The sequence below is a fragment of the Eleutherodactylus coqui genome, chromosome 4 (genome assembly GCF_035609145.1).
Source record: "Eleutherodactylus coqui strain aEleCoq1 chromosome 4, aEleCoq1.hap1, whole genome shotgun sequence".
In the NCBI taxonomy this organism is placed as follows: Eukaryota; Metazoa; Chordata; class Amphibia; order Anura; family Eleutherodactylidae; genus Eleutherodactylus; species Eleutherodactylus coqui.
Window position 1 is genome coordinate 289293780 of NC_089840.1, and position 144179 is coordinate 289437958.

The 144179-nt window shown below is 46.3% G+C and overlaps 2 protein-coding genes across 2 annotated transcripts; one reads left to right on the forward strand and one right to left on the reverse strand.

Moving 5' to 3' along the window:
- Positions 1 to 5568: 5568 nt before the first annotated feature.
- On the forward strand, positions 5569 to 45535 carry PDZD8 (PDZ domain containing 8). Its single transcript, XM_066601378.1, has 5 exons — positions 5569 to 6472; positions 11705 to 11830; positions 26442 to 26544; positions 36087 to 36243; positions 38201 to 45535. The coding sequence occupies exons 1-5, from the start codon at positions 5736 to 5738 to the stop codon at positions 40333 to 40335; spliced, it is 3258 nt and encodes a 1085-aa protein (XP_066457475.1). The 5' UTR covers positions 5569 to 5735; the 3' UTR covers positions 40336 to 45535.
- A 6668-nt stretch (positions 45536 to 52203) lies between these two features.
- Positions 52204 to 117086, reverse strand: SLC18A2 (solute carrier family 18 member A2). Its single transcript, XM_066598889.1, has 15 exons — positions 116966 to 117086; positions 101928 to 102273; positions 100412 to 100470; positions 100254 to 100337; positions 99477 to 99569; positions 97925 to 98014; positions 97773 to 97816; positions 97632 to 97692; positions 76729 to 76824; positions 75669 to 75747; positions 63840 to 63891; positions 63687 to 63750; positions 63451 to 63570; positions 63170 to 63303; positions 52204 to 52308 (listed from the first exon to the last, which is right to left on the reverse strand). Exons 1-15 carry the CDS (start codon positions 117084 to 117086, stop codon positions 52204 to 52206), a joined length of 1548 nt encoding a protein of 515 aa, XP_066454986.1.
- Between the last annotated feature and the right edge of the window lie 27093 nt (positions 117087 to 144179).

Consider the following 144179-nt stretch of genomic DNA (forward strand, 5'->3'; position numbering starts at 1 on the left):
TACCCGGAGCACCACAGCCCTTTGCGTGGAGGACCCACCAATCACACGGCATCAACAGCAAAGATTTTACAGAGTTTGACATGTGGCCATTGATGAACCCTGGTCCAGTTGACACAGAATGACCCCCATATAAGCACAACCAGAGAACATTCACCCAGAACACAGCAAGTCAAGAGCGAAGCTCCATGCAACTGGAACAGGAGAACAGCAACCCAAGACAAAGTTCCATATAACTGCAACTGATACCAGATACAAGACCAAAGCTCCCATAACCAAGACTGGAGACCATCAACATGAGACACAGAAAATCTAACGTCGGACATAAAAACAAAGTTCTCTATAGCTGCAACCATCAACACAGAAAACAGCAAATCTAATACTGCAAGCAAGAACGCAGCTCCGTATAACCATCAACAGAACCGACACCTTTCACATTGGTCAATTATTACTTACAGCAGTCTCCACTATTGTGGAACTACAACTCCCATCATGCCCTGACAGCCAATGGATTATTCCAACATATGTGAAATGTCCTGTTCTTTATCGATATACTATGGACTAATGTACAGTCCCCAATGCAAAGACAGCAGACCACCACTAGGGGGCAGCAGTAGATGGCACAGCTTCTTCCATTTTTCAGGTGCTCAGATCTTGCACTGTGGCTTGTGCCCTGTTGTTATATCAAGAAGTTTGGACTTGATGTTCTCTGGGGCTGGCTGCACCGATTCCCGCTTCACGACAGAAGTCACGGCTGAGAAGCTCCGGAAGATAAAGAGATGGAGACGTGACCGACGGCCAAAGACTCAGGAGGCCAAGCTCCGAAGAGGGACATGTCCACCGATGACTCACAGACCCGACCAGCAGATAGATGTGGCCCAGACTCCACACTTCTTTTATAGTTACTTTGGATTAGTGTTTTCTGTCATGTTGAAGATACAAATAACGACTCGGAGCACTGTTAGGTCACACGACACAAGCCCAAAACGGGACTCCCGACGGGCGCAGCTTCTTTCGGAGGCGATATTCCCGATACTATGTTGGATACATTCGTGGTGCAGCCACAGACCCGAGATGCGTCATACAGATATCACAAGGGAGGGGGCTGCAGCTTGGGACCCCAATACTATTTTCTTGCGCTGAAGGACTCGGTGTGGTCAAGTGTTCATAGATTCTGTACCTCCCCCCCACACTCGCTGACCTCGCTCATCAGCCCCTGTTCATCCTGACTGCTTGGTGACACATGGAAGTATCATGGCAGCCAATGTATACAGAGCGAGAGCTGCTTCACCAGCAGAGGGGGGCAGGTGTTATGGGAGGGTGCGGGAACAGCCCAGTAGCGGGACATAAGACAAGAGTTATCACAGGTGCAACTCAGATACAGCAGCCACCCAGCCAGACCCCCACATCCTGCATCTAGTGCCCCCCCCCCCCCACCAGCACAGCCAGACCCCCAGAACCTGCACCTACTGCACTCTACATTCTGCATCTAGTGCCCCCCCCCCCACAGCCAGACCCCCAGAACCTGCACCCCACTGTTATGTCTGCTGCCCTCTTGCTGTTCCAGGCAGACACTGGCACCCCTCTTCTCCTTCTGTATGAATATACTTTGCTTCCACTTTCTAGCAGCACTGCACAAGTTAACCCTCCTCAGTGCTCACAGCCCACCTGCAACTTAATTGGTGATTACCTCCCTATTTAGCTAAGCTGGGAATCCTCCATCTTTGCCTGAGCATTGTTGTGTGTTTGTCTCAGACACTCAGCACATCTAGGTTGCTTGTCTCAGGACTGTTTTGTCTATTTGCTCCTGTATCTGTTTATTCTTCGCCTTGTGCTTTGGCCTCTGTTGTTTTGTTCATTTCCTTCCAGTCTGTGGATCGTTCCCGTCTCTGTGGTAAGTCATTACTGTTAGTACGAGGGGCTGCTGATAAGTCTTTGGCTTTACCCAGAAACAAACGAGATAGGAATATGAACCTTTCCATTTCTGCCACATCCTCTCCACTGATGCCAACACACTTCTTACATCGGGATTCCAAGTTCTGTAAGCCTTGCAAAAAGAAGGATTTCGGTTGTGCCTCAAACCAGTCAAATGTAGCAGCCATGGCATCAGAAATGGTGGGAAATGTGGTCCCCTTGAGGTGTTTCTTCAGGTTTGGAAACAGATGCTAGTCGGAGGGAGCGAGATCTGGTGAATAAGGAGGGTGGTCAACCAGCTGGAAGCCTAGCTCCACCAGTTTTGCCGCGGTCGCTTGTGCAGTGTGAGCGAGGCGTCTTGCAGGAACAAGATTCCTTTGGACAGTTTGCCGCACCTTTTGGCCTTCAGTTAGTCCAAAAGTTCAATGTAATACCTTGGATTGATGGTGGAATCATTGTGAAGGCCGTCCACTAGCAGCAGGCCCTCCTTATCCCAGAACACAGACGCCATCACCTTAGTGGCTGAGAACCACTGGGCCTCCACTCTCTGACTGCTCCCCCTAGTGGTGGCTGTATATATCTGTATGTAGTGAGCTCCCCCTAGTGGTGGCTGTATATATCTGTACACAGACGCCATCACCTTAGTGGCAGAGAACCACTGGGCCTCCACTCTCTGACTGCTCCCCCTAGTGGTGGCTGTATATATCTGTACACAGACGCCATCACCTTAGTGGCAGAGAACCACTGGGCCTCCACTCTCTGACTGCTCCCCCTAGTGGTGGCTGTATATATCTGTATGTAGTGAGCTCCCCCTAGTGGTGGCTGTATATATCTGTACACAGACGCCATCACCTTAGTGGCAGAGAACCACTGGGCCTCCACTCTCTGACTGCTCCCCCTAGTGGTGGCTGTATATATCTGTACACAGACGCCATCACCTTAGTGGCAGAGAACCACTGGGCCTCCACTCTCTGACTGCTCCCCCTAGTGGTGGCTGTATATATCTGTATGTAGTGAGCTCCCCCTAGTGGTGGCTGTATATATCTGTACACAGACGCCATCACCTTAGTGGCTGAGGACCACTGGGCCTCCACTCTCTGACTGCTCCCCCTAGTGGTGGCTGTGTATATCTGTACACAGACGCCATCACCTTGGTGGCTGAGAACAACTGGGCCTCCACTCTCTGACTGCTCCCCCTAGTGGTGGCTGTATATATCTGTATGTAGTGAGCTCCCCCTAGTGGTGGCTGTATATATCTGTACACAGACGCCATCACCTTAGTGGCTGAGAACCACTGGGCCTCCACTCTCTGACTGCTCCCCCTAGTGGTGGCTGTATATATCTGTACACAGACGCCATCACCTTGGTGGCTGAGAACCACTGGGCCTCCACTCTCTGACTGCTCCCCCTAGTGGTGACTGTATATATCTGTATGTAGTGAGCTCCCCCTAGTGGTGGCTGTATATATCTGTACACAGACGCCATCACCTTAGTGGCTGAGAACCACTGGGCCTCCACTCTCTGACTGCTCCCCCTAGTGGTGGCTGTATATATCTGTACACAGACGCCATCACCTTAGTGGCTGAGGACCACTGGGCCTCCACTCTCTGACTGCTCCCCCTAGTGGTGGCTGTGTATATCTGTACACAGACGCCATCACCTTGGTGGCTGAGAACCACTGGGCCTCCACTCTCTGACTGCTCCCCCTAGTGGTGGCTGTATATATCTGTATGTAGTGAGCTGCCCCTAGTGGTGGCTGTATATATCTGTACACAGACGCCATCACCTTAGTGGCTGAGGACCACTGTGCCTCCACTCTCTGACTGCTCCCCCTAGTGGTGGCTGTATATATCTGTATGTAGTGAGCTCCCCCTAGTGCTGGCTGTATATATCTGTACACAGACGCCATCACCTTAGTGGATGAGGACCACTGTGCCTCCACTCTCTGACTGCTCCCCCTAGTGGTGGCTGTATATATCTGTATGTAGTGAGCTCCCCCTAGTGGTGGCTGTATATATCTGTACACAGACGCCATCACCTTAGTGGCTGAGAACCCCTGGGCCTCCACTCTCTGACTGCTCCTTGGTTTCAGGGTCATACAAATAAATCCAGGTCCCATCCATAGTCACCGGTCGGTCCAGGAAGTTCTTATCAGTCCGGAAACGCTGACAAATGGACTGGGAAGTTGTCACTCGATGCTTTTCTGATCTGTTGTCAGACATTTGGGGACCCACTCTGCAGATGGCTTCTTCATGGATAATGACACAAACCCGTTCACCAGAGATCCCCATGATGTCGGCTATTCCTGCAGCCGGCCGATTCTCCAGTATGAGGTTGTGCGCAGCATCAATGATCTCCGGAACAACAACCTCTCTCGGTCGGCCAGGACGTTCCTCATCATTGGGGCTGAAGTGGCACCCAGTTCATAACGGTAGAATATGAAGGGCATTGATCCCCGATGTCTGCCACATATCACCAGGAATATCCTTCACCGACTTTATCACCCCTCTGCTCTCATTGGCTGTGAATATCGCCTTAGACTCCGCCATTTTGTTTTCCCGCGTGCCGAGATCACTGTTGCCATTAGCTACAAACATATATTAGACACATAAGGCTTTCATGTGATGTAACATCCGTTACCATAGAGACAAAAAAGAACACAAAGCCAAAGACTGATCAGCGCCCCTCGTATATCGTCCCCGTGTCCTGTCCGGGATAGTTAGCACTGGGGCCGTTCTTACCAGGACGCCTACCCTGCTTTCAGGCGGGGGTCTTTACATCTGCCTGATTAGCTAAGGCCTAGATTTCCTATCTGAGATTGTCTTGCAGCGGTACATCTGACCACTGGGGGGAGCTGTCCGCCATACCAGGTCTGTTCCAAAAGCCAGCCTGGTTAGCAAGTGGGACCATGTTCGCTGTATGTAACATCCACATCCTGCAGCCGCTGCCCCCCACATCATGGAGCTAGTGCCCCCCACAGCCAGACCCCCAGAACCTGCAGCCACTGCCTCCCCACATCATGGAGCTAGTGCCCCCCACAGCCAGACCCCCAGAACCTGCAGCCGCTGCCCCCCACATCATGGAGCTAGTGCCCCCCACAGCCAGACCCCCAAAACCTGCAGCCGCTGCCTCCCCACAGCCTGCAGCTAGTGCCCCCCACAGCCTGCAGCTAGTGCCCCCCTGCAGCCGCCGCCCCTCATCAGCCCCCGTTAGCCCACAGACCCCTCATTCCTATGGGCGTACTCGCGCCCGCCCCACGCAGTGATGGAGCCTGCGGATGTTCTCACACGATGCTGAATCCCGTGAAATAATCCGCAGTCCCATCAGCCTGGAGGGACTGATATAAATCCGCAGCTCAGCCGTGTGAACGACCCCCAAGAGCTCGGCCGACCAATCACTCAGGCTGGATCCCTCTTCTCCCCCTCAGAATCCCCTCCTGTAATCCCCACATTACTGCTCTGACTTCCCCTAAGTCCGCCTCACTCCCATGCTCCACCAGCAACGCATCACCATGACGACGAGAACGTGATGACGCAGCACGTACGCGACGTCCTGAGTCTCCGCCCTTTCCCGTCCTCTGTCCACTAAACAGCAGCCGAATGACCTAGCTGTCGGGGTACCGGGGGTGACGCAACGCACGTTAGCCCCGCCCATTCCGCTTCACAGCCAATCCCTAGCTCGTATCAGGAGACAGCTGCCCGCCGGGGTACCGCCCTTCCAGGTCTGCTAGCCAGTCAGCGCAGAGGTATGCGCCTGGCCCCACCCCTCCCGACGAGCGGCGGCGGGCGCTGAGGCCGCGGCTGTGAGGCGCTGCTGGGCCGGTCATGGTGTACGCGCTGCTGCTGGCCGCCCTGGCCGGCTGTGTGCTGACGCTGGTGCTGCAGCTGCTCCTCCTGTACCGGCGGCCGCCCACTCCCCCTCCGCCGCCCCCGCCTCCCTCGTCTCCCGGCCGCTCGGTGCAGCCGGACGCCTCGCTGCGGGACTACCTGCTGGGCTCGGCGGCGCCCGAGAGCTGCCAGTTCCTGAACGCCATCTTCCTGTTCCTGTTCCGGGAGCTGCGGGACACGGCGGTGCTGCGGCGCTGGCTGCTGCGGAAGATCCGGGTGGAGCTGGAGGAGCTGCTGCTGTCGCGGACGGCCGGCCGGCTGCTGGAGGGGCTGAGCCTGCGGGAGCTGAGCCTGGGGGAGGCCGTGCCGGTGCTGCGGGGGATCCGCCTGCTGCCGCCCGACGCCCCGGACGAGCCGCTGCCGCCGGAGCTCAGCTTCGAGCTGGAGGCGGAGTACAGCGGCGGGCTGCGGCTGGCGGTGGACGTGGAGCTGCTCTTCGGCAAGTCGGCGTCGCTGTCGGTGCGGCTGGGCCGCGTGCAGGGCCGCCTCCGCCTCATGTTCCGCCGGCTGCCCTTCACCCACTGGGCCTTCTGCTTCCTGGACGAGCCGCTCATAGACTTCCAGGTCCACAGCCAGTGGGAGGGCCGGCCGATGCCGCAGCTCACCTCCATCATCATCACCCAGCTGAAGCGGGTCATCAAGAGGAAGCACACGCTGCCGCACTACAAGATCAGGTACTACAGGTCCCAGCATGCCCGGGGTACTACAGGTCCCAGCACACGCTGCCGCACTACAAGATCAGGTACTGCAGGGGTACTACAGGTCCCAGCACACGCTGCCGCACTACAAGATCAGGTACTGCGGGGGTACTACAGGTCCCAGCACACACTGCCGCACTACAAGATCAGGTACTGCAGGGGTACTACAGGTCCCAGCACACACTGCCGCACTACAAGATCAGGTACTGCGGGGGTACTACAGGTCCCAGCACACACTGCCGCACTACAAGATCAGGTACTACAGGTCCCAGCACACGCTGCCGCACTACAAGATCAGGTACTGCAGGGGTACTACAGGTCCCAGCACACACTGCCACACTACAAGATCAGGTACTACAGGGGTACTACAGGTCCCAGCATGCCGGGGGTACTACAGGTCCCAGCACACACTGCCGCACTACAAGATCAGGTACTACAGGTCCCAGCATGCCAGGGGTACTACAAGATCAGGTACTGCGGGGGTACTACAGGTCCCAGCATGCCCGGGGCACTACAAGATCAGGTACTGCAGGGGTACTACAGGTCCCAGCATGCCAGGGGTACTACAAGATGGGGTACTACAGGTCCCAGCACACACTACCGCACTACAAGATCAGGTACTGCGGGGGTACTACAGGTCCCAGCATGCCCGGGGCACTACAAGATCAGGTACTGCAGGGGTACTACAGGTCCCAGCATGCCCGGGGTACTGCAAGATCAGGTACTGCAGGGGTACTACAGGTCCCAGCACACACTGCCGCACTACAAGATCAGGTACTGCGGGGGTACTACAGGTCCCAGCATGCCCGGGGCACTACAAGATCAGGTACTGCAGGGGTACTACAGGTCCCAGCATGCCCAGGGTACTGCAAGATCAGGTACTGCAGGGGTACTACAGGTCCAGGCATGCCCGGGGTACTGCAAGATCAGGTACTGCAGGGGTACTACAGGTCCCAGCACACACTGCCGCACTACAAGATCAGGTACTGCAGGGGTACTACAGGTCCCAGCATGCCCGGGGCACTACAAGATCAGGTACTGCAGGGGTACTACAGGTCCAGGCATGCCCGGGGTACTGCAAGATCAGGTACTGCAGGGGTACTACAGGTCCCAGCACACACTGCCGCACTACAAGATCAGGTACTGCAGGGGTACTACAGGTCCCAGCATGCCCGGGGCACTACAAGATCAGGTACTGCAGGGGTACTACAGGTCCAGGCATGCCCGGGGTACTGCAAGATGGGGTACTACAGGTCCCAGCATGCCCGGGGTACTAGGTCAGGTACTGCGGGGGTACTACAGGTCCCAGCATGCCAGGGGTACTACAAGATCAGGTACTGCAGGGGTACTACAGGTCCCAGCACACACTGCCGCACTACAAGATCAGGTACTGCGGGGGTACTACAGGTCCCAGCATGCCCGGGGCACTACAAGATCAGGTACTGCGGGGGTACTACAGGTCCCAGCATGCCAGGGTACTACAAGGTCAGGTACTGCAGGGGTACTACAGGTCCCAGCACACACTGCCGCACTACAAGATCAGGTACTGCAGGGGTACTACAGGTCCCAGCATGCCCGGGGCACTACAAGATCAGGTACTGCAGGGGTACTACAGGTCCCAGCATGCCCGGGGTACTGCAAGATGGGGTACTACAGGTCCCAGCACACACTGCCGCACTACAAGATCAGGTACTGCAGGGGTACTACAGGTCCCAGCATGCCCAGGGTACTGCAAGATGGGGTACTACAGGTCCCAGCACACACTGCCGCACTACAAGATCAGGTACTGCAGGGGTACTACAGGTCCCAGCATGCCCGGGGCACTACAAGATCAGGTACTGCAGGGGTACTACAAGTCCCAGCATGCCCGGGGTACTACAAGATCAGGTACTGCAGGGGTACTACAGGTCCCAGCACACGCTGCCGCACTACAAGATCAGGTACTGCAGGGGTACTACAGGTCCCAGCACACGCTGCCGCACTACAAGATCAGGTACTGCAGGGGTACTACAGGTCCCAGCATGCCCGGGGTACTAGGTCAGGTACTGCAGGGGTACTACAGGTCCCAGCATGCCCGGGGTACTAGGTCAGGTACTGCAGGGGTACTGCAGGTCCCAGCATGCCCAGGGTACTACAAGATCAGGTACTGCAGGGTACTACAGGTCCCAGCACACACTGCCGCACTACAAGATCAGGTACTGCAGGGGTACTACAGGTCCCAGCACACACTGCCACACTACAAGATCAGGTACTGCGGGGGTACTACAGGTCCCAGCATGCCCGGGGTACTAGGTCAGGTACTGCAGGTCCCAGCATGCCCAGGGTACTGCAAGATCAGGTACTGCAGGGGTACTACAGGTCCCAGCACACGCTGCCGCACTACAAGATCAGGTACTGCAGGGGTACTACTGGTCCCAGCATGCCCAGGGTACTACAAGATCAGGTACTACTGGTCCCAGCATGCCCAGGGTACTACAAGATCAGGTACTACTGGTCCCAGCATGCCCAGGGTACCACGGGGTCAGGTACTACAGGTCCGGGGCACTACAAGAGCGGGTACTACTGGTCCCAGCATGCCCGGGGGACTACAAGATCAGGCACTACTGGTCCCAGCATCACCATGCCCATCTACAAGATCTGGTACTCCAGGTCCCAGCATGCCCGGGGTACCACGAGGTCAGGTCCTACAGGTCCCAGCATGCCCGGGGTACCACGAGGTCAGGTCCTACAGGTCCCAGCATGCCCGGGGTACCACGAGGTCAGGTCCTACAGGTCCCAGCATGCCCGGGGTACCACGAGGTCAGGTCCTACAGGTCCCAGCATGCCCGGGGTACCACGAGGTCAGGTCCTGCAGGTCCCAGCATGCCCGGGGTACCACGAGGTCAGGTCCTACAGGTCCCAGCATGCCCGGGGTACCACGAGGTCAGGTACTACTGGTCCCAGCATGCCCGGGGTACCACGAGGTCAGGTACTACAGGTCCCAGCATGCCCGGGGTACCACGAGGTCAGGTACTACAGGTCCCAGCATGCCCGGGGTACCACGAGGTCAGGTACTACAGGTCCCAGCATGCCCGGGGCACCACGAGGTCAGGTACTGCAGGTCCCAGCATGCCCGGGGCACCACGAGGTCAGGTACTACAGGTCCCAGCATGCCCGGGGCACTACAAGATCAGGTACTGCAGGGGTACTACAGGTCCCAGCATGCCCGGGGCACTACAAGATCAGGTACTGCAGGGGTACTACAGGTCCCAGCATGCCCGGGGCACTACAAGATCAGGTACTGCAGGGGTACTACAGGTCCCAGCATGCCCGAGGTACTACAAGATCAGGTACTGCAGGGGTACTACAGGTCCCAGCATGCCCAGGGTACTGCAAGATCAGGTACTGCAGGGGTACTACAGGTCCCAGCACACACTGCCGCACTACAAGATCAGGTACTGCAGGGGTACTACAGGTCCCAGCATGCCCAGGGTACTACAAGATCAGGTACTGCAGGGGTACTACAGGTCCCAGCATGCCCAGGGTACTGCAAGATCAGGTACTGCAGGGGTACTACAGGTCCCAGCACACACTGCCGCACTACAAGATCAGATACTGCAGGGGTACTACAGGTCCCAGCATGCCCAGGGTACTACAAGATCAGGTACTACTGGTCCCAGCATGCCCAGGGTACTACAAGATCAGGTACTACTGGTCCCAGCATGCCCAGGGTACCACGGGGTCAGGTACTACAGGTCCGGGGCACTACAAGAGCGGGAACTACTGGTCCCAGCATGCCCGGGGGACTACAAGATCAGGCACTACTGGTCCCAGCATCACCATGCCCATCTACAAGATCTGGTACTCCAGGTCCCAGCATGCCCGGGGTACCACGAGGTCAGGTACTCCTGGTCCCAGCATGCCCGGGGTACCACGAGGTCAGGTCCTACAGGTCCCAGCATGCCCGGGGTACCACGAGGTCAGGTACTACAGGTCGCAGCATGCCCTGCCCATCTACAAGATCAGGGTCTGTTTCCCTGAAAATAAGCCATCGGGCTCGGTCCGGTCCCCCGCGCTGCTCTCTAGAGGTTTGGTCCGGTCCCCCCCCCCCCCCCCCTCCGCCGCTGCTCTCTAAAGGTTTGGTCCGGCCCCCCCCCCTCCCCGCCGCTGCTCTCTAGGGGTTTGGTCCGGTCCAATCCCCCCCTCCCCCGGCTGCTCTCTAGAGGTATGGTCCGGTCCCCCCCCCCCCCCCTCCGCTGCTCTCTAGAGGTTTGGTCCGATTCCCCCCTGCTGCTCTCTAGAGGTTCGGCGTGGTCCTGCAGTCCTCCGCTGGTTACAGGATTCATAAATCCCGCCTCCAGGAAGCGATGGCTGTGATTGGTTCTTCGACTGCCGCGCAGCCAATTTATTAATCCCGCCTCTACAATGCGATGGCTGTTGATTGGTTCTTTCACCACTACGCAGCCAATCACAGCCAACTTTTCCTGTAGGCGGGATTTATGAATCCTGTAACCAGGAAGTAATGTTCTACGAGGGGCTGAGGACTGCGGGAACCGCGCCGAACCTGTAGAGAGCGGTGGAGGGGCCTGACCGAGCCTGATGGGTAAGGATAAGCCCTAGCGCCTCTTTTGGGGCAAAGATTAATATAAGGCTGTCTTATTTTTGGGGAAACGCGGTACTTCCAGCATCTGTGGGTACTACTGCTCCCAGCAGATCAGGTACTACAGGTCCCAGCAGTGTCCCCCTGAACCTGCACTGCCAAGCGTGTGCCGCTGCCACCCCGCCAGCATCCTTCACCCAAACACGGCTTTAAGAGCCCTTATATAATCCCCATATAAGACTACAACTCCCAGCATCCCCTGCCCCATCAGCAGCGGGCATCGGACCCCCACCGGCTCACTCTTTTTCTATTACCTGGAGGAAGCTCCTACTACAACCCCCAGCATCCATTGCCCCTCCCGTCATCCTCCTAGGACTCGCCAGCCGCTGGCATCGGGTCCGCTCCCTCTATAGGTCGCTGGCAGCTCCTGTCTGACACACTGTAACAAAGGCTCTGCTGTGAGCCGGCCGCAGGGACGGTCAGCCTCTCGTGTGATCGGTGCTAGAAGGCCGCGGTGTAACGCATCATATAAATGCGGGGCCGCGGCGCCACCTTTACACGGCAGACCGCCATGGCGCGCGCTGCTGCTGGTCTTGCGGGGGTTAATCTCCAGTCTCTTCCTCCTGCAGGTACAAGCCATTTTTCCCGATGCAAGTGGTGCCGCCGGCCGAGGAGGCGGAAGATCGGACCCTGACGCTGCAGGACCTGGGTCTGACCGAGGGTCGCCTAAAGGTGTCTGTGATGGAGTGCAGCAGGTGAGCGCCCCCTGGAGGCCTTTTGCTAAAGGGGCTGTCAGTAATTATGGAAACACAGCGGCTGGTTTCCTCACGGTGCCGCCTCTGTCCACAGGTTGTGTGTGGTATTGCAGCTCATCCTCATTCACTATCACTCGAGCAGATCTGTAGTACCAGACCCAACCATGGACAGGTGTGTGGCGCTGTTTGGAAGAGCGCTGCCATTTTGTTCTAATCCTGGACTGCCCCTTTAAGTGCCCGGTGTTGGGGGTGAATGGGGTTAATGTTGATCAGTGGAGCGCAGCACCCGTCAAGGACCTCTCTGTTATCTCATCAGGCTCGCCCGCCCGCGGCGGAGGAGGATCGGTTACGGGGCGTGCGGGCACCAGCTGCTCCTCCATTGTCCCCGGGCGCAGTCTGCTGCCTCCATGAATATTTCATGTCCTGACCCCCTCCACTGCTGTATCCAGAGCTGTTCTCACTGCTGCCCCCTGTCTGTGTTGTGATGCTGCAAACATCTCCCACAATGCACTACAGCAAACATTGATACAGCAGGGGGCAGCGGTGAGACGCGAGAAGTTGGAGATTGTTTTATTAAAGTGCCGTTATCACAGGAGCACCGTGTGTACCAGGGATAGACGGGCACAGAGGACCCGATCCCAGGAGCTTACTATCTACAAGGGAAGACGGGAGGGCAGAAGCTGATCATATAGCGCAGCCCGCGGGAGGGATGGAGGCTAGCGTCTCTGAAGAGGAGGGCTGTTGGGATCCCTCAGATGTGTTGGAGCAGCGAGTTCCAGAGTATGGGGGATACGGGAGAAATCTACGAGACGATTGTGTGAGGAGCGGAGATTACATGTGGGGGGTATCAGGATATTAGGTCAGAGATGTATGGGGGGACAGGTTGTATATGGATTACATGTGGGGGGTATCAGGATATTAGGTCAGAGATGTATGGGGGGACAGGTTGTATATAGATTACATGTGGGGGTATCAGGATATTAGGGCAGAGATGTATGGGGGACAGGTTGTATATAGATTACATGTGGGGGTATCAGGATATTAGGGCAGAGATGTATGGGGGGACAGGTAGTATATAGATTACATGTGGGGAGGTATCAGGATATTAGGTCAGAGATGTATGGGAGGACAGGTTGTATGTAGATTACATGTGGGGTGTATCAGGATATTAGGTCAGAGATGTATGGGGGACAGGTTGTATATAGATTACATGTGGAGGTATCAGGATATTAGGTCAGAGATGTATGGAGGGGACAGGTTGTATATAGATTACATGTGGGGTATCAGGATATTAGGGCAGAGATGTATGGAGGGACAGGTTGTATATAGATTACATGTGGGGGTATCAGGATATTAGGGCAGAGATGTATGGGAGGACAGGTTGTATGTAGATTACATGTGGGGTGTATCGGGATATTTGGTCAGAGATGTATGGGAGGACAGGTTGTATGTAGATTACATGTGGGGTGTATCAGGATATTAGGTCAGAGATGTATGGGGGGACAGGTTGTATGTAGATTACATGTGGGCTATCAGGATATTAGGTCAGAGATGTATGGAGGGACAGGTTGTATATAGATTACATGTGGGGGTATCAGGATATTATTTCAGAGATGTATGGGGGGACAGGTTGTATATAGATTACATGTGGGGGTATCAGGATATTAGGGCAGAGATGTATGGGGGGACAGGTTTTATATAGATTACATGTGGGGGGGGGGGGTATCAGGATATTAGGGCAGAGATGTATGGAGGGACAGGTTTTATATAGATTACCTGTGGGGGGTATCAGGATATTAGGTCAGAGATGTATGGAGGGGACAGGTTGTATATAGATTACATGTGGGGTGTATCAGGATATTAGGTCAGAGATGTATGGGGGGACAGGTTGTATATAGATTACATGTGGGGGGGTATCAGGATATTAGGTCAGAGATGTATCGGGGGACAGGTTGTATATAGATTACATGTGGGGGGGTATCAGGATATTTGGTCAGAGATGTATGGGGGGACAGGTTGTATATAGATTACATGTGGGGGGGTATCAGGATATTTGGTCAGAGATGTATGGGGGGACAGGTTGTATATAGATTACATGTGGGGGTATCGGGATATTTGGTCAGAGATGTATGGGGGGACAGGTTGTATATAGATTACATGTGGGGGTATCAGGATATTAGGTCAGAGATGTATGGAGGGACAGGTTGTATATAGATTACATGTGGGGGTATCAGGATATTATTTCAGAGATGTATGGGGGGACAGGTTGTATATAGATTACATATGGGGGTATCAGGATATTAGGTCAAAGATGTATGGGGGGGACAGGTTGTATATAGATTACATGTGGTGGGTATCAGGATATTTGGGTAGAGATGTATGGAGGGACAGGTTGTATATAGATTACATGTGGGGTGTATCAGGATATTTGGTCAGAGATGTATGGGGGGACAGGTTGTATATAGATTACATGTGGGGTGTATCAGGATATTATTTCAGAGATGTATGGAGGGACAGGTTGTATATAGATTACATGTGGGGGTATCAGGATATTATTTCAGAGATGTATGGAGGGACAGGTTGTATATAGATTACATGTGGGGGTATCAGGATATTATTTCAGAGATGTATGGGGGGACAGGTTGTATATAGATTACATATGGGGGTATCAGGATATTAGGTCAAAGATGTATGGGGGGACAGGTTGTATATAGATTACATGTGGTGGGTATCAGGATATTTGGGTAGAGATGTATGGAGGGACAGGTTGTATATAGATTACATGTGGGGTGTATCAGGATATTTGGTCAGAGATGTATGGGGGGACAGGTTGTATATAGATTACATGTGGGGTGTATCAGGATATTTGGTCAGAGATGTATGGGGGGACAGGTTGTATATAGATTACATGTGGTGGGTATCAGGATATTTGGGTAGAGATGTATGGGGGGACAGGTTGTATATAGATTACATGTGGGGGTATCAGGATATTTGGTCAGAGATGTATGGGGGGACAGGTTGTATATAGATTACATGTGGAGGTATCAGGATATTAGGTCAGAGATGTATGGGGGGGACAGGTTGTATATAGATTACATGTGGGGTGTGTCAGGATATTAGGTCAGAGATGTATGGGGGGACAGGTTGTATATAGATTACATGTGGGGTGTGTCAGGATATTAGGTCAGAGATGTATGGGGAGACAGGTTGTATATAGATTACATGTGGTAGGTATCACGATATTAGGTCAGAGATGTATGGGGGGATAGGTTGTATATAGATTACATGTGGGCTGTGTCAGGATATTAGGTCAGAGATGTATGGGGAGACAGGTTGTATGTAGATTACATGTGGGGGTATCGGGATATTTGGTCAGAGATGTATGGGAGGACAGGTTGTATGTAGATTACATGTGGGGTGTATCAGGATATTAGGTCAGAGATGTATGGGAGGACAGGTTGTATATAGATTACATGTGGGGTGTATCAGGATATTAGGTCAGAGATATATGGGGGACAGGTTGTATATAGATTACATGGGGAGGTATCAGGATATTAGGTCAGAGATGTATGGGGGGGACAGGTTGTATATAGATTACATGTGGGGTGTGTCAGGATATTTGGTCAGAGATGTATGGGGGGACAGGTTGTATATAGATTACATGTGGGGTGTATCAGGATATTAGGGCAGAGATGTATGGGGGGACAGGTAGTATATAGATTACATGTGGGGAGGTATCAGGATATTAGGTCAGAGATGTATGGGAGGACAGGTTGTATATAGATTACATGTGGGGTGTATCAGGATATTAGGTCAGAGATGTATGGGCGGATAGGTTGTATATAGATTACATGTGGGCTGTGTCAGGATATTAGGTCAGAGATGTATGGGGAGACAGGTTGTATGTAGATTACATGTGGGGGTATCGGGATATTAGGTCAGATATGTATGGAGGGGACAGGTTGTATATAGATTACATGTGGGGGTATCGGGATATTTGGTCAGAGATGTATGGAGGGGACAGGTTGTATATAGGTTTCATGTGGGGTATCAGGATATTAGGGCAGAGATGTATGGAGGGACAGGTTGTATATAGATTACATGTGGGGGTATCAGGATATTAGGGCAGAGATGTATGGGAGGACAGGTTGTATGTAGATTACATGTGGGGTGTATCGGGATATTTGGTCAGAGATGTATGGGAGGACAGGTTGTATGTAGATTACATGTGGGGTGTATCAGGATATTAGGTCAGAGATGTATGGGGGGACAGGTTGTATGTAGATTACATGTGGGCTATCAGGATATTAGGTCAGAGATGTATGGAGGGACAGGTTGTATATAGATTACATGTGGGGGTATCAGGATATTATTTCAGAGATGTATGGGGGGACAGGTTGTATATAGATTACATGTGGGGGTATCAGGATATTAGGGCAGAGATGTATGGAGGGGACAGGTTGTATATAGATTACATGTGGTGGGTATCAGGATATTAGGTCAGAGATGTATGGGGGGACAGGTTGTATATAGATTACATGTGGTGGGTATCAGGATATTGGGTCAGAGATGTATGGGGGGGGAGGGGGGCAGGCTGTATATAGATTACATGGGAGGCTATCAGGATATTAGGTCAGAGATGTATGGGGGGGCAGGCTGTCTATAGATTACATGGGAGGCTATCAGGATATTAGGTCAGAGATGTATCGGGGGACAGGTTGTATATAGATTACATGTGGGGGGGTATCAGGATATTAGGTCAGAGATGTATCGGGGGACAGGTTGTATATAGATTACATGTGGGGGGGGGTATCAGGATATTTGGTCAGAGATGTATGGGGGGACAGGTTGTATATAGATTACATGTGGGGGGGGTATCAGGATATTTGGTCAGAGATGTATGGGGGGACAGGTTGTATATAGATTACATGTGGGGGTATCGGGATATTTGGTCAGAGATGTATGGGGGGACAGGTTGTATATAGATTACATGTGGGGGTATCAGGATATTAGGTCAGAGATGTATGGAGGGACAGGTTTTATATAGATTACCTGTGGGGGGTATCAGGATATTAGGTCAGAGATGTATGGAGGGACAGGTTGTATATAGATTACATGTGGGGGTATCAGGATATTATTTCAGAGATGTATGGGGGGACAGGTTGTATATAGATTACATATGGGGGTATCAGGATATTAGGTCAAAGATGTATGGGGGGGACAGGTTGTATATAGATTACATGTGGTGGGTATCAGGATATTTGGGTAGAGATGTATGGAGGGACAGGTTGTATATAGATTACATGTGGGGTGTATCAGGATATTTGGTCAGAGATGTATGGGGGGACAGGTTGTATATAGATTACATGTGGGGTGTATCAGGATATTATTTCAGAGATGTATGGAGGGACAGGTTGTATATAGATTACATGTGGGGGTATCAGGATATTATTTCAGAGATGTATGGAGGGACAGGTTGTATATAGATTACATGTGGGGGTATCAGGATATTATTTCAGAGATGTATGGGGGGACAGGTTGTATATAGATTACATATGGGGGTATCAGGATATTAGGTCAAAGATGTATGGGGGGGACAGGTTGTATATAGATTACATGTGGTGGGTATCAGGATATTTGGGTAGAGATGTATGGAGGGACAGGTTGTATATAGATTACATGTGGGGTGTATCAGGATATTTGGTCAGAGATGTATGGGGGGACAGGTTGTATATAGATTACATGTGGGGGGCATCAGGATATTTGGTCAGAGATGTATGGGGGGACAGGTTGTATATAGATTACACGTGGGGGTATCAGGATATTTGGTCAGAGATGTATGGGGGGACAGGTTGTATATAGATTACATGTGGTGGGTATCAGGATATTTGGGTAGAGATGTATGGGGGGACAGGTTGTATATAGATTACATGTGGGGGTATCAGGATATTTGGTCAGAGATGTATGGGGGGACAGGTTGTATATAGATTACATGTGGGGTGTATCAGGATATTTGGTCAGAGATGTATGGGGGGACAGGTTGTATATAGATTACACGTGGGGGTATCAGGATATTTGGTCAGAGATGTATGGGGGGACAGGTTGTATATAGATTACATGTGGTGGGTATCAGGATATTTGGGTAGAGATGTATGGGGGGACAGGTTGTATATAGATTACATGTGGGGGTATCAGGATATTTGGTCAGAGATGTATGGGGGGACAGGTTGTATATAGATTACATGTGGAGGTATCAGGATATTAGGTCAGAGATGTATGGGGGGGACAGGTTGTATATAGATTACATGTGGGGTGTGTCAGGATATTAGGTCAGAGATGTATGGGGGGACAGGTTGTATATAGATTACATGTAGGGTGTGTCAGGATATTAGGTCAGAGATGTATGGGGAGACAGGTTGTATATAGATTACATGTGGTAGGTATCAGGATATTAGGTCAGAGATGTATGGGGGGATAGGTTGTATATAGATTACATGTGGGCTGTGTCAGGATATTAGGTCAGAGATGTATGGGGAGACAGGTTGTATGTAGATTACATGTGGGGGTATCGGGATATTTGGTCAGAGATGTATGGGAGGACAGGTTGTATGTAGATTACATGTGGGGTGTATCAGGATATTAGGTCAGAGATGTATGGGGGGACAGGTTGTATGTAGATTACATGTGGGGGTATCGGGATATTTGGTCAGAGATGTATGGGAGGACAGGTTGTATGTAGATTACATGTGGGGTGTATCAGGATATTAGGTCAGAGATGTATGGGGGGACAGGTTGTATGTAGATTACATGTGGGCTATCAGGATATTAGGTCAGAGATGTATGGAGGGACAGGTGGTATATAGATTACATGTGGGGGTATCAGGATATTATTTCAGAGATGTATGGGGGGACAGGTTGTATATAGATTACATGTGGGGGTATCAGGATATTTGGTCAGAGATGTATGGGGGGACAGGTTGTTTATAGATTACATATGGGGGTATCAGGATATTAGGTCAAAGATGTATGGGGGGGACAGGTTGTATATAGATTACATGTGGGGGTATCAGGATATTTGGTCAGAGATGTATGGGGGACAGGTTGTATATAGATTACATGTGGGGTGTATCAGGATATTTGGTCAGAGATGTATGGGGGGACAGGTTGTATATAGATTACATGTGGTGGGTATCAGGATATTTGGGTAGAGATGTATGGGGGGACAGGTTGTATATAGATTACATGTGGGGGTATCAGGATATTTGGTCAGAGATGTATGGGGGGACAGGTTGTATATAGATTACATGTGGGGTGTGTCAGGATATTAGGTCAGAGATGTATGGGGAGACAGGTTGTATATAGATTACATGTGGGGTGTGTCAGGATATTAGGTCAGAGATGTATGGGGGGACAGGTTGTATATAGATTACATGTGGGGGGTATCGGGATATTAGGTCAGAGATGTATGGGGGGACAGGTTGTATATAGATTACATGTGGGCTATCAGGATATTTGTTCAGAGATGTATGGGGGTGGGGCAGGTTGTATATAGATTACATGTGGCGGTATCAGGATATTAGGTCAGAGATGTATGGGGAGGACAGGTTGTATATAGATTACATGTGGGGGTATCAGGATATTGTTTCAGAGATGTATGGAGGGGACTGGTTGTATATAGATTACATGTGGGGGGTATCAGGATATTAGGGCAGAGATGTATTGGGGGGATAGGTTGTTTATAGATTACATGTGGGGTCATCAGGATATTAGGGCAGAGATGTATGGAGGGGACAGGTTGTATATAGATTACATGTGGGGTATCAGGATATTATTTCAGAGATGTATGGGGGGGAGACAGGTTGTATATAGATTACATGTGGGGGTATCAGAATATTGGGGTAGAGATGTATGGGGGGGACAGGTTGTATATAGATTACATGTGGGGGTATCAGGATATTATTTCAGAGATGTATGGGGGGACAGGTTGTATATAGATTACATATGGGGGTATCAGGATATTAGGTCAAAGATGTATGGGGGGGACAGGTTGTATATAGATTACATGTGGTGGGTATCAGGATATTTGGGTAGAGATGTATGGAGGGACAGGTTGTATATAGATTACATGTGGGGTGTATCAGGATATTTGGTCAGAGATGTATGGGGGGACAGGTTGTATATAGATTACATGTGGGGTGTATCAGGATATTATTTCAGAGATGTATGGAGGGACAGGTTGTATATAGATTACATGTGGGGGTATCAGGATATTATTTCAGAGATGTATGGAGGGACAGGTTGTATATAGATTACATGTGGGGGTATCAGGATATTATTTCAGAGATGTATGGGGGGACAGGTTGTATATAGATTACATATGGGGGTATCAGGATATTAGGTCAAAGATGTATGGGGGGGACAGGTTGTATATAGATTACATGTGGTGGGTATCAGGATATTTGGGTAGAGATGTATGGAGGGACAGGTTGTATATAGATTACATGTGGGGTGTATCAGGATATTTGGTCAGAGATGTATGGGGGGACAGGTTGTATATAGATTACATGTGGGGTGTATCAGGATATTTGGTCAGAGATGTATGGGGGGACAGGTTGTATATAGATTACACGTGGGGGTATCAGGATATTTGGTCAGAGATGTATGGGGGGACAGGTTGTATATAGATTACATGTGGTGGGTATCAGGATATTTGGGTAGAGATGTATGGGGGGACAGGTTGTATATAGATTACATGTGGGGGTATCAGGATATTTGGTCAGAGATGTATGGGGGGACAGGTTGTATATAGATTACATGTGGAGGTATCAGGATATTAGGTCAGAGATGTATGGGGGGGACAGGTTGTATATAGATTACATGTGGGGTGTGTCAGGATATTAGGTCAGAGATGTATGGGGGGACAGGTTGTATATAGATTACATGTGGGGTGTGTCAGGATATTAGGTCAGAGATGTATGGGGAGACAGGTTGTATATAGATTACATGTGGTAGGTATCAGGATATTAGGTCAGAGATGTATGGGGGGATAGGTTGTATATAGATTACATGTGGGCTGTGTCAGGATATTAGGTCAGAGATGTATGGGGAGACAGGTTGTATGTAGATTACATGTGGGGGTATCGGGATATTTGGTCAGAGATGTATGGGAGGACAGGTTGTATGTAGATTACATGTGGGGTGTATCAGGATATTAGGTCAGAGATGTATGGGAGGACAGGTTGTATATAGATTACATGTGGGGTGTATCAGGATATTAGGTCAGAGATATATGGGGGACAGGTTGTATATAGATTACATGTGGAGGTATCAGGATATTAGGTCAGAGATGTATGGGGGGGACAGGTTGTATATAGATTACATGTGGGGTGTGTCAGGATATTTGGTCAGAGATGTATGGGGGGACAGGTTGTATATAGATTACATGTGGGGTGTATCAGGATATTAGGTCAGAGATGTATGGGAGGACAGGTTGTATATAGATTACATGTGGGCTGTGTCAGGATATTAGGTCAGAGATGTATGGGGAGACAGGTTGTATGTAGATTACATGTGGGGGTATCGGGATATTAGGTCAGATATGTATGGAGGGGACAGGTTGTATATAGATTACATGTGGGGGTATCGGGATATTTGGTCAGAGATGTATGGAGGGGACAGGTTGTATATAGATTACATGTGGGGTATCAGGATATTAGGGCAGAGATGTATGGAGGGACAGGTTGTATATAGATTACATGTGGGGGTATCAGGATATTAGGGCAGAGATGTATGGGAGGACAGGTTGTATGTAGATTACATGTGGGGTGTATCGGGATATTTGGTCAGAGATGTATGGGAGGACAGGTTGTATGTAGATTACATGTGGGGTGTATCAGGATATTAGGTCAGAGATGTATGGGGGGACAGGTTGTATGTAGATTACATGTGGGCTATCAGGATATTAGGTCAGAGATGTATGGAGGGACAGGTTGTATATAGATTACATGTGGGGGTATCAGGATATTATTTCAGAGATGTATGGGGGGACAGGTTGTATATAGATTACATGTGGGGGTATCAGGATATTAGGGCAGAGATGTATGGGGGGACAGGTTTTATATAGATTACATGTGGGGGGGGGGGGTATCAGGATATTAGGGCAGAGATGTATGGAGGGACAGGTTTTATATAGATTACCTGTGGGGGGTATCAGGATATTAGGTCAGAGATGTATGGAGGGGACAGGTTGTATATAGATTACATGTGGTGGGTATCAGGATATTAAGTCAGAGATGTATGGGGGGACAGGTTGTATATAGATTACATGTGGTGGGTATCAGGATATTGGGTCAGAGATGTATGGGGGGGGGAGGGGGGCAGGCTGTATATAGATTACATGGGAGGCTATCAGGATATTAGGTCAGAGATGTATGGGGGGGCAGGCTGTCTATAGATTACATGGGAGGCTATCAGGATATTAGGTCAGAGATGTATCGGGGGACAGGTTGTATATAGATTACATGTGGGGGGGTATCAGGATATTAGGTCAGAGATGTATCGGGGGACAGGTTGTATATAGATTACATGTGGGGGGGTATCAGGATATTTGGTCAGAGATGTATGGGGGGACAGGTTGTATATAGATTACATGTGGGGGGGGGTATCAGGATATTTGGTCAGAGATGTATGGGGGGACAGGTTGTATATAGATTACATGTGGGGGTATCGGGATATTTGGTCAGAGATGTATGGGGGGACAGGTTGTATATAGATTACCTGTGGGGGGTATCAGGATATTAGGTCAGAGATGTATGGAGGGACAGGTTGTATATAGATTACATGTGGGGGTATCAGGATATTATTTCAGAGATGTATGGGGGGACAGGTTGTATATAGATTACATATGGGGGTATCAGGATATTAGGTCAAAGATGTATGGGGGGGACAGGTTGTATATAGATTACATGTGGTGGGTATCAGGATATTTGGGTAGAGATGTATGGAGGGACAGGTTGTATATAGATTACATGTGGGGTGTATCAGGATATTTGGTCAGAGATGTATGGGGGGACAGGTTGTATATAGATTACATGTGGGGTGTATCAGGATATTATTTCAGAGATGTATGGAGGGACAGGTTGTATATAGATTACATGTGGGGGTATCAGGATATTATTTCAGAGATGTATGGGGGGACAGGTTGTATATAGATTACATATGGGGGTATCAGGATATTAGGTCAAAGATGTATGGGGGGGACAGGTTGTATATAGATTACATGTGGTGGGTATCAGGATATTTGGGTAGAGATGTATGGAGGGACAGGTTGTATATAGATTACATGTGGGGTGTATCAGGATATTTGGTCAGAGATGTATGGGGGGACAGGTTGTATATAGATTACATGTGGGGTGTATCAGGATATTTGGTCAGAGATGTATGGGGGGACAGGTTGTATATAGATTACACGTGGGGGTATCAGGATATTTGGTCAGAGATGTATGGGGGGACAGGTTGTATATAGATTACATGTGGAGGTATCAGGATATTAGGTCAGAGATGTATGGGGGGACAGGTTGTATATAGATTACATGTGGGGGTATCAGGATATTTGGTCAGAGATGTATGGGGGGACAGGTTGTATATAGATTACATGTGGAGGTATCAGGATATTAGGTCAGAGATGTATGGGGGGACAGGTTGTATATAGATTACATGTGGGGTGTGTCAGGATATTAGGTCAGAGATGTATGGGGGGACAGGTTGTATATAGATTACATGTGGAGGTATCAGGATATTAGGTCAGAGATGTATGGGGAGACAGGTTGTATATAGATTACATGTGGTAGGTATCAGGATATTAGGTCAGAGATGTATGGGGGGATAGGTTGTATATAGATTACATGTGGGGTTATCGGGATATTTGGTCAGAGATGTATGGGAGGACAGGTTGTATGTAGATTACATGTGGGGTGTATCGGGATATTTGGTCAGAGATGTATGGGAGGACAGGTTGTATGTAGATTACATGTGGGGTGTATCAGGATATTAGGTCAGAGATGTATGGGGGGACAGGTTGTATGTAGATTACATGTGGGGGTATCGGGATATTTGGTCAGAGATGTATGGGGAGACAGGTTGTATGTAGATTTCATGTGGGGTTATCGGGATATTTGGTCAGAGATGTATGGGAGGACAGGTTGTATGTAGATTACATGTGGGGTGTATCGGGATATTTGGTCAGAGATGTATGGGAGGACAGGTTGTATGTAGATTACATGTGGGGTGTATCAGGATATTAGGTCAGAGATGTATGGGGGGACAGGTTGTATGTAGATTACATGTGGGGGTATCGGGATATTTGGTCAGAGATGTATGGGAGGACAGGTTGTATGTAGATTACATGTGGGGTGTATCAGGATATTAGGTCAGAGATGTATGGGGGGACAGGTTGTATGTAGATTACATGTGGGCTATCAGGATATTAGGTCAGAGATGTATGGAGGGACAGGTTGTATATAGATTACATGTGGGGGTATCAGGATATTATTTCAGAGATGTATGGGGGGACAGGTTGTATATAGATTACATGTGGGGGTATCAGGATATTTGGTCAGAGATGTATGGGGGGACAGGTTGTTCATAGATTACATATGGGGGTATCAGGATATTAGGTCAGAGATGTATGGGGAGACAGGTTGTATATAGATTACATGTGGGGTGTGTCAGGATATTAGGTCAGAGATGTATGGGGGGACAGGTTGTATATAGATTACATGTGGGGTGTGTCAGGATATTAGGTCAGAGATGTATGGGGAGACAGGTTGTATATAGATTACATGTGGGGTGTGTCAGGATATTAGGTCAGAGATGTATGGGGGGACAGGTTGTATATAGATTACATGTGGGGGGTATCGGGATATTAGGTCAGAGATGTATAGAGGGGACAGGTTGTATGTAGATTACATGTGAGGTGTATCAGGATATTAGGTCAGAGATGTATGGGGGGACAGGTTGTATATAGATTACATGTGGGCTATCAGGATATTTGTTCAGAGATGTATGGGGGTGGGGCAGGTTGTATATAGATTACATGTGGCGGTATCAGGATATTAGGTCAGAGATGTATGGGGAGGACAGGTTGTATATAGATTACATGTGGGGGTATCAGGATATTGTTTCAGAGATGTATGGAGGGGACTGGTTGTATATAGATTACATGTGGGGGGTATCAGGATATTAGGGCAGAGATGTATGGAGGGGACAGGTTGTATATAGATTACATGTGGGGTATCAGGATATTATTTCAGAGATGTATGGGGGGAGACAGGTTGTATATAGATTACATGTGGGGGTATCAGAATATTGGGGTAGAGATGTATGGGGGGGACAGGTTGTATATAGATTACATGTGGGGGTATCAGGATATTGTTTCAGAGATGTATGGAGGGGACTGGTTGTATATAGATTACATGTGGGAGGTATCAGGATATTAGGTTAGAGATGTATGGGGGGACAGGTTGTATATAGATTACATGTGGGGTCATCAGGATATTAGGTCAGAGATGTATTGGGGGGACAGGTTGTTTATAGATTACATGTAGGGGGTATCAGAATATTAGGTCAGAGATGTATGGGGGGGACAGGTTTCATATAGAACACATGAGGCGGATATCAAAATGTTAGGCCAGAGATTTATGGAGGGTTCAGGGTGTATATAGACTACACAATATACCATGTTCTGACTGTTAGTCTATCACGGTGTGCCACAGGCTTGGCAGCACTAGGGGTCTTTAGAAGGTCCCAGGCTGGCATGGTATCCAAAAGGGACCTCAAGATCAAATCGAGGCGGGTGATTTGCACTCGTGAACACCGATTGGGGCATTTAATGCCACTCACTGTCAATGTTATATAAAAGTGTAACAGGTGCAATAAGCTGTCAGCCCGCTGGCACCCGCCGTGTATGGAGCCGGGCAGAGCCTGGTACCACTCCATAGAAACCAGTGTATGTCCCGGCGCGGGAAGGGATGAAAGGTGCTAAATGGCCCACTCCCAGGGGTGAGGAGGATGGGGCGCCCCAAGTCCGCGGGTGAATACAGTGGCATCGCTGGTGTGACCAGTCGCTTGTACGGGACCAACGCAAGTGACTGACCGCAGCGCTGTATCCCCAGACAGTGGCAGGAGAGGGGCTCACATGTGCTGCTGGTGCATCTACCCAGGGGGCGCCGTTCTCCTGATCCTTGAGGATCCCAGCAAGGAAACTTTTTTACCTTTCCTATGGACAGGGTGTCTTTTTAGCAGCAGTGGGGGGTGTTTAAGGCACTTGGGGGGTGTTTTGGTACACTTGGGGAGTATTTGGGGTACACGTGAGGGTGTGGCGTGTTTCGGGTACCAGCCCATCCTCGGCGCCCTCTGCTGGATGTTTCATCCTCTGGTCTAGGTCTCAGCATAGTGCTGTGTTACAATATCCAGACAATGGGAGTTGCAGTGCATTGCTGGAACTTGTAGTCCCCCTCTTCTGTCCAGCATGTCTACAGTGTAATCGTGTGTTGGGGGGCTATCTGTCTGCCGCTCCCCTCTGGCTTTCTGACTCCTTCTCTCCCCCCTGCAGGCTCCTGATCTTCGGCTCCTATGACCAGGAATTGTTCGTTCACTGCACCCTGGAGATCAGCGGCGCCCCCTGGAAGGAGAAGAGCAGGACCTCCATTAAGACGGTAAGAGATGTCCTGCTTGTTCTGCCTCCTCATTGGCTTCATGAGGACCCACTGGGGTCCAGGACAAGCTCCTCTGAGGGGCCACACTGGGTATCTGAGAGGTCCCCTGTTAACTCCTTAGTGACTAGCCCTATGTTGAACCTAATGACACAACTTTTCAGAAGCCATAACTTTATTTCGTTTTCCGTATGAGGGCTTGTTCTTCTGCGTGACGAGCCGTAGTTTTATTAACCCTTTGGGGTACATACGGCTTTTTTGATAATTTATTGCAATTTTTGGGAGGCGACATGAACAGAAAAAGCGTTAGCTGTGCAGGATAGACGGTGCGTTCAGTTTAATTTACGGGCTGCGATAATACCCAACGTAGAGCACCCACATCTTTATGTCCCTGTAGGGGACGTGAACCTGCAATGCTATGATAATACATGAATGGGAAATAAAATCCGTTTACCGTATTTTTCGCTTTATAAGACGCACTTTTCCCCTCCAAAGCGGGGGGGGGGGGGGGGGGTTGCTGGGTCTTATAGAGCGAATGTGCCAAAAAATGTTCGTGCGACCAGTCTCCTCCTCACTGCCGCCCATACATACCTGTGATTGGTGGTGAGCGCCGGCGGGTACTACTGCTGCTCCCCGCCTCCACCCATCGGCTTCCTTCCTTCCTCCTGCTGCACACAAGCGCCGCTGTGACATGGAGCGCTGGTTTTTCGGACCTTTGCTGCTCCGTCGCCCGGCACTAACCCTGCGCTGTCTCTGGGCGAGTTCAAAATTTTTTCCCCTATTTTCCCGCTCTAAAACGGGGGTGCGTCCGATAGAACGAAAAATACGATAAATTTAATTACTCTGCACCAATAACGGAATCTCCTAACGGAGCCCGACCGCGTCTCCCAGACCCCGCCTCCTAGACCCCGCCTCCTGCAGGTGATTACATGAGCATAGTAGAATGCATTACTTAAGTAGTGCAGTGTACTTTCCTAGCAGTCGAACAATCACATCTTCAAGTCCTCTGCAGGGACTAAAATAGCGTAAAAATTTAATTTTAAGAAAAAAAAATCCTGTTTTAAAAAAAATTAATTTTTTTTACACAAAAGCCCTTATTGAAAGGATAAAATAACAAAACTGAAAAAAAAAACCCCACAATGTATATTATTGCGTTCGTAACGACCCAGACAACGCAAATATTTTGTTTTTCTTGCACGGTGAACACCATAAAATTTGTCCCAAAAAAGCAATAAAAAAACATTAAAAATGACTTGTATCTAAAAAGGGTATCAATAAAAACTACAACTCCTCCCGCAAATAACCCGACCGCAGGAGCCGCGGGATGATGTGTCCTGGGAGCGGCGGTGCGGCACTGGGTTGCCTTGAAGTGTTTTTTTTTTTTGTGCAAAAGTTGTAAAAGATGTTAATAAGCCCCTCCCATAAACCCCTCCCATAAACCCGTCCTCGCCGTAATCTCGCTTATCGGATAAGAGCGTCATCGGGGGATTTATGCCGAGCGGTGAACGCCGTAAAACAATGGATTTTCCGGGGGGTTTCCATCTCCTCCCCTAATAATGGGGTAAAGGTCCTACAGCACATTGTTTGTACCCCGGAGTGCGTCCGGTGAGTCTGAAGCGATCCTCGTACGGCCGCCCGTAAGTTCTGGCTCTTGCAAGGCGATGATAAAAGCGCTCGTCACTAAGGGGTTAATGGTTTGTCCGGCGGTGGCCCCACGTAAACTAAGTTAGGGGGCATGATAGATAGATGGATAGATACTCACCCGCAGTCCAGCGCTGCCTCCTGTGACCAGGAGATGCAGTCATCATTGTTGAACACTAGGTGGCGCCCTGGGACTGCAGTAGAACACACAGATTGTTCTCCTTGTAGGGTGGGCTGTCGTGCGGGGTGGAGGGTTTATTGCTGTCGCTGCACACTCCCATTACACCCTGTGAGTACCGGGAGATGTCCAGGTTTTTATCAGCAGGGGGCGCTCTGAGAACCGAGCCAAGTCCTTGGTGACAGTCATCCCACACACACTGCTGCATCCTCCGTATATACAGTGCATGGAGGAGCCCTCAGAGCTGCGCTCCTGGACTGGTGACTGCTGCACTTCTGATTAGGAGGGGCCCTTTGTGTGCTGCTGTGGCCCCTCTCCCCACATACCTGACGTGATCGCCCACCGATGTTTATATCCCGCTGCTGCAGATCTTTATATGTGAACTCGTGTAATACCGATCTTGTTGGGTTCGCTCTTCCCCGGAGTTCGGGGATATGGTGTGTTATCTGTCAGGTTCTGGAGGTTTGGGTACAGAGCAATGTCTAGTACTGGGGGTTGTCCCGTCTCTTGGGGTCGGGGTACAGAGTATTTGGTTCTGGGGTTCCCCATCTCTGTCGGGGTGTGGTGTATCTGTCTAGTTCTGGGGGTTCGCCCTTCTGGTCAGACTGCAGTGTATTATAGTTCTGGGGGTTTGCCCTCCTGGTTGGACTGCAGTGTATTATAGTTCTGGGGGTTTGCCCCTCTGGTCGGACTGCAGTGTATTATAGTTCTGGGGGTTCGCCCTTGTGATCGGACTGCAGTGTATTATAGTTCTGGGGGTTCGCTCTTCTGGTCGGACTGCAGTGTATTATAGTTCTGGGGGTTCGCCCCTCTGGTCGGACTGCAGTGTATTATAGTTCTCGGGGTTTGCTCTTCTGGTTGGACTGCAGTGTATTATAGTTCTCGGGGTTCGCCCTCCTGGTCGGACTGCAGTGTATTATAGTTCTCGGGGTTTGCCCTCCTGGTCGGACTGCAGTGTATTATAGTTCTCGGGGTTTGCTCTTCTGGTCGGACTGCAGTGTATTCTAGTTCTGGGGGTTCCCCATCTCTGTCGGGGTGTGGTGTATCTGTCTAGTTCTGGGGGTTCGCCCTCCTGGTCGGACTGCAGTGTATTATAGTTCTGGGGGTTCGCCCCTCTGGTCGGACTGCAGTGTATTATAGTTCTGGGGGTTTGCTCCTCTGGTCGGACTGCAGTGTATTATAGTTCTGGGGGTTCGCCCTCCTGGTTGGACTGCAGTGTATTATAGTTCTGGGGGTTCGCCCTCCTGGTTGGACTGCAGTGTATTATAGTTCTGGGGGTTCGCCCTCCTGGTTGGACTGCAGTGTATTATAGTTCTTGGGGTTCGCCCTTCTGGTCGGACTGCAGTGTATTATAGTTCTGGGGGTTCGCCCTCCTGGTTGGACTGCAGTGTATTATAGTTCTGGGGGTTCGCCCTCCTGGTCGGACTGCAGTGTATTATAGTTCTCGGGGTTCGCCCTCCTGGTCGGACTGCAGTGTATTATAGTTCTGGGGGTTCGCCCTCCTGGTTGGACTGCAGTGTATTATAGTTCTGGGGGTTCGCCCTCCTGGTCGGACTGCAGTGTATTATAGTTCTCGGGGTTCGCCCTCCTGGTTGGGATGTGATGTATTATCTGCTTAGTTCTGGGACTCGCTCCTTGGGTTCGGGGTGCAGGATGATGCCTGTCTAGTTTCGGGGTTTCTCCCTTCTCTTGGGGTCGGGGTGCGGTGTAGTATCTGCCTAGTTTGGGGTTTACTCCATGTGATTGGGGTGCAGAGTGATGTGTGTGTAGTTCTCTGATCCACCTTTATCTCGGGGTGCAGCGCGCTCCCCGATCTCCGCCCGCCCTCGGATTAGTCTCGGCTCGTCTCTCGGTCCTTCTGACATTTATCTGTTTGATCAGAGACTCTTTTTCTCTTGAAATTAAACACCGGATTTATCTGGAAATGTCGCTTTATGGTAATGAGCGGCGGGCGGCGCGGCTTCTCTGCTCGGCGGCTTTGATTTTCGGCTTTTGGGTTTCCTCTTCGGGGGGGGGGGGGCTGTCATCCGTTCGGATGGAGCAGAGACGCACTTGTGTTGTACTTGGTCATGGGTTTTGGTGCCCCCCACCGTGCATGGTGCCCATGGGTAGATGGGGCAAACAATAGTCCCCGGGTCTAATGGAGGTGTCCGTGGATGTGGGGGGCTGCGCTCCGGTGTGTATCTGCTCCCCCCCCCCCAATACGTGTAATAATGGAGACTGAGTTATCTCCCAGCTCAGGGCGGCTGCCACTTCCATGTCCGTCGGCTTAGAACAGGGTGTCCTACACCCCATGTTCTCCTCCTGGGGTCCCCCCCTCAGGCAGTGCACCCCACATTCTCTTCTGGGGCCATCCACTTTTTGGAACTATGTACCCCATATTCTTCCAGTGTGGCTCCTTCCCTTGGGTGTCATGTTGTGCACCCCCCTCCCTTGGATGCTGTGTACCCCATATTTTCCCGGGGTCCCCCAACCTTGTGTGCTCGTTACCCCTTGTTGTCTCGCCAGGGTTCCCCTTCTCTTGGGTGCTGGTTACCCCATGTTGTCTTGCCGGGGTCCCCCTCCCTTGGGCACGGGCCATACCCCCTTCCATCTCTTTCGGTAGCGCTGTGCCTTCTGACAGCGCTTGTACTTCCGCCTCCTGCCCGTGCAGACGAGATGCTTGCTGACACGACTCCTGACTGATCCCGTCCGGCAGCGGTCGCCCCGGAGCCGATGCTGAGATGTGCCCGCTCCTCGCCCAGCCGTCTCCGGGGTCGCTGCACATTCTACACTGAGACGTCTGCAAGTAAATATCTGCTGTGCCCATAATGGAGGGCAGACCTGCAGCGCCGCTACATTGTGGCTTCTATTGCCCTCTGTGCCAGTGTTCTCACATAACCACTCCTGAAATACTCTGTGCTGCTGGGATGTTCAGTCTGTCCTTGGCTGGAGATGATCTGTATTACCTCTGGTGGGCTCAGGGTGTCTTGTGATGGCGACGTTGGCACAAGTGTCAGCTGGTCTGGAAGTGACCTGTGGTGGCGTCCTTTGAGCGGGTAGCAGCCGGTCTCGGGGTGACCTGTAGTGACATTGTTGGAACGGGCTTGGGGGCATCTGTGGTGGCATCCTTGGCATGACTAGCAGCCAGGCTAAGGGTGACCTGTGGTGGCGTGGTTGCCAGGAGTGGCAGCTGGTCTTGGGGAGGACCTGTGGTTGGCAAGTGTGGCAGCTGGGCTCGGGCTGTCCTGTGATGGCACCGTAGGTGCAGCGGGTAGTAGCTGGACTTGGGGTGACATGTAGTGACGTTGTTGGCAAGGGTGGCGAGTGACCTGTAGCGGCATCGTTGGCACGGGTGATAGCTGGGCTTGGGCTTACCTGTGGTGGTGTCATTGGCATGGGTGGCAACTGGCCTTAGGGTGACCTGTGGTGTGGTCATTGGCATTGGTGGTAGCTGAGCTGAAGGTGACCTGTGGTGGTGTGCCTGGTGCTGGTAGCAGCCAGGCTCTAGGTGACCTGCGGTGGCGTCATTAGCAGGGATAGCAGCCAGGCTCGGAGTGACCTGTGGGGGCGTCATTGGCACGGGTGCTAGCCTAGCTTGTGGTGGCATCGTTGGCAAGGGCTGGGCAAGCTGGGCTTCGAGTGATATAGTGGCCTCGTTGGCACACCCTTCTGTTGGTGGCACTGCGCAGATTGCTTTGTGGGGGGGGCGGTGGTGTACACAGTGCTGCCTGCAGGTAACGCTGCTGTATACAAGCAGTCGTGTGTATTTATGGGTCGCTGTTGTCAGCCACTGACCCGAGAGTTACAGATGATTCCTTCCCTGCCCTGTACCCATAAACTTTACCTTACCTACCTTCTATTGCTCTCTGTTAGCAGCTTTTTAAGGCTGCCCCTTTTAATGGATGAGTGGCTGCAGCTCTCTGGCAGTGGAAGAGTTAACAGCTACTTGTAAAAGTAGTGCCATAAACTGTCCCCGGACACAAATGAGCGGGTAATTATGGGGCACAGAGGTGGCAGCGCCCTCCCCCGCTGCACGGTAATGGCTGCTCGTTATGCCAGGACGGGGACTCTATCGGAAATCAATAGAGTAATACAATTACCCAGCAGCCACCTAGCTGCTGTAGGAGCGGATGCGGGGAAATGTGCGCAGCGAGCACTTCATCACACACAGCGAGGGAGACGGCGGCCATGAGGACGAGCGGGTGACATCATCAGGGAGGATGAGTGTGACAGAGCGTATGACCTCATGAAGGGTCAGACTGGGCGGGGCAAGAGGGGGGGGGACCTACTGGGAAGGAGGTTGTAGGTCAGACTGGGCGGGGCAAGAGGGGGGAGGACCTAATGGGAAGGAGGTTGTAGGTCAGACTGGGCGGGGCAAGAGGGGGTGAACCTACTGGGAAGGAGGATGAAGGGTCAGGCTGGGCGGGATAAATATGGGAAGACCTTACTGTGGAGGAGGATGTAGGGTCAGACTAGGCGGGGTAAATATGGGAAGACCTTACTGTGCAGGAGGTTATAGGTCAGACTGGGCGGGGCAAGAGGGGGGGGGACCTACTGGGAAGGAGGTTGTAGGTCAGACTGGGCGGGGCAAGAGGGGGTGAACCTACTGGGAAGGAGGATGAAGGGTCAGGCTGGGCGGGATAAATATGGGAAGACCTTACTGTGGAGGAGGATGTAGGGTCAGACTAGGCGGGGTAAATATGGGAAGACCTTACTGTGCAGGAGGTTATAGGTCAGACTGGGCGGGGCAAGAGGGGGGAGGACCTAATGGGAAGGAGGTTGTAGGTCAGACTGGGCAGGGCAAGAGGGGGTGAACCTACTGGGAAGGAGGATGAAGGGTCAGGCTGGGCGGGATAAATATGGGAAGACCTTACTGTGGAGGAGGATGTAGGGTCAGACTAGGCGGGGTAAATATGGGAAGACCTTACTGTGCAGGAGGTTATAGGTCAGACTGGGCGGGGCAAGAGGGGGGGGGCCTACTGGGAAGGAGGTTGTAGGTCAGACTGGGCGGGGCAAGAGGGGGTGAACCTACTGGGAAGGAGGATGTAGGGTCAGGCTGGGTGGGGTAAATATGGGAAGACCTTACTGTGCAGGGGGATGTAGGGTCAGACTGGGCGGCGTAAAAGAGGGGTTGATCTTGCTTGGGAGGAGGTTGTAGGTCAGACTGGGCGGGGCAAGAGGGGTGAACTTACTGGGAAGGAGGATTTAGGTTCTGACTGGGCGGGGCAAAGAGGGGATGATCTTGCTTGGGAAGAGGATGTAGGGCAAATGCAAGAAGACCTTACTGTGAAGGAGGATGTTGGGTCAGACTGAGCAGGGCAGGAGGGGGCAAAAGGGGGGTGAATCTACTGGGAAGGAGGAGGATGTAGGGTCAGACTGGGCGGGGGAAAGAGGGGATGATCTTGCTTGGGAAGAGGATGTAGGATCTGACTGGGCGGGGCAAATGTTGGGGGTCAGGCTAGGTGGGGCTGACCTTACTGTGGAGGAGGATGTTGGGTCAGACTGAGCGGGCGAACATACTGGGAATGAGGATCTAGGGTCAGACTGGGCGTGGCAAAGAGGGGATGATCTTGCTTTGGGAGGAGGTTGTAGGGTCAGACTGAGGGGGGGTCAAGAGGGGATGACCTTACTGGGGAGGAGGTTGTAGGGTCATACTGGGCAGGGCAAAGAGGGGATGACCTTACTGGGGAGGGGAGAGGTAGTGGGGGTCATACGGGGTGTGATGAAGAGAAGTCGACCTCCCCGAGGCACATGAAGGGTCTGACTGCTTGTGACGAAGAGCGGTATAACCACCCTGCCACTTTGTAAGTCTCCATTACATTGGCTGGTTGGCAGCAGCGGGTATGACCCCTACTTCCTTCCACAGAGATGAGTGCCACGGGCAACTACAGAACGATCTGCAATACTGTGACACTTGGGGGCACGCTGCGGGGGAGGGGCTCATAGTTGCCCTGGAGGGGGTGAAGTTTAGTCTGGTGTTAACCCTGTATTAGTGATTTGAGGTCCCGTTCTGGGGGCAGGGGGGGGGGGGCCACCTGTCATACACTTCCGCAGAGATGACCATCGCCCCATCGCCCGGCGTCCCCTCCACCCACCTCCGTTCTCAGCAGGAGGCGCCGCGGCTCGGGGGTACTTGCTGTCGGACGGTCGCCCAGAAGTCCCGGCCCCGGGGCCGCTCTCGCTGGGGGTAGTTCTGATGTCGGCGTTTTCTTCGTCCCTCTCCAAAGTAGCTGATATCGGGTGACTACGGTTAGCGGCGGCCATTACCGCGGGGCGGGCGGAGGGGTGGGAAGGGGTGAGGTGTTGGGGGGGTCTCGTTTGTAACTCTGTAGGTTTATTTTCTCATGTCTTGGAGGGTCCCAGGAACTTGTCGTTAACCCTTTGCCTGCTGCCTTAGTGCCTCCTGAGCGCAGCGCTCGGGGGGCCGCTCACCGCCGTCTCCCGCGTCCGGCGCTCAATGTGAATTTCCAGAAATTGAACTAATTGGTTTGGAGGTTCCACATTTCAATCAGGTGACTGATGGGATTACGGTGATCGGCGGCCCCGGGGCCGCTCTGCTGGGAGTCTGGGCTAATTGGATGTGACAGGGCCCTGCCGCCCTCCCAGCTGCCAGCGACGGGCGCCCTTTAACGATGTGACATGTGGTATTCTCGGTCCTGCGGCCGGCCTACCTGGGATGTTCATGTGAAGTGTAAGCTCTGCGGGTCGCGGTTCATAGGGTTCCCCCATCCTGTCGCCACGGGTAAAGGGCAGGTTACCCGCATCTACTGGCAAGATGGTCGCCATGCGGAGCGAGGTGCTGATGGCGATGACTGTTATTATACTGCGGGGGGCGGAGTCATAAATGGCGGCGGTTACTATAGTATCCGTAATATTTAACGTTCACCGGATCGCGCGCCATATTTCCCTTATGCAGTAGTTATGACGGCGTCTTCGTGGCGGTCAGCATCTTTAGCGCATTGCATCGGGTCTGTAGTAGTGGGAGGAGCTTGTGCGGCGGCCGCGTACATGCGATCACCACCGCCGCAGCTGATCTTATTCTTCGATGTACCCGCGCCATTTTTTTTTTTCTTCAGTCTAGACTCTAGCGCTCCGACTGCCTGTCCCGCTCCACGGCTGCTGCAGAACATCGCTCCCTGATTAGTGGTGTAAACACAAGCGGAGCGGGAATCAATACGGGCCATTGTGTGCGGCTGGAAGGAGGCAGCGCCGCGGCTCGTCATAATAAGAGTCTCCTCTCCAGAAGGAGCCGCGCTGCCGACTAAATTGCTGTGTTTGGGATGGCAGCACGTAGAGCCGAGGAGGGGGAGGGACCCGCATCCGGGGATTATCGAGCGCGGTAAATGCCGGCTGCCACTTCCTCCATTCATCTCTGTAATTGGCTTTTATTTAAAATGTCTTTATAATTGGTAAACATTTTATTTTCATCGCGCCGTCTGAAGAGAACGTGCTGGAAACTGCGGGGGAAGCGGAACACGAGCGGCTGGTGGAGACTTCTTGGAAAATGTCTGTAACCTTCCAAACCCGTACGACCGGGTGCTATTTATAGAGCAGGGACCTCTTCCTGATGCACGAGTAGAATTCTAGAACTGCAGTAAAGACTGACACAGAAAAAGGAAATTCTATAGAATTTCAGGACCGGGGCCCCACAGTCTCCGGCGTTCCGTCGGCTCTTTTCATTTATGGGTTATTTATTATTTTCGAATGATTCCGACTAATTGTCTTAATTACTTTACCCGGACAGGTGGAGTTAATTAAAGGGACGTCGCAGAACATCGGCCTGGTGATGGTGCAGGCAAGAGATGGGGACACCGGACATGTCTGCGTGGAGACGGTGACGCCTAATTCTCCGGCTGCCGGAGCGGATCTGAAGAAAGGCGACCGGTTGATAGCGATAGGAGGTTCGTGGCGCGGGCGAGGAGACGCACGCCCCAAGGGCGGTCTGATCTGCACGGCGTGACTTGGGGGATATGTCATGACCTATATGAAGGTGTAAGCCGCACAGAACGCGGCCGGTCCTCAATGCCAGTCACATCCAGAGCCGCAGGGGGCGCAGTGACATCATGCGGCCTCGGGGCCTATTCACACGGCGTGTTTATAATAGCCGGTCCTGTTGATTTTCCGTGCAGATACCCAAGTATGGCGCAAATCTGCGCTGCCCCGTTGCCTTACATGGACAGCTCAGATCTGCAGTACGGGGCAAAATAGGACATGATGCGGTTTCTTTCACGTCCGTCTGAAAGCCCCCATAAGAATCTACAGGGATTCAGTGCCCTGTATTGGGTGCGCCAAAAAACAATACGCGCATAATACGCCCGTGTGACGGAACCCTTACAGCAGGCATATACATATATACATCAGCTCTGGCTGTGATTGGAGTACTATGAGGCAGCTGAGGGGTCACTACAAGATCGGTGCGGTTGTTGTAGGCCGGACTCTCCTCGGTGTAGTCATGGCACACCTCCATTATGGCGGTGAAACGTCACCGTATCCGCGCCCGTAATCCGGCCTTGCAGCGGGTCCGTGCTTTGGCTGTTTTTACACGGGCGCAGTTTGTGCATTGCGGGATGCACGGAAATAGACGCCATTGTTTGCATTGGGCCTGCTTTCACGCACAAGCTCTTACTCGCGGTGATGCGGCGGATTGCTGCGCCATTTATCAGATTGGTAGAAAACCCGCCCGTTATTTCTTGCGAATACAGCCCAATGTCCACGGGCGGATAGGATTTGTGAAATCGCGGAAGATCCGCAATTCAAGCCGCCCATAGAGAAGCGTTGGCGTCCGCACCCGAATTAGAGCGTGCAGCTTTTTTTGATGCAGACGCTCCGTTTCACTGCGGTTCCCACACGGACGGCTTCCATTGAAATCAATGGAAGCTGTTTGAACCGCGGTCCGGCCATAGTTGACACCGCGGGCGGGCCGTGGATTCTGCGGGAAGAGCTGGAGATTAGGATAAAAATTAATCTGTACTGCGCCTGTCCAAAGGCCGGCCGTGCCGACCACCCACAGTGCAGGTGTCCCGGAAAATATGCAGCCACGCGGACGCCGCCTGCAGACACGGGTACGCAGGTTCACCAGCCGTGGGCAGGCCTGGATACCACATGCAGAATCCGACCTACTCGTGGACATGAGGCCCTAAGTTAACAATCGCACCCGCATGTACATATGGTTTTCAAGAGTGCTTTTTAAAAAAAATTCCTATTGAAGCATGCAATATAGAGTAAGGCCAGTGTAACACACTTCTGTATTTTGGCCATGTTTTTCCCATCCTGACCTCCTGGCCCACGGATCTCCTGGCCCACTCAGGCTGGGACACACTATTGTATTGTGGACACAAAAACATGGCCAAAATACAGTGGTGTGTTCCTGACCTTTAAGGCCCATTTACACGTAAAGATGATTATGCAAAACAATCGTTCAAAATCTATCTTTTGAACAAACTGCTAATGGACACTAATGTCCATTAGCAGCTTACCACCTTCGTTTGCATGTAAATGAGCCTTCAGGAGCTGTATGCAGAGAACAGCAGGTGGTCTGTTCTCCGCAGTCAGCTCCTTTGTTCTGCCGCGGGCTTTCTGCTGAATACAATGTGATCAGCAGCTCCCATGGATAATACTGCATCATGGGCAGTAAACACAGCGTGCGGTGCCTGTTATCTTCTCTCCGGACGAAGGATGGATTTTACGCTTACCTAAAAATCATTGTTCAGCCGAAGAGTGAAAGATGAAAGGATTTACACACGATTATAGCTCAAACAATGGCTTTGAGCGATAATCGTTATGTAAATGGGCCTTTGCTCTGTATATTTAGCTGCACCTTGATCTTTTGTATTAATATTTGATCTTGTCCCCTCGCAGGTATCAAGGTGACGTCGTCCGTTCAGGCTTCGAAGCTCATCAAACAGGCTGGAGATCGAGTGCTACTGTTCTACGAGAGGCCGGCGGGGCAGAACCAGGGTGTTGGGGCAGTCACTGAGAGCATGGGCTCATTGGAGGACTCTGCTTTCCCTCAGACATTTGATGAGGACACGGCCAGTTTAATCGTGGACCCAGAGAACAGGGAGTTGGATTCTGAATTTGAAGACTTGGCATGTGAGGTGAAGCCTCCCGGAGAGAGTAAAGATGACATTTTCCTGCCTGTAAATCAAAGCCCTAAACGTATCGTAGGAAACCTTTCCACTAAATCCCTGGGATCCATTTCTCCCATTTTAAGTCGGAAGCCAAATCCAACAGGTTCTCAAACTGCACCAAAGGTTCCGACCAAAGCTGCAAAGATGAATGCTCCAGAGAACCAAGATCCCCCTCAGCTGAGCAGGACTTCATCAGGATCTGGGAACAAGCCTCCAGTGCCCCCAAGACCTCAAGTTAAACTTACCTTAACTACCTGTGAATCCCCGACTACTGTAGACTTGGTGGGTGAAGCCTCTGTAGAAAAGCTGGACAAAGCTGTTCCACCCTCCACGAATGGCGAAAAGGTCTTGGAGAAGCCTCCAAAAACGACAGATCTGACGGAAGAACTGATAACTCCGAAACCCAACTCGGTGAAGCCAGAACCTGCAAAAGACAGACTATCTGAAGGGTCCACTTGTACAAGAGAGAGCTCAGACGACCCACACGTTTGGGAGACTTCAGACACACTCTATAAGGGTCGGCAAGGTCGCTGGACAAGGGCTTCTTGTACATTTGATGTAGAAAGCCACCATAGATACTTGAATGTAGCCCTCTGGTGCAGGGACTCTTTTAAGACGGGTAGTCTTTGCTGCGTTGGACATGTCAGCATCAAACTAGAGGATATTTCCTTAGAATGCCTTTCCATGTCCTCACTGGAGTATCTTAGCAGCTACAGGCTGAACCCTCCCGAACCTAAAGCGTCTGTCAGCAGAACGGCATTGAGGAGCTTGAGTATGCATAAAGGCTTCAATGAGAAGTTTTGCTATGGAGACATCACCTTAAGCTTCAAATATCTTATGGAAGGAGAGTCTGAGTGTTCAAGTATCCTACAAGAGAAGGAGAAAGATGGCAGCTTCCCCGAAGACCTAGCCATGCTTCAAAAAGAAGACACTCCTGTGGTACCGGTCACTTTCTGCGAATCGAAGCATAATTTTCAAGACACTCAATTTCAGAATTCCACTTTGTGCGACCACTGTAAGAGAAAAGTGTGGACCAAGGCTGCCTCTCAGTGCATGGTCTGTGGTTACGTCTGCCATAAAAAATGTCAAGAGAAATGTCTAGCTGAGAACCCCTACTGTGTCTCCCTAGAAAAAAGGGTCGACCTCGAGTCCAAGACTCTTGGGAACAGAACTACTGGGATCACTCGGCACATCATCAACACCAGTTCTCGTCTACTGAATTTACGACAAGCCCCTAAAATGAGGCAGCCTGAGCAAGGCGGCTGCGATCTGGTTGAGCCCTCGCCAAAGCAAACCCCAAACACTTCTGACAATGAGAGCAGTGACACAGAGACTGGGGGAGCCGGCAGCCCTTCGAAACGACCTGGAGGTGGTTCTGGTAAACTGGTCCGAAAAGAGGGAGGCTTGGACGACAGCGTATTCATTGCCGTCAAAGAAATTGGACGTGATTTGTACAGAGGTTTACCGACCGATGAGAGGATCCAGAAGTTGGAGTTCATGCTGGATAAGCTCCAGAATGAGATAGATCAGGAACTGGAACATAATAATTCTCTGGTGAAAGAAGAACGAGAAACTACAGATAGCAGGAGAAAAGTCCTGATAGCGGCGGCGCTGGCCAAGTCTGGAGAGAGGTTGCAGGCGCTGACCCTACTCATGATCCACTATCGGGCCGGAATCGAGGATATCGAGTCATTGGAAAACTCATCTCTGGCTCATCCTAGAAAGATGCCGAGATACGAGGAAGAGTCAATTGCCGTGTCAGAAGCTGCCGATAACGAGGACGACGATGTTCTCCTGGACGAGAAGGAGGCATTGAACGATCCCTCCGAGGAGAACCCACCAGATTCCCCTGAGATGGAGTGAATTATTCATGCCTACAAATGTATCTCAGCGCCGCTCCGTATGTGACCACAACAATTGATTTGCACTTAACATGTATCTCATGCATCAGTCGGGAGTCGTCTCTCCTTCGACTGCATTGACTTGACGTTGATGGTCTCTTGCCAGTTGTACAGTTGGATGATTACTGTACAGGGCTGCGGATAGCGGGGGAGGGGATGGTCCACGCCGTAGTCACATGGAGATAAGCACCACAGACCGAATGTACGCTAAGCCACCATGGACGTCGTGTTTTGCTTATGTTGTAGCCCATTTTCTATGTATGAATGTTCATCGTGAAAACATTTTCTTTTTTTTTTTCTTCTTCTTTTTTTTGAGGGGGGGGGGGGGGTATTCAACACTTTGTATACTGTATTAACCCTTTGCTGGCAGAGGAGAATATAATTTGAAGGCTTTGATGGTGATGTGTAGGAATAATGTTGTAGAATCTGCTACCCTGTATACAACATACCGAGACCAAAGATGAAACGATCGTGCAGAAACCCGAGCGGATCCCAATTCTCCGCTCTGGGACTCGTCCTCCAGGGATGGATGGTTCTAGTTTTCTATCACATCCATGAGCCCACCCCTCTTCCTTAAAATTAAAAAAAAAAAAAAAGTACTGGGGCTTTCATTGTTTTTAAAAGGCGTAGGACATTAAAGGGGTGTCCAGGAATGGGAAATGCTTGCCTGGTCCAGGGCTGTTGGAACCTTCACTGTCGGCCTGGTTCCAACACCAAGTCATATGGTATGGCCGGTCCATAGAGTCTGATGACGGGGTCCAGCCTTCCAGCTCATTTCAATAAGTAAGCCAGAACTTCTATCGGGCTGAACAGCCATCTCCCTGCAGTGACGACATGGGCAGCAAGGGCCAAATGATGTGACCCGATGTTGGAACCAGGGTCGAAAGTGGAGATTTCGCCACTCCTAGACTGAGTATTTCTCTTGTGTGGAGAACCCCCTTTGAAGTTTGGTATGGGTTTCAAGTGTCGTGGTTTGCGCCATACTTGTGCCAGTACAGCCGATACACAAACTCTGTTGCGTAGGAGGATTTAGAGGATGTAACGCACAGTAGATTAATGACCAAGTGGGGGAATCTCCCAGATTCCTCACTGCGATTGTCGCTCAGCGCCATGTAGCCCCGCTACAAGCCTCTACAGCTCCTCCTTCTCAGTGATGTCAACTTCCTCACTCTTGCACTTTTATACATTATTATTCATGAGGGACCAAGACGCTCAGAATGGGTTTTATTTGTGTTGTCTTTGTCTGGACGTCTCAGGCTGCCAAATGTCTTCGTGTGAGATGATGCTTTTTTTTTTTCTACGTCTGGCAACAGAATCCTATACAACGGCTTGAGACGTGGCTGTCCGCTCATGTTTTATATGGCCAATAACATTTACAATGTACGTTCATTCAACCTCTTCTCAAATGTGGTGAAGACATATCTTGTCGGTGATGCAAGCAATCGTAGGTTGGCCGCCGGCACTGTCTGATGGGAACTGCTTTTTGGACAGCCGCACTGATTTTTGATTTCCTGTGTGTATTAGTTGACTGTTTTATAGAGGGCGCCTCTCGTGTGAGGAGGGTTGGCCCTTGGTAAGATGATAGATTACGGTATGTGCAATTATTGTTCGGCAGGAGTAGATGGATTACTGTAGGGACCTCAGTAGTTCTATGGCCATTAGTGAAAACAACCCAAAAATGTAGATGCCTACAGCCAAAGCATAGGCGCCAACTCCCAAGATTTGTCCTCCTAGACTAGACGGAGCAGAGGTCAACATAGTTGGACATTATGAGTTCTCTGCATCTTCCCGCTTGGTTCCACTAATGACCATATAATGGGGAACTGCAGGTAATCTAATTCTAGTCCTTCAGACCCGGAGCATCTCTAGACCTTCTGCGAGCTGACGCTATTGTCTACAGGAGATCGGATGAGATTCTCCACAGCAGCCGGGGTCTCTGGGATGGGTCGATTTGTAGATTTACCCGACTTGATCTTCATTGTCTCAGTATCTGCACTTTAATGTCAGGTTTTATGAATTTTACTTCCATTTTCCAGACCACAAAACTTTTATATTAAAGGGACCCAATTATGTGAATAGATTTTCCTTGGAGGTTTCCCTAGTTTATAAGAATGTCTTTAGTTTTGCTTTTTGAAGCACATCATGTAAACTGAGATTGTTCTCACTAATCTTTCCAAGCCCCTCCTGTGTGATTGTGGGAGGGGGGATATTCCATGCGCGGTGCAGGAGTGTTGGCCAGTGGGAGGGGGGATATTCCATGCGCAGTGCAGGAGTGTTGGCCAGTATCTATAGTCTTGGTGTAAAAAGTAAGTGTCCACTCAAGGGCCGGTTGTCGGATTATTTGTATTCAGCCGATGCTCTTTATCTACACAGCAGGTGACCTCGAATCTTACTGCTGCTGCGGTCCACCTGGGGCTAGACTGCCAATTCAGTTAGGTGGTCGAGCCAGCGGCGACTCGCTAGACCGCAATGCGACTCTTGGGTGGCATCCTTCTCCTGACGAGCCACACGGCAATAGAGGAAAAAGGCGATCATTTGTGAAAGTCGTCCAGCTGCGGTGATCACCGTTCACTTCTGTTGGAAGGTCCATTCAGCAGCTTCTATCAAAATGCGCAAAAGTTGTCATAATGCAACTTGTGTGCTTTTCTGATGTCTAACTCAAGGCATTCCTACTAAATGTAATGTAACTGGCCTCCTGTCAGGGGTTAAACTAGGTGATTCGACCCTACGTCATGTGCCACCCCTGGCGATCACAGGATCTGCCGCGTCTTGTGTTCAATTTTTTTTCTAAATGAATTTTCTACTGAAAATTGAAACCTATGCACAATAAAGAGGACTTGTCACTTTAAGGAGAGCGGTCCCTGACTGCACCAGCAGGGGGCCTGGAGGACGGGTGAGTGGGGCCATGTGGGGCAAAATAGATGTCACTTTGCATTTAGGATCTCCTCGTTCTTTTGGGACTGGAGCCTCCACATTCCCAGACGAGCTGCTCCCATGTATGACGTCTCGTCTGGCCTGCGGCTCCTGCCATGCTCTATACATGTGTCCGTTCACGATGACGAACATGAGCGACCACTGAGGTCAGCTTTAGAAACGTCATGTTTTGTGGTTTTTTTTCTTCTTCTTTCATCATCTTCCTTTCACTGCTCACCCCATGACTAACGCTTTTGCCTCGGGCTGAGCATTTACAAGTAGCTTTCTAGCTTCATTGGTTGCGGGTTGTGTGATCGTTCCTATCCCGACCAGGGGGCGTTCTAAGAGGTGATCTTTATCACTGGAGAAAAAGGGGAACATCAGACTGTTGTAGAGGGCTAATTGTGAGAGGTTGCTGCAAACCCCTTTTCTATGCTGCACTTTTTAGCTAGACTACTTTTTGCATCTGTGACTACTACACCACATCCACTACTTACCTGATCCTCAGCTGTACCATTACTGCACCACATCCTCCACTACCTTCTGTATTTTATCACTTGTACCACCTTATCTGTGCCGCTCCACATCCTGCACTCCGACATTTACCTGATCCTCAACTCTGCCCCTGCTGCATCATATCCTCCTTTCCGCCACTTACCTGATCTCCGACTCTGTCCTTGCTGTACCACATCTTCACCTCCACCACTTACCTAATCCTCGACTCTGCCCCTGCTGCATCATATCCTCCCCTCCGCCACTTACTTGATCCTTGACTGCCCCACTGTACGACCTCCTCGCCTCCACCACTTACCTAATCCTCGACTCTGCCCCTGCTGCATCATATCCTCCCCTCCGCCACTTACTTGATCCTTGACTCTGCCCCACTGTACGACCTCCTCGCCTCCACCACTTACTTGATCCTCGACTCTGCCCCTGCTGCATCATATCCTCCCCTACGCCACTTATCTGATCCTCGACTCTTCCCCTCCGTCACTTACTCGAACCTTGGCTGTGCCTGTCCTGCACTTTGTTCCACTACCTTCTGCGCTTGGACCTTCTTTATTAACTCTAGCACCTTATCTCTGTCCTTGCTTCATTACATTTACACCTCAACTTGGCTATTTATCATGAATACACTGCCTCAACTAATCCATCCCCCCATGGCTCTATTCGGTGCATGCAGTCCATTATTATCCCAACACCGACTCCTCTACTCCATTAATTCTTCTGGCCTCTCACCCGGTTATCACCACTACCTCCTTATGTGACCCATAACTGCAACCACTCCGCTCCTCAGCCATATGCAAGCCCAACTGAGGAGCAGTTTTGCTCGGTGTCACTCTAAAAGACGTCTTCAGTCTTGTCCTACACGTAATGACTATGCCATGAGCCATTGAGATTCCTCCAGCCCAGTCTGCAGTGTTGGGTTGGGTCATTGGTGGCTTCTATACACTGTGGATAGGTCCTCAGTAGAGTTCCTGCCGTTGCAGAGATATAAGGTTTGTGAGCTATGATGGCAGAGGCTTGATTACATGCGATACTCTATAATGTCTGGGCACTTGTTCTATATGGGCTTTTTCTTATATGGACCCTTGTATACAAACAGCGGGGGGAGGGGGCAACTTTGGACCCTGTATATGTCTTCTAGCCGTTGCCATGTACTCATTCCACCATTGCAGTCCTGTGTTACACGCCCTGTTCCTCTGTCATTAATGTTAGGGCTACTTATGGCCATGACGTATGTCACACAGCCAAAGATTATGGTATCTCAATGCTACATTGCAATCTAACAAAAGGAATAGCGGTTGCGTTGCGCCTCGTAAGTTACTGTGTCTCGACATTTGCAGGAAGTCAGCAGGTTTGGAATTCTTGCGAGTTTCGATCACAACAATTTGCAAGTTGGAATCCAACCACCTTCACTTCAGCTTGCGATGTAGCATTGGTATAGTGCCATATTTGGCTAAAACCGCCATGTGGACATAGCCTAATCCTGTAAATGAGAAGCAGCAGGGCGGACCCGCCGGTTCAGATGCTGCTAATTCAGTTTCTCTTTTGTAAAAAGTGCAGAATATATGTAGTGCAATATTTTTCTATACACGGAGGGACGGAGGTCGGAGAGGAAAGGTTCACGGAGTCCGGCTGCTGCAGCTCAGGTTCCTGGGATGTACTGGAAGAGTCTGTATAATGTAAACTTTCCAACAATGCTGTTCTGTACATACTGTAGCTTCCATAATAAAAGCATTGCAGAACGCGGTGTACCGTCTGGACTTATTAACCCCTTGCTTGCTCTAGGAGAGCGAGATTCTCAGCCAAGAAGGTACGAGCTTGCTACACTTGATTTAATTGTACGTCAAGACAAAACATGGCCGGGCGCGAGAGACGAGGACATGCGATATGATCTCAGTCAAGCAATTCATCAGTTACAATACTATCCCTGCCTCCTCTTGGTCTTTTAACCAGTTGAGTGATTTTCTGTTCATGCTCGTACGGCTGACCTGAAAAAGTCTGCAGCGTGGAGAGGCAGTCCCTTGCACAGCAGACAGACCACCCAGGGACCATTTCGGTGGGTTTTAACTACAGAGCACTATATTACAGGATATAGACATTAGGTTACCAGCGGGTTGTTAATCCAGGGCTTGCATTTCAGGTAGGAACCATCAAAGGTTGACTGCCATTATTATTTTCCCCCGAATGGGCTGGGCTAACTGGCTTCTGTCTCTTGGTTTGTTTTTTTTTGCCTTCCTCTGGATCAACAAGGGGGTTGAAACAGACTGAACTAGATGGACATTGTCTTCATTCAGCCTAACCTACTATGTTACATGTACTCATCAATCAATGATGAAAACAAGTGTTTTCTATTGGCACTTGAGCAGGGGATCAAGTAGACTGCAACACAAGCACCAACCAAGTCTGACACAGAAAATACCAGCATTCCCATGGCCAGTCTGTGCCGGACCTTTAACGTTCCCATGGCCAGTCTGTGCCGGACCTTTAACATTCCCATGACCAGTCTGTGCCGGACCTTTAACGTTCCCATGGCCAGTCTGTGCCGGACCTTTAACGTTCCCATGGCCAGTCTGTGCCGGACCTTTAACATTCCCATGACCAGTCTGTGCCGGACCTTTAAAGAGGGTTAGCAGTACATAGAGAGGAAATATTGCAGCAGTTTTATGAATGCTAAAGTAAAACGGAAGGAAAACGAATGACCCTGGATCCGGGCCGCTGGAGACGGTGAAGCTACAGTGAGTAGGGAAAGTGTTTTTGGTTTTTTTTTAATACCTTTTTTATACTGTGGCCTTGTGCAAATAAAAAAAATTCCACTTTCCCCACCATCATTCTGCACTTAATACCCCATAATGACCAAGTGACAGCAAAATGTTAGTTTTTCACTTTTTAACCGTTGTTTAACATTTTGCACTGATATAAAAAAAAATCAAATCAAATCATGGTATTTGTATAGCGCCAACTTATTCCGCAGCGCTTTCAGGTAATTATTATTTATTTCTCATTTTACTGACCTCGGAAGGATGGAAGGCTGAGTCAACCTTGAGCCGGCTACCTGATTCATGCGGGGATCTTGCAACCTTCAGGTCGTAGGCGAGAGCTTACACTCTGCACCACACAAGGCTCAGTGTATAAGTGATATAAGTATTCAGACCCTTTGGTATGACACTTGAAATTTAGCTCCAAAGCCTCCTATTTTTCTTGATCATCTTTGAGATGTTTTTACCCTTTGTTAGGAGTCACCTGTGATAAATTCAGTTGTTTGGGCATAACTTTAAAAGACCCACCCCTTTGCATATATAGTCTCAAAACCCAACCGTGAGCAGGAAAGAACAGCCTGTAGAACTCAGACACTGGAGAAGGCTACAAAATAATTCTGCTGCACTGGAAATTTACCAAGAACTCAGCGGCCTCAATAATTCTTGCATGGAAGATGTTTAGAACAACCATGTCTCTTCCTAGACCCACCAAACAGTCATCGGGGGGTGAGAATGGCCTTGGTAACAGAGGTGACCAAGAACCCAATTGTCACTTTGGCTGAGTTCCAAAGACCATGTGTGCAGATGGGAGAAACTTCAGAAGGCCAACTATCACTGCAGCACTTCACCAATCTGGGCTTTATGGCAGAAGAAGCCACTCCTCTGAAAAAGACACATGAAAGCAGCCTAGAATTTACCAGAAAGTATCCAAAGGACCCTCAGACTTTGAGAAACCAGATTCTCTGGGCTGATGAAGCAAAGTTCAACTTTTCAGCTTCCATTCTAAGTGTTCTGGCTGGAGGAAACCAGCTGCTACTCCTCACCTTCCCAATACATCCCTACAGTGACGCCTGGTGACAGAGAGACCGGACAGTGTTGATGGAAAGCTGAATGGAGCAAAGTACCTAAATATATTTAATAAAAACTTGAGCCAAAGCGCAAGGGACCTCAGCCCGGACAGAAGGTTCACCTTCCACCGCGACAGTGACCCTAAGTACACCGTTAAGACAACACCGTAGTGACTTAGGGACATCTCTGGCACTGTCTAGTGGCCCTGCCAGAGCCCCAATGTGAACCCAATCGAAGCTGTCCACAGATGGCCCCCATCCAACCTAACAGCGTTTAAGAGGATCTGCAGAGAAGAATGGCAGAAAATTCTCAAATGCAAGTGTGCAAACCATCATACCCAGACTGGAATCACGGCCAGAGGTGAGTTAACTAAGTACGGAGTACAGGGTGTGCATACTTGTGCAATGCAAAATGTTTTGTTTAAGAAATCTTTGGAAATGGTTTTTTTTTTAAATTCTGTTTCTGCATTATGGGGTATTGAGTGCCGCATGATGGGGAGACCGTGGGGGGGGGGAGAAAGTGTCTAAAGACTTTCCAGACCCACTGTATGTATCCACATCCATGTCAGTGCCCTTTTAAACTGCCTTCTAAGTTATCCTAGGAAGCCACAGATTATAGTTCTTGAGGCTGACACCACTTCTGTTCATCAGTTACATCCAGTGATCCTGAATCCTACAGAAACAGCTGTCATGATTCTACATCAGGCCTGGAAAAAGATGAAGGTCCTGGAGCGGTTTGCAAATCATCCGACCGGGGTGAATATGGAGGCCTAAGAAAAACTCTCAGAGCAAAAGAGGAGAGCTGCTAACTGATGGATGTAGAGGTTTGCTGTCCATGCTGGAGGTTACAGATGAAAGGCTCAAGATTCACATGAACATCAAACATCCGAGACTTCTACCATCAGATGTTCAGTGGTTTGGAAGCTAAGGCGAAGGGTGCAGTCAGGGAGAGGAAAGCTTCAGGACGGAGCATGCAAGGTGCTCAGGGTTGAGAGTTAAAAAGCATCTAAGAAAGAAATCTGCAACGGGAAGGAAGGGACAATATAGAAAGAAGTTCTCAGTAGAGCAGTTTTACTGTGCAATGGGGGAGGGGTGGGGAGATAGTAAACCTCATCACAATAACCTTTGTGTTAAAGGTATCGACAGTCATTGTGCATGAAGAGAACCTCAGCCATAGAACCTCTATAACAAAAAGATTACACCAATGTAGGAAAAGTTTGAGGAAGTCTTTCCTCATCCGATACTATTGGCTAAACACAGCCAAAGCAAAATACCAGAGTCTTCTACTTGGGGGACTATGATGTCAAGCTGTAAGGGAGCAACATAAACTACTGTATTTGAGACAATGCACAAAGCAAGGATCTACTGCACTTCTACACTGCCCCTCTTCTAGGCTTGGGCTCTACAACCACCACAGCTACAGCGTAAAGAATCAAAGAAGACCAGACAGAGATCTGTTTGAAGAGACTGAATAAGCCTTGTCTGCCCATACTAGTAAGAATAATGTCCACATATGAATATCTAGATTACAGTATGATGGAATGATTGTGGGGTGAAGATCTAACCCTCCCATTCATCAATGGTCACCTGTGACTCATCATCCATGGCTGCTAGACTGATCATTAGCTAGATAATTGGGGTGAAGGGTTTTGGTTAAAACTTTGCCGATTTCCTCCGACCACAATACTTCAAAGACTTTAATGTGACTTTCCGAGACAGTTTACATCTCAAAAACTGAGCAAGAATTAGAGTTTTCAATATCCCCTCCTTTAAGAAGATGACCCCATTGGCGCCTCCATGATTCCCATCTTTCCTATTCCATTTGAAACCTAGAAAATTGATGGCAGACAAAGACCACAAGGTCCATCTAACCCAACCGCCATTATATTTCATGTTTCTCTTAGGTTGGATCTATGGTTATCCCAAGCATGCTCGAGTTTAGTTATGGTTGATTTTTTTTTTCCAACCTGGTCTGCTGGAAGTTTGTGCCAAATGTCTAATACTCTTTCAGTAAAAAACATAGTTTCCTGACCTTGTTTCTCATTTTTCTCCAACTAATCTCAGCTTGTCGCCTTTGTTCTAGTGTTTAGCTTCCTAATGAAAACTTCCATCCTGAACCTTATTTATACCTTTAACATGTTTAAAAGTTTGGATTATGTTCCCCTTCTCTTCTCCTATAACATATATAAAGGTTCCCATCGTGTGTGAAAACTAGAGATGAGCGAGCATACGCGTTAAGGCGATTTACTCGAGAGAGCATCGCCTTTTTCGAGTACTTCCTGGCTCATCCCTGAGGATTTGGGGGGGGGGGGGGGGGGGGGGGTGAGAGAGATCTCTCCCCCTCCCTATCTCCACAACCCCCCTGCGCCCCTCCCCCTCCCGAGTTTTCAGGGACGAGCCAGCAGGTACTCCAAAAAGGCGATGCTCTCTCGAGTAAATCGCCTTAACGAGTATGCTCGCTCATCTCTAGTGAAAACGCATGTTGGTGAGCACAATATCGCGCTCACCTGTCTGTAGGTAGGTTCATGCATCGTGGAAGTGCTGTGGATTTTCCGCAGTGTAAAATCGGCTGCATTTCAACATAAACATCTGCAGTATTTCCACATCAAAAACTACATCAAAGTTTGCAGCATTGGTGCAGGGTTTCGCTCAGATTCAGCTGCAGATCTGCAGCTCATTTCAGCCTGCGACCCTACACCTCTGACCTTGGAATACTGAGCGCTCAGGGCACACCCTCGCAGGCAACCACTACTGAGCACTGTTGGGGCAAAGATTGAAGGCGCTCGCTAGTGGTTGCAAATTAATGGCAAACTGACCAAAGGGAGGGGTTCAGTTGCTGGATTGGTCCTGGCTCTCTTCCTTAGCAGAAACCACAGCCCTAATGGTTGATGTTTCCAGGTTCCTTGAGCTACTGGGCTTTCCAGATACTACTCTTGCATTACACTTTTGGGATAGATGCACGAGCAGTGACACCCGTAAGCGCAGGGTGCACACGTGAACTCACTCCTTGTTTGCTATCTGATAATATAATAAAAAGACAATTGAATAAAAAAAGGATAAAATAACTTCTACTTTTAGTATTGGATGCTAAAGAACTGGAGATAATGATGATGAGTACTCAGCTTCTGATGAAGAATACATGATAAGCACACACAGTCCTTCCCGGTGGAGGGCGACCCTCACAGTCCTGCAGATCGGTACTCGCTTCTAAATAGGAACCAGCAACTCCATCCGACAACTGGTCATCAGGAGCCTCTGTCTGTGATTTGCATACAATTAAAGCTGAACTGACTTAATGAGCCGTGCTAATTGCAGCTTGTGTGGAGAGGGCTCATTACCTCATATTAGAAGCCTCCTCATTTTAGCCTGCCATGTGGCCCATTCACCGAGAACAGTGTTGACCCAGATTTGATACAGACTGTTTTGGTGCTTGTAACAAAGGGAAATGTTTCTTCTAACATCGTCATAAACGTTCTCGACCCCTGATGCAAGAAACGTTCAAAGTCAGTCTCAGCCAGGACAAACTCGACCCAGGTGTATCAGGCGAAACAAGCTACTCTCATTATCCCGAAATACTCCAACAATATATACCCCATATGGGCAAAGGGAGCAATTACTAAAACCCTTTTTGCATGAAGTTAAACATCGTCCAAACCTTTAATTTGCAGAATTTCCTGCCCATCAACTCTAAGTCTCATAGCGGGAAGCATTTCACAAAGTTCGGAAGATGGGTCCAGTCACTATGCTCACCTATGGATAATCTCTATGATCGGACATTCTCAAGTCGTCCAGCTTGGGGGCGCTCTATAAGCCTTTCCCACATAGATGGCATGTTTGGCTAGTTTCTACCTGTCCTCTACACTTTTACAAAAGTGGCTCCAGTAGTACCCACCATGGTCAGGCATGAGGCGGTGCACTCCGCATAGACACAAAGCATTTCGACTAGTGATCGTTACATACACTGAGACGCGGGTCGCTCTTGGGTTTTATGCGTTTTTATACACATTTACATTACAGTTACAGTAGTTAAAAATATATTGCATAATATGTAATAAAATGAAATACATAAAATAAAGTTTCTCAACAAGATATTTATAGAAACGGGTCTATAAAAGCTCATGTGTGTTACCCGGTAAGGCGGTTGGTCATGTGTGAAGACTTCATACATCACATCCTGGGGCAGCGAAGAGAGAATAAATGGTAGTGTTGTGTGACCAATTACAGCACGGAGAGGGGGAGCTGGAGTGAATAGCCTATGGCTCGTTAGATTATATTCCCAAGGCCAGAGAAATGGGACATTGGGGCGTAAACAGACCGTCTGCACATAGACGATGGCGGCAAACGGGACACATGATTCTGGACAGTATTAAGTAGACCCTAATATGCACGTATGATAACTCCAGGGTATCACGTACATGCTCGTGCTTGTAGTCTTACCCCAGCTGGGGAGGCGCAGCTCTCCGTGCCTTGAACCACCACTCCGCTAGGACAGAACAAGAGACCTTTGGCTTGTTACTATGTCACTGTTAGACCAATGATACAACAATGAAATGTAAGAACAACTAGCTGTGTGAAGCAGAGCCGGGCTCATTCATCGCTCTCTGACTCTTCATCTGCGGCGTAATACTGCTGCGCGCTGTTCTGCGTGTACATGCGTTTCTTCACCGGGCAGTTGTGTTCCATCAGAATGGCCTGAAGGTTGAAACCAGATTACATTAGAGAGATTCTATACCGAGGTCACACAAAGCCAAAGTCAAAATATTGCACAAATAACAGACTGTGATCAGCAATAGAACACGAGGTCCAGTCCTGGTGGTCCCGACCTCCGTCTGGTCCTCCGATGGGGTCAGAGTCCATCATAGTCTACAATGGTGACTTCAGATTGGCAGAAATTTTAGATGGTGTTATCAATCTAAAGAGAATGGATTGTGAAGTCTTCCAGGTCATTACAAGGATGTCCACCGGAGAACTCATGTCAGGGAACTCGATGTTGCGCAAGATGGGCTCTTCTCTATTTGCATAAATATTACTAAGTGGATTTATAGAGAGAAATCTCCGACATCTTACGACCAACTGATTTCTGTAATCGAAAGCAAAATCTTCTCAAGAAGGGAACTGTGTCCGTATTCCACCCAGAGAACATTGGTAAGACAAACGGGTGTGAGAATGTGCCTTCTGAATAATAAGTAGATATGGGGATTGTTAACTCACCTGGTGCACGAAGGGTTAACCCAGTCCAGGAAAAAACCCTCCGGCACCCTGTATCCAAGTTAGAGTGTAAAGTCACTATTTGTCCACAATCCAGCAACGGTGTGGAGAGACGTCTGGGGTACAACAAGCAGGCTTGGTGAACAGAAGCTCGCCGGGAAATAGTACAGAAGTAAAAAAAGGACTAAAAGCACTAAGATTTCACAGTGCTGGAAACCTTTCATGGATCCATTCCAGTATTTATTATAAGCCACGCGTTTCGGGGCTCCATTGCCCCTTTCTCAAGCATAAAATACGCAATTGTAAAGAGTAAATATATACAAAAGAATCTACTCCCACCGAGGCGTGCATCAGCGGCATCACCCAATGCCTTCTGACGTAATCACTAGGGAGGGACCTTCTCCTTGTAGCGGGCCATGATCACATGACCTGATTTGGAGCGCTACGTGTGTTCCAATTCTACATAAAACTTTATCATTCTGTGTGAAGATGACAAAGAGGCATCCGCCTTTACTGATTGTATCCTGGGAGAAGATGCTGCTCTGCCATTCATTCCACCCTTCTGCTATACATACATGGACATTAGCTACTGTTCAGAGTGCAAATCATAGGGAGATCTTACAAAAATTAAAAAAATAATTAATGCATCGTTACTGAATTATTAATAATTGATGGTAAATTATTGCACTATTCATGCATTACTGATTAACAAATCGATACAAATAAATGGATACTAAATACATCATTAATGCTGATTCGTTATGAATTATGGATATCTGGATTATAAAACTATGCCCACATTTTTTCTAATATTTCACCAACAGCACGGCGTCTATAGGAATTTTGGAGAGGTTCATAACCAGGACTACAAGGAGTTAAAGGGGTTGTCTCGAGGAAGCAGTGAATTTTTTTTTTGCCCAGTCCCCCTAATTAAGCATACATTACTAAGCCCCCCTGTAAATGACTTTTCTAGCTGGTTTGTACTTACAGTTCCAGCGTTTCAGCAACTTATAAAAATTTTCCCAAGATGGCCGCCGGCTCTTTTCCCTTCGCTTGCTGCAGCCTGACGTGCGCGCTCCCGAGACGCTACCAGCTGTGTCTCCCTGACAACCAGACGCCCCGCAGCCGCCGACCGGACCCCGGGATTGAACCCGGCCGACCAGTCACCCACCGCCAGGCAGCAGGTAACCGGCGCTAGGCCCCGGCTCCCCCGCGCTAGCCCCCGGCTCCCCAGCGCTACGCCCCGGCTCCCCAGCGCTACGCCCCGGCCCCCCCGCGCTAGACCCTGACAACAGACGAAGGCCCCTCGGCCCAGCGCTAGGTTCCGGAGCCCAGCGCTAGGTTCCGGAGCCCAGCGCTGGGCTCCGGAACCTAGCGCTGGGCTCCGGGGCCTACCGCTGTGGCCCGGGACCTTCACCTGTTAGTGACACATCACCCCCGACCCATCACTTACCTGGGCGGCTTCTCTGGACAGCTGGACGGCTGGGCGACTTCTCGGGACAGCTGGGCGGCTCCAGTTTCTGCACCTTCGTCTAAGAGAGGATGGTACAGAATGGCCGCTCCAGCGCGCTCCCGAGAAGTGACAGCTCTTCTGCGCATGCGCAGAAGAGCTGTAGCGGCGAGCACACTGAAGCGGCTCGTGCTGAGAGCAGAAGACCGGACTGCGCAAGCGCGTCTAAAAAAGCAAGCCGCCAACGAATTTAGACGGAACCATGGAGACGAGGACGCTAGCAACGGAGCAGGTAAGTGAATAACTTCTGTATGGCTCATAATTAATGCACGATGTATATTACAAAGTGCATTAATATGGCCATACAGAAGTGTATAACCCCACTTGATTTCGCGAGACAACCCATTTAATAGTTACACCGTTGGAGCATGTGGAATCAGGATCCATTGCGGCATTAAGTAGGAAAGAAATGTATTGGATATTTCACTTAAAGACACTAATTCCTCCTGGTTTTAATGAAATATTCGAAAAAATGTAGGCATAGTGTTATAATCCAGATATCCATAATTCATAACGAATCAGCATTAATGATGTATTTAGTATCCATTTATTTGTATCGATTTGTTAATCAGTAATGCCCAACATATTGGCCATGGGAGATTTTACCGATGCAGACATTTGTTGGGAATCTCTCAGGTAAAAGTAATGGTTGGGGAAGTAAGGGTGGCTGGGACCTTAGGAGGCAGTGACCATGAGATCCTTGGATGTTGGATAACAAGGGGAGGAAGACCTGAGAAAACTCAGACCTCAAGGATGGATTTCAGAAAGGCAGATTTCAATGAACTCAGAAAGAGGAGAGGAAGAATCCAATGGCTGGATGTTGTTAAGGAGAGAAATGTCCAAGAAGGTTGGGAAATATTGTGAAATGGGATTCTCAAAGCACAATCGTTACCAATCCCTAAAAGAAGGAAGAATGGGAAGCATTTAAGGAAACCAGGATGGATGAACGCAGAATTTACAGACATGTTAAAAACGAAGAAAAATATGGTTATCAAATGGAAAGAGGAGGAATATCTAAAGAAGAATGTAATGGGGTCTGTAGAAACTGTAGGGCAAGTGTCAGAAAAGGTAAAGCTAATAATGAATTGAGGCTTGCAACAGAGACCAAAAGCAATAAAAAAGGATTTGGGGGGTCAAAAGCAAAAGAAAAGTCAAAGATGCTATTGGATGCTTACAAGATGAAAATGGTGAATTGGTTAAGAATGATGTAGAGAAGGCCGAACTTTTAAATTCCTATTTTGTATCTGTTTTCTCTCAGAAAGTAGATGTAACATCAGCTGATCTTTGTGCTATTGGGGGAATAAAAGAATGCAGGCTATCTGTAAGCAGAGAGATGGTGAGGGAACACTTAGCTAACTTACATGAATTCAAATCTCAAGGTCCAGATGAATTACACCCTAGAATACTAAAGGAAGCAGCGGAGGTAATTGCTGAACCACTCGCCATAATCTTTGAAAATTCCTGGAGAACAGAAGAAGTCCCAGAAGATTGGAAAAGGGCAAATGTTGTCCCTATCTTCAAAAAAGGGAAGAAGGTGGATCCAGGAAACTACAGGCCAGTGAGCCTGAAATCTATACAGGGAAAGATCTTTGAACAAATTATTAAACAGCATGTATGCAAGTACTTGGATGAAAATGGAGTGATTAACTAGAGGGAGCATGGGTTTGTAACAAGCAAGTCATGCCAGACTAATCTAATTTCCTTCTATGATAGTATTACTGACCAGGTTGATCAGGGAAATGCGGTGCATATAGTTTTTTTTTACCTAAGTAAAGTATTTGACAAAGTATTTTATGCCATACTTATTGAGAAAATGACCAAATATGGGATTGATAAGGCAACCGTTAGGTGGATTCAGAACTGGCTGAGTGATCGTACTCAAAAATGGGTCATAAATGGCTGCACATCCAAGTGGAAGAATGTATCAAGTGGGGTACCACAAGGCTCTGTCCTGGGCCCAGTGTTGGTCAACATTGTTATAAATGATCTGGAGGAGGGAATTGATGGGAAACTGATCAAATTTGCTGATGACACAAAGATAGCTAACACTAGGGAAGAGAGAGAGTATTCAAAAAGATCTAGAAAAGCTTGCACAGTGGGCGGCGACTAACTGAATGGTATTTAACAAGGAGAAATGCAAAGTCCTACATCTGGGCAAGAAAAATGAAAAAAAGCACATACAGAATGGGAGGAATTGAGCTAAGCAGCAGCAGATGTGAAAAAGACTTGGGTATACTAATAGATCATAGACTGAACCTGAGTCAACAATGTGATGCAGAAGCCAAAAAAGCAAACACAATTCTGGGATGTATTAAGAGAAGCATAGAGTCTAGATCATGTGAGGTCATTATCCCCTCTACTCTTCCTTAGTCAGACCTCATCTGGAATACTGTGTCCTGTTCTGGGCACCCCACTTTAAAAAAGACAAACTGCAGCAAGTTCAGAGAAGAGTTACCAAGATGGTGAGCGGTCTGCAAATCATGTCCTATGAGGAAGGGTTAAAGGATCTGGGAATGTTTAGCTTGCAAAAAAAAAGGCTGTGAGGAGACTTAATAGCGGTCTACAAATATCTGAAGAGCTGTCACAGTGCAGAGGGACCAGCCCTATTCTCATTCTCACAAGGAAAGACCAGAAGCAATGGGATGAACCTGAAAGGGATGAGACACAGATTAGATATTAGACAGTGAGGGGGATCAATGAGTGGAACAGGTTACCACGGGAGGTGGGGAGTTCTCCTTCATTGGAAGTGTTCAAACAGAGGCTGGACAAATATCTGTCTGGGATGATTTAGTGATCCTGCACTGAGCAGGGGGTCGGACCTGATGACCCCAGAGGTCCCTTCCAACTCTACCATTCTATGATTCTAATGCATGAATAGTGCAATAATTTACCATCAATTCATTAACAATTCATTAATTATTTGATATTAATTGTTTAGACTTTTAAATAATTGTACCATGTCTATATGCGGAACTCTAATGCATTATTGAACATATTTATAGTAATGACATGTATAGGACCCAATCCGAGGCGATTTTAATTGAATATATTGACTTATTTTTGTAAGATCTCCCTATGATTTGCGCTCTGAACAGTAGGTAATGTCCATATATGTATAACAGAGAGGTGTAATCAGAGCGACACACACAGGCATGAATGGCAGAGCAGCATATTCTCCCAGGATACAATCAGTAAAGGCGGATGCCTCTTTGTCATCTTCAAACAGAATGATAAAGTTTTATGTAGAATTGGAACACACGTAGCGCTCCAAATCAGGTCATGTGATCATGGCCCGCTACAGGGAGAAGATCCCTCCCTAGTGATTACGTCAGAAGGCATGGCGTGATGCCGCTGATGGACGCCTCGGTGGGAGTATGTTCTTTTGTATATATTTGCTCTTTACAATTGCATATTTTATGCTTGAGAAAGGTGTGATGGAGCCCCGAAACGCGTGGCTTATAATAAATACTGGAATGAATCCATGAAAGGCTTCCAGCACTGTGAAATCTTAGTGCTTTCAGTCCTTTGCAGCGCGGGGTTACTTTTTTAGTTCTGTACCAGAGAACATTGGTTGAAGTCTCTCCACCATCTTGTTGGCTTTCTCTAGAGAAAGCCAATGCTCCAACATGACTATTCTAATAGCAACCAAGAGCAGATTGGCCGTTTACTGCACTGGGAATTTTCCTGATGGGCTGGCCCTGTGTGCCCATAACTACCTTCAGCTGGCCCTGTGTGTAAGAACTACAGCGGGCTGCCTATATGTGGTGTGACTGTATGGAGGAGGCACTTGCATGCAAGGGAAAGAAGCCCGGAGGTGGACACTTACTCCAAGTGGCAGCCCAGTCACAAAAGAGCCATGCTTACTAAGTCTGAGCCATTGAGCCCCCTCATTGGTTTATCGCTAAGTAGTCCCACCTCCAGGCCATGCTGATCATATGACATGCTACCAGCCGGGAGGCGTTGGACATACTCAACAGAGCAGCAGCAAGCCACCTTCTGCTATTGTTCACTCCATCCCCTACCTTCAAATTACACTGGTAACTGATAACCGTAACCTGCCTGTTGTCAATGAGGTAAAAAAAAATCCATCAACAGATGGGGTTCTCTAAGTAATCCCTTCGGGAGTCAATTGACCGCACCCATGGACTTCAGGGTCATTCCATGCCAAATCAGAACAAAAGATGAACTTTTCAACCCTGCAGTTTCAAATCTTCATGAAATTTGTTGGGAAGGTAGAGGGCATACAGTAACTTACAGATATAATGGTTCAGCCCTCAGCGATGCACAGTATTCATACAGCAGGGTCGCAGATATGAAAAAAATGTGACATTTATGCTTACTAGGGCAACCTAAAAAAATGACAACTTTTCTTCTAATAGCGGTAGACCTTTCATCTTGCGCTCAGTTGGAAGCTAACGGAGCACGCTTCTCATAAGAACAAGAGTTCCGGAACAAAATATTACATTCTTCTTCATTTCAAGGTCACATGACCTAAACTTTAACCTTGAATATCTTAAAAAAGTGTACATTCCTGTTTAATAAAATATGTAATACAGATAAGTGCAATCTCTTGTGGCTGCAAGGTTTACTTTGGGAACAGGACGGAAAAAAAAAGAAAGCGGTATACATTATATGCAATTAAATATCACAGCCCTTGTTTAGGAAATTACTTTATTCTAGAATGAAATACGAGGGCCAGTCAAAAATTATCCGCACTTTGACTGTAGATTTTACATTTTTTAAATCAACTTTCAGAAAAGAGAAATATTTTATTTTTTGACATAATTTCCCTGCTTTTCAATACACTTAATTAGAGTTGAGCGAACGTACTCTGTCGAGCTTGATGCTCGTTCGAGTATTAGTGTACTCAATGGTGCTGGTTATTCAAACGAGCATCAAATCGTGTTTGACCACGCCCCAGCTTTTGGCTCCTCCCCGCTGTGACGTGCCTGTTTTGGCCCCTCCCTACCGCGACGCAGCGCACGCCATTTGAAAATTTTTGGTCTGGCGAGAAGGAGAAGGGAGAGGGAGAAAGAGATGCGAACCAAGAAAAAAAAAAAGCTCGTGACCCGGCGTCCCACATACAAAAATGCTCGAGTCTCCCATTGTAGTCAATGGGGTTCGTTACTCGAGTAGAGCTCTCGAATTTTACGAAAAGCTCGACTCGAATAACGCGGACCCGAGCATTTGGGTGCTCGCTCATCTCTACACCTAATCCATCCGTCAACAAGCTTTTGTCTTCCCTCATTAAAAAATGTATTTGGCTGAGCTGTGAGCCACGAATGCACCGCCGCCTTCGCCTCTCAATCAGACATGAATCTTAGTCCTCTCGGTACTTCTTTCAGGGCACCAAACAGAATCCACCGTCACTCATCTATCCAACAGAATCAGTTGTCCTGCACGCTCAATGTCATCAGTCATGGGCATGGGCGGGCGTCCGGTTCCTTCTTGTGCGAACTTCCCTGGACTTTGCTATCCATTCATACACACTTCTTCATGACGAAACACTTTCTCCATACTGTGCTCAAAGTCTTCGATGAATATCGGCTTCAGACGCGCCTCCAGACCGCTAAAAACAAATCACTGCTCTAAGTGAGGCAGCCATTTATTCTTGCACTATAGTCATAAATTAACTGAGGCAACACGGTCAGCGACTGGGCAGACGGCGACCAACAGCGAAAAGTACTGGTAAGAGTGGGCAACAGACGTTTAATATAAACCGGAGGGCGGATAATGTTTCACTCGCCCTCGAATAATGCGGTATGTACATTCTAAGAGTATGTAGGACCTCTTACTCCTCAGATGTGCGTCAGCCTGATGCAAAAACAGGCAACACATTTCAGATTTGGCACACCACGGAGCTGATTTGGGGATTCAAGCCGAATGTCACTTTTTTGCCTCATCTCATAGCAAAAAACTCAAGCAATGGACTTGGTGGAAGAGGCTGGCAGCGAGGGCAAGTTTACAACGTATTTATACTGAAGTTATGACTGCGAAATGGTTGTTTTGGGTAAAAGACAATACGGTATCAATAATGTGAGCTTTCTATATCCGTGCCAAGAAGAAAGAATGGAGAATGAGAAGTGGCGCACGGTGGGCAACAAAGGTTCATGCATGTTTCATGTGTGTTTGGAAGGTGGAGACCGAGAGAGAAAGTTCTAACAGGTTCCCTTTAAATACCTGGTAGTAAGCCCTGTACCCCTGATGATGCCACTTTTGTGGTGAAACGTGTTGGGGTGGCTTTCAGGTTTAATAGCAGTGACCCCCACAGTTTAATTCCATACACTAGTCAGAGCAGGAATATCTATTTCGTTTTGTCATATTGTGACTATATTTAGGCTGTAGCTTATATAGGGACATATGTATTACAGCTTGATAGGCACTACTATAGACAGTGCAGTGACCCGTGTGTTTAAATGAGCCCCTTAGTATTTTATAGTAATTATTAATAAAGATTACTCTAGTTTGGGCTCTTTTGCCAATAGGTGAATTGTCCCAGAATGAAGCTTAACCCTTTCCAATCCAATTTGTATCCTGGTTTTCCTAGGGGGCTTACTCTTTTTCTGCTGTTATACAATGGCGCTATATGCTGGCTAAAGCCAGTACTGCATAAGGTGACCCATTGGTTAGGCTCTGACAGCAGAGAGGCTGGCAATATACAGTAAGAGAACCCTGCCGGACGTCTTCCATCATCGGAGCTGTACAGGCTTAAATCATAATGTCTTCAGACGTCAGACAGTGGATTGGAAAGGGTTAAACCAAGAAGAGCTTGCATTTACCCTTATTACAAACTGTAGTCCCCTCCCAAAAATTGAACATACATCTTTTTAGATACTCAAGGTCAAAATTTGTCATGTGACCTTGAAATGAAGAATGTAGTAACTAATTGTCAAACATCTTTTGAGACGTTTGCCCCAACAGGTTCAAAACAAACCCACAATAAAAAGTTCTACCGGAATTAGAAGCAAAGTTATGTTTTTTGTTGACCCGGTAAGCATCAACTACAGATTTCTTCACCTGCTGTATGAATACGAGGCATCACTCAAGGCTAAAACTTTACATCTGTAAATGGCTTTATGCCTTCTAACATCCTACCAAATTTCATGACAATGTGAACCGGTCGGGCGCTATGAGGATTTGGCATGAAATGGCTCTATAAGAAAAGACAGAGGTGTAAGGTGAAGCCACTGCGCCCCAGAGCGAAATCCGTAAAAAGCTCCCCCAACTATAATGCTTCATCTATAGTACTGCTCTCCTCGTATGGGGCAGAGAGACCATATGGCCCCATGAGGTTCCAGGGTACAGGTTTAAGTCAAACCCTATCAACCACCTATATTTATGCCCCTGATGCTGATTACCCCTTTATGCCCCAGGGCATAAATGTATGGCCTGTGTAAGAAGGGGTTCCTGCGAATGGGTGTAGAGTTACATAGTATGGATGAGGCAGGCACAAAGGTTGAGTCCGCGCCATCCACAGCGGGAGCTAGCTATTAGTGGCTGCAACAGCCAGGATCAGCGCTCTCACCAATCCCCGCTGTTAACCCCCTTACATGCAACAATCAATGTTGATTGTGGCATGTAAAAGGTTCAATGATGTAACATCGATGGCACTCCACCATGTATTCACACAGAGCCAAAGATGGCGGAATTGCGTGTTTTTTCCCCATTTCACTCCACCTAGAAATTTCTATACATTTTTCAGTAGATTAAATAGAACCACTGAAAAGAACCCGCAGAGCAGACAGCAATGGCGATGGCGAAATAGAAGAGGTATGATTTTTTTGAAAGTGGGGAGGTAAACCATAAATGAAATTTAAAAAGGGTGTCCTTAGTGTGGTAATTATAATGGTTTTTTGCTTTTCAGTTTGCTAACTGAAGGCCCACTTTAGGGATGCAAAAGACAAACAGGGCCCCTGTTCCCCGCTCGGAGCGATCGGCTATTATACAGCCGAGCGCTCCAAGCGGAGGATGCAGAAGACAAGCAGGGTGTCCCCGCTTGTCTTCTGCATCCAGCTGTTCTCTGCTCAGAACGCCCAGCTGTTATACAGCCAAGTGCTCCAAGCGTGGTATGAAGAACGCAGCTGGACCGCTCTGTTCTTCATGCCCAGCCTGTGTTCAGGGAGCAGCATACAGCTAAAACAATAGTATCAGCTGTATCCCGCTGTGAATCCCTGATGAGGCTCATCGTCAGCACGCTGAAAGATCAGCGATGAGCGACAGGATAACGAAAACTGTGTGATGTCAGTGCAGCCAGACACAACGATTATCGCTCAGAAGACGGCTCTGAGCGAACTTTGAGCGATAATCGTTGTGTCTAAATGGGCCTTAAAGGTGCATTTACACACACAGATATCTTTCAAAATATTGAAAGATCAGCAATAGTTTTGTATAAAAGTACTAGTAGGCACTAATTGCTATTAGTACTTATCATCTTTATTTGCATGCAAATGAGCTTTTGGGAGCTAGTACAAAACTCCTCAGGAGGTCTGAGCTCTGTAAGTAGCTGTATTGTTCAGCCACGGGCTCCCCTTGGAGAATTCAGCACCATGGACAGCAGACACAGCATGCGGTCCTGCTAACCAGCTGTTCTGCTAAAGGACGGTTTTCAAGCAGAACTGAAAACCGTAGTTCGGCAGAAAACTGAAAGTTGGGCCCATTTAGACACAAAGATAATCACTCAAAAGACGGCTTTTTAGCAAATTTTGAGCATTGATCGTTGTGTCTAAATGGGGCTTTAGTGATATTTTGGGATATTCTCGTTGGACGCTCACTGAAATACAAAAGATAACTGCAGTATGACATGTGACAAACATACTGATCATGATTTGTACTTACCATCTTCTCTTCTTTTGCAGGAGGACTTCTAAGGAACAGACAAAGTGGAGCAAACGCAATATCAACTAGTCCAATAATCGTCATTAGCCAGGGGAACCCAATAGACTTTGCAATAGCGCCTCCAGCTGACGGCCCTGGAAGATATGAGTACTGCGGTGAGGATGAGGTCTGAGGCACCAGCTGTTTATTCTGTAAATATCAGCGGGTCAGTGAGTAAACAAGCCGACGATAAGAGACAATGTGGATGTGATGTCAGCAGATGTCCCTGTCACAGCACTCACCTAATGCAAACCCCATGCAGAAGGCCACGTCTGCAATGGCGTAAACGCTGCCGTAGACAGAGACGTGACGCAGATCTACCAAGTAACCCATGATGGGCATCATCGATGAATCTACCATCCCTACCAGAGACATGAACGCTAGTCAGAATATCTCATCACATAAGGACGGAACTGATATCACATGCAATATAATGTACTATATACCGAACACGTCAGGATGTGATCACAGCACTTACCAATAGCAAATCCAACTCCAAAATTTGGCGCTATTAACCCATAAATATCCTTAGCAAAAGGCACCTTAATGTGGAAAGACAAAGTGAAAGATGAACGTGAGATTCCATTCAATATAAGATGTATCCTCCATATCCCTGCACTGATATACTCACACATATAACGCTTATCCCCACCACGATCATCCCGATGAACGCGCACAGCCACCTGCAACCAGAGAGATTGTGAAGAACTTACACCAACCCCCAGCATCCTCCAAAGGGAGGGAAAACAGATAGAAATTCAGTGCAATAGCGGTTATATTCTTGTACATAGGGAGCAGTATTATAGTAGTTATATTCTTGTACATAGGGAGCAGTATTATAGTAGTTATATTCTTGTACATAGGGGCAGTATTATAGTAGTTATATTCTTGTACATAGTGGCAGTATTATAGTAGTTATATCCTTGTACATAGGGGGCAGTATTATAGTAGTTATATTCTTGTACATAGTGGCAGTATTATAGTAGTTATATTCTTGTACATAGGGGGCAGTATTATAGTAGTTATATTCTTGTATATAGGAGCAGTATTATAGTAGTTATATTCTTGTACATAGGGAGCAGTAATATAGTAGTTATATTCTTGTACATAGGAGCAGTATTGTAGTAGTTATATTCTTGTACATAGGGGGCAGTATTATAGTAGTTATATACTTGTACATAGTGGACAGTATTATAGTAGTTATATTCTTGTATATAGGAGCAGTATTATAGTAGTTATATTCTTGTACATAGGAGCAGTATTATAGTAGTTATATTCCTGTACATAGGAGCAGTATTGTAGTAGTTATATTCTTGTACATAGGAGGCAGTATTATAGTAGTTATATTCTTGTACATAGGAGCAGTATTATAGTAGTTATATTCTTGTACATAGGGAGCGGTATTATAGTAGTTATATTCTTGTACATAGGAGCAGTATTATAGTAGTTATACTCTTGTACATAGGGGGCAGTATTATAGTAGTTATATTCTTGTACATAGGGGCAGTATTATAGTAGTTATATTCTTGTACATAGGGGCAGTATTATAGTAGTTATATTCTTGTACATAGGGGGCAGTATTATAGTAGTTATATTCTTGTACATAGGGAGCAGTATTATAGTAGTTATATTCTTGTATATAGGAGCAGTATTATAGTAGTTATATTCTTGTACATAGGGGCAGTATTATAGTAGTTATATTCTTGTACATAGGGGGCAGTATTATAGTAGTTATATTCTTGTACATAGGGAGCAGTATTATAGTAGTTATATTCTTGTACATAGGGGGCAGTATTATAGTAGTTATATTCTTGTACATAGGGGCAATATTATAGTAGTTATATTCTTGTACATAGGGGGCAGTATTATAGTAGTTATATTCCTGTACATAGGAGCAGTATTGTAGTAGTTATATTCTTGTACATAGGGGCAGTATTATAGTAGTTATATTCTTGTACATAGGAGCAGTATTATAGTAGTTATATTCCTGTACATAGGAGCAGTATTGTAGTAGTTATATTCTTGTACATAGGGGCAGTATTATAGTAGTTATATTCTTGTACATAGGGAGCAGTATTATAGTAGTTATATTCTTGTACATAGGGAGCAGTATTATAGTAGTTATATTCTTGTACATAGGGGCAGTATTATAGTAGTTATATTCTTGTACATAGTGGCAGTATTATAGTAGTTATATTCTTGTACATAGGGGGCAGTATTATAGTAGTTATATTCTTGTATATAGGAGCAGTATTATAGTAGTTATATTCTTGTACATAGGGAGCAGTAATATAGTAGTTATATTCTTGTACATAGGGGCAGTATTGTAGTAGTTATATTCTTGTACATAGGGGGCAGTATTATAGTAGTTATATACTTGTACATAGTGGACAGTATTATAGTAGTTATATTCTTGTATATAGGAGCAGTATTATAGTAGTTATATTCTTGTACATAGGAGCAGTATTATAGTAGTTATATTCCTGTACATAGGAGCAGTATTGTAGTAGTTATATTCTTGTACATAGGAGGCAGTATTATAGTAGTTATATTCTTGTACATAGGAGCAGTATTATAGTAGTTATATTCTTGTACATAGGGAGCGGTATTATAGTAGTTATATTCTTGTACATAGGAGCAGTATTATAGTAGTTATACTCTTGTACATAGGGGGCAGTATTATAGTAGTTATATTCTTGTACATAGGGGCAGTATTATAGTAGTTATATTCTTGTACATAGGGGCAGTATTATAGTAGTTATATTCTTGTACATAGGGGGCAGTATTATAGTAGTTATATTCTTGTACATAGGGAGCAGTATTATAGTAGTTATATTCTTGTATATAGGAGCAGTATTATAGTAGTTATATTCTTGTACATAGGGGCAGTATTATAGTAGTTATATTCTTGTACATAGGGGGCAGTATTATAGTAGTTATATTCTTGTACATAGGGAGCAGTATTATAGTAGTTATATTCTTGTACATAGGGGGCAGTATTATAGTAGTTATATTCTTGTACATAGGGGCAATATTATAGTAGTTATATTCTTGTACATAGGGGGCAGTATTATAGTAGTTATATTCCTGTACATAGGAGCAGTATTGTAGTAGTTATATTCTTGTACATAGGGGCAGTATTATAGTAGTTATATTCTTGTACATAGGAGCAGTATTATAGTAGTTATATTCCTGTACATAGGAGCAGTATTGTAGTAGTTATATTCTTGTACATAGGGGCAGTATTATAGTAGTTATATTCTTGTACATAGGGGGCAGTATTATAGTAGTTATATTCTTGTACATAGGGAGCAGTATTATAGTAGTTATATTCTTGTACATAGGGGCAATATTATAGTAGTTATATTCTTGTACATAGGGGGCAGTATTATAGTAGTTATATTCTTGTACATAGGGGGCAGTATTATAGTAGTTATATTCTTGTACATAGGGGGCAGTATTATAGTAGTTATATTCTTGTACATAGGGGCAATATTATAGTAGTTATATTCTTGTACATAGGGGGCAGTATTATAGTAGTTATATTCCTGTACATAGGAGCAGTATTGTAGTAGTTATATTCTTGTACATAGGGGCAGTATTATAGTAGTTATATTCTTGTACATAGGAGCAGTATTATAGTAGTTATATTCCTGTACATAGGAGCAGTATTGTAGTAGTTATATTCTTGTACATAGGGAGCGGTATTATAGTAGTTATATTCTTGTACATAGGGAGCAGTATTATAGTAGTTATATTCTTGTACATAGGGGGCAGTATTATAGTAGTTATATTCTTGTACATAGGGGCAATATTATAGTAATTATATTCTTGTACATAGGGGGCAGTATTATAGTAGTTATATTCCTGTACATAGGAGCAGTATTATAGTAGTTATATTCTTGTACATAGGGGGCAGTATTATAGTAGTTATATTCTTGTACATAGGGGACAGTATTATAGTAGTTATATTCTTGTACATAGGGGACAGTATTATAGTAGTTATATTCTTGTACATAGGGAGCGGTATTATAGTAGTTATATTCTTGTACATAGGGAGCAGTATTATAGTAGTTATATTCTTGTACATAGGGGGCAGTATTATAGTAGTTATATTCTTGTACATAGGGGCAATATTATAGTAATTATATTCTTGTACATAGGGGGCAGTATTATAGTAGTTATATTCCTGTACATAGGAGCAGTATTGTAGTAGTTATATTCTTGTACATAGGGGCAGTATTATAGTAGTTATATTCTTGTACATAGGAGCAGTATTATAGTAGTTATATTCTTGTACATAGGGGGCAGTATTATAGCAGTTATATTCTTGTACATAGAGGGCAGTATTATAGTAGTTATATCCTTGTACATAGGGGGCAGTATTATAGTAGTTATATTCTTGTACATAGGAGGCATTATTATAGTAGTTATATTCTTATACATAGGAGGCAGTATTATAGTAGTTATATTCTTGTACATAGGGAGCAGTATTATAGTAGTTATATTCTTGTACATAGGGAGCAGTATTATAGTAGTTATATCCTTGTACATAGGGGGCAGTATTATAGTAGTTATATTCTTGTACATAGGGGGCAGTATTATAGTAGTTATATTCTTGTACATAGGGGACAGTATTATAGTAGTTATATTCTTGTACATAGGAGGCATTATTATAGTAGTTATATTCTTGTACATAGGGGGCAGTATTATAGTAGTTATATTCTTGTACATAGGGGACAGTATTATAGTAGTTATATTCTTGTACATAGGGGGCAGTATTATAGTAGTTATATTCTTGTACATAGGGGGCAGTATTATAGTAGTTATATTCTTGTACATAGGGGACAGTATTATAGTAGTTATATTCTTGTACATAGGGGACAGTATTATAGTAGTTATATTCTTGTACATAGGGGGCAGTATTATAGTAGTTATATTCTTGTACATAGGGGACAGTATTATAGTAGTTATATTCTTGTACATAGGGGGCAGTATTATAGTAGTTATATTCTTGTACATAGGGGACAGTATTATAGTAGTTATATTCTTGTACATAGGGGGCAGTATTATAGTAGTTATATTCTTGTACATAGGGGACAGTATTATAGTAGCTATATTCTTGTACATAGGGGGCAGTATTATAGTAGTTATATTCTTGTACATAGGGGCAGTATTATAGTAGTTATATTCTTGTACATAGGAGCAGTATTATAGTAGTTATATTCCTGTACATAGGAGCAGTATTGTAGTAGTTATATTCTTGTACATAGGGGCAGTATTATAGTAGTTATATTCTTGTACATAGGAGCAGTATTATAGTAGTTATATTCCTGTACATAGGAGCAGTATTGTAGTAGTTATATTCTTGTACATAGGGGGCAGTATTATAGTAGTTATATTCTTGTACATAGAGGCAGTATTATAGTAGTTATATTCCTGTACATAGGAGCAGTATTGTAGTAGTTATATTCTTGTACATAGGGGCAGTATTATAGTAGTTATATTCTTGTACATAGGGGGCAGTATTATAGTAGTTATATTCTTGTACATAGGGAGCAGTATTATAGTAGTTATATTCTTGTACATAGGGGGCAGTATTATAGTAGTTATATTCTTGTACATAGGGGCAATATTATAGTAATTATATTCTTGTACATAGGGGGCAGTATTATAGTAGTTATATTCCTGTACATAGGAGCAGTATTGTAGTAGTTATATTCTTGTACATAGGGGCAGTATTATAGTAGTTATATTCTTGTACATAGGAGCAGTATTATAGTAGTTATATTCTTGTACATAGGGGGCAGTATTATAGCAGTTATATTCTTGTACATAGAGGGCAGTATTATAGTAGTTATATCCTTGTACATAGGGGGCAGTATTATAGTAGTTATATTCTTGTACATAGGAGGCATTATTATAGTAGTTATATTCTTATACATAGGAGGCAGTATTATAGTAGTTATATTCTTGTACATAGGGAGCAGTATTATAGTAGTTATATTCTTGTACATAGGGAGCAGTATTATAGTAGTTATATCCTTGTACATAGGGGGCAGTATTATAGTAGTTATATTCTTGTACATAGGGGGCAGTATTATAGTAGTTATATTCTTGTACATAGGGGACAGTATTATAGTAGTTATATTCTTGTACATAGGAGGCATTATTATAGTAGTTATATTCTTGTACATAGGGGGCAGTATTATAGTAGTTATATTCTTGTACATAGGGGACAGTATTATAGTAGTTATATTCTTGTACATAGGGGGCAGTATTATAGTAGTTATATTCTTGTACATAGGGGGCAGTATTATAGTAGTTATATTCTTGTACATAGGGGACAGTATTATAGTAGTTATATTCTTGTACATAGGGGACAGTATTATAGTAGTTATATTCTTGTACATAGGGGGCAGTATTATAGTAGTTATATTCTTGTACATAGGGGACAGTATTATAGTAGTTATATTCTTGTACATAGGGGGCAGTATTATAGTAGTTATATTCTTGTACATAGGGGACAGTATTATAGTAGTTATATTCTTGTACATAGGGGGCAGTATTATAGTAGTTATATTCTTGTACATAGGGGACAGTATTATAGTAGCTATATTCTTGTACATAGGGGGCAGTATTATAGTAGTTATATTCTTGTACATAGGGGACAGTATTATAGTAGTTATATTCTTGTACATAGGAGGCATTATTATAGTAGTTATATTCTTGTACATAGGGGGCAGTATTATAGTAGTTATATTCTTGTACATAGGGGGCAGTATTATAGTAGTTATATTCTTGTACATAGGAGCAGTATTATAGTAGTTATATTCTTGTACATAGGGGACAGTATTATAGTAGTTATATTCTTGTACATAGGAGGCATTATTATAGTAGTTATATTCTTATACATAGGAGGCAGTATTATAGTAGTTATATTCTTGTACATAGGGAGCAGTATTATAGTAGTTATATTCTTGTACATAGGGGGCAGTATTATAGTAGTTATATTCTTGTATATAAAGGGCAGTATTATAGTAGTTATATTCTTGTACATAGGGGCAGTATTATAGTAGTTATATTCTTGTACATAGAGGGCAGTATTATAGTAGTTATATTCTTGAACATAGAGGGCAGTATTATAGTAGTTATATTCTTGTACATTGGAGGTAGTATTATAGTAGTTATGTTCTTGAACATAGGGGGCAGTATTATAGTAGTTATATTCTTGTACATTGGAGGTAGTATTATAGTAGTTATATTCCTGTACATAGGGGGCAGTATTATAGTAGTTATATTCTTGTATATGGGAGCAGTATTATAGTAGTTATATTCTTGTACATAGGAGGCAGTATTATAATAGTCATATTCTTGTACATAAGAGGCAATATTATAGTAGTTATATTCTTGTAGATAGGGGGCAGTATTACAGTAGTTATATTCTTGTACATAGGAGGCAGTATTATAGTAGTTATATTCTTGTACATAGGGGGCAGTATTATAGTAGTTATATTCTTGTACATAGGGGAGCAGTATTATAGTAGTTATATTCTTGTGCATAGGGGGCAGTATTATAGTAGTTATATTCTTGTACATAGGGGGCAGTATTATAGTAGTTATATTCTTGTATATAGGAGCAGTTTATAGTAGTTATACTCTTGTACATAGGGGGCAGTATTATAGCAGTTATATTCTTGTACATAGGAGCAGTATTATAGTAGTTATATTCTTGTACATAGGGAGCAGTATTATAGTAGTTATATTTTTGTACATAGGGAGCAGTATTATAGTAGTTATAGTCTTGTACACAGGGAGCAGTATTATAGTAGTTATATTCTTGTACATAGGGAGCAGTATTATAGTAGTTATATTCTTGTACATAGGGGGCAGTATTATAGTAGTTATATTCTTGTACATCGGCGTAGTATTATAGTAGTTATATTCTTGTACATAGGAGTAGTATTATAGTAGTTATATTCTTGTACATAGGGGCAGTATTATAGTAGTTATATTCTTGTACATAGGGGGCAGTATTATAGTAGTTATATTCTTGGACATAGGGAACAGTATTATAGTAGTTATATTCTTGTACATAGGGGGCAGTATTATAGTAGTTATATTCTTGAACATAGGAGCAGTATTATAGTAGTTATATTCTTGTACATAGGGGGCAGTATTATAGTAGTTATATTCTTGTACATAGGGGGCAGTATTATAGTAGTTATATTCTTGAACATAGGAGCAGTATTATAGTAGTTATATTCTTGTACATAGGGGGCAGTATTATAGTAGTTATATTCTTGTACATAGGGAGCAGTATTATAGTAGTTATATTCTTGTACATAGGGGGCAGTATTATAGTAGTTATATTCTTGTACATAGGGGGCAGTATTATAGTAGTTATATTCTTGTACATAGGGAGCAGTATTATAGTAGTTATATTCTTGTACATAGGGGGCAGTATTATAGTAGTTATATTCTTGTACATAGGAGCAGTATTATAGTAGTTATATTCTTGTACCTAGGGAGCAGTATTATAGTAGTTATATTTTTGTACATAGGGAGCAGTATTATAGTAGTTATATTCTTGTACATAGGGAGCAGTATTATAGTAGTTATATTCTTGTACATAGGGGGCAGTATTATAGTAGTTATATTCTTGTACATAGGGGTAGTATTATAGTAGTTATATTCTTGTACATCGGGGTAGTATTATAGTAGTTATATTCTTGTACATAGGGGGTAGTATCATAGTAGTTATATTCTTGTACATAGGAGGCAGTATTATAGTAGTTATATTCTTATGCAAAGGGGGCAGTATTATAGTAGTTATATTCTTGTACATAGGGGAGCAGTATTATAGTAGTTATATTCTTGTACATAGGGGGCAGTATTATAGTAGTTATATTCTTGGACATAGGGAACAGTATTATAGTAGTTATATTCTTGTACATAGGGGGCAGTATTATAGTAGTTATATTCTTGAACATAGGAGCAGTATTATAGTAGTTATATTCTTGTACATAGGGGGCAGTATTATAGTAGTTATATTCTTGTACATAGGGGGCAGTATTATAGTAGTTATATTCTTGTACATAGGGAGCAGTATTATAGTAGTTATATTCTTGTACATAGGGGGCAGTATTATAGTAGTTATATTCTTGTACATAGGGGGCAGTATTATAGTAGTTATATTCTTGAACATAGGAGCAGTATTATAGTAGTTATATTCTTGTACATAGGGGGCAGTATTATAGTAGTTATATTCTTGTACATAGGGAGCAGTATTATAGTAGTTATATTCTTGTACATAGGGGGCAGTATTATAGTAGTTATATTCTTGTACATAGGGGGCAGTATTATAGTAGTTATATTCTTGTACATAGGGAGCAGTATTATAGTAGTTATATTCTTGTACATAGGGGGCAGTATTATAGTAGTTATATTCTTGTACATAGGAGCAGTATTATAGTAGTTATATTCTTGTACCTAGGGAGCAGTATTATAGTAGTTATATTTTTGTACATAGGGAGCAGTATTATAGTAGTTATATTCTTGTACATAGGGAGCAGTATTATAGTAGTTATATTCTTGTACATAGGGGGCAGTATTATAGTAGTTATATTCTTGTACATAGGGGTAGTATTATAGTAGTTATATTCTTGTACATCGGGGTAGTATTATAGTAGTTATATTCTTGTACATAGGGGGTAGTATCATAGTAGTTATATTCTTGTACATAGGAGGCAGTATTATAGTAGTTATATTCTTATGCAAAGGGGGCAGTATTATAGTAGTTATATTCTTGTACATAGGGGAGCAGTATTATAGTAGTTATATTCTTGTACATAGGGGGCAGTATTATAGTAGTTATATTCTTGTACATAGGGGGCAGTATTATAGTAGTTATATTCTTGGACATAGGGAACAGTATTATAGTAGTTATATTCTTGTACATAGGGGGCAGTATTATAGTAGTTATATTCTTGAACATAGGAGCAGTATTATAGTAGTTATATTCTTGTACATAGGGGGCAGTATTATAGTAGTTATATTCTTGTACATAGGGGGCAGTATTATAGTAGTTATATTCTTGTACATAGGGAGCAGTATTATAGTAGTTATATTCTTGTACATAGGGGGCAGTATTATAGTAGTTATATTCTTGTACATAGGGGGCAGTATTATAGTAGTTATATTCTTGAACATAGGAGCAGTATTATAGTAGTTATATTCTTGTACATAGGGGGCAGTATTATAGTAGTTATATTCTTGTACATAGGGAGCAGTATTATAGTAGTTATATTCTTGTACATAGGGGGCAGTATTATAGTAGTTATATTCTTGTACATAGGGGGCAGTATTATAGTAGTTATATTCTTGTACATAGGGAGCAGTATTATAGTAGTTATATTCTTGTACATAGGGGGCAGTATTATAGTAGTTATATTCTTGTACATAGGAGCAGTATTATAGTAGTTATATTCTTGTACCTAGGGAGCAGTATTATAGTAGTTATATTTTTGTACATAGGGAGCAGTATTATAGTAGTTATATTCTTGTACATAGGGAGCAGTATTATAGTAGTTATATTCTTGTACATAGGGGGCAGTATTATAGTAGTTATATTCTTGTACATAGGGGTAGTATTATAGTAGTTATATTCTTGTCCATAGGGGGTAGTATCATAGTAGTTATATTCTTGTACATAGGGAGCAGTATTATAGTAGTTATATTCTTATGCAAAGGGGGCAGTATTATAGTAGTTATATTCTTGTACATAGGAGGCAGTATTATAGTAGTTATATTCTTGTACATAGGGAGCAGTATTATAGTAGTTATATTCTTGTACATAGGGGGCAGTATTATAGTAGTTATATTCTTGTACATAGGAGCAGTATTATAGTAGTTATATTCTTGTACCTAGGGAGCAGTATTATAGTAGTTATATTTTTGTACATAGGGAGCAGTATTATAGTAGTTATATTCTTGTACATAGGGAGCAGTATTATAGTAGTTATATTCTTGTATATAGGGGGCAGTATTATAGTAGTTATATTCTAGTACATAGGAGGCAGTATTATAGTAGTTATATTCTTGTACATAGGGGGCAGTATTATAGTAGTTATATTCTTGTACATAGGGGGCAGTATTATAGCAGTTATATTCTTGTACATAGGGAGCAGTATTATAGTAGTTATATTCTTGTACATAGGGGGCAGTATTATAGTAGTTATATTCTTGTACATAGGGGTAGTATTATAGTAGTTATATTCTTGTACATAGGGGGTAGTATCATAGTAGTTATATTCTTGTACATAGGGAGCAGTATTATAGTAGTTATATTCTTATGCAAAGGGGGCAGTATTATAGTAGTTATATTCTTGTACATAGGAGGCAGTATTATAGTAGTTATATTCTTGTACATAGGGAGCAGTATTATAGTAGTTATATTCTTGTACATAGGGGGCAGTATTATAGTAGTTATATTCTTGTGCATAGGAGCAGTATTATAGTAGTTATATTCTTGTACCTAGGGAGCAGTATTATAGTAGTTATATTTTTGTACATAGGGAGCAGTATTATAGTAGTTATATTCTTGTACATAGGGAGCAGTATTATAGTAGTTATATTCTTGTATATAGGGGGCAGTATTATAGTAGTTATATTCTAGTACATAGGAGGCAGTATTATAGTAGTTATATTCTTGTACATAGGGGGCAGTATTATAGTAGTTATATTCTTGTACATAGGGGGCAGTATTATAGCAGTTATATTCTTGTACATAGGGAGCAGTATTATAGTAGTTATATTCTTGTACATAGGGGGCAGTATTATAGTAGTTATATTCTTGTACATAGGGGTAGTATTATAGTAGTTATATTCTTGTACATAGGGGGTAGTATCATAGTAGTTATATTCTTGTACATAGGGAGCAGTATTATAGTAGTTATATTCTTATGCAAAGGGGGCAGTATTATAGTAGTTATATTCTTGTACATAGGAGCAGTATTATAGTAGTTATATTCTTGTACATAGGAGCAGTATTATAGTAGTTATATGTTTATCCCTTGCCCTTTCTAATGTAGGATATTTACTTCTCTGTTGATGTTTATATCTGCAGTGACTGATGCTCTGCGTGTTCACGTCTGCAGACACAATCTGTTTGGTGTCTGATAGTTTATTTTCTGGGTGGTGTCTGATAGTTTATTTTCTGGGTTCGATCAATAAGGCAATAGTTTCAAGACATGAACCTGACAAGAGCAGCGTCTTTAATTCTGTACTTTTTATTAACCCTTTAAGAAGCGGTAGTTATGTTGTATAAGATGTAGAAGATCGGGAAATGAGATGTTTATACAGTGTCTTGGATTACAGGGATATCACATAGGCCCTGACCTCACAATTTGCCACTGTCAAGCTGATTAGATCTGCAGCAGAAAGCAATAAGTAGACTTACCTCCCCATCCTGTGAGCCAGGGGCCCGAAGATATTGGTTCCTATGAGATAAGAGATGCTAGCGGGGAGGAAGGCCACACCTGTGGGAGACAAAATGTTACTTATCAGCTGTGATGAAACATTCATGAGAAGGTTTAATATCCGGAGGTCGTTATCATGTGAGGGATCATTACTGCCATGTTCCAGGGCTGTGCCCATTCATCTTGGCTGCTCCACAGCTCAGCTTTATCTAGTCACAGATGAGTCAATCACTTTCAGCTTCGGGTGTGAATGACTGCGGTAATCATTATTTATAGCGGTTTATTGGTGGAGTCCTACACAGCCTGCGGAAACTATGGAGGTCCCAAGATGACTCAATGCATTGTACATGACTGAAGGAAGACTCCTCTCTGGTTGTTGTATGCTTCTCATATGGTTCGTTATCATTGATCCTTTGACTCCATTTGTCTTTGTCTTGTCTGAGCCAATGAGGAGAGTGGGTCACCTCGAACTAGATCTATCTCCCCGTACTATGGACATTTACATTGATAGGGCATATTTTCCACAATCCTAGCTGAGACATTCTGCAATTTTCCGTTACACGTCAAGAGGTCGAAGAACAAGTGCAATTCAATGGTAGGATGTTGTGGCCTCTACTGTCATCATCCACATAATTCTTATGGCCTTGGGGCTTCTTATTGTATGTGAGCCCGAACCCTATGTTACAGTTTGATTGCCCTCAACAGGATTTCTGTGCTTTCAATAGCTGAAGGCCAAACGATCTCCTTGGCTGAGGATGAACTCTGGTGGTGGCTCATTTCTTGGGAAACAAAAGGAACAGGCACTGAAATTCAACATCCCTGATCCTTATTTCCCCCAACGTCATCTGTTGGGAGAAAGTTGAGTCACCACCATACATATTATAGAGTCGTCCAGCCCCACCATTATCATCATGTTCAGACAACTAAACACTATTATGTATGGCGGTCTTAAGTTTACCAGCCCATTGGAGATGGTGCTACGGATATCTGTTCTATCACACACTTGGAAACCTGAAGAGAAAGAGTTAGTAGACGCCTTACCGAGTTGCCATTTTCTGGAGCACATGGTTTCCATCATCCAGATCGGCAGTGCCGGTTCCATCATGGCTATTGCCATATTAGCAAAACATATGGATCCTGCAACAGAAGGAAATACAAATTTCTGACATTCCAAGAGCCAAGAACTTACATCCTGCATACGTCTCAGTCCACACAGTAGATGCAGAGCACATGGTCCTCTATATCAGTACACTCGCAGCATACAACCCTCTCCTCTAAGTAAACGCAGGGTACATGGCCCCTCCGAACACACAGGATAAATCAGTTGTAGAGATGAGCGAACGTGTTCGGCTCCGCCCCTTTTCGCCCGAACACCGAACTTTGCGAGCAATTCCGTGCTCGGGCGAAAAAAGTCCGGGGGTCGCCGTGGCAGAGCGGGGGGGTGCGGCGGGGAGTGGGGGGTACAGGGAGAGAGAGAGGGCTCCCCCCTGTTCCCCGCTGCTGCCGCCCGCGCCGCCGCGCCTCTCCCCGCCCCCCGGCGCCCCCCGAAGCTTTACGCGCGGACACGGAAGTCCTCGGCAAAGCCGGTGTCCGGGTGCGTAAGTGTTCGTTAAGAACACGTTCGCTCATCTCTAATCAGTTGTAAATATGGCGTGAAAATAGTACCCTGTTATTCTGGTGCAAATTATGCCACAAATCTGGTGGAAAAGGCTTCGTAAATAAGCCCCACAATCTTGTGTCTTGCAGAATAATATCACACCGCTGCAGGGTTTCTTGGGCAATCTTCTCCTGCTCCCTGACTGTGCACCATAGAGGGAGTCTACTGTACAGCAGTATTGCGATACTCATGATTTACAGGGGGCTACATTAGACTATAAGGCAACTTTATGCACAACAGTTGCTTCCATAGGACGGCACATGTGATACATGAGACCTCCAAAGTACAAAAGTGAAGGTACCAGCAGAATCAGAAAGCGATGGAGGTTAAAACTCAACCATATCTGGAAGAATTACTTTATTGTATGCAACTTGAGCATAATCAAGTAGCAATGTTTCGACCCACAGCAACAACTGGGTCTTTGTCAAGCTACCTTCTGATATGTGAGACCTGGAGCTGTGCAGCAGTCACGGGGTGGAGCTCACTGATGTCATCGAGGGTTAACTGACTTACATTGGTTATTTGTGCAAATATAAGTTCTATGACTGTTCTGAAGTGCATATGATTGTCGAATGGTGGAGTTGTGTTACTGTTGTGTTTACAGTGTGATAATGTCACAAAGGGGAAATAAGGCAATTGGAGGTGGAACTCTCTCTCATACTAGTATTGGCCATCCTGGTTGTTGCTTTTATCACTTGGTTAATTTGGAAAGTTGTGACTGACCAAAGAAAAGGGTACCTGACTGCCCACTTCCTCTAAGACGCACTTTACGGGGTGCAGAGTGGTAATGCCTAGACCCGTATAGTTTTGTAGAAGTAGTGTTCTGTCACATGATTTTGCTCTCCTGATCATGACCCAAATAGGCCCCCGATAATACGAGGTGCAGAGCTGCAACGCCTTGACCTGTATACCCATACAGTTTTAATGAGGTTGGGTTCGTGAAAGAGTGGAAGGGTAAGAGTGAGTTATGGGAAACTCAATTGGAAGCAGAGGGAAGGGTCTGTCTGAGAAAGATGGCCATGCAAATAGTGGAAAAGAAAGAAGGCAAGGATGCTTTGAAAGGATGTGCAAAGATGTTGAAACGTGCCGGTATGGGTGGAGAGGGATGCCTGAATGTTGAAAAATGGAAGATTTTAACCCTTTCCAATCCATTGTTTGATGTCTAAAGACATTATGATTTAATACTGTACAGCTCCGATGTTGAAAGACGTCCGTCGGGGTTCTCTTACTGTATATTGCCAGTCTCTCTGCTGTTGGAGCCTATCCAACGTGTCACCTCATGCAGTACTGGCTTTAGCCAGCATATAGCGCCATTGTATAACGGCAGAAAAAGAGTAAGTCCCCTAGGAAAACCAGGATACAAATTGGATTGGAAAGGGTTAACAGCGAACAGCATGGCTGGTTACGTGATAATGGTTATATTGAAATGGTGAATAGTTGAAAGGAGAGTTTCAGATGAAGTGATGCTTGATGAATATAAAATGTATGCAAGTGGAAATTGGGTATATGTTGTGTTTTGAGGGTTGTCCCCAGCATCTGATGACCGATAGTGGACAAACATGTCAAATCACAGTAAGATCTTTCTTACCAGTGTTTTGCTCACTGTCTGCCGTTCTGTGTCACTACGGACCCAGTTTCTACTTGCCAAACCAAGCTTATCAGTCTGTGTTTGAACGAATAAATATTCCCGATGTTTGTGTAGCGTGGATTTGCAGTTTGTAAGGGAGAAAGCTTTCTTTAGAGTCTTACGTAGAGTCTTGAATAGAAAGAGTTAATGTTTTCTTATTCCTTCTTCTTACTTTTCCTCAAAGATAAGGTAAATTCCTTAGGGGGGGGCTGTCAGCTTCAGAGAACAGTATAGGAATTTGTGTTACTGTTGCATAGGAGAAATATGCATAATGAGAAAGTGAATGTGGAGGCTGGACAGCAGATCGTGAAAGAAAAAAAATGGATAAGTGAATTAAAGTGTCACAGCAAGTGTGTGCAGAAGATTGTAAGGAAGTTGAATTAAAGGATGTTTATGTACAGTGACTTAAAATTGTCTGAGACAAGTAGAATTAGTAAATTTGTATGTGTGAAGGGCCCATCTATAAATTTATATAGTATATGTGCCTTTGGACTGTTAGAAAACACACAGTCAAACAGTTAGCTAGACCACAATGAGTGGAGCTAGGTGATATAAGGAGAGGGAGGGAAAATAGTAAGTACTTGCCCTACCTAACACAGACCAGCGGAGACGAAGTGTATCTCTAGTTGAACATAGTGTGTACGAACGTGTATATGTATATATATAGTATTCTTGATGCGCGCACAACACAAGTACATGGTGTATTCAAGATATTGGGTTCTACCTATCTGAATACTATTGAATTATGATGCTTAAATAAGGTAATTATGTATTTGACAAGCCGTATAGGTACATTACAAAACAGAATTAAATTAATAACAAGGGTTTACCTAAAGTGTGCCACATTTAAAATGTGGGTAGATTTTTGATGTCAGTCAACATATTAAGGGCAGATATGCTTACAGTGATATAAGCAGTAATTGAATATACCCCAAATGGTATTAGACCCTTAATGAACCAGCAGTTAACCACAATTTGTGCAGTTCTTATCGTTGCAGATTGTAATGACAATTGCAACAAGTTCCTTTGCAACAAGGTTTTAGGTATTGTGGGCCCCTTACTGTCATCGTCCCTCATGTGGTCATGGAAATACTGCATTGAGCACAAACTAAACACCCTTCAGCTGCCAAACTCACTAAATATTAGACCACCCTCCTAGCACCCTCACATGTCACAATCAAGATAGTTCTGAATACAGCTTCATTACTTCTGTTGAATTTGGAAGGGGGGAAGGTAGGGACAACAGGGGGAGACCATGACATTGAATCTCCTGCGCATGATTGTCTCGAATTAATGAAAATTGAATTAGGGGTCTTAAACATGTTGTTCAAACCCCATTGTTAATTTTTAGTTTTTCGTAGATGGTTCCAGGTACCATGAAAATGGGCAAGAAAAATAGGCTATGCAGTGGTAACCAGCAATGAGGTAATTGGACAAAAACACTCTCTCCTGGGAAGTCTGTTCAGAAGGCTGAGTTGATGGTACTTGCTGAAGTCTGTAAACTGTCTGAAGGTAAGATAATGTCTGCAGCGACTCGAGGTACACTTTTGGAATTGCATTCGATTTTGCACCTTTGTGGCAAAGTAGAATTTTTTTTAGATTATCAGGTAAACCAATCTAACAAACCTGACAAACCCAGGAAAAGTTGCCAAAGTACCTCCTCGCTGTTACTCCAAGGCCAGACTATCCATTTCAGCAACTGCAGATAGACTTCACAGAGCTACCAAAGGTAGGTGTTTTGGAGTTTGGGTTGGTTTGCATAGACCTCTTCTCATGTTAGAGGCATGACTTGTAAAATGAAATAAATAAAAATGAAATGCCAAGACCACAGCCAAAAATAAATGGTTGAATGAAGTAATTTGTACATATGGTACACTAGAAGTCACAGAAAACAATAGATGTACACATTTTATTCACCCTCTATTCAGTCAGAACCACGCCTAATCATAAGACTAAGTTGAGCTCCTATGAAGTTTTTTGGTAGGGCTCCTGTAACAGGCTTATATTTTCTCCAGATCCAGACTCAAAAGAGGAGTCGCATACGTTTGCTTTCAGGTGACTCGTTGTGCTAGAAGGACATATCAGAAAAAGTTTGAAACCAAGATTCGATGGTTCATACCAGATCCAGTTGACAACTGTTCCTTCAGTCAAATTGGAAGGAAAAGACTGGATATATGCCAGCCACTGCAAGAGAGTCCTCGCTACTGAACCAGAAAGACTCCTGTCACTACTGCTACATGCTGGCCGCCGTGCACACACATGGACTCAATAATGAGCTGAAAGATGATTGGGCAATAAGTTTGTTAAAAATCATGAAGTACTTGTTGTAGCATTTGATGATGCAGAAAAACGGAAAAATTGTTGAATGTGTATTCATGCTCCGATAGTGTCCTCCTCTATGCCCTTTGTGTCTATAACCCTCACTGTGGAGGAGGTCAGGTCATACAAATGGTCCCTTCTTCATCATAGAGACCTTTGTATCCTTGTTAGGCTCACACCTGCCACCTTTGTGTTACTGCATGATGATCTGTCATAAACAGTAAGCCCTGAGCACACACTCATCAAGAGAGCTGTGGATAATTGTCCAAAGCCAAAATGGTAAGCCTCTTGTAATGTCTATGGGCATGGCTAATAGGATGGTTTATTTACCCATTTATTCTACAAATGTGGGATAAGCTAGTGAAAGCTACAGACTATCTGATGATCACATTTCCAGCATTGGGGGCTGGTTAATCAAGCTAATGCAATTCAAGCTTAAAAGATTGTTGTAACTAATCAACACACAATAGTGCTAGATTATTTTACAGTTGCCCAAGAGCGGCATATGCCCGTATGTTTTTGTACTTTGTCACGCTTAGGTATTCTCATGCACCAAAAACCAGACCAGAATTTTAGGACAAAGAGGGAAGCCAGTCAGCCGGATGAAATCTGTGAGGGACTTTCCACGCTGTTGAGTTATAGTGAAGTAATAGCTCTGGGAGCATCAATAGAAGGGACTGAGGACTAGCAATACATAACGGGAGGGTAATAAATGATATAACGTGATGTAGCAAAGGTCCTAAACGCCACAGGCTCCTGACCTACTCTTGGATGCACAAGGTACTACAAGGCTACTCTGAAGAACAGAACTACAATTGATTACCTATTGATGGTATTAAATCATGGATGTGAGGGATTTGAAGGCATGTGTTGCTTCAACCTAACTGATAACTCGCAAGCCATTCATGAATAGACTAGAATCTATTAATTCAAGATATCAAAAAAGTGTTACATCCAAACTGGACATGCAGGGCAAACAAAAGAAGCCAACAGTTCATAACAAATGTTACAAAACCACAGCACAACCGTGTATAGCAGACATAGAACTAATTAACGCACTAATATAAGTACCGCAGGGTGCCGACACAGTAGAAAACAGAAAACCAAACCAAAAGGGAAAATCTATCCCAAAAAAACCCTTACCTGGGTGGGGCCACTATCTAATCAGCAGGCTGATCACTCTGATAAAGAGCGGATCCACATGCGGACCTCGGCCACTAAGAAGTCCCTACCAGGGAACACCGAACGTAATAGGAACAGTAGCAAGGAATAACAACAGTGGTACATAGCTTAGTAGCAGTCCACGGGAAAAAGCAGGAGCTCGAGAAACAGGCTGTTGCTTGAGTTTTATATTCCTGGGAGACAACCAAACCAAGTCTCCAACACGGAAATCCTCCCCCTCAGAATGATGACTATCCACCACTCATTTGCACCGCAGAACCAACCTCTGTAGATTCCTCTGAACCTTTTCCCACCCAGTCTCAATGTCAGAAGAGAACTCATTGGCCCCTGGTACCTCTGAAAGCCGTTTAGAAAAGGAGCCAACACATGGGTGGAATCTAAAATTACAAAAAAAACCCGTAGACTCCAGCGATCTATTGTTTAATGCAAATTCAGCTAATGGTAAGAACCCCGACCAGTCTTCCTGGTTCTCTGAGACGTAACAGCATAAATATTGTTCCAGGTTCTGGTTACATCTCTCAGTTTGCCCATGAGTCTCCAGATGGTACGCTGAGGAAAACAGGAGCCGAACACCCAAACGAGAGCTGACCATTCACCAAAAGCTGAAAACGAACTGTACCCCACGATCGGAGACGATATTGTCTGGTAATCCATGTGATCTGACGATGTGGGAAATTAATACTTTTGCCAACTTTTTTTGACACATTTTGCTAAAACGAATCACTATCACCCATAAAACCGTGTTACCTTCGGAAGGTGGGAAATCCGTGATGAAATCCATGAACAAGTGGGTCCAAGGTCTCATAGGGTTTGGCAATCACACAAACTTTCCGGCAGGAGGATTACGAGGTGACTTTGTTCTGGCACACACCTCACAAGAAGAAACAAAACCGCATCCTGTCACAGTGATGGCCACCAAAAAGTTCTTCAGAGCAGCTTACAGGTATTATTAATTCCTGGATGACCGGCCAATATGGAACTTTGGACTTCGGCTATCACCTGTAACCTCAGATGAACTGGAACAAAAAGCTTTTCATCAGGAAGCTTCGACGGGGCTAAACCCTGTGCTCCACGGACTTGCTCATCTAACTCTAACAACACTGCCAACACCACCACCCCTTCAGACAGAATGGGAACAGGAGGTCCATCAGAGATTACTGGAAGAAAGTTTCTTGAAAGAGCATTGGCCCTCACGTTCTTCCAACCCAGACAATATGTAACTATAAAGTTGAAACGGGAGAAAAAAGCGACCACCAAAGCTTTCTCAGATTAAGTCTCTTAGCAGATTCCAGATATATACAATTTTTGTGATCCGTGAAAAGCATCACCTTGTGTTGTGCCACTCCTCAAATGGCCACTTTCTGTCCCCGATATCATAATTTTGTTCCGAAATAGAAAACTTACAAGAAAAGAATGCACATGGGTGAAGATCTTTCAACATCACTGTTCCCTGAGACAGGACCGCTCCAACCCCAACCTCTGAGGCATCAAACTCAACAACAAAAGGCCTAGAAGAATCTGGCTGCACCAGAACTGCAGCCGTAGCAAAGCACCTCTTCAACCTCTGAAACAACTACAGTGCTCTTGCAAACCATTCAGCAGGGAAGCCACCCTTCGTCATATCCGTAAGAGGTTTAACCACCACTGAAAAACCCTTAATGAATTTATGGTAATAATTGGCGAACCATAAGAACCTTTGTAGGGCTTTCACATTCTCAGGTAGAACCCAGTTCTGAACCACTCGAACTTTCTATAGGTCCATCTTGAAACACTCCCGAGTAATAATGTGCCCCCGAAATGTGACCTCCTGCACCGCAATAACACATTTTTCTCTTTTGACGAATAAACAATTCTTGCACAAAACGTGGAGGACCTGGTGAACATAAGACACGTGTGAATCAAAGTCAGGAGAAAAGATCTGAATATTGTCCAGGTAGACAAACACAAATCTGCCCACAAAGTCCAACTTAGAGAACCAGCTGGAGCCATTCAACTGCGAGAACAGGTCTGAGATGAGAGGAAGAGGGTATGGCTTGCACTTGGTAATCTTGTTTAGCTCTCTAAAGTCAACACAGGGACGTAAGCTGACATCTTTTTTCTTCACAAAGAGAAACCCAGCTGCTAGCGGGAAACTAGAATGCCGTATATGACACGTTCTCAAGCTGTCCTGGATATAATCTTTGAGTACCAGTCTCTCAGGGGCAGATGTGTTGTACATACAACTCGAGGGGTAAAACTTGCAGTTAGGCAGAAGTTCAGTTCCACAATCCCCCTTTCTATGCGGCGGTAGTTTGTTTGCCCCCTCCTGGGCAAATACATCAGCGAAATCAGCAATAAATTCAGGTAACTCTTTTACCTGAACAACAGACACCTCCACAGAAACACAACAAGAAAGACAACCAGGACTCCATTGAGTGATGTCTGCTCTCTCCCAATCTATACCGGGTTATATAAGCATAATCAAGGTTATAACATATAATGTTATAATTTCCGTATTGAACAACCCAATCTTTAAACAAACATCTGGCACACAGAACCTCAGACATTTTTGAAATAGAGGAGAGGCGTCAATGGCGGACACAGGAAGAGGAGAATCCAGAGATTTCATCCCTAAGCCTAAACGTTTGACCGTATCCTGATGTATTAAATTGATGCTGGCTCCACAATCCAGAAAAAACGTTTATGGGACTGCCCCAGCTGCTACAAAGAATCTCAGCGGGAAGAACCATTTAGTTTTCCAACTAAGAATTACGGCGGGGACAAAACTTAGCAATTTGACCCGTGTGTTTACAGAAAAAACATCGACCATTAAATTGTACCTTCCTCCCACTGCTAACCTTGCCAGTCAAAGACCCCACAGAGTCTTCGTTACCCATCGGCAAAACTCGGCGCAAAAATCCTCAACAGGGGAGTCTCCCTGTTGCAGACATCTTATATTTCCCTCAGCCAAAAATACTTTATCAGGGTCATGATAGATGAAAAAAAAAATTTAAAACTCGAATGGGCAGAGGCACGTGAGTGGTTGCGAATGGGCAGAGGCACATGAGTGGTTGCGAATGGGCAGAGGCACGTGAGTGGTTGAAAGGAAGGACAGTAGTTGGGAAGAGCAGGAGAAGCAGGCAGCTAGCTGGGTGACAGTAAGAAGGGGTAAAGGGAAGAGAACCAGGGAGGCTAGTCCTGAACTGGTACACCCCAATACATTTGCAAAGTTGGCAGATGAGGGGAATGCCATTACAGAGCCAGCACTGCTGCAGCACGGCATGCCCTGTGAACGCCAGTGAAATGACTGCTCCAATAAGAAGGAAAAGGGGAGCACAGGGCAGGCTAGACAGGTCATAGTGGTTGGGGACTCAATAATAAGGGGCACAGATAGGGCAATCTGCCACAAAGACCGAGATTGTCAAATGGTGTATTGTCTTCCTGGTGGTTGACTTCGACACCTCGCGGATTACTGGGAGGGGCTGGTTCCTGGAGAACTGGCTGACTTTGCTGTCGGCTACAGGCTCTACAGTAGGGACAGGCTGCATCTCAATGGATAGGGTGCAGCTGTGCTGGGGGAGAAGATGGCTAGAAGGTTGGAGGAGTGTTTAAACTAGGGACTGAGGAGAGGGCAATAAGAGTGGTAGGGGGAAGACAGTGCAGAGAGTGATCTAGGACCAAGAATTGGGAATAGAGGTCACGGGGGGAGGGGTTAGTACAGTTACAACTGATAGAACAGCTAATAGGACCATAAGTAGCATAATGAATACAAAGAATAACAACAACAGTATAAATTGTATGGCAAAAATGCAAGAAGTCTGATCAGTAAAGTGGGTGAGCTTGAAGCAAGAATGTCTGAAGAAAATTACGACATAATAGGAAGAACTGAAACATGGCTTGATGATAAGTGCGATTGGGCGGTGAATTTACAGGGCTACAATCTCTTCAGAAGAGACCGTGAGAAACAGAAGGGGGAGGGGTATGTCTGCATGGTAAATCCTACCTAATGCCGAATCTACGGAAAGATATAGGTATAGGAGATGAATACATGGAATCTCTGTGGGTAGAAATACAGGGAGGAAAAAAATAACAAAATCCTCATGGGGGTTTTCTATAGGCCACCAAAAAAAAAAGAAGAAACTGAAAACTTATTAATAAAGCAAATAGAAGAGATGTCAAACTGCAATGAAGTAATTAATATGGGAGACTTTGATTATCCAGATATAATAAGGGAAGATGAAACGCGCAAATCTCACAAGGGTGATAAGTTCTTGAGAACAATTAAAGATAACTACCTTACCAAACTTGTACAGGAGCCAACTAGAGGGAGGGCCACTCTGGACTTATTATTAACCAACAAACTGTACAGAATTATGGGGGTGCAGGTGGAGGGGCACTTGAAAAATAGTGAAACCTCCTAATTACCTCATGTGAGCAGTTCATACCCTTTAAAAGTAAAGAACTACAAGTAGAAGGAAACCAATTTGGCTTGATAAGACTGTAATCAGTGAAAAAAAGAACGTTTCAATTATTAAAACAGGAAGGCAGTGCAGCGCTAAAAGCATACAGGGAAAAGAACAAATGATGTAAAGAAAAGATAAAGACTGCCAAGGAGGAGGCAGAAGGACTGATTGCTAAAGAGAGCAAAACTAACCTTAAACCATTTTCCAATTATATAAACAGCAAAAGAATTTGCAATGAAAGCACTGGCCCTTTAATAAATCATGCAGGAAAAATCCATAAAAAGGCAAATCTATTAAATAGTTTTTTCTCAAGTGTATTTATGAAGGAAAAAGAAATGTCACACGAGATGCAGAACCCCCCCCCCCCCCCCCCCACACACACACAAAATATCACCTGCCTAACCCGGGAGGAAGTGCACAGATGGTTAAAAAAGATTCAAATCGGCAAATCACCAAATTACCGGGCCCAGATGGAATACACCCAATGGTTCTAAGGGATCTAAGTGATGTGACGGACAGACCGCTATTTCTAATATTTAGGGACACTATTGAAACCGGGGTTGTACCACTGGATTGGCATATTGCCAGTGTGGTTCCAATATACAAAAGGGGCTCAAGAAGAGAGCCTGGTAACTACAGGCCGGTAAGTCTCACTTCAATAATTGGTAAAATATTCGAGGGGGTTTCTGAGAAATGCCATCCTGGAATACTTCAAGGAAAACAATGCTATAACTCCTCATCAGCATGGGTTCATGAGGAATCGATCATATTAGACCAATTTGATCAGTTTCTACAATGAAGTAAGTTCCAGGCTGGACCTGGGAGAGTCTATTGATCTCGTATATCTGGATTTTTCAAAAGCATTTGACACTGTGCCGCATAATATTCAGTATATCCATAAAGTAGAAAGAAGCTGGTTATTGTGAAGAGCTCTTCACAATAACCAGCTTCTTTCTACTTTATGGATATACTGAATACAAAGTGCCGCTGTGACCGGGAGGTGAAGCTGCAACAGTGAAGGGGCTATAACTACAATAAAGTGCTACAAGGAGAGCAGCAGTCAGCTATGGCTTTCTTTACATTTTTGTGGTGTGCCACATAATAGGCTGATATATTAAATGAGACAGCTTGGTCTGGGCGAGAACGTGTGTATCTGGGTAAAGAACTGGCTTGGAGGTAGAAAGCAGAGGGTGGTAATTAATGGATCTTACTCTGATTGAGCCACTGTTGGGTTGTTGACATATGTCTTGGAGTCGGGTAGGAATTTTCAAACATTGATCCAGGGATTATTCTGGCTGCCATTATGGAGTTGGGAAGGATTTTTTTCCCCCAAAAGGACTCATTGGCTTTTGCCTCATTGGTTTTTTTTTTACCTTCCTCTGGATCAGCATAACATACTATGTTACTATGTAAAGATAGCTTTTTCGCAGCCCTGTAATCCTGATAAAGTATCAACTGAGGCCAACACATCAGAGGCAGGGGGCAAGGAGAAAATCCACGCATGGGACGATTCTTGTAGTCCGGAAATTACGATGCCTATCCTCTGGGAGTTGTCACCCAAGGACCCCGAGTGCAGTCTAATATAAAGTTCCCAAGCCTCCTGAAATGGTCTGAATTTCCATCTGTCCCCAGAAAAACAATAAGGTAAATCTAGTTTTGGATCCTTATTGGGAACCTGCTGAGTAAGTTGTTGCTGTTTCACCTTTGCGACCTCAGCAGCCGATTGATCTGATACAGAGTGGATCCACACGCGAACATCAGCCACTAAGAAGTCCCTACCAATAAGAACAGTAGCAAGGAATAACAACAGTGGTGCTTAGCTTAGTCCACAGGAAAAAACAGGAGCTCCAGAAGCAGGCTGTGCACCTCAGCAATCCCAAGAGGATACTAAATTGACCAGCACTACAGTCCAGCCAAAGCCAGACTATAAAGGGCAGGACAACTAGAATCAGGTGAGAACTGACATCACTCACCTGACATCATACCACTCAGAATCAGGAAAAGCAAAAACACAGCTAAAGCCTGGCCTGGCCTGATGGCAAGGGGACAATACCAGCACAGCTGCAACAAAAGGTAGTATGGACACTCAGGCAAGATAAGGACCAGGGTTGGTTTGATTGTCTTTTAGGCTCCTGGTTCAGTGCATATACTTTGGTTCGGTATACTTGGTGGTGTAGTGGTAAGCTGGATACTGCTTTGCTTTTGCACTTAGTGCATACCTAATTTAGCAAGTTTATGTATTAATTGGTTCACAGATCCACAAACACACACAAGATCGCAACTCATATATTAAGGGACATCCAAATGGAAAACAACTAGATGGTGGCATCATGTTTCTTCATGCCATATCTATACACGTATCCAGAACACATGAGTCTCCTACCCTCATACCCAGGGTTAGAATAGAGCCCTTAGGGATGGGATGCAGCCGCCCTACGTGAGTGTAGCTGGGTGGATTATGGATAATTTTTTGGAATGTTCATTTTCCTAGAGGTAGGTATGGCAACACATTCCTTTGTGTTTAGCCCAAGTTTCAGGAATGAGAATGGACATCATGTTAACCATGGGACAATGTGACATGAGAAAATAGTCGCAAAAGGGGGGATTTGTCAGAGAATCCACAGTGTTTGCTGAACATCATCTTGTTCCCCACTTCATTCTGTAACTTACTTAACACACATATTAAAGTGCATAATGGTGACAGGTTAGCATCGGCAGTGGGTCATTCTCTTTTTTATATAAATATATATTTTTTTTATTTCATTCTGTAATTTTTTTTAACTTATTTTTTTTACTACTTTTTTTAAATCTACGGCCCTATGATGTTATATAAGACCTCTGGTAGTCATTCACATTGTCTTTTAATTTCACACTTTTCCACTATAGCTCGGGCATCCATAGGAGCCCCAGTAAAAGAGTAAAACATCCCTCCACAGTGACAACAGTCGCTAAAAGATTATCTGGGTCTTCTAGGAACCTGCAGCTCTGCTGTGGCAGGGGGCATCAAATGGTCACATGGTCGTTGGGTCGAATGGCTAGAAAAACTTTTGCTTTATCTCTTCAATACATAGCACCCATTGAGCGCCATGTAGCCCAGAAAGGAGATGACAGAACCGGTTAAAAATCAATTCTGCATTCTCTTTTGGGTTCGCAGCTGTGGCTAACAGCCCAGACCCAACCAGTACAGTGAATGTGAACGTCTAATCAATGACATCTAAAAGATTTCTGTGCCTGTATAAACTGTTCAAATGAGCGAACTCTGAGTAAAAGGAGCCTAAGTAAATATGCCTCTATGTCTACATCTACACCTGATACAAAAACTGCTGTGTAAGCCACCCTTATGTGATGGGATCTGACCATAAACCATCTGTGGAAGAGAAAGAACTGTATTTGTTGTCCTTCTACTTTAAATAAACTAGTAGGCAGATAAAACTACATCTAGATCAGCCCCTGGGAGTGAGATAGGAAGTAGGAGAATCTGAAGATGTGAGAAAACCTGAGGTATAATAAGACAGGCAGTCCTGTCAGGTGATCTGTGAGAGATAATAGTCATCTGTGAGGTGTAATAAGAGAGCCGGTCCTGTCAGGTGATCTGTGAGAGATAATAGCCATCTGTGAGGTATAATAAGAGAGCCGGTCCTGTCAGGTGATCTGTGAGAGATAATAGTCATCTGTGAGTTATAATAAGAGCGCCGGTCCTGTCAGGTGAGCTGTGAGAGATAATAGTCATCTGTGAGTTATAATAAGAGCGCCGGTCCTGTCAGGTGATCTGTGAGAGATAATAGTCATCTGTGAGGTATAATAAGAGAGCCGGTCCTGTCAAGTGAGCTGTGAGAGATAATAGCCATCTGTGAGGTATAATAAGAGCGCCGGTCCTGTCAGGTGATCTGTGAGAGATAATAGTCATCTGTGAGTTATAATAAGAGCGCCGGTCCTGTCAGGTGAGCTGTGAGAGATAATAGTCATCTTTGAGGTATAATAAGAGCGCCGATCCTGTCAGGTGATCTGTGGGAGATAATAGTCATCTGTGAGGTATAATAAGAGAGCCGGTCCTGTCAAGTGAGCTGTGGGAGATAATAGTCATCTGTGAGGTATAATAAGAGAGCCGGTCCTTTCAGGTGAGCTGTGGGAGATAATAATCATCTGTGAGGTGTAATAACAGAGCCGGTCTTGTCAGGTGAGCTGTGAGAGATAATAGTCATCTGTGAAAAATAATAAGAAAGCCAATCCTGTCAGGTGGGCTGTGGGAGATAATAGTCATCTGTGAGCTGTAATAGGAGAGCCGGTCCTGTCAGGTGAGCTGTTAGAGATAATAGTCATCTGTGAGGTATAATAAGAGCGTTGGTCTGGTCAGGTGAGCTGTGGGAGATAATAGTCATCTGTGAGGTGTAATAAGAGCCGGTCCTGTCAGGTGAGCTGTCAGAGATAATAGTCATCTGTGAGGTATAATAAGAGAGCCAGTCCTGTCAGGTGATCTGTGAGAGATAATAGTCATCTGTGAGGTGTAATAAGAGAGCCGGTCCTATCAGGTGAGCTATGAGAGATAATAGCCATCTGTGAGGTGTAATAAGAGAGCCGGTCCAGTCAGGTAAGCTGTGAGAGATAATAGTCATCTGTGAGCTATAATAAGAGAGCCGGTCGTGTCAGGTGATCTGTGAGAGATAATAGTCATCTGTGAGGTATAATAAGAGCCGGTCCTGTCAGGTGACCTGTGAGAGATAATAGTCATCTGTGAGGTATAATAAGAGAGCTGGTCCTGTCAGGTGAGCTGTCCGAGATAATAGTCATCTGTGAGGTATAATAAGAGAGACGTTCCTATTAGGTGATCTGTAAGAGATAATAGTCATCTTTGAGGTATAATAAGAGAGCCTGTCCTGTCAGGTGACCTGTGAGAGATAATAGTCATCTGTGAGGTATAATAAGTGAGCCGGTCCTGTCAGGTGATCTGTGAGAGATAATAGTCATCTGTGAGGTATAATAAGAGAGCCTGTCCTGTCAGGTGATCTGTGAGAGATAATAGTCATCTGTGAGGTATAATAAGTGAGCCGGTCCTGTCAGGTGATCTGTGAGAGATAATAGTCATCTGTGAGGTATAATAAGAGAGCTGGTCCTGTCAGGTGAGCTGTCCGAGATAATAGTCATCTGTGAGGTATAATAAGAGAGACGTTCCTATTAGGTGATCTGTAAGAGATAATAGTCATCTTTGAGGTATAATAAGAGAGCCTGTCCTGTCAGGTGACCTGTGAGAGATAATAGTCATCTGTGAGGTATAATAAGAGAGCCGGTCCTGTCAGGTGAGCTGTGAGAGATAATAGTCATCTGTGAGGTATAATAAGTGAGCCGGTCCTGTCAGGTGAGCTGTGGGAGATAATAGTCATCTGCGAGGTATAATAAGAAAGCCGGTTCTGTCAGGTGATTTGTGAGAGATAATAGTCATCTGTGAGGTATAATAAGAGAGCTGGTCCTGTCAGGTGAGCTGTGAGAGATAATAGTCATCTGTGAGGTATAATAAAAGCGTCGGTCCTGTCAGGTGATCTGTGGGAGATAATAGTCATCTGCGAGGTATAATAAGAGCGCCGGTCCTGACAGGTGAACGGTGAGAGATAATAGTCATCTGTGAGGTATAATAAGAGAGCCGGTCCTGTCAGGTAAGCTGTGAGAGATAATAGTCATCTGTGAGGTATAATAAGAGAGACGTTCCTATTAGGTGATCTGTAAGAGATAATAGTCATCTTTGAGGTGTAATAAGAGAGCCGGTCCTGTCAGGTGAGCTGTGAGAGATAATAGTCATCTGTGAGCTATAATAAGAGAGCTGGTCGTGTCAGGTGATCTGTGAGAGATAATAGTCATCTGTGAGGTATAATAAGAGTCAGTCCTGTCAGGTGACCTGTGAGAGATAATAGTCATCTGTGAGGTATAATAAGAGAGCCGGTCCTGTCAGGTGAGCTGTCCGAGATAATAGTCATCTGTGAGGTGTAATAACAGAGCCGGTCCTGTCAGATGACCTGTGAGAGATAATAGTCATCTGTGAGGTATAATAAGAGCGCTGGTCCTGTCAGGTGATCTGTGAGAGATAATAGTCATCTGTGAGGTATAATAAGTGAGCCGGTCCTATTAGGTGATCTGTAAGAGATAATAGTCATCTTTGAGGTATAATAAGTGAGCCGGTCCTGTCAGGTGAGCTGTTGGAGATAATAGTCATCTGCGAGGTATAATAAGAAAGCCGGTTCTGTCAGGTGATCTGTGAGAGATAATAGTCATCTGTGAGGTATAATAAGAGAGCTGGTCCTGTCAGGTGACCTGTGAGAGATAATAGTCATCTGTGAGGTATAATAAGTGAGCCGGTCCTGTCAGGTGAGCTGTGGGAGATAATAGTCATCTGCGAGGTATAATAAGAGCGTCGGTCCTGTCAGGTGATCTGTGGGAGATAATAGTCATCTGCGAGTTATAATAAGAGAGCCGGTCCTGTCAGGTAAGCTGTGAGAGATAATAGTCCTCTCTGAGGTATAATAAGAGCCGGTCCTGTCAGGTGAGCTGTGAGTGATAATAGTCATCTCGGAGGTATAATAAGTGAGCCGGTCCTGTCAGGTGATCTGTGGGAGATAATAGTAATCTGTGAGGTATAATAAGAGAGCCGTCCTGTCAGGTGATCTGTGAGAGATAATAGTCATCTGTGAGGTATAATAAGAGCCGGTCATGTCAGGTGATCTGTGGGAGATAATAGTAATCTGTGAGGTATAATAAGAGAGCCGATCCTATCAGGTGATCTGTGAGAGATAATAGTCTTCTGTGAGGTATAATAAGAGCGCAGGGCCTGTCAGGTGTACTGTGAGAGATAATAGTCATCTGTGAGGTATAATAAGAGCCGGTCGTGTCAGGTGATCTGTGGGAGATAATAGTCATCTGTGAGGTATAATAAGAGAGCCGATCCTATCAGGTGATCTGTGAGAGATAATAGTCATCTGTGAGGTATAATAAGAGCGCAGGGCCTGTCAGGTGATCTGTGGGAGATAATAGTCATCTGTGAGGTATAATAAGAGAGCCGGTCCTGTCAGGTGAGCTGTGGGAGATAATAGTCATCTCTGAGGTATAATAAGAGAGCCGGTCCTGTCAGGTGATCTGTGAGAGATAATAGTCATCTGTGATATAAGAGTTGTGAGGAAATGTGAGCTGGAGACAAGTTACCTCATGATATAACCAAGTCCTGACACTGAGGAGCTGGAGGTGCCCGGCGGAGCAGTCTGAGGGGACATGCAGGCTACTATGGTGGATATGTGAGAGTGCCGGAGAGATGTGGTGATGTGAGACACATCCGGTTTTACAGGTCTGACTCTGGTCTGGTTCCGAGTGCCCATAGAAGGCAGGCAGAGATCAGCAGACATTTCTCCTACACTATATCCACAAGCTCTGTGGTCGCCTCTCGCTCCTTTGACCCCAGGCCTGCTGATATGGACTCCACCACCATTTACTGCATGTTTGTTATTCCTCAGGTCCAGGTTATGAAGGATTATGTATTAATGTACGGCCTGAAGCCCGCTGTGACGGGACCGGGACCCTCCAGGCCACTTTATAATAGTCAAGAAAAAGAACCGAGCGCCAATAATTACTTAAGAGGAGCTTATTCATTTATCCCCATTAGCTGTCATCCAAATAAATAGCTCTCACTGGTAGGACAAGAAGCAGCCATGTGCAGCGCCCCCGGGATGGAGGGGGACAGAAAAACACTGATTCATGTGCAGATAAAAATGTGAAAGAAAAACACTTAAAAAGAAAACCAAGTCCCTCGAGACTCCACTGGAGATTGCAGCATAACGGTCAACACAGAAGTGTAAGTGCAGGTAAGTGTCCCCACAATAGGGAGATTGAGATCTACATGGGGGTTCACTGCAGAAACCTACTGTGCCGAAAAATACTATAAACGGCTTACAAAGCCTCAGAGGGTTCCCCATGGGTCTGAGGTGAGTAGCCTAATAGTTGGGTATCCTGCAAACTAACAGCAAGGACACAACATCGGGGAGGGAACTAATAAGGCATGAGGGACCAAACCCGCACATACATAGAGCGCATATGTAAGACAAGGGCAGTCCTGGGGCTGTCCGGCACACATATCATCATGAAGGCCTCGGGACCTGCACAAGAGCGGACACTGAGGAGGGTGAATGTAGGGTCTGCTCTCTGGTCTAAATATATATTTCTGACTCATCTGGGGTCTTTTATATATTCCACGGACACTATTACCATGACCCACTGCTCATGTATCACATGTGAAGGGCTCCCCCAGGGTGACCCCTTTGTACATACACTATATTGACAAAAGTATTGGGAACCCCACCAATCAGGAGAACAGGATGAGCAAATCAGAAGTGTGAGTATTAGGTGTAAAGGAGATCACACAGGCACGGTACAAAACCCATCAGAATGTCACGAGGTGTGGACTTGACAGAATTCCACAGGGTATGGCGGTGGGATGTCACCTGAGCAGTGAAGTTTGGAGAAGGTTCTGCTATGGTGTTGGGGGGTATTCTGCTGGAAAGGACTGGGGTCGTTGGTTATAGTGAAGTCCACCCTCACCAGCAACGGATACAGAGACATGCAAGACAATGTGGCATCACCTCCCCTGTGGCAATGCTCTGGTACAGCTCTGTGTCTCTACCAACATGACCGACCACCATGTCTATGGCATGCAGTGTGGGGGAGCAGAACGTCTGCAGACTTCATTGGCCACCCAAAGTCTGGACCTCAATCCCATCGATCATCTTTGGGACAAACCAGAATGCCGTATCTGTGCGCCACATCATCCCCGGCATCACTATATGAAGCTCTCCTCAAGGAATGGAGGCAAATCCCTCCACACATCTATGGAAATCTGATGGACAGCGGCCGCGGGGGGTGACTGCAGTCCTTGAGACCAAAGGTGGCCAAACACCGGACTAAAAAATGTGAATAAAATCCAATTTCATCCCTTTCCATGTGCCTCCCAATGCCTCTGTCAGCGCAGTGTAGATATCTAGTATGGCACACATATAGACCCCATTGTATCATCAATCACATATAGTAATTAAATGCAAAGATAATCCTGAACATGAAGAAGGGAAGAATTATTTCATCTTGTGATCCTCAGCTTTTCATTAGACTCATTGTGTTAGCTGAAGCATTGTACGGGGCGTTATGTCAACAGGAAATTAAATTCTGCTCCTGATCCTTGGTATTTCTACCCCAGTCAGCGACTAAATTAATTCTTTATTTGGTAAAAATCAATGAGGACCCAACAGATAACAGGACAAGTGTCACCACCAACACCACGTACTGCATGACATGAGCAACCGACAGATACGAGACCACCACTGAATGTGAGACACCATCACAGACACCCATGTACAGTCCTAAATATTACATATATATATATATACACACACAATACGCAGACCCCACTGTCCAATCCTATATCTGCACACAATGCACACACCCTGTTGATACAGTATATACACTGAATGGCCCCTCTATTACAGCCCTTGGCCGTCTCATGCTTGGCACCTCCCTGTATGGAAATTAGACCCGTGACCCCGGAGTGCAGCATAAATCATGTGACAAGTTTTCCATGGATCAGTGTCAGTGTGATTCCACTTTAAATTACCTCTACATGGAGCGAATATTTCCCAAATAAGTGCTGGAAACAGCAAATCTAGGCTATAGTTCTCCATTGTACATGCGGCCACCGACAGGGCACCGAGCGAGAATTTGCTCACTTGTTGGAATTGCTTGGTTTTCATCCCACCTAAAAACCAAGCGACTATATCGGCCGTGTCAACAGGCAGTTGCTCGTCTATGAATGAAGAGGAGTTCTCTGGCAGGCTCCGCCTCCATTCTCTGAATGACTATCATTCTTGTGTGAAAGCACCGGAGCAATTGTCGCTGGGACGGCCGCCGGGTGCTTATGTACCCAACGGTCATCCGGTGTAACAGTACCTCTAGATGGGAAAATCCAGCAATCCGAGTGACTTACAACAAGACTTGGCCATCGTGCTAGACTAGCCTGGGGCCGGTATTTCAATGCCAGCTGTGGTGAATATACCAAGAACGGCCTAAAATAGGGAAAACTTCCAGCAAAAGGCGACCCTTTGGACATAAACAACTCACCGCTGAATTGGTATTTGAGGAGGATGTCAGGAATGGTTCTGACCAACAAGCGCTGCACAGTCAAGAGCAGCGGAATACAACGCTGGTGCGCCAGCTAACGCGTCTGAATGCCCAATTTGCCGTTCCTTAGCACGGATGGGCTATAACAGCAGACGATCTGTTCCAGCGCCATTGTGTTTAGGAAAAATAGAACGGTGAGATTCCAGGGGACAAAACAGCTCAAAAATTGTATAAAAAAGCATCACCTGGTCAGATCCAGATTTCTGTTGCACGAGGCTGATGGGAGGACCAGAATTTGGCGCAAGCAGCATGAATTAATGAACTGTGCCTGTTAGGCTGGTGGAGGTGGATTAATAGTATGGGGGATGCTTTGTTGGCACATCCTTGGTCCTCTCATACCTGGGGATGGATGCCACAATGCATTGCTGTGGTTCTGAAGGCCAAAGGTGGTCCAATGTGCTACCAGATGGGGGTGTCTAATAAAGTGGCAATTCAGTGTATATGTCTATTTCTCACACAATACACAGACCCTGTTGTCCAGTGGTATACAGTATATACAATGAATACTGGATGATGTTACCTGCAGCAATGATGATATATGGGTCTCTTAGGAGGGTGAACAGTGATGTCCCAGTCTGACTCTAAAACAAGAGGAAAGACGTAAGACTCTAGATCATGTTGTGGCTTCTGTAAGTCCAGGCATTCAGCCCCATGGACTCACCTCTGGTTGAACTTTAGAAGGTTGAAGGATGAAGAGCTGGAGAGCTGAAGACAGGAACATTTACAGGAAACATTATATGCAATTTTTTATATTACACATCATCACTTTTCTGATAAGAAGATAGAATCTAATAGAACACAATAATCACCGACCTCCATCAAAGAGAACCAGAATTGCCAGAACCAGAAACGGTGCCGTCTTCCCCACAAACTCATACAAGATGCTTCCAAACGGAGGTCCCACTATGGGATGAGATGAAGATTACATTAGAAAGCAATGGATAATAATGGCAGCAAACTATTAACTCCAGTGTGTGACTCCGGGCACTGACTACAAAGTGGAAATCCAATCAGCAATATAAAGAGAAACCTAGAACTCCCGTCAGCAATAGAGGGACCTAGAACTGTCTCATGATGAACTAACTTCTGCATGGAGGAATCTAGAGTTATCTTGTGATGAAATCTCCTCAACCATGGAGGAACCTGGTACATGATGAACTCTATACTCTCGTGAGGAAAGCAATTACCAACATATGGAAGAACTTAAGACTGTTCTATGATTAAATTCCCCAGCAATTGTGAAACCTGGAACTGTCAATGTTGAAATCCCCTCAGCAATGGTGGTAAATAAAACTCCTCGTGAACTCACTCCATTCTCTCATGAGTTTTCACCTCATCTAGTTTTCACCTATCACCAATATATGCAGGAGTCTAGAACTGTCTAATGATGCTATATCCCCAGCCATTGAGGAACCTAGAACATGATGACATCCTCCACGCTGTTGTGAAGGAACCAATCAACAATCTATGAAATAACCTAGAACTGTCTCATGATGCAATTCCCCTAGCAAGGGAGAAGATAGAACATCATGAAATCTTCCATCAAAGATGATATTGAGGAACCTAGAACTGTCTTATGATGAAATCCTAAAATCAAGAAGTCTTCCATACTATTGTGGAGTAACCTACTGTCAAAATATATTATAATATAGTCATGGATGAGCCTCTTCCCAATGCACGATGGGGTTACCAAAGAAGGAATCTTCCATACTCTCTTGAGAGTACGTACCACCAATGTATGGGGAACCCTATCACACTCTCATAATGAAATCTTCCATGCTCTCTTGTAGGTTCCTACCAGCAAGTCATACAAATACTTTTCATGCTCAGTGGAATAAACCATGCTTTCAAAGAGCAACCTCACTAATGCTTTACGTTGACAAATCTGGCCATCTCGATGTGACCCTATAGGCAATGCATAAGGAGAAACGAATAAAAAATACTACAAGGCTCTTGCTCAGTGAGAATGAAAATGTAGGAAAAGTCAAAATGATGTTTTCTGTACGTGCAATAACGAGACATGAGATGTCTAGCATCAGAGAAGAATGGAGACCTTCCCTCTGGCAATAGAGTGACCTGATGCTCTATATTCCAGTGCATCACCTCCCATCCAAGCCTCGCTGACAACCGATCCTGCTTCCTTCACCCCCCCCCCCCCCGCCTCCGCTCTATTCACCAAACTAAAGGCACAGATAATGTCTCTATGATAAACCTGGGTCACCGCCGAGAAATGACTCACAAAACACAGAGATCCACAAAGTTAGTAACATGAAGCACATAAAGATCTAGAATTTGAAGATTTTGGAAAAAATTAGAAAAATTGGCTTAATGATGAGTGAAGTTCTGATCGGATTATTGGACTGACCTAGTACTCCCATAGCGAGTCCTCCCAGAGCAATCCCCATGGCATTGCCTCGCTCCTCGTCATCTGTGTACACACTGGCGAGCATCCCCATACCTGCGGAGTGAACACAGGGATTATTAGCCTCGCTCTCTCCGTTCAGCCGTAATCCTCTGCCCCGAGGCTGGAGCAGCTCTGTGACCTTTAGAAGTGAGGAAATTAAAAACTCCAGACAAAGCGGAGCAGTTGTCCCTGGGGAAGATCCAGAAATGAGGAACCTTGAGTGATACTAGATCTCCTGAACTCAAGAGAGACTCAACATGTCTATGACCAGTACCAGGAGACACACAACAGTCCCCTATAAGATCCTGATCCACAGAGTCAGCAATTAGTTGGCACCCCAAGAAGGGAGGGGTTCAGCATCCATGGAGAAATCGGGATGTTTGAGGACTCTTCTGATTTATCCAATGGACAGCCAAGCATTGCAATCCCACTATATAAGTGAGCGCAATGTAATCCTGGCGCCATTTTCAGCTCAGTCATTCATGGTTTTGGTGCTACAAGCGACACAATATCTCCGTCCTTGTTGCTACTTTGCTTTTTGGTCTGTATTGTCACCCTTCTGCAGAAGACCTAGGAGCACCATAAGTACCAGCAGTTCAAGATTCACAGTCAGCCAAAAAATATCCCTTGCCTGTTATCGCCCCTGAAGATATATGAGGATATACCAAGTAGTTCCCCCACTCCCACTAATTATCTGCTAGATACACTATGTGTGCGTAAGTGGGATATGTGACCTACCTGCCACGGATGAGCAAGATGAGCCAATTCCCTGCATTGATCTTGCAATGAATAGCAAAGTGTACGTCCCGGAGAAAGCAAACACTGTGGAGACAGGGTAAAGGAGTGTAATAACTGTATAATTATAGTATGGCAGCAACCATCCAGCAGATACTTACTGATTGTGGAGAGGAACATGATACAGAATCCTGCAAACATTGGGATCTGGTACCCAATCCTGTGCAAAAAACATATTGTTAGGGAAAATGAGAGCATGAAGGGTTAAACTATACAGGTTTACTAAGTGACAGATCTGCAGAATGTGATATTTATTAGGTGATAGATCTGCAGCAAGTGATAAGTATCAGGTGTCAGATATGAAGGATATAATATGTATTAGGTAACAGAGCTGCGTTATGTGATATGTATCAGGTCAAAGGGCTGCAGGACATGACATGTATGAAGTGACAGGGTTTCAGCATATGATATGTATCAGGAGACAGAGCAGCGGGATGTGATATGTATCAAGTGACAAAGCAGCAGGATGTGATATGTATCAGGTCATAGAGCTGCAGGATATGATATGTATCAGGTGACAGAGCTGAAGGATGTGATATGTATCAGGTGACAGAGCTGAAGGATATAATATGTATCAGGTGATAGAGCTGAAGGATATAATATGTATTAGATCATAGAGCTGCAAGATATAATATGTATTAGATCATAGAGCTGCAGGATATCATATGTATCAGATGACAGAGCTGTGGGGTGTGGTATGTATCAGGTGACAGAGCTGAAGGATATAATATGTATCAGGTGATAGAGCTGAAGGATATAATATGTATCAGGTGACAGAGCTGCAGGGTGTGATATATATCAGGTGACTGAGCTGAAGGATGTAATATGTATCAGGTGACAGAGCTGCGGGGTGTGATATGTATCAGGTGACAGAGCTGAAGGATATAATATGTATCAGGTGACAGAGCGGCAGGATGTGATATGTATCAGGTCATAGAGCTGCAGGATATCATATGTATCATTTGACAGAGCTGAAAGATATAATATGTATCAGGTGACAGAGCTGCGGGGTGTGATATGTATCAGGTGACAGAGCTGAAGTATATAATATGTATCAGGTGACAGAGCTGCGGGATGTGATATGTATCAGGTGAAAGACCTGCAGGATTTAACATGTATGAAGTGACAGAGCTGCAGCATATAATATGTATCAGGTGACAGAGTTGCAGCATATAATATGTATCAGGTGACAGAGTTGCGGGGTGTGATATGTATCAGGTGACAGAGCTGAAGTATATAATATGTATCAGGTGACAGAGCTGCGGGATGTGATATGTATCAGGTGAAAGACCTGCAGGATTTAACATGTATGAAGTGACAGAGCTGCAGCATATAATATGTATCAGGTGACAGAGTTGCGGGGTGTGATATGTATCAGGTGGCAGTGCTGAAGGATATAATATGTATCAGGTGACAGAGCAGGATGTGATATGTATGAAGTGATAGAGCTTCAGCATATGATATGTATCAGGTGACAGAGCTGTGGGATATGACATGTATCAGGTGACAGAGCTGTGGGATATGACATGTATCAGGTGACAGAGCTGTGGGATATGACATGTATCAGGTGAAAGAGCTGCATCATGTGATATGTCCCAAGTAAAGCCCACTTTGTACCTGTTAGTCAGGGGTCCTATGAAGGGATTGGTCAGCAGCTGAACAGTCGCTTTTGAAGCGAATAGTAAACCGACTTTGACGTTTTCGTTCAGTAGGGTGGAGTCAGCCCTGGGGCAGTCATAGGATGGAGGTGTGCTGGACTGGGTAGGCATCTGGGTGGGCACCATGATTGCACCCTCCACTCGTGACCTCTCCGTGACGTTTGCTGTGACGAGCGTTGTGTTGTCGTAGTAGGAGAAGATGGTTTGGAAACTGCTGGATGTTGGGGGCCGGCTGGTAGCCTCCGGAAGGTCACTGTTATTAGATTCATGGGTCATGGTATAAAGGTAACTTGGTATGATGGGAACTGAGAAGAAAAGAGGACAGAAAACGTTAGCGGCTTCCTAAGGACAAAGATATCTTAGAAGAACGTCCCATCAGTCACACCATGATGATGCCCGGGCTGTGCCATGATGATACCCGCTACATGATGTACTGGACCATGTGTGGCGATCTATAAAACCCTTCACTATGGCTCCTTCAACACTTCTAAGTTTGGAGAAATGGAAAAAATACAACTGCGCAATTTTTGGCGAGCCTTTGTTTTCATAACGTTCATGATACCGTAAAATGAGGTGTTATTCTTATTTTGAGGGTTGATATCATTATGGTGATACCAAATTTATACAGGTTTGAGGGCTTATTCACAGGAGCATATATCGGCCACTGTTTTCACGGCCGGCCAATATACGCTACCATCTGAGCTGTCCTCCCCCTGCCCTCCCCCTCACTGGCTCTCTGCCTCTATCCTTCTCTCCGTCTGTTTGCAATGGGAGGGAACGGGATGGAGCAGAGCTAAGCTCCGCCCCCTCCCATTGCTGGCTGCGGACAAGGGGTGGGGAGGGGGCATGAGCTTAGCCCCGCCCACTCCCATTGCAAACAGCCGGAAAGGAGGAGAGAGGAAGAGAGCCAGTGAGGGGGAGGGAAGGGGGAAGACAGCTCAGATGGTAGCATATATCAGCCGGCCGTGAAAACGGCAGCCAATATACGCTCCTGTGAATAAGCCCTTAGAATGTAGTGTGACTTAAAGTATCTTTTAAAAAACAAAAATTTGCTGTCTGCCACCGTCATTTAACCCCCATTACTTATTTTTTTGTGTCAATTGGGTTGTGAGCGGGTACGTTTTTTGTGTGGCGACTTGTTGTTTTTGTTGGCACCATTTTCGGGTATATACAATTCATGAATCGCTTTTTATTCATTTTTTCTTGGATACCGGGTGACCAAAACAGCGCAATTCTGGTATTGCGTATATTATTTTTCTGACAGCGTTCACCATTGGCTATTAGTAATGTAATATTTTAATCATCTGGACTTTTGCAAACGCAGTGATACGAAATTTTACATTTTCTGTAAGTTTTTCCTTTTTTTGATGAGATGATTGGGAAAAGCATTTTTTTCTGCACTTTTACTACATTTTATTCTTTTTAATATTTAATGAAACTTTTTTTACTCACCTTGATAGTTTTTTTTTACGGGACTAAAAAATGATTAACAGATGCAATCAGTGTGAATGCTGATCCTGGCTGCTGCCAGTGGGTGTCAAATATGTAAAGGGGTTAAGGAGCTGCTTGGCACCATCAACCACCTGGTACAGCAGGTCCTGGTGCCGCTGGCATGAGTCCGGTACTTGCTGGCATCCTTCGTGGAGACGGCATTCCTGTACAGGATCTCATCGCTCAGTAGTATGGGGATGAGACCACCCTGGACCCTCCTTCTTTAGGGACCCCATAGCAGCAGTATGGAATACATGTAGTATATGCCCATGATTTAACCCATGTAAGACACTCTCACCCATAAGGGATCAATATATCCACTGAATACCCCATCCCCCACCCACACAAGGCATACTATACATATATATATAATGTGCAGTTCATACGGATGACAGACCGCCCGCCTATATCTAGTTGTCACTTATTCTCATCATAGATAAGGAGATTTCTGTATTTACTCAGGTTTTGCTCACAGGACGATGCCATTCATCCCTGAGAGTTCAGCAGCTGGGCTCCTCGCCGCGCCGCGCTCCGTGTTTGTTCAACGGAAAATGAACAAGTTGTTAGCTCAGATACGAGTTACCAACACAACAAAAACAACCCCCATCTGCCAAGGCCTGGACACTAGCGACAAGACGAGAACCATCTCCAGTGATCACCAGGGTCAACCTCACCACCAGGGACTGTGCCCTATAAGGGAGGGTATAGAGACTGTGCAATATAAGGGAGAGTATAGAGACTGTGCAATATAAGGGAGGGTATAGAGACTGTGCAATATAAGGGAGGGTATAGAGACTGTGCAATATAAAGGAGAGTATAGAGACTGTGCAATATAAGGGAGGGTATAGAGACTGTGCAATATAAGGGAGGGTATAGAGACTGTGCAATATAAGGGAGGGTATAGAGACTGTGCAATATAAGGGAGGGTATAGAGACTGTGCAATATAAGGGAGAGTATAGAGACTGTGCAATATAAGGGAGGGTATAGAGACTGGGCAATATAAGGGAGAGTATAGAGACTGTGCCCTATAAGGGAGAGTATAGAGACTGTGCAATATAAGGGAGGGTATAGAGACTGTGCAATATAAGGGAGGGTATAGAGACTGTGCAATATAAGGGAGGGTATAGAGACTGTGCAATATAAGGGAGGGTATAGAGACTGTGCAATATAAGGGAGAGTATAGAGACTGTGCAATATAAGGGAGGGTATAGAGACTGTGCAATATAAAGGAGGGTATAGAGACTGTGCAATATAAGGGAGAGTATAGAGACTGTGCAATATAAAGGTGGGTATAGAGACTGTGCAATGTAAGGAAGAGTATAGAGACTGTGCCCTATAAGGGAGAGTATAGAGACTGTGCAATATAAGGGAGGGTATAGAGACTGTGCCCTATAAGGGAGAGTATAGAGACTGTGCAATATAAGGGAGAGTATAGAGACTGTGCAATATAAGGGAGGGTATACAGACTGTGCCCTGTACGGGAGAGTATAGAGACTGTGCAATATAAGGGAGGGTATAGAGACTGTGCAATGTAAGGAAGAGTATAGAGACTGTGCCCTATAAGGGAGAGTATAGAGACTGTGCAATATAAGGGAGAGTATAGAGACTGTGCAATATAAAGGAGGGTATAGAGACTGTGCAATATAAAGGAGGGTATAGAGACTGTGCAATGTAAGAAGAGTATAGAGACTGTGCCCTATAAGGGAGAGTATAGAGACTGTGCAATATAAGGGAGAGTATAGAGACTGTGCAATATAAGGGAGAGTATAGAGACTGTGCAATATAAGGGAGAGTATAGAGACTGTGCAATATAAGGGAGAGTATAAAGACTGTGCAATGTAAGGAAGAGTATAGAGACTGTGCCCTATAAGGGAGAGTATAGAGACTGTGCCCTATAAGCGAGAGTATAGAGATTGTGCCCTATAAGCGAGAGTATAGAGACTGTGCCACATAAGGAAGAGTATAGAGACTGTGCAATATAAGGGAGAGTATAGAGACTGTGCCCCATAAGGGAAAATATAAAGAATGTGCCCCATAAGGGAGAAAATAGAGACTGTACCCTATAAGGGAGTATAGAGACTGCACCCTAAAAGAGACTATAGAGACTGTGCCCTATAAGGAAGTTTATAGACTGTACCCTATAAGAGAGTATAGAGACTGTGCCCTATAAGGGAGAGTATAGAGCCTGTGCACTATAAGGGAGAGTATATAGACTGTGCCCTATAAGGAAGAGTATAGAGACTGTGCCCTATAAGGGAGAGTATAGAGACTGTGCACTATAAGGGAGAGTATATAGACTGTGCCCTATAAGGGAGAGTATAGAGACTGTGCAATATAAGGGAGATTATAGAGACTGTGCCCTATAAGGGAGGCTATAGAGACTGTGCAATATAAGGGAGGGTATAGAGACTGTGCAATATAAGTGAGAGTATAGAGACTGTGCCCTATAAGGGAGAGTATAGAGACTGTGCAATATAAGGAAGAGTATAGAGACTGTGCCCTATAAGGGAGGGTATAGAGACTGTGCAATATAGGGGAGAGTATAGAGACTGTGCAATATAAGTGAGAGTATAGAGACTGTGCCCTATAAGGGAGAGTATAGAGACTGTGCAATATAAGGAAGAGTATAGAGACTGTGCCCTATAAGGGAGGGTATAGAGACTGTGCAATATAGGGGAGAGTATAGAGACTGTGCCCTATAAGGGAGACTATAGAGACTGTGCAATATAAGGAAGAGTATAGAGACTGTGCCCTATATGGGGGAGTATAAACACTGTGCCCCATAAGGGAGAGAATAGAGACTGTACCCTATAAGGGAGTATAGAGACTGCACCCTAAAAGGGATTATAGAGACTGTGCCCTATAAGGAAGTATAGAGACTGTACCCTAGAAGAGAGTATAGAGACTGTGCCCTATACGGGAGAGTATAGAGCCTGTGTACTATAATAGAGAGTATAGAGCCTGTGCACTATAAGGGAGAGTATATAGACTGTGCCCTATAAGGAAGAGTATAGAGACTGTGCACTATAAGGGAGAGTATATAGACTGTGTCCTATAAGGAAGAGTATAGAGACTGTGCCCTATAAGGGAGAGTATAGAGACTGTGACCCATAAGGGAGACTATAGAAAAGGTGCCCAATATGGGAGATAATAGAGCCTGTGAACTATAATAGAGAGTATAGAGACTGTCTCTTATAAAAGCACAGAGACTGTGTTTTATAAGACTAGAGAATAGAAACTGCATTCTGCGCTCTTTCTCACGCACGTACGGACACGCAGTGTTTACATGCTAATGGGAAGGCCTCAATATAAGTCCATGAACTTTCACTGACTGCAATGGAGAATACAGGCGGCGTCCCTCTGCTACTGCCAGATGGAGTAAAGCTGACTGTGTTCCTCCCGGTCTATGGTGGCAATGTTTCCATCTCAACTGAGATCTGTGTCCAGCCCACCCACCACACACGTCTCATATACATCCACACTGTATATACACGGGGTGTTCTCTTACAGGTACAACCCTTTCCTTAAACTCAGAGCACCGCGTACGAATTCTGTGCCCGCTGGGCGGAGCTTCACTAAACTTTATTTAAAAATGATGTTGCACATTAATAACAGACTGGAAGACGTGAGAATCAGGGTCACAAAACGCGCTCCCGTCTTGGTTGGCCGCCATCTTGCCTCATATCTCCCTAGCAACGACTACGACAGAAGAAACCTTTTTGGGCCTCATTTACCAAAACTGTCTGTCGGTAAGACGTTCTTGCTGCCCCAAGCAACCAATCACAGCGCTGCGTTCATCTGACCTCAGCAGCTTGGGAAGTGAATGCTGCGCTGTGATTGGCTGGTTGGACAACAAGGACGTCTTACCGTCAGGCAGATTCACTAAATGAAAACTTTTGAGTTTCTGTTTCCATTGATTTCTGTATCTGAGAGTCATTTTAGGGGGGTTCTGGGGTCTCACCTCGGGGGGATCATCTGTAATAACCGGTAAATAGAATGAGCATTCAGGGGCATTACATAGAGCGTGAAGTATAGGGGGCAGTATAGAGCCTGGGTCCTGCAGTACAGGGGCGCGGCCCCTCCCTGCGGCGTCTCATCTATGGCTGTCCTTCTTCACCTGTGACAGCTTCCAATCAGAGAGGTGACATTCGCTGAGAGGGAAATTAAATGAAGGGAGATTAACCCCTCGGGGGCCTGTCAGTAATTCACAGACGTCGGAATTCATATCAATTCCCCAGATCTGTGAGCGTCTCCTGTGTTATTAATGTCAGTGGATCCAGAGCGGGGGGGGGGGGGGGGGGGGGGGGGGGGGAGGGTAGGGGGTTAACTCTATAACTATTATTGGGAATAAGCTTCTAATAATCCTCTGGTCATTTATAATGTAGCAGAAGGGATAAGAGACCTCGGAATGTAGAACCTGCAGATCGCAGTCTTCCCAACATCCTGGCCGGCTCCTCCGTTAGATCATAACATCACAGAAAGACTTTCAAAGACTTAAAAAATCAGCTTTATTCTTCCATTGTGTAACATCATCTATTACTGCTGACAACCATTTCTGAAAGGTAGTCACAGCCCCGCCCCCTGGTGATGACATCACTGATCATAGCCATGCCCCCTGGTGATGACATCACTGATATAATGACATGGGATCAGACATCAGAAACACACACCTTATACTACAGTGACATCATCTATTACTGCTGACAACCATGTCTGAAAGGTAGTCACAGCCCCGCCCCCTGGTGATGACATCACTGATCATAGTCATGCCCCCTGGTGATGACATCACTGATATAATGACATGGGATCAGACATTAGAACCACACACCTTATACTACAGTGACATCATCTATTACTGCTGACAACCATGTCTGAAAGGTAGTCACAGCCCCGCCCCCTGGTGATGACATCACTGATCATAGTCATGCCCCCTGGTGATGACATCACTGATATAATGACATGGGATCAGACATCAGAACCACACACCTTATACTACAGTGACATCATCTATTACTGCTGACAACCATGTCTGAAAGGTAGTCACAGCCCCGCCCCCTGGTGATGACATCACTGATCATAGTCATGCCCCCTGGTGATGACATCACTGATATAATGACATGGGATCAGACATCAGAACCACACACCTTATACTACAGGGACATCATCTATTACTGCTGACAAGCGGCCTCTGTATAATCTCTGAGAGGTAGTCACAGCCCCACCCCCTGGTGATGACATCACTGATATCATATCATGTGATTAGACATGAAATCCACACACTTATACTACAGTAACATAATTTATTACTGCTGATAACCAACCTGTACATCAAGTCTGAGTGGTAGTCACAGCCCCGCCCCCTGGTGATGACATCACTGATCATAGCCCTGCCTCTTGGTGATGACATCCCTGATATAATGACATGTGATCAGACATCAGAACCGCGCACCTTATACTACAGGGACATCATCTATTACTGCTGATAACCAGCCCCTATATCATGTCTGAGAGGTAGTCACAACCCCGCCCCCTGTGATGACATCATTGATGTAAAAATTTAGAGTAGAGATGAAAAAGGCTTTCCTCAGACCAGATTGTATATTGTCCCCCTCAGGATTAGTCAACACCTTGGGGGTCTGACCGCTCCTGAAAACATTTTTTTTCTTGACTTCCTCTGTATTGTTGGATCATGGGGGGAGGGGGGGGGGGGTGGCACTGTGGCCCCTGCACTGAACGCGCTGATGACACCGGCGCCACCTGAGTGTCACATACAGGAAATTGTTGCCGGTTTTAATATGGAGATGATGAGAGATAAAAGGAAAACTTCAAAAGCTTCCCAGTAAATAAACACATACATTAACCCCGTCCCTGCTGGTGCTGACAGACACAGGGAGCTGCTGCGAGAGGTGCTGCCACTGCCTGACGCCTGGACCTTTAATAACAGAACACATCAGCCCTCTCTTATATTGTTATTAGTCTCACACTGGATGGAGGGGAGGAGCTGAAATAGTATAATATTAAATATTCCAGAAATTAACAGTTTGATTGAAGTAGAAACGTGTTATTAAAGGGACAGTCACCCTCGCAGCTGTGAGGGTATATCAGTGCTAGAACCTTCTAAGAGGAGTATCTGATATCAGCCACATACAGGAGTCCTGGACACTGCAGTCCAGGGATTACAACAGTACAGAAGTGTTATATGAGGAGCGGCTGATATCGATCACATATATGATGTCTGTGGAGGTTATATCAGTACTGGAGCGTTATAAGAGGAGCAGCTGATATCAGTCGCATACATGATGTCTCTGGGGGTTATATCAGTGCTGGAGCTTTATAGGAGGAGTGGCGGATATCAGTCACATATGTGACGTCTCTGGGGGTTATATCAGTGCTGGAGCAATATAAGAGGAGCAGCTGATATCAGTCACATATATTATGTCTCTGGAGATTATATCAATGCTGGAGCGTTATAGGAGGAGTGGCGGATATCAGTCACATAATTCAGTGTTTCTCAACTCCAGTCCTCAGGGACCCCCAACAAGTCATGTTTTCAGAATTTCCTCAGTATTGCCCAGGTGATGTAATTATTATTGGTGTCACAGACATTGCCACAGATGTTCTTACTGTAGGATATCCTGAAAACATGACCTGTTGGTGTTCCCTGACAACTGGAGTTGAAAAACACTAACATATATGATGTCTCTGATAGGTTATATCAGTACTGAAGTGTTATATGAGGAGCGGCTGATATTAGTCACATATATGATGTCTCTGAAGATTATATCAGTCCTGGAGCGTTATAAGATGAGCAGCTGATATCAGTCACATATATGATGTCTCTCAAGGTTATTCCAGTACTGGAGTGTTATAAGAGGAACAGTTGATATCAGTCACATATATGATGTCTCTGGGGTTATATCAGTACCGGAGTGTTATAATAGGAGTGGCTGATATCAGTCACATATATGGTGTCTCTGGAAGTTATATCAGTATTGGAGTGTTATAAGATGGGCAGCTGATATCAGTCACATATATGATGTCTCTGGAGGTTATATCAGTACTGGAGTGTTATTATTGGAGCAGCTGATATCAGTCACATATATGATGTCTCTGGGGGTTATATCAGTACTGGAGTGTTATAAGAGGAGCAGCTGATATCAGTCACAAATATGATGTCTCTGGGGGTTATATCAGTACTGGAGTGTTATTATAGGAGCAGCTGATATCAGTCACATATATGATGTCTCTGGGGGTTATATCAGTACTGGAGTGTTATTATAGGAGCAGCTGATATCAGTCACATATGTGACGTCTCTGGGGGTTATATCAGTGCTGGAGCGTTATAAGAGGAGCAGCTGATATCAGTCACATATATGATGTCTCTGGAGGTTATATCAATGCTGGAGCGTTATAGGAGGAGTGGCGGATATCAGTCACATAATTCAGTGTTTCTCAACTCCAGTCCTCAGGGACCCCCAACAAGTCATGTTTTCAGAATTTCCTCAGTATTGCCCAGGTGATGTAATTATTATTGGTGTTACAGACATTGCCACAGATGTTCTTACTGTAGGATATCCTGAAAACATGACCTGTTGGTGTTCCCTGAGAACTGGAGTTGAAAAACACTAACATATATGATGTCTCTGAAGATTATATCAGTCCTGGAGCGTTATAAGATGAGCAGCTGATATCAGTCACATATATGATGTCTCTGGGGTTATATCAGTATCGGAGTGTTATAATAGGAGTGGCTGATATCAGTCACATATATGGTGTCTCTGGAAGTTATATCAGTATTGGAGTGTTAGAATAGGAGCAGCTGATATCAGTCACATATATGATGTCTCTGGAGGTTATATCAGTACTGGAGTGTTATAATAGGAGCAGCTGATATCAATCACATATATGATGTCCCTGGGGATATATCAGTACTGGAGTGTTATTATAGGAGCAGCTGATATCAGTCACATATATGATGTCTCTGGGGATATATCAGTATTGGAGTGTTATTATAGGAGCAGCTGATATCAGTCACATATATGGTGTCTCTGGACATTATATTTGTACTGTAGTGTTATAAGAGGGGCGGCTGATATCAGTCACATATATGGTGTCTCTGGGGTTATATCAGTACTGGAGCGTTATAAGTGGGGTGGCTGATATCAGTCACATATATGATGTCTCTGGAGGTTATATCAGTACTGTAGTGTTATAAGAAGGGCGGCTGATATCAGTCACATACAGTATATGATGTCTCTGGAGCGTTATAAGTGGGGTGGCTGATGTCAGTATCAAACAGAAGGTTCTCAAAACTAGAGATATGATATAAAGTAGAGATTGGAGGCCGGAAGTCTCTACTTTATGCCTCTTAAGCTAGTTTCACACGGCTGAGCGTGATATTGGGTTGTGAAACTTGGCCCGATATCGCGCTCAAGAATGTGCGATGTACCCGTCGATATGAGGCGTTTGTGCCAACAATGCCCCCCACCTACCGCAGTACAGCTGCGATCAGCAAGTGCTCCCCACTGTTGTGCTTTCCATGCGATGCGCTTTCTGACCCAAAGATGGGACACGTCACGTCACACCGCGATGCGGGGAACAATCGCTCATGTATGTGACAACACAAAAGAATGGGGCTCATGTTTGTGCGAATATGAAATCTCGCAGATTTGTCTTGGCGGCGTTAGGATGCTTTCACACAGAATGATTATTGTTCAAAAAATTATTCAAATGAGTGAAAGTGACCGATATTCAATCGGTGGAGACGCCGACGAGCGAACGATGAGCTGCAGATCGGCTGCTCCTTGCTTGGCGCTCACTTTACGCAGGCATAAAGCCACCGTCGGACGTTCGCTTATCGCTCAGTTTATCCAACAATCGTTCAGTTGCTCTCGCTTATACAGCAGATGTGAAAAGCTGAACGATTTCTTGTTCGAACGAGCCAACAATGTATCCGCAGTGTAAACAGGCATCACAAGCGAATGAGCCAACAATGTATCTGCTGTGTAAACAGGCATCACAAGCGAACGAGACAACAATGTATCTGCTGTGTAAACAGGCATCCCAAGCGAACGAGCCAACAATGTATCCGCTGTGTAAACCGGCATCACAAGCGAACGAGCCAACAATGTATCCGCTGTGTAAACCGGCATCACAAGCGAACGAGCCAACAATGTATCCGCTGTGTAAACAGGCATCACAAGCGAACGAGCCAACAATGTATCTGCTGTGTAAACAGGCATCACAAGCGAACGAGCCACCAATGTATCTGCTGTGTAAACAGGCATCACAAGCGAACGAGCCAACAATGTATCTGCTGTGTAAACAGGCATCACAAGCGAACGAGCCAACAATGTATCTGCTGTGTAAACAGGCATCACAAGCGAACGAGCCAACAATGTATCTGCTGTGTAAACAGGCATCCCAAGTGAACGAGCCAACAATGTATCTGCTGTGTAAACAGGCATCACAAGCGAACGAGCCAACAATGTATCTGCTGTGTAAACAGGCATCACAAGCGAACGAGCCAACAATGTATCTGCTGTGTAAACCGGCATCACAAGCGAACGAGCCAACAATGTATCTGCTGTGTAAACAGGCATCACAAGCGACCGAGCCAACAATGTATCTGCTGTGTAAACAGGCATCACAAGCGAATGAGCCAACAATGTATCTGCTGTGTAAACCGGCATCACAAGCGAACGAGCCAACAATGTATTTGCTGTGTAAACAGGCATCACAAGCGAACGAGCCAACAATGTATCTGCTGTGTAAACAGGCATCACAAGCGAACGAGCCAACAATGTATCTACTGTGTAAACAGGCATCACAAGCGAACGAGCCAACAATGTATCTGCTGTGTAAACAGGCATCACAAGCGAACGAGCCAACAATGTATCTGCTGTGTAAACAGGCATCACAAGCGAACGAGCCAACAATGTATCTGCTGTGTAAACAGGCATCACAAGCGAACGAGCCAACAATGTATCTGCTGTGTAAACAGGCATCACAAGCGAACGAGCCAACAATGTATCTGCTGTGTAAACCGGCATCACAAGCGAACGAGCCAACAATGTATCTGCTGTGTAAACCGGCATCACAAGCGAACGAGCCAACAATGTATCTGCTGCGTAAACCGGCATCACAAGCGAACGAGCCAACAATGTATCTGCTGCGTAAACCGGCATCACAAGCGAACGAGCCAACAATGTATCTGCTGCGTAAACCGGCATCACAAGCGAACAAGCCAACAATGTATCTGCTGCGTAAACCGGCATCACAAGCGAACGAGCCAACAATGTATCTGCTGTGTAAACCGGCATCACAAGCGAACGAGCCAACAATGTATCTGCTGTGTAAACCGGCATCACAAGCGAACAAGCCAACAATGTATCTGTTGTGTAAACTGGCATCACAAGCGAACGAGCCAACAATGTATCTGCTGTGTAAACAGGTATAACAAGCGAACGAGCCAACAATGTATCTGCTGTGTAAACCGGCATCACAAGCGAACGAGCCAACAATGTATCTGCTGTGTAAACCGGCATCACAAGCAAACGAGCCAACAATGTATCTGCTGTGTAAACAGGCATCACAAGCGAACGAGCCAACAATGTATCTGCTGTGTAAACAGGCATCACAAGCGAACGAGCCAACAATGTATCTGCTGTGTAAACAGGCATCACAGCGAACGAGCCAACAATGTATCTGCTGTGTAAACAGGCATCACAAGCGAAAGAGCCAACAATGTATCTGCTGTGTAAACTGGCATCACAAGCGAACGAGCCAACAATGTATCTGCTGTGTAAACCGGCATCACAAGCGAACGAGCCAACAATGTATCTGCTGTGTAAACCGGCATCACAAGCGAACGAGCCAACAATGACGCCATTCGAGAAATCAGCAGGTCTAAATGGACCCTTATGCCATCGAAGAACACCAAAGTCACTGCAGCCTGAAATGACTGATACCAGAGAGAACTAGACGCCCTGGCATTCATCTGTCCCAGAGTCAGTGACTAATTAATTCTATCACACATTGAAATGCTAGAACACACTGGAGGTGTTGAATGTCTGTGTGTGATAGACAGATTAGATTGTGAGCTCCTGGGGTCAGGGATGATGGGAGTGATACATTGTGTGTGATGGGGAGATTAGATTGTGAGCTCCTAGGTTCAGGGATGATGGGAGTGATACATTGTCTGTAATGGGGAGATTAGATTGTGAGCTCCTGGGGTCAGGGATGATGGGAGTGATACACTGTGTGTGATTGGGGGATTAGATTGTGAGCTCCTGGGGTCAGGGATGATGGGAGTGATACATTGTGTGTGATGGGGAGATTAGATTGTGAGCTCCTAGGTTCAGGGATGATGGGAGTGATACATTGTCTGTAATGGGGAGATTAGATTGTGAGCTCCTGGGGTCAGGGATGATGGGAGTGATACATTGTGTGTGATGGGGAGATTAGATTGTGAGCTCCTGGGGTCAGGGATGATGGGAGTGATACATTATGTGTGATGGGGAGATTAGATTGTAAACTCCTGGGGTCGGGGATGATGGGAGTGATACATTGTGTGTGATGGGGAGATTAGATTGTGAGCTCCTGGGGTCAGATATGATGGGAGTGATACATTGTGTGGGATGGGGAGATTAGATTGTGAGCTCCTGGGGTCAGGGATGATGGGAGTGATACATTGTGTGCAATAGGGAGATTAGATTGTGAGCTCCTGGGGTCAGGGATGATGGGAGTGATACATTGTGTGTGATGAGAGATTAGATTGTGAGCTCCTGGGGTCAGGGATGATGGGAGTGATACATTGTGTGTGATAGGGAGATTAGATTGTGATCTCCTAAGGTCAGGGATGATGGGAGTGATACATTGTCTGTGATGGGGAGATTAGATTGTGAGCTCCTGGGGTCAGGGATGATGGGAGTGATACATTGTGTGTGATAGGGAGATTAGATTGTGAGCTCCGGGGGTCAGGGATGATGGGAGTGATACATTGTGTGTGATGGGGAGATTAGATTGTGAGCTCCTGGGGTCAGATATGATGGGAGTGATACATTGTGTGGGATGGGGAGATTAGATTGTGAGCTCCTGGGGTCAGGGATGATGGGAGTGATACATTGTGTGCAATAGGGAGATTAGATTGTGAGCTCCTGGGGTCAGGGATGATGGGAGTGATACATTGTGTGTGATGAGAGATTAGATTGTGAGCTCCTGGGGTCGGGGATGATGGGAGTGATACATTGTGTGTGATGAGAGATTAGATTGTGAGCCCCTGGGGTTAGGGATGATGGGAGTGATACATTGTGTGTGATGGGGAGATTAGATTGTGAGCTCCTGGGGTCAGGGATGATGGGAATGATACATTGTGTGTGATGGGGAGATTAGATTGTGAGCTCCTGGGGTCAGGGATGATGGGAGTGATACATTATGTGTGATGGGGAGATGAGATTGTAAACTCCTGGGGTCAGATGTGATGGGAGTGATACATTGTGTGGGATGGGGAGATTATATTGTGGGCTCTTGGGGTCAGGGATGATGGGAGTGATACATTGTGTGTGATGGGGAGATTAGATTGTGAGCTCCTGGGGTCAGGGATGATGGGAGTGATACATTGTGTGATGGGGAGATTAGATTGTGAGCTCCTGGGGTCAGGGATGATGGGAGTGATACATTGTGTGTGATGGGGAGATTAGATTGTGAGCTCCTGGGGTCAGGGATGATGGGAGTGATACATTGTGTGTGATGGGGAGATTAGATTGTGAGCTCCTGGGGTCAGGGATGATGGGAGTGATACATTGTGTGTGATGGGGAGATTAGATTGTGAGCTCCTGGGGTCAGGGATGATGGGACTGATACATTTTATGTGTTCTGTTGCTCTCTTATCATCCGACTGGCCCTGATACTCTGGTGTGACGGTCCCACTGATATACCAGCGGGTTCTCTCTGACAAGTGAAAATCTGGACATCAAAGAGGATGACAACTGCTGCGCCCTCATCAATAATCATCACCAGCCTGGGTGTGACCATGAAGCCCCTATATGTAAACACCGGCATCATCTCCATACAGCGCCAAATTATAATTGGAGCATGGCGGCAAAAGCAACAATCATCAATAGTGATACAAGAGCACAAATGTACAGAGACGGACGGGCGCAACAGACACCAATAATACAAACCAGGACTGAGATAGAAATGAGGAGGAAATATACAACTGCAACGAGTGATACAGCTACTATTACACCTACAACAATTACAACTGCAACTACTGCAACCACATGTACAACTGCTATTACAAGTACTACAACTACTATTACAACTGATACAACTACTACAAGTACTACTATTACAACTGCTACTACAACATCCACATCTACAACCACTACTACAACTGATACAAGTACTACTAATAACAATCATAGTAATAAGTGTAATAAATGATGAACAATTAATATTAAACATGAAGTAATGATGCGTGATAACGCGATCTCCTCACTTACCGACCACGGTGAGCAGCATGTTATCCAGTAAGAGGGCGATGAAGACGATGAGCAGGATTAGTTTCCTGGACTGCCTGCCCTCTCGGAGCCACCGCAGGAGGCCGATCTCTGTGAGGGACATGACGAGGACCCGGCCGTATCTGTAAGGAGACCCCAGAGAGTGACCAGAAGGCCCCCAGCGGCCCCTGTAGACACGGGGACAAGCATTCCCTCCTGTGTACTAGACGACGGGTTGGGGTGTATCAGGATATTGTGGATACCCCCACATGTAATCTATATACAACCTGTCCCCCCCATACATCTCTGACCTAATATCCTGATACGCCCCCACATGTAATCTATATACAACCTGCCCCCCCATGCATCTCTGCCCCAATATCCTGATATCCCCACATGTAATCTCTATCAGGATATTAGGGCAGAGATGTATGGGGGGGGTGGGGGGACAGGTTGTATATAGATTACATGTGGGGGGTATCAGGATATTAGGTCAGAGATGTATGGGGGGGGGGGACAGGTTGTATATAGATTACATATGGAGGTATCAGGATAGTAGGTTAGAGATGTATGGGGGGACAGGTTGTGTATAGATTACATGTGGGGGGTATCAGGATATTAGGTCAGAGATGTATGGGGGGACAGGTTGTATATAGATTACATGTGGGGGGTATCAGGATATTAGGTCAGAGATGTATGGGGGGACAAGTTGTATATAGATTACATGTGGGGGGTATCAGGATATTAGGTCAGAGATGTATGGGGGGGACAGGTTGTATATAGATTACATGTGGGAGTATCAGGATATTAGGTCAGAGATGTATGGAGGGACAGGTTGTATATAGATTACATGTGGGGGTATCAGGATATTAGGTCAGAGATGTATGGGGGGACAGGTTGTATATAGATTACATGTGGGGGGTATCAGGATATTAGGTCAGAGATGTATGGAGGGACAGGTTGTATATAGATTACATGTGGGGTGTATCAGGATATTAGGTCAGAGATGTATGGGGGGACAGATTGTATATAGATTACATGTGGGGGTATCAGGATATTAGATCAGAGATGTATGGAGGGGACAGTTTCTATACAGATTACATGTGGAGGTATCAGGATATTAGGTCAGAGATGTACGGGGGGGACAGGTTGTATATATAGATTACATGTGGCCTAACAACCTGCCCCCCCCCCCCCCCATACATTTCTGACCTAATATCCTGATACTCCCACATGTAATCTATATACAACATGTCCCCCCATACATCTCTGACCTAATATCCTAATACCTCCACATTTGATCTATATATACAACCTGTCCCCCATACATCTCTGACCCAATATCCTGATACCCCCGACATGTAATCTGTATAGAAACTGTCCCCTCCATACATCTCTGATCTAATATCCTGATACCCCCACATGTAATCTATATACAATCTGTCCCCCCATACATCTCTGACCTAATATCCTGATACCCCCCACATGTAATCTATATACAACCTGTCCCCCATACATCTCTGACCTAATATCCTGATACCCCCACATGTACTCTACATACAACCTGTCCCCCATACATCTCTGACCTAATATCCTGATACTCCCCACATGTAATCTATACACAACCTGTCCCCCCCATACATCTCTGCCCTAATATTCTGATATCCCCACATGTAATCTATATACAACCTGTCCCCTCCATACATATCTGACCTAATATCCTGATACCCCCCACATGTAATCTACATACAACCTGTTCCCCCCATACATCTCTGCCCTAATATTCTGATATCCCCACATGTAATCTACATACAACCTGTCCCTCCATACGTCTCTGACCTAATATCCTGATACACCCCACATGTAATCTATATACAACCTGTCCCCCCATACATCTCTGACCTAATATCCTGATGGCCCCCCACATGTAATCTATATACAAACTGTCCCCCCCGCCCATAAATCTCTGACCTAATATCCTGATACACCCTACATGTAATCTATATACAACCTGTCCCTCCATACGTCTCTGACCTAATATCCTGATACCCCCACATGTAATCTATATACAACCTGTCCCTCCATACATCTCTGACCTAATATCCTGATACCCCCACATGTAATCTATATACAACCTGTCCCCCCCCATACATCTCTGACCTAATATCCTGATATTCCCACATGTAATCTATATACAACCTGTCCCCCCCATACATCTCTGACCTAATATACTGATAAATCCTATATGTACTCTACATACAATCTGTACCCCCATACATCTCTGACCTAATATCCTGATACCCCCACATGTAATCTATATACAACCTGTCACTCCATACATCTCTGACCTAATATCCTGATACCCCCCCCCCATGTAATTTATATATAACCTGTCTATCCATACATCTCTTCCCTAATATCCTGATACTCCCACATGTAATCTATATACAACCTGTCCCCTCTATACATCTCTGACCTAATATCCTGATACCCCCACATGTAATCTATACACAACCTTTCCCCCCATACATCTCTGACCTAATATCCTGTTACCACCACATATAATTTACATACAAGCTGTCCCCTCTATACATCTCTGACCTAATATCCTGATACCCCCACATGTAATCTATATACAACCTGCCCCCCTATACATCTCTGACCTAATATCATGATACTCCCCACATGTAATCTATATACAACCTGTCCGCCCCCATACATCTCTGACCTAATATCCTGATACCCCCACATGTAATCTATATACTACCTGTCCCCCCATACATCTCTGACCTAATATCCTGATACCCCCCACATGTAATCTATATACAACCTGTCCCCCCATACATCTCTGACCTAATATCCTGATACTCCCCACATGTAATCTATACACAACCTGTCCCCCCATACATCTCTGACCTTATATCCTGATACCCCCACATGTAATCTATATACAACCTGTCCCCTCCATACATCTCTGCCCGAATATCCTGATACCCCCACATGTAATCTATATACAACCTGTCCCCCCCATACATCTCTGACCTAATATCCTAATACCTCCACATTTGATCTATATACAACCTGTCCCCCATACATCTCTGACCCAATATCCTGATACCCCCCACATGTAATCTATATACAACATGTCCCCCATACATCTCTGACCTAATATCCTGATACCCTCACATGTAATCTATATACAACCTGTCCCCCCCATATATCTCTGACCTAGTATCCTGATACTCCCCACATGTAATCTACATACAACCTGTTATCCCATACCTCTCTGACCTAATATCCACATACCTCCCACATGTAATCTATATACAACCTGTCCCTCCATACATCTCTGACCTAATATCCTGAAACCCCCACATGTAATCTTTGTACAGTCTGTCCCCCCCATACATCTCTGCCCTAATATCCTGATACCCCCACATGTAATCTATATACTACCTGTCCCCCCATACATCTCTGACCTAATATCCTGATACCCCCCACATGTAATCTATATACAACCTGTCCCCCCATACATCTCTGACCTAATATCCTGATACTCCCCACATGTAATCTATACACAACCTGTCCCCCCATACATCTCTGCCCGAATATCCTGATACCCTCACATGTAATCTATATACAACCTGTCCCCCCCATACATCTCTGACCTAATATCCTAATACCTCCACATTTGATCTATATACAACCTGTCCCCCATACATCTCTGACCCAATATCCTGATACCCCCCACATGTAATCTATATACAACATGTCCCCCATACATCTCTGACCTAATATCCTGATACCCCCCACATGTAATCTATATACAACATGTCCCCCATGCATCTCTGACCTAATATCCTGATACCCTCACATGTAATCTATATACAACCTGTCATCCCATACCTCTCTGACCTAATATCCACATACCTCCCACATGTAATCTATATACAACCTGTCATCCCATACCTCTCTGACCTAATATCCACATACCTCCCACATGTAATCTATATACAACCTCTCCCCTCCATACATCTCTGACCTAATATCCTGAAACCCCCACATGTAATCTTTATACAGTCTGTCCCCCCCATACATCTCTGCCCTAATATACTGATACCCCCACATGTAATCTATATTCAACCTGTCCTCCCATACCTCTCTGACCTAATATCCACATACCTCCCACATGTAATTTATATACAACCTGTCTCCCCCATACATCTCTGCCCTAAAATCCTGATACCCCCCACATGTAATCTATATACAACCTGTCCCCCCATACATCTCTGACCTAATATCCTGATACCCCCCACATGTAATCTATATACAACCTGTCCCTCTATACATCTCTGACCTAATATCCTGATACCCTCCACATGTAATCTATATACAACCTGTCCCCTCCATACATCTCTGACCTAATATCCTGATGGCCCCACATGTAATCTATATACAACCTGTCCCCTCCATACATCTCTGACCTAATATCCTGATGGCCCCCCACATGTAATCTATATACACCTGTCCCTCCATACATCTCTGACCTAATATCCTGATACCCCCACATGTAATCTATATACAACCTGTCCCCTCCATACATCTCTGACCTAATATCCTGATGGCCCCCCACATGTAATCTATATACACCTGTCCCTCCATACATCTCTGACCTAATATCCTGATATCCCCCACATGTAATCTATATACAACCTGTCCCCTCCATACATCTCTGACCTAATATCCTGATACCCCCCACATGTAATCTATATACAACCTGTCCCCCATACATATCTGACCTAATATCCTGATGGCCCCCCACATGTAATCTATATACACCTGTCCCTCCATACATATCTGACCTAATATCCTGATACCCCCACATGTAATCTATATACAACCTGTCCCCCCATACATATCTGTCCTAATATCCTGATACCCATCACATGTAATCTCTGCTCCCCTCTTGTCTGCGCCTCATATATCATCTCTACGATTCTCCCTGCACCCCCCATAGTCCGGGATTCTCTACCGTGAAAGATCAGACTCTTCGCTACCCTGAAAAGCTTCAAAAGTTACCTGAAAACCCTCGTCTTCAGAAAAGCTACAAGGTCCAGCTGTCCTGCGCCCCCCAATGTAGTTCTTGAGCCCCCCACAATCAGCTCCCCTCTGATCTGCGCCTGCCTATAAGTCACTTTGTCCATGATTACTCCTCCTGTCATTTCCATATGTGATGTATAATCCCTGTTCTCTCATGTACAGCACCTGGGTTATTAATGGCACTCTAAAATAGGGCCTATATACTGGTACTGACTAGGACCCATATACTGATACTAATTAGGGCCTATATACAGGTACCAATAAGGGCCTGTATACTGATACTGACAAGGGCCCATATACTGATACTGACTAGCACCCATATACTGATTAGGGCCCATATACTGATTAGGGCCCATATACTGATGCTGACTAGCACCAATATACTGATACTGACAAGAGCCCATATACTGATACTGACTAGGACCTATGTACTGATACTGACTAGGACCCATATACTGATACTGACTATGACCCATATACTGATATTGACTAGGGTCCATATACTGATACTGATTAGGTTCCATATACTGATACTGACTAGGACCCCTATACTAATACTGACAACGGCCCATATATTGATACTGATTAGGGCCCATATACTGATACTGACAAGGGCCCATATACTGATACTGATTAGGGCCACTATACTGATACTTACAGGGGCCCATATACTGATACTGACTAGGACCTATGTACTGATACTGACTAGGACCCATATATTGATACTGATTAGAGCCCATATACTGATACTGATTAGGGTCCATATACAGACTAGGGCCCATATACAGATACTGACTAGCACCGATATACTGATACTGACAAGGGCCCATATACCGATACTGACTAGTGTCCATATACTGATACTGATTAGGTTCCATATACTGATACTGACAAGGGCCCATATACCGATACTGACTAGGACCCATATACTGATACTGACAACGGCCCATATACTGATACTGACAAGGGCCCATATACTGATACTGACTAGGACCTATATACTGATACTGACAAGTGCCCATATACTGATACTGACTAGGGTCCATATACTGATACTGATTAGGTTCCATATACTGATATTGATTAGGGCCCATATACTGATACTGACTAGGACCCATATACTGATATTGACTAGGGTGCATATACTGATACTGATTAGGTTCCATATACTGATACTGACTACGGTCCATATACTGATACTGATTAGGCTCCATATACTGATATTGATTAGGGCCCATATACTGATACTGACTAGGAGCCATATACTGATTAGGGTTCATATACTGACACTGATTAGGGTCCGTATACTGACTAGGGCCCATATACTGATACTAATTAGGGCCTATACACAGTTACCAATAAGGGCCCATATACTGATACTGACAAGGGCCTATATACTGATACTGACTAGGACCCATATACTGATTAGCGTCCATATACTGATACTGATTAGGGTCCATATACTGACTAGGACCCATATACTGATACTGACTAGCACCCATATACTGATACTGACTAGGACCCATATACTGATACCGACAAGGGTCCATATACTGATACTGACAAGGGCCCATATACTGACTAGGATTCATATACTGATACTGACTAGGACCCATATACTGATACCGACAAGAGTCCATATACTGATACTGACAAGGGCCCATATACTGACTAGGATTCATATACTGATACTGACTAGGACCCATATACTGATACTGACTAGCACCCATATACTGATACTGACTAGGACCCATATACTGATACCGACAAGAGTCCATATACTGATACTGACAAGGGCCCATATACTGACTAGGATTCATATACTGATACTGACTAGGGCCTATATACTGATACTGACTAGGACCCATATACTGATTAGCGTCCATATACTGATACTGATTAGGGTCCATTTACTGACTAGGACCCATATACTGATACTGACTAGGACCCATATACTGATACCGACAAGGGTCCATATACTGATACTGACAAGGGCCCATATACTGACTAGGATTCATATACTGATACTGACTAGGACCCATATACTGATACTGACAAGGGCCCATATACTGACTAGGATCCATATACTGATACTGACTAGGACCCATATACTGATACTGACTAGGGCCCATATACTGATACTGACAAGGGCCCATATACTGATACTGACCAGGATCCATATACTGATACTGACAAGGGCCCATATACTGATACTGACTAGGACCCATATACTGATACTGACCAGGATCCATATACTGATACTGACAAGGGCCCATATACTGATACTGACAAGGGCCCATATACTGATACTGACTAGTACCCATATATTGATACTGACTAGGGCCCATATACTGATACTGACAAGGGCCCATATACTGATACTGACCAGGATCCATATACTGATACTGACAAGGGCCCATATACTGATACTGACTAGGACCCATATACTGATACTGACTAGGGCCCATATACTGATACTGACCAGGATCCATATACTGATACTGACAAGGGCCCATATACTGACACTGACTAGGACCTATATACTGATACTGACAAGGGCCCATTTACTGATACTGATTAGAGCCCATATACTGATTAGAGCCCATATACTGATTAGGGCCCATATACTGATACTGACAAGGGCCCATATACTGATACTGACCAGGATCCATATACTGATACTGACAAGGGCCCATATACTGACACTGACTAGGACCTATATACTGATACTGACAAGGGCCCATTTACTGATACTGATTAGAGCCCATATACTGATTAGAGCCCATATACTGATTAGGGCCCATATACTGATACTGACTAGAGCCTATATACTGATACTGACTAGGACCCATATACTGATACTGACAAGGGCCCATATACTGATACTGACTAGGACCCATATACTGATACTGACTAGGACCCCTATACTGATACTGACAACGGCCCATATATTGATACTGATTAGGGCCCATATACTGATACTGACAAGGGCCCATATATTGATACTGATTAGGACCCATATACTGATACTGATTAGAGCCCATATACTGATTAGGGCCCATATACTGACAAGGGCCCATATATTGATACTGATTAGGACCCATATACTGATACTGATTAGAGCCCATATACTGATTAGGGCCCATATACTGACAAGGGCCCATATATTGATACTGATTAGGACCCATATACTGATACTGACCAGGATCCATATACTGATACTGACAAGAGTCCATATACTGATACTGACTAGGACCCATATACTGATACTGATTAGAGCTCATATACTGATACTGACTAGAGCCCATATACTGGTATTGTCGGGCCCATATATTGATACTGATTAGGACCCATATACTGATACTGATTAGGACCCATATACTGATACTGATTAGAGCCCATATACTGATTAGGGCCCATATACTGATACTGACTAGAGCCCATATACTGGTATTGTCGGGCCCATATATTGATACTGATTAGGACCCATATACTGATACTGATTAGGACCCATATACTGATACTGATTAGAGCCCATATACTGATTAGGACCCATATACTGATACTGATTAGAGCCCATATACTGATTAGGGCCCATATACTGATACTGACTAGAGCCCATATACTGGTATTGTCGGGCCCATACACTGTTCTTGCTCACAGCCCCTCTGATGTTGGATTTGCACTTTTTATGGAAACAATTGATTCCCAAGAACAATTTTAGGATCAGCGGCGCCACACAGCAGGCACTGATCCTGAGCCATGCCCATTTATGAGTGGCACCGCTGCCTGTTCTCAGATCCAATTCCTCCGTCCAGAAATCACAAACGTAAGGTGAGACATTAGACAGTAATGAGGTCTATCGCCAGCGACACACGGACAGCAGGAAGAACTCTATACATGAGGGCACAGAAGAAGGTGGCTGCAGATGCCACCTGAGGCCAGCGCCTGGTATACAGACCATGTGCCCAGTGCTTAATGTATGCTGCTTGTACATATAATCCATGTGCCCAGTGAAAGGTTTATTCGCTGTCCTTTATGTGCCCAGTGTCTGACATTTACTATATGAGACCTAGTGCTAGGTATATGCTGCCTCCTGTATACACCCTGTGCTAGGTATATGCTGCCTACTGTATGTGCCCAGTGCCTGGTATATGCTGCCTCATGTATGTGCCCAGTGCCTGGTATATGCTGCCTCCTGTATGTGCCCAGTGCCTGGTATATGCTGCCTACTGTATGTGCCCAGTGCCTGGTATATGCTGCCTACTGTATGTGCCCAGTGCCTGGTATATGTTGTCTCCTGTATGTGCCCAGTGCCTGGTATATGCTGCTTCCTGTATGTGCCCAGTGCCTGGTATATGCTGCCTCATGTATGTGCCCAGTGCCTGGTATATGCTGCCTACCGTATGTGCCCAGTGCCTGGTATATGCTGCCTACTGTATGTGCCCAGTGCCTGGTATATGCTGCCTACTGTATGTGCCCAGTGCCTGGTATATGCTGCCTCATGTATGTGCCCAGTGCCTGGTATATGCTGCCTAATGTATGTGCCCAGTGCCTGGTATATGCTGCCTCCTGTATGTGCCCAGTGCCTGGTATATGCTGCCTACTGTATGTGCCCAGTGCCTGGTATATGCAGAGTTCTTTATGTGCTTAGTGCCTGGTATACTATTGCCTCCTAGATGTACCCAGTGCCTACTATTTGCTGCCTCCTTCATGTGCCCAGTACCTCGTATATGCAGCCTCCTGTATGTGCCCATTGCAAGGTATATGCTGCTGCCTATATGTGCCCAGTGCCTGAAATATGCAACCTTCTGTACTTTTCCAGTGCCTGGTATATGATCCTTCTGCATGTGCCTAGTGCCAGGTATATGCTGCTCTATGTAGTGCGCAATGCCAGGTATATGCTGCCTTATGTATGTGCCCAGTGCCTGGTATATGCAGACTCCTGTATGTGCTCAGTGCCAGGTATATGCTGCCTCCTGTATGTGCCGCCCAGTGCCTCGTATATACTGCCTCCTGTATGTGCCCAGTGCCTGGTATATGCAGCCTCCCATATGTGCCCAGTGCCTGGTATATGCTGCCTCCTGTATGTGCCCAGTGCCTGGTATATATTGCAAGTGCCTGGTATATGCTGCCTTCTGTATCTGCCCAGTGCCTGGTATATGCTGCCTCCTGTATCTGCTCAGTGCCTGGTATATGCTGCCTCCTGTATGTGCCCAGTGCCTGGTATATACTGCCTCCTGTATCTGCCCAGTGCCTGGTATATGCAGCCTCCCTTATGTGCCCAGTGCCTGGTATATGCTGCCTCCTGTATGTGCCCAGTGCCTGGTATATGCAGCCTCCTGTATGTGCCCAGTGCCTGGCATTTGCTCTATGTGCCCACCACCTGGTATATGCTGCCTCCTGTGTCTGCCCAGTGCCTGGTATATGCAGCCTCCTGTATGTGCCCAGTGCCTGGTATATGCAGCCTCCTGTATGTGCCCAGTGCCTGGCATTTGCTCTATGTGCCCACCGCCTGGTATATGCTGCCTCCTGTGTCTGCCCAGTGCCTGGTATATGCTACCTCCTGTATGTGCCCAGTGCCTGGTATATACTGACTCCTGTATGTGCCCAGTGCCTGGTATATGCAGCCTCCCGTATGTGCCCAGTTCCTGGTATATGCTGCCTCCCGTATGTGCCCAGTGCCTGGTATATGCAGCCTCCTGTATGTGCCCAGTGCCTGGTGTATGCTGCCTCCTGCATGTGCCCAGTGCCTGGTATATGCTGCCTCCTATATGTGCCCAGTGCCTGGTATATGCTGCCTCCCGTATGTGCCCAGTGCCTGGTATATGCAGCCTCCCGTATGTGCCCAGTTCCTGGTATATGCTGCCTCCCGTATGTGCCCAGTGCCTGGTATATGCTGCCTCCTGTATGTGCCCAGTGCCTGGTATATACTGTCTCCTGTATGTGCCCAGTGCCTGGTATATATTGCAAGTGCCTGGTATATGCTGCCTTCTGTATCTGCCCAGTGCCTGGTATATGCTGCCTCCTGTATCTGCTCAGTGCCTGGTATATGCTGCCTCCTGTATGTGCCCAGTGCCTGGTATATACTGCCTCCTGTATCTGCCCAGTGCCTGGTATATGCAGCCTCCCTTATGTGCCCAGTGCCTGGTATATGCTGCCTCCTGTATGTGCCCAGTGCCTGGTATATGCAGCCTCCTGTATGTGCCCAGTGCCTGGCATTTGCTCTATGTGCCCACCACCTGGTATATGCTGCCTCCTGTCTCTGCCCAGTGCCTGGTATATGCAGCCTCCTGTATGTGCCCAGTGCCTGGTATATGCATCCTCCTGTATGTGCCCAGTGCCTGGCATTTGCTCTATGTGCCCACCGCCTGGTATATGCTGCCTCCTGTGTCTGCCCAGTGCCTGGTATATGCTACCTCCTGTATGTGCCCAGTGCCTGGTATATACTGACTCCTGTATGTGCCCAGTGCCTGGTATATGCAGCCTCCCGTATGTGCCCAGTTCCTGGTATATGCTGCCTCCCGTATGTGCCCAGTGCCTGGTATATGCAGCCTCCTGTATGTGCCCAGTGCCTGGTATATGCTGCCTCCTGTATGTGCCCAGTGCCTGGTATATGCTGCCTCCTATATGTGCCCAGTGCCTGGTATATGCTGCCTCCCGTATGTGCCCAGTCCCTGGTATATGCTGCCTCCCGTATGTGCCCAGTGCCTGGTATATACTGACTCCTATATGTGCCCAGTGCCTGGTATATGCTGCCTCCCGTATGTGCCCAGTCCCTGGTATATGCTGCCTCCCGTATGTGCCCAGTGCCTGGTATATACTGACTCCTGTATGTGCCCAGTGCCTGGTATATGCTGCCTCCCGTATGTGCCCAGTGCCTGGTATATGCAGCCTCCCGTATGTCCCCAGTGCCTGGTATATGCTGCCTCCTGTATGTGCCCAGTGCCTGGTATATGCAGCCTCCTGTATGTGCCCAGTGCCTGGTATATGCTGCCTCCTATATGTGCCCAGTGCCTGGTATATGCAGCCTCCCGTATGTGCCCAGTTCCTGGTATATGCTGCCTCCCGTATGTGCCCAGTGCCTGGTATATGCTGCCTCCCGTATGTGCCCAGTGCCTGGTATATGCTGCCTCCCGTATGTGCCCAGTTCCTGGTATATGCTGCCTCCCGTATGTGCCCAGTTCCTGGTATATGCTGCCTCCCGTATGTGCCCAGTGCCTGGTATATGCAGCCTCCCGTATGTGCCCAGTGCCTGGTATATGCTGCCTCCCGTATGTGCCCAGTGCCTGGTATATGCTGCCTCCCGTATGTGCCCAGTGCCTGGTATATGCTGCCTCCTGTATGTGCCCAGTTCCTGGTATATGCTGCCTCCCGTATGTGCCCAGTTCCTGGTATATGCTGCCTCCCGTATGTGCCCAGTTCCTGGTATATGCTGCCTCCCGTATGTGCCCAGTGCCTGGTATATGCAGCCTCCCGTATGTGCCCAGTTCCTGGTATATGCAGCCTCCCGTATGTGCCCAGTGCCTGGCATATGCAGCCTCCCGTATGTGCCCAGTGCCTGGCATTTGCTGTATGTGCCCACCGCCTGGTATTACTCACTGGTATGAGGGGAGAAGTAATGAGGTTAGTGAATTTAGGGCACCGCAGTTGGGAGATTTCCTGGAGATGCTGGAGGCTCAGTGCTCAGATGTGGGGCAGGAAGCTGGGGGCTCTCATGGGGGGCACTTACCTGGGCTCCTGGGAAAGCCACCTCCTGTCCAGCTGCTGATGAGAGGTGAGTGCAGCTCTGGGGCTGAGAGCTCCGAGACCCAGGAGAGGGGGCAGCACTGAGACCCTCCTGACGTCAGCTGCCACTTCAGGCACTTAACCCCTTAACACCCGGATTGCAAAGAAAGCATCACGAAACGATACTATGTAGCCTGCTGTGTATCTAATCTTATCATATGTGATACTGCCTGCTGAGCTGTGTATCTAATCCTATTGTATGATCTGCTGTTCTCAGTAGTGCATCTAATCCCATCCTGTGTGATACTGTCCCCTGGGTTGGGTATCTAATCCCATCCTGTGTGATACTGTCCCCTGGGTTGGGTATCTAATCCCATCATGTGTTATACTGTCCCCTGGGTTGGGTATCTAATCCCATCATTTTTGCTGCTGTCTGCTGTGTATCTAACCCCACCATGGCTGTGTATATAAGCCTGCCATGAGTGATTGCCCTCCTGAGGATCGGCGCTATTACATTACAGGAGTATTATATTATATAATGAGCTCTCTTCCTGCTCTGGATCTGCCGCTTCCTTAGTGATGGATGGAGCGGGGTGCAGACAATCTGCCGCTGATCTCCGCTGGATGCTGAGGAGCCGCAGGTACCTGCAATGATGGGAGTGATTGTCCAGGGAGGTAATATTCTCCTCGATCGTTATTAGCTGTGTTGATATAATGTATCAGAAGATAATGTATCCCTGTTACTGCGGGTTAATGCTCGTGGATTGGGGGGCCGGCAGACCCCCTCAGTGGACACATGACCACATCCCCCCCCACACCTTCACCCGGACTCCAAATCACAGTACCCAAGAATCTGCCAAGAAGTAAAGCTTAATGCCTTATTAATGAGAATTTGGGGACTGGTGGTCACTGCTGCCCTGTGGTGGGACTGTGACTGACCCCATGGCCGTCCCCCGCAAAATCCTCCCAAATCAATAGTACAAAAGACAGGAAGGAATCATAAAGGATAACGACTACATCCTGGGGACTTCCTTCATCAGTCCTTGGGAGCTCCTTCATCAGTCCTTGGGAGCTCCTTCATCAGTCCTGGGGCTTCTTCATGTCTAGGGCTCCTTCATTAGTCCTGGGGGCTCCTTCATTAGTCCTGGGGCTCCTTCACTATTCCTGGGGGCTCCTTCATCAGTCCTGGGGCTTCTTCATGTCTAGGGCTCCTTCATTAGTCCTGGGGGCTCCTTCATCAGTCCTGGGGGCTCCTTCATCAGTCCTGGGGCTCCTTCACTATTCCTGGGGGCTCCTTCATCAGTCCTGGGGGCTCCTTCATTAGTCCTGGGGGCTCCTTCACTATTCCTGGGGGCTCTTTCATCAGTCCTGGGAGTTCATTCATTTGTCCTGCAGGGCTCCCTTATTGTTCCTTGGGGCTCCTTCATTAGTCCTGGGGGCTCCTTCATTATTTCTTGGGGCTCCTTCATCAATCATAGAGGGCACCTTCCTTAGTCATGGGGGCTCCCTTATTAGTCCTGGGGGCTTCTTCATTATTCCTAGGGGCTCTTCATCAGTCCTGGGGGGCTCCTTCATCAGTCCTAGAGGGATCCTTCATTAGTGATGGGGGCTCCCTTATTATTCCTGGGGGCTCTTCATCAGTCCTAGAGGGCTTCTTCATTATTCCTGGGGTGCCTTCATTATTAATGGTGGTGGGGGTAATTATTTCTGGGGTGCCTTCATTATTAATGGTGGTGGGGGTAATTATTCCTGGGACACCTTCATTAATTTGGTGCGCCTCCTTTTTATCACTGGGGGCACCATTATTATTTCTGGGGCACCCCAACTACCCATAGCAGATAATCATCACTGATCCCGGCCAGGGCATCATTATTATTCCTGGGGTATCTTTCACTATTGCTGGGGGCTTCATTTATCCTAGGGGAACCTTGATTCTTCCTGTTGGGGGGCACCATACCGATCCCAAGCAGACATCATCACTGCTGCTTTTGGTGGGTGTTTCCATCCTGGGGGTCCGTGCGGTGTGGTCCCTCACTGCAGTGTAAACTGGTGGCTGAATGATTCTATTATCCTCATCTGTCCTCACAACTAATTAACTCTTCCACGTCATTAGGAAATGTTCCAGAAACACAGCTGCCGCCATTAACCCCGAATGTGCCAGTGGGGTTAATTATTGCAGTTCAGAACTCCAGCGGAATCCGAATGTTTTGTGTAAGTCAGTCTGAGAATGACATATCGGAAAGACCAGGATCCCCCGCAGCACAGAGGATGTCAGGAGGGAAGCGAGCTGATCTTATGGGGGGGGGGGGGGTAACAGACAGAGGGCCCAGCAGCACAGAGGATATCAGGAGGGAAGCGAGCAGATCTTATGGGGGGGGGGGGGGGCAACAGACAGAGGGCCCAGCAGCACAGAGGATATCAGCAGTGGAGTGTGCGGACCTTGTAGAAGGGTCCCAGCAGCACAGAGGATGTCAGGAGGATTCAGACCTTGCTGAAGGGTCGCCGCAACACAGAGGATGTCAGGAGTGTGCGGATTTTGCAGAAGGGTCTCAGCAGCACAGAGGATATCAGCAGTGGAGTGTGCGGACCGTGTAGAAGGGTCCAAGCAGCACAGAGGATGTAAGGCGCATGCAGACCTTGTAGAAGGGTCCGAGCAGCACAGAGGATGTCAGGACTGTGTGGATCTTGTAGAAGGGTCCCAGTAGCACAGAGGATGTCAGGAGGGTGCGAACCTTGCAGGAAGGTCCTAGCAGCACAGAGGATGTCAGCAGCGGAGCTTAAGGACCTTGTAGAAGGGTTTCAGCAGCACAGAGGATGTCAGGAGTGTGCGGACCTTGGAGAAGGGTCCCAACAGCACAGAGGATGTCAGGAGTGTGTGGACCTTGGAGAAGGGTCACAGCAGCACAGAGGATGTCAGGAGGGTGCGGACCTTGGAGAAGGGTCCCAGCAGCACAGAGGATGTCAGGAGGGTGCGGACCTTCTGGAAGGGTCCCAGCAGCACAGAGGATGTCAGGAATGTGCGCACCTTGCAGGAAGGTCCCAGCAGTACAGAGGATGTCAGCAGCGGAGCTTAAGGACCTTGTAGAAGGGTCTCAGTAGCACAGAGGATGTAAGCAGGGTGCAGACCATGTAGAAGTAGAGTGTGCGGACCTTCAAGAAGGGACCCAGCAGCACAGAGAACGTCAGGAGTGTGCGGACCTTGCAGAAGGGTCTCAGCAGCATAGAGGATATCAGCAGTGGAATGTGCGGACCGTGTAGAAGGGTCCCAGCAGCACAGAGGATGTCAGGAGTGTGCAGACCTTGGAGAAGGCTCCCAGCAGCACAGAGGATGTCAGGAGTGTGTGGACCTTGGAGAAGGGTCTCAGCAGCACAGAGGATGTAAGGAGGGTGCGGACCTTGCAGGAAGGTCCCAGCAGAACAGAGGATATCAGCAGCGGAGCTTAAGGACCTTGGAGAAGGGTCCCAGCAGCACAGAGGATGTAAGGAGTGTGTGGACCTTGGAGAAGGGTCTCAGCAGCACAGAGGATGTAAGGAGGGTGCGGACCTTGCAGGAAGGTCCCAGCAGAACAGAGGATATCAGCAGCGGAGCTTAAGGACCTTGTAGAAGGGTCTCAGTAGCACAGAGGATGTCAGGAGTGTGCAGACCTTGTAGAAGAGTCCCAGCAGCACAGAGGATATAAGCAGAGTGCAGACCATGTAGAAGTAGAGTGTGTGGACCTTCAAGGAGGGTCCCATCAGTACAGAGGATGTCGGAAGTGGAGTGTGTGGACTTTCCAGAAGGGACCCAGCAGCACAGAGGATGTCAGCAGTGGAGTAGGCAGACCTTGTAGAAGGGTCTCAGCAGCACCGAAGATGTCATGAGGGTGCAGACTTTGTAGAAGGGTCCGAGCAGCACAGAGGATGTCAGGAGTGGAGTGTGTGGACCTAGTAGAAGGGTCCCATTAGCACAGAGGATGTCAGGAGTGTGCGGACCCTGTAGTCAGGTCCCAGCAGCACAGAGGATGTCATGAGGGTGCGGACCTAGTAGAAGGGTCCCAGCAGCACAGAGGATGTCAGCAGCATTGCTTGCAGGCCATGTAGAAGAGTCTCAGTAGCACAGAGGATGTCAGAAGTGTGCAGATCTTGTAGAAGGGCCCAAGCAGCACAGAGGATGTCAGGAGTGTGTGGACCTTGTAGGAGGGTACCAGAAGCACAGAGGATGTCAGGAGGGTGCGGACCTTGTAGGAGGGTACCAGCAGCACAGAGGATGTAAGGAGGGTGCAGACCGTGTAGGAAGGTACCAGCAGCACAGAGGATGTCAGGAGGGTGCAGACCTTGTAGGAAGGTACCAGCAGCACAAAGGCTGTCAGAAGTAGAGTGTGTGGACCTTGTAGAAGAGTCCCAGCAACACAAAGGATGTCAGGAGGGTGCGGACCTAGTAGAAGGGTCCCAGCAGCACAGAGGATGTCAGGAGGGTGCAGACCTTGTAGAAGGGTCCCAGCAGCACAGAGGATGTCAGGAGGGTGCAGACCTTGTAGAACGGTCCCAGCAGCACAGAGGATGTCAGGAGGGTGCAAACCTTGTAGAAGGGTCCCAGCAGCACAGAGGATGTCAGGAGTGTGCGGATCTTGTAGAAGGGCCCCAGCAGCACAGAGGATGTCAGGAGTGTGTGGACCTTGTAGAAGGGTCTCAGCAGCACAGAGGATGTCAGGAGTGTGCAGACCTTGTGGAAGGGTCCCAGCAGCACAGAGCCTGCAGTTTTTGCACTGACCACTAGGCGGCTTCACACAAGCGTATGCAACACATCCGTAATACAGACGTGAATTTCGGACGTGTTACAGATAACATTCTCCCCACTATTTGCCGCCGTATATTACTGATCTGTATTTACCCAAAAGTAAAACACGAAGGCAAATGCGCAAAAAATAGGACAGTTAAAAAACGACTGTATAAAATACCTAAAATACAGCCATATAAATAGTCCTATCGATTTAATTCAGCTCCGGAATACATTCCGCAAAATACAAACCAAATACGGAGGTGAAATACGCTCGTCTGAAAGCGGCTTCACGGCGAATTCAGACGGATATAATAGTACCCCCTTACACGGCCGTATAACCAGCGGCCCCTCTGGGATGTCGGGGGTTTCTTCTTCACCATCTTTTCCGGACATGATTTGTAGTAAATAAACCGTGCGGGGAAGATGGTGCGGCCGCTGTCCCCTGAAGATGGTGCGGCCGCTGTCCTCCGAAGATGGTGCGGCCGCTGTCCTCCGAAGATGGTGGGGCCGCTGTCCTCCGAAGATGGTGGGGCCGCTGTCCTCCGAAGATGGTGCGGCCGCTGTCCTCCGAAGATGGTGCGGCCGCTGTCCTCCGAAGATGGTGGGGCCGCTGTCCTCCGAAGATGGTGCGGCCGCTGTCCTCCGAAGATGGTGGGGCCGCTGTCCTCCGAAGATGGTGGGGCCGCTGTCCTCCGAAGATGGTGGGGCCGCTGTCCTCCGAAGATGGTGCGGCCGCTGTCCTCCGAAGATGGTGGGGCCGCTGTCCTCCGAAGATGGTGGGGCCGCTGTCCTCCGAAGATGGTGCGGCCGCTGTCCTCCGAAGATGGTGCGGCCGCTGTCCTCCGAAGATGGTGGGGCCGCTGTCCTCCAAATAGGGTGCGACTGCTGTCCTCCGAAGATGGTGGGGCCGGTGACCTCTGAAGATGGTGCGGCCGCTGTCCTCCGAAGATGGTGGGACCGCTGTCCTCCGAAGATGGTGGGGCCGCTGTCCTCCGAAGATGGTGCGGCCGCTGTCCTCCGAAGATGGTGGGGCCGCTGTCCTCCGAAGATGGTGGGGCCGCTGTCCTCCGAAGATGGTGGGGCCGCTGTCCTCCGAAGATGGTGCGGCCGCTGTCCTCCGAAGAGGGTGCGGCCGCTGTCCTCCGAAGATGGTGGGGCCGCTGTCCTCCAAATAGGGTGCGACTGCTGTCCTCCGAAGATGGTGCGGCCGGTGACCTCTGAAGATGGTGCGGCCGCTGTCCTCCGAAGATGGTGGGGCCGCTGTCCTCCAAATAGGGTGCGACTGCTGTCCTCCGAAGATGGTGGGGCCGGTGACCTCTGAAGATGGTGCGGCCGCTGTCCTCCGAAGATGGTGGGACCGCTGTCCTCCGAAGATGGTGGGGCCGCTGTCTTCTGAAGAGGGTGCGGCCGCTGTCCTCCGAAGATGGTGGGGCCGCTGTCCTCCGAAGATGGTGGGGCCGCTGTCCGCCGAAGATGGTGGGGCCGCTGTCTGCCGAAGATGGTGGGGCCGCTGTCCTCCGAAGATGGTGCGGCCGCTGTCCTCTGAAGATGGTGGGGCCGCTGTCTGCCGAAGATGGTGGGGCCGCTGTCCGCCGAAGATGGTGCGGCCACTGTCCTCCGAAGATGGTGCGGCCGCTGTCCTCCGAAGATGGTGCGGCCGCTGTCCTCTGAAGATGGTGGGGCCGCTGTCCGCAGAAGATGGTGGGGCCGCTGTCCTCAGAAGATGGTGCGGCTGCTGTCCTCAGAAGATGGTGCGGCCGGTGTCTTCCGAAGATGGTGCGGCCGCTGTCCTCTGAAGATGGTGGGGCCGCTGTCCTCTGAAGACGGTGCGGCCGCTGTCCCCCGAAGAGGGTGCGGCTGCTGTCCTCCGAAGATGGTGCGGCCGCTGTCCTCCCGCCTGGTTTTTCAGACTTCTGCGTTCTGGCGTTAAGTTTGAACTGCTGGCGAGTTGTAACAAATCTCCCTCCCTCAGGCTCCGCTCCGCTCCGCACTGCCGAGCTTAGTTGCGCCACACTAGTGTGAATCCGCCCCCGGTCTGTACTTGCACTGGCGGTTGCGATATTGGTCTGAGAACAGGGATCAGATATTGGCGCATAAACTTGTGATTTTTTTCTGCGCTTCTGATGCATTTTGCAAGAAAACCACAAAGCATCGCTATATGTGGGAAAAAACGTACCTGTCATCCTAATACTCGAGCTCCTTTTCAGGGGCCAGCCGCGTATCGCGCTCGCCAATATGAGGTGTTTTGGGTCTCACTGTATTTCTTCGACCATAGAAAGTGACCTTAGAATAGAAAAGACGTATCAGACTCCCATATGAATCCCGCGGTGTGCGAGCGCCATGAGGGGTCTTTCTCACGCACTCGGAGGAAATAATGGGCGCTTGAAAGAGTCGCAAGCGAAAAACTGCCCATGTAGATTAGCCCAATGGAAATAATGGTTCGTTTTCCGTGCGATTTCTATATTTCTCACAATGCATAGAAACTGTCCATGAAAATTGGCGCTGTAGAGGCGGCGTTGGCCTCTTCACGCGAAACGGACGTGTAGTACAAGGCAAGTGGAGGAAACTTCTAAAGTCTCCTAGACATAAAGAATATCCAAATAATCCTCAGGGAAGAGGAGCCGCTGATATCAGTCACATATATGATATCTCTGGGGGTTATATCAGTACTGGAGTGTTATAGGAGGAGCCGCTGATATCACATATATGATGTCTCTGGGGGTTATATCAGTACTGGAGTGTTATAAGAGGAGCCGCTGATATCAGTCACATATATGACGCCTCTGGGGGTTATATCAGTCCTGGAGTGTTATAAGAGGAGCGGCTGATATCAGTCACATATATGATATCTCTGGGGGTTATATCAGTACTGGAGTGTTATAAGAGGAGCCGCTGATATCAGTCACATATATGATGCCTCTGGGGGTTATATCAGTCCTGGAGTGTTATAAGAGGAGCGGCTGATATCAGTCACATATATGATGTCTCTGGGGGTTATATCAGTACTGGAGTGTTATAAGAGGAGCGGCTGATATCAGTCACATATATGATGTCCCTGAAGGTTATATCAGTCCTGGAGCGTTATAAGAGGCGCAGCTGATATCAGTCACATATATGATATCTCTGGGGATTATATCAGTACTGGAGCGTTATAAGAGGAGCGGCTGATATCAGTCACAAATATGATGTCTCTGTGGGTTATATCAGTACTGGAGCGTTATAAGAGGAGCGGCTGATATCAGTCACATATATGATGTCTCTGGAGGTTATATGAGTACTATAAGTTATATAAGAAACTCCGCCCTATATCGCGCTCGCCACCGTGTGTTTTACACAGGGATGCAAAAAGCCTCCCTTCCCTTCAGTGAAGTTTCCATCCTCTGCCGCAGCTTTCAGCCTCGTCGGATCATCAGCAAGTGCTTACCATTGTTTTTGGATGGGACACCTCGCCTCGCACACCGTGTGATGTGTTTTACTGCCCCATTGAAAACAATGTGTGACAAGATTTTCTTGGCTTCAAATGGCTGATAACAGGGAGCAATAGACTGTATCTGCCTGTACTATAGTCCTCTCCTCCCAATGCTGAAGCAGCAGTTGGATGTTGCCCCTCCGCTCTGGGAGCTGTATGATGACATTTACCTTCTGCTTCCACCATGACATCGCCGCTGCCGTAGTGATGTCACTGCACCATGGAGAACGGCGGCGCGTGACTTGGGGCTCTTGTAGACGAGACAAATGAGCGAATGACGTCATCGTTCGCTCGGGATGCCTGTTTGTACAGCAGATACATCATTGGCGCGTTCAGACGGGAATCGTTCAGTCGTCACATTCGCTATATAAGCGAGAGCGACTGACCGAGCGCTGCTTGACCCGAACGAGAAGCGGACGAGCCGGCGATGGTTTTTACGCCTGCGTAAAATGAACGACGAACGAAAGGTGAACAATCATCATCCCTCGTTCAGTCGTCGTCGGCTGCGTTTAGATCGCACGAATATCGTTCACTTTTGCGCGTTTGAACGATTTTTTGAATGATGATCGTTCCGTCTAAAAGCTTCCTTACTGCGCAGAATTATAGCCGCGCCTGCAGATCCCGGCCCATTAATCAAAGGGTTAAATAGGTTGCGCAACCCTTTCCTAAAATGAGCGGAAGTCATTGCCCCCCCGCCGCGCTCCTCGCCGCGACTTTGAAGTCACAATTGTATCTGCAGATCTTTAATCTTCTCATTGAGATTGTGATTATTGTGGAGAAAGAAAAGATCTGAGGGCGGCGAATGTCCGTAATGGCGGAGGATGAAGGGAGCCGGGCGGAGGGGCACTCCAGCTCCCATCATCATCATCATCATCATCATCATCCATATGTAGAATGCTCCTGTGTGTATACAGGAGAGGAGATTAGACGCCTCATCACCACAGCCCCCTTCTAGAGGGGAGAAGGGCAGTGAGATCTGGGGGTGATCCTGTCCCCCCTTATGGGCGAACGTCTTGTGCTCTTATATCGAGTTTGCCATCACCACGTCCTCAGGCAGAGAGTTCCATAGTCTCACTGCTCTTACAGTAAAGACCCCCTTCCATGTCAGTGTAGAAACCTTCTTTCCTCTAGATGTAGAGGGCGCCCCCTTGTTACAGTCCTGGGTATATACAGATTGAGTTGCATACAAGTGCGACCCGTTTTAATGCATTTTAATACTGGAACTCCATGCGATTTTCTCCCAGGCACATGAAAAGCGCTGACCGAAGGCCGGCTGCACACGAATGGCTCAGATTCTGCATGCGGGCATTCCTGTGTCCAGCCGGCGTCCACGGGTACCTGTCATTTCTCTTCAATTGCGAAAAAGCTGCGAGTCCGGCAGCTTGCATTGACTTCAATGGAAGCCGTCCGTGCGGACACCGCGCTAAAATAGAGCGTAAGTTTTTCCTCGGCTTGCAGAAAACGCAATTGGTTTCCGCAAATGTGCAGGAAGAAGCGCTTTCCCATAGTATGCTATGAACGGTATTTGCTGCAGATCTGCGCTGTCGCCGCCGCGGATTCCGCAATGTAAATCCGTCCGTGTGCAGCCGACCTTCCTGTTGTATCTAGTCTAGACAATGCTCTGTGAGCTGAACGCACAGCCACACAGATCTCTCTGCTAGTTTGCTACAATGTATCAGCCTGCAGCCCAGGATGTTCAGCTCACAGAGGGTTGACTGGAGACATTGTATCTAACCCTCCTCTGAGTGCGGGGTCCGTCCGGGGTGACTGTCTCTGAATGTAGACGGCTCTCAATCACTGAAGGAAAACGGAGATATTGAAAAAGGTGAGGAAATAAAACATATTCTATTAGAAAGTGGTAGAATGTTTATTTACAGTGATGTAACTATATAAAACCAGAAAGCCTCTGCGTGTCCTGGGACACTCAGTGCTCTGTGTGACAATAAATGCTCGGTGTGTCTTGTGTGTGACACTAAACGCGGTGTGTGTGACACTCAGTGCTCTGTGTGTCCTGTGTGTGACGCTCAGTGCTCTGTGTGTCCTGTGTGTGACACTATTCGCTCCGTGTGTCCTGTGTGTGACACTAAACGCTGTGTGTGTCTTGTGTGTGACGCTCAGTGCTGTGTGTGTCTTGTGTGTGACGCTCAGTGCTCTGTGTGACCTGTGTGTGACACTATTCACTCTGTGTGTCCTGTGGGTGATGCTCAGTACTCTGTGTGTCCTGTGTGTGATGCTCAGTACTCTGTGTGTCCTGTGTGTGATGCTCAGTACTCTGTGTGTTCTGTGTGTGACACTCAGTGCTCTGTGTGTCCTGTGTGTGACACTCAGTGCTCTGTGTGTCCTGTGTGTGACGCTCAGTGCTCTGTGTGTCCTGTGTGTGACGCTCAGTGCTCTGTGTGTCCTGTGTGTGACGCTCAGTGCTCTGTGTGTCCTGTGTGTGATGCTCAGTGCCCTGAGTTTCCTGTCTGTGACGCTCAGTGCTCTGTGTGTCCTGTGTGTGATGCTCAGTGCTCTGTGTGTCCTGTGTGTGATGCTCAGTGCTCTGTGTGTCCTGTGTGTGATGCTCAGTGCTCTGTGTGTCCTGTCCGGACACTATTGGCTCTGTGTGTCCTGTGTGTGGCACTATTCGCTCTGTGTGTCCTGTGTGTGACACTATTCGCTCCGTGTGTCCTGTGTTTGACACTAAATGCTGTGTGTGTCTTGTATGTGACACTCAGTGCTGTGTGTGTCTTGTGTGTGACGCTCAGTGCTCTGTGTGACCTGTGTGTGACACTATTCACTCTGTGTGTCCTGTGTGTGATGCTCAGTACTCTGTGTGTCCTGTGTGTGATGCTCAGTACTCTGTGTGTTCTGTGTGTGACACTCAGTGCTCTGTGTGTCCTGTGTGTGACACTCAGTGCTCTGTGTGTCCTGTGTGTGACGCTCAGTGCTCTGTGTGTCCTGTGTGTGACGCTCAGTGCTCTGTGTGTCCTGTGTGTGACGCTCAGTGCTCTGTGTGTCCTGTGTGTGACGCTCAGTGCTCTGTGTGTCCTGTGTGTGACGCTCAGTGCTCTGTGTGTCCTGTGTGTGATGCTCAGTGCCCTGAGTTTCCTGTCTGTGATGCTCAGTGCTCTGTGTGTCCTGTGTGTGATGCTCAGTGCTCTGTGTGTCCTGTGTGTGATGCTCAGTGCCCTGTGTGTCCTGTGTGTGATGCTCAGTGCTCTGTGTGTCCTGTGTGTGATGCTCAGTGCTCTGTGTGTCCTGTGTGTGATGCTCAGTGCTCTGTGTGTCCTGTGTGTGATGCTCAGTGCTCTGTGTGTCCTGTGTGTGATGCTCAGTGCTCTGTGTGTCCTGTGTGTGATGCTCAGTGCTCTGTGTGTCCTGTGTGTGATGCTCAGTGCTCTGTGTGTCCTGTGTGTGATGCTCAGTGCTCTGTGTGTACTGTGTGTGATGCTCAGTGCTCTGTGTGTCCTGTGTGTGATGCTCAGTGCTCTGTGTGTCCTGTGTGTGACGCTCACTGAGCACTTCAGAGATCAGCATCGGCTCCAATCACTAAAATCACTGTTGAAGCAACTATATTGAAGATGATGAGGAGGATAGTTAAAGGGGTTGTCCCGCGCCGAAACTGTTTTTTTTTTTTTTCAATAGCCCCCCCGTTCGGCGCGAGACAAACCCGATGCAGGGGTTTAAAAAACCTGGATAGTACTTACCCGAATCCCCGCGCTCCGGTGACTTCTTACTTACGTTGCGAAGATGGCCGCCGGGATCTTCACCCACGGTGGACCGCAGGTCTTCTGATTGGCTGGAATCGGCACACGTGACGGGGCGGAGCTACGAGGAGCAGCTCTCCGGCACGAGCGGCCCCGTTCAGAAGGGAGAAGACCGGACTGCGCAAGCGCGTCTAATCGGGCGATTAGACGCTGAAATTAGACGGAGCCATGGAGACGGGGACGCCAGCAACGGAGCAGGTAAGTGAAAAACTTCTGTATGGCTCATATTTAATGCACGATGTATATTACAAAGTGCATTAATATGGCCATACAGAAGTGTATAACCCCACTTGCTGCCGCGGGACAACCCCTTTAAGACCACACCATGTACAGCCGGCAGTCCTGCTCTTACCTCATTACACTGACCGCTTTCCTCATCACTGTGAGGACAGCACCACCTGGTGGTCACATGTAATTACTTCTCTACTATTTTTTTTTAAGCGTACTTGTGCCTGCAGGTGACATCGGAATAAGCTGTTTTGTGTGTACATGAGGTATGACATTATATGATGGGTATTTATCACCACTTTCTTTTACTTTAGGTGCTACATCCAACTGAGACACAATTCCAGAATTCCAAGGAAGATCCCAGCACCCCGGGGTGGGGCTCACTGGTCTAAATAAGAATGACCACCCACCCATACACTACATACACGTAAAGAAGATGGGATCCTGCTCTCCTTTCCCTCCCATACACTGCACACACAGAGTAGAACAGATCCTGCTCCCCTATCTCCATGTCTCCCATAGGGCTCCCACACACTTGTGATTGCGTTTTTTGTTAATGCGATTGTCAATGGGACTTTCTAGTGTAAAAAAACGCAACGCACGCAACTGCGTTTTTGGTGCATTGCGTTTTTAACATTAGAAAGTCCCATTGACAATCGCGTTAACAAAAACCGCAATCACAAGTGTGTGGGAGCCCATACACGGCACACACAGAGAAGAGAAGATCCCGCTCCCCTACCTCTATCCATATACTGCACACACAGAGAAGAGAAGATCCCGCTCCCCTACCTCTATCCATATACTGCACACACTGAGAAGAGGAGATCCTGACCTCCTATCTCCATCTCTCCCATACACGGCACACACAGAGGAGATCCTGCTCCCCTATCTCCATCTCTCTCATACTAGGCACACACAGAGGAGAGAAGATCCTGCTCCCCTACCTCCATCTCTCCATATACTGCACACACTGAGAAGAAGAGATCCTGATCTCCTATCTCCATCTCTCCCATACACGGCACACACAGAGGAGAGAAGATCCTGCTCCCCTACCTCCATCTCTCCATATACTGCACACACTGAGAAGAAGAGATCCTGATCTCCTATCTCCATCTCTCCCATACACGGCACACACAGAGAAGAGAAGATCCCGCTCCCCTACCTCTATCTCTCCCATACACGGCACACACAGAGAAGAGAAGATCCCGCTCCCCTACCTCTATCTCTCCATATACTGCACACACAGAGAAGAAGAGATCCTGCTCTCCTATCTCTATTTCTGTCACATACAGTACATATAGAGAAGAGGAGATCCTGCTCCCCTATCTCCATCTCTCCCATACACGGCACACACAGAGGAGATCCTGCTCCCATCTCTCCCATACACGGCACACACAGAGGAGAGGAGATCCTCCTCCCCTATCTATGTCTCCTACACACACAGCACACATGTGGTAGTATTATTATGCAAGCATTACACTGCATTATTATTATGTAAAGCACTATATAATGTAAGCGTCAAATACATGATGGCTGATACTGTCAAAGCTGATACTGGCATGGATATCACCCACCTGAAAGAAGCAGTGCAAAACTGAAAAAACACAGAGGGAGCTGAGGGTCGGGAGCGATTAGATGGCTAACAACAACAAGCTCTATATGGCAGCATTGTTATGTAGGCAGTGTATGGTAGCATTACTATGCAAGTACTATATGGCAGCATAATCATTTAGGAACTACATGGCGGTATTATTATGTAAGCACTATATGGTAGTGTTATTATGTTAGCATTAAATGGCAGTACTATTATATAAGCACTATATGGCAGTATTTTTTGTAGGTAATACATGGCAGTGTTAATAGGTAAGAGCTATATGTTAGTATTATTATACAGGTACTATATGGTAGTATTATTATGTAAGCACTAAATGGTAGTAGTATTATATAAGCACTATATGGCAGTATTTTTTGTAGGTACTACATGGCAGTGTTAATATTTAAGTACTATATGGTAGTAGTGTTATTATGTAAACACTAAATGGTAGTAGTATTATATAAGCACTATATGGCAGTGTACTACATGGCAGTGTTAATATTTAAGTACTGTATGACAGTATTATTAACTAGCTGCTATATGGCAGTATGATGTAGGTAATACATGGCAGTGGTAATATATAAGCCCTA

Excerpts from the sequence above, each read along its gene's own strand:
- PDZD8 (XM_066601378.1), top strand. The coding sequence starts at position 5,736 with ATGGTGTACGCGCTGCTGCTGGCCGCCCTGGCCGGCTGTGTGCTGACG. Across the intron at positions 6,473-11,704 it reads CTGCCGCACTACAAGATCAG|GTACAAGCCATTTTTCCCGA; the intron begins GTACTACAGGTC and ends TTCCTCCTGCAG. Across the intron at positions 26,545-36,086 it reads GCAGGACCTCCATTAAGACG|GTGGAGTTAATTAAAGGGAC; the intron begins GTAAGAGATGTC and ends TTACCCGGACAG.
- SLC18A2 (XM_066598889.1), bottom strand. The coding sequence starts at position 117,086 with ATGTCCCTCACAGAGATCGGCCTCCTGCGGTGGCTCCGAGAGGGCAGG. Across the intron at positions 102,274-116,965 it reads CATGCTGCTCACCGTGGTCG|TTCCCATCATACCAAGTTAC; the intron begins GTAAGTGAGGAG and ends TTTTCTTCTCAG. Across the intron at positions 52,309-63,169 it reads CTGCAAAAGAAGAGAAGATG|GCCATTCTGATGGAACACAA; the intron begins GTAAGTACAAAT and ends TTCAACCTTCAG.